Genomic DNA, 144,179 nt, shown 5'->3' with positions numbered 1-144,179 from the left:
TCTCGTGAGATTTTTTTTAAATTTAAAAACTCTTATTACTTATTTTAATTATCTGTTTCCTCCAATTTCTGTTTTAGTTTATTATATTTATCTTTCTGATCTGTTAGTTCTATCCCGTGAGATTTTTTTTTTAAAAAGACAAAAACACTAATCAGCTACTCAAGCATCTTCATCTTCTATGGGTTGCAGGGGTTACGACCCCTGGGGAGGTGGGTGGGTATTCATGCATGGCTGTCTTGACTTACACGTTGTAGCTACGCAAGGCGTCTAAATTTGTTTATATTTAGTTTGCCCCCCACCCAAAACACCCCATTTCCCGCGCTTGTCCCGTTAGTATCATTAGGCTTCTTGTGGAAAGTGTGTGTGTTTTTGTTTCCGCCATATTTGTGACGTCATGGGTCAAAGCAGACGGGCGGGATCGGACGCTTCCGTATTTCCGAAAGCTGCTATATTTGGACGTTTAGCAACATATGGCTTCCCATTAAGGTTCTTATGAACAAAGAAATCATCATAGATGTGTCGCGCACATTAACTACATGACTGTAGAAGAGTAAGCTTTCATGATGACATTAAGAGGCAAAGTGGGGTAGTCTTCAGAGGAGGCAGGTAGATGAATACTCTCTTTAATCTTGCTGGGCTATCTACACCTAATGTTAGCAATATTAAATTAATAATATTTAGCTAATATCTATGTGCAACTGAATATTTACAATATTCAATTTGCCAGACACACTGACCACCAAAGATGCCCTCAATAAATTAAGGCGAAATGTATCCAGCAAAATCAAAATTGCAGTTATTTTTTGTGCATTGACATAACCCGAAAATTATCAAGCAATGAAAATGTACTTTTAACACATTACCTGTAGGACATTAGAAATATTATATCCAACTTTCTGAGTTGGATTAGTGCTACAAATGATGTAAAAGCCACCTTGTTTAAACGAATGTGCAATCCACACCCCTTTTGTACCTAACTCTATCCTTATTTGCAATATTTTATTATTTTCTGCCATCGGAGAAAACATCTGTAGAGTATAGAAGCCTGTGATCTGATTTACCAAGCAATTAACATGATTTATTACAGCAATGCACACATGGTCAAACACAAAATCCGAATGAAACACTTTTTTTCCTACCAACTGGTTTGATGTGGCCTAATAAAAATTCATCTCCTGCACCAACCTTTTGATCTCCAAATATCACTTGCCACCCATTTCTTCAATTATCTGCTGGATGTATTCCGATCTCTGTCCTCCTCTACAGTTATAGCTCCCTGTAGTACCATGGAAGTTACTCCTTGCTGTCTTAACAGATGTCCCACCATCCTGTCCTCTGTTCTCAGTGTTTTCCATATATTTCATTCCTGGCCCATTCTGTGGGGAACCTCCTCATTCCTTGTGTTATAAATTCAAAGCATTAATAACCTCATTTAGAAGAGAAATGTAACCATTATGACAATGGTCCTCAAGTTGTTGAACATTGTCTGAAACTAGCCATCAGTGTCCAGATCAAATAATTTGAAATAAATAAATAAAATAAACATCTAGATTATAGATAATATAATGACAACACGTGCTAAATTTGTTTCAGCTGTATCTCAAACAGTGTAAGTTACATTACCTTCTCTCTCTCTCTCTCTCTCTCTCTCTCTCTCTCTCTCTCTCTCAAATATCCCTCCCCCCTCAACATACATGATCATTTATTTAGTGAAGTTGGGTAAGGTGTCCTAAAATTGATACAGCAAAACTTTTCCAAAAAATGGTATACCTAGTCTTATGCACTTATCACAAATGTTCCTACTATTATTTGTGCTGCTGTTCTTTGGGAATTGCCAGTCATATTTTGTTTTTCCATTATAAACTCAGCAGTGACTTAAAAAATAATTTAGTCAGTCATCGTTTTTCACATTAAAAATAAATGTGCACACAGTTCTACAACATTTGGCACAATCTTGGAAATATTGATTCTGTACCCACCAAATTTGGATTACATAGACAGAAAGATGTGCTCTGTCTGCTGGATTATTCATTACCTTCACTTTTATTATATGCAGTTTATTAATAAACAGTCAATATTATACCTAAATATGATACATCCCAGTCCCAAAATATCCTATAAGTAGTACACACTGTTTTGTTTTAAATCATGCTGTTCTGTTCACTGAAATGTGTGTTACTTGCTGCAATTGGCAATAATGCAGCAGTTGTGCTTTATTTCATGATATTGTTGACATTAGTGCAGCAAAAGAAGTAGCAGAGGATACAGACTGTGCTACAGTTTTGACTTAGTGGTGTATTGCTATTCTTCTCAGGTCTCTTTTACAGGTAGGCCTAAGTATAGGTTTCATCTAAAATAGGCCCAAACTGTTCTTAAATTTATTTTATGCCAATATTATATAATGGATATGACAGGAACAGTATGGCACCCTCATAAGAAAAAAAGGCCATATAGTAAAGAAGATATTTCTTCAGGCATAAAGGAGTTGAAAGATGGAGCTTCACTCCGGCAGGTAGCATTGAAATATAAAATGAAAAAATGCTCCTGTACAGAAGGGTACATGGTACTCAGGTGTGCAAGGTAGGAAAACAGACTTGACAGCAGATCAAGAAAACTTTATCTAACCACTTTATGACACTTGCTAAATGGGGATTTCCAATGACAAGAGCTGAAGTGTTGCTGGTTGTTCAAGACTTTGTGGAACAAAATGGTTTGACCACTAGTTTTAAAGATCGAAAACCCTGTTCAAAGTGATTTAGACATTTCTGTTCGTGAAATTCATTAACACTAAAGAAGCCGGAAGCTCTTGAAATGAATTGGAGAAAAGCTACAAGTAATCCTGTTCTTATTTATGATTTCTGTGATAAATTAGAAGCAATATTGGAAGAGCTGGACATCGAAGATAAACCAGCCAATATATGGAATTTGGACGAGATACTTTTCAGCTGATCCTTCCAGGGTACAAGCTGTTGGAGGTATTACACTTTTTCCGGGATATTCAGGGTTCTGGAAAAGACAATACAACAGTGCTTGTCTGCGTGTCAGCTGCAGGCAGTGTGAACAAATATCCCAACATTTATTTGATGTAACCCACTAATGAATGTCAACTCCAGATGCTTTACAGTGCACAAGAACTTCACATCAAAAGTTCACAATTGAAAACTGAAGTATTACTGGTGGCCATAAAAAGGCAAACAGGCAGAAATGTAGAGGAAAGCAGAAAGACGAAATAGTGACAAAGTCTGTCCTTTGATACACAAAGGTTTTCAATGTAACCAAAGGTGTCATTTATGGAGGTGAGACCAACACCTGCCTCTCGCAAGCTATTTCTTTACAGATAATCTTCATGAACAGCATTTTTATAAGGTTAATTTATTACGCAGAAAGATTCAAGTTCTTTATGGGAGAGAAAATTTACATCAATTACTCATACCCACAATATAGGCACTTAATTTTTTTTCCTATCCTGTATTATGCCTTGGTATCATCATATAGACCTTAAGCCTTACAGTGTCTTAAATTAGTGTGGCTGCATCGTATTCAGTTTTAATATATAAACACTTAAAACAGTAAGACTGCATTGTCTTCCGTCTGGAAATACGGAAGCGTCCGATCCCACCCGTCTGCTTTGGCCCATGACGTCACAAATATGGCGGAAACAAAAACACACACACTTTCCACAAGAAGCCTAATGACACTAACGGGACAAGCGCGGGAAATGGGGTGTTTTGGGTGGGGGGCAAACTAAATATAAACAAATTTAGGCGCCTTGCGTAGCTACAACGTGTAAGTGAAGACAGCCATGTATGAATACCCACCCACCTCCCCAGGGGTCGTAACCCCTGCAACCCATAGAAGATAAAGATGCTTCAGTAGCTGATCAGTGTTTTTTGTCTTTTTTTAAAAAGTCTCACGGGATAGAACGAACAGATCAGAAAGATAAATATAATAAACTAAAACAGAAATTCGAGGAAACAGATAATTAAAATAAGTAATATGTGTTTTTAAATTTAGTAAAAATCTCACGAGATAGAACGAACAGATCAGAAAAGTAAATAAAATAAGATAAAACATAACTGGAGACAGCCACAGTCAAACCAAACTCCGCGCCGTCATGACGTTACACACGACAACACCCTTACATCACGGGTCAAAGCCGACGCGTGGGATCGGACGCTTCTGTCGACCCTTCCGTCTTTACTATATGAGCAGTTAACATACAGAAACTGCCCTTCACTCTTCCAGCACAAATCTAAATCTTAACATATATAGCAATTTTCTAGTCCAACGAACTGTAGCACGTTATTTGAAAATTTCATTTTTAATATACAGAACTGAAACTGAAAACGGGTTCCTTCTCAGAACAGGCTAACATTTACATTTGTTATAGGTAAGTCGAATAGCAGTTAACAACACACAAACTCCCACTTACGTTCGAGCACGTAATTTTAATTTGTTCGAACGATTATAGTCATATTGATACTGTCACAACATGCTGTTGACCCACTTAACATTAAATATAATTATCAGAAACATTTTCATTTCACTCTTCATGTCGAATACGTTCCTCTGCAGCAAACAAAACATGGGGAGCGAAGGGCCTAGAAATGGCCCAATTTATTAAAACGGAATGTGAAAGCAATAAAGCAGGTGCTATGCACAGTGAATTTCAATAAAAATTGCATGACCAGAATATAGAATTTTTCCAGTGCATACTTATGTAAAGGAATAGAATTCCTTTCTTTATTTCGCGAAGTTTTAGCACTGTCGTCTGAGGTATCTTCCGGGCTAAAAGTATGTTATAAGACTGAGTTTATTAGTTTTTCCTAAGAACTTCTTAAATCATTGGTATTCCATTATTTGGCACTAAGCATCTAATTTCTTGGTTACGACACCATGCAGTAATGATACAACAAAGGAATCTTCCTAACTACTCACAGTCCTGCTAAATGCAATAACTGGCTAATCTGAAAATAAAATCTGTGGCATATTAGGATGAACTGACAGTATGTGCTGTAATTATGAAACTTACCTACTGCAGAGCACGAATGTCAGCGTTGATCACTTAAAACGTAAATACCGCCATATATTTCATACTGGCACCATATGGATGGGTGGCATTAGAGCAGCTCCAGCAGGAACAAGTACAGCAATTTCAAAACTGAACAGCGACCTGTCAGTTGTCAGTGTGCTCACTGGTCGCCGGTCGGCTCAGAGGGCGCGACCAAAGAAAAAGCGACTATCGTAAACAAAACAAACGCGATAGCGCCAAATAAAAAGCCTCACACCTAAATGTTGTAAATAAACTCTTTCTGCGTTACCACTTTCACCTGTTTGTAAATAAACTCTTTCTGCGTTACCACTTTCACCTGTTTTGTAGTCTGGTTAAATGAAAAATGCCAATAAATGGTTTACATTATCATTTATGGACGAATTTTGGAGGAAAGTTTTCGTAACTGTTATGTGTTTTGTTTAAAAAATATTATTTTTATTATCGTTATTATATATGAAGACATAGCTCAGAGTTGAACGTTACCGAATTGTATTGAAGAGGTACTTGCAGCGGACAAATATCGAAAATGGATAAAAGTCGTTATTTATAGATTTTTTCCCAACATTGTATTGTTGGGAATATTACTCAGATTAGAACACCAGCTGTAGCGATGATGAGTAAGAAAGCTGCAAAACTTTCATCTCAGCCTTAAGTCACCTCATAAACACAGCTTCAAGACACAGTAAGAAATGGATCAACATAGAAATCACGAATGCTAGATTTGAACAAAAGGTGTGGAACATGTAATACTCAAGCAGACTGAAATGTACAGACACAAGAAAAAAGAATATAGCAAGATGATAAGACAAGAAAGTGTCGTTATTGTAAGCTGGAACTTACGTACTGTCAAAGTCACAGTAAATGGTTTACATGATCATTTATGGGCGAATTTTGGAGGAAAGTTTTCGTAACTGTTATGTTTTTTGTTTAAAAAATATTATTTTTGTTATCTTTATTATATATGAAGACATAGCTCAGAGTTGAACGTTACCCAATTGTATTCATTGAACAACAAATTAGAGGCATCTGGTGTATTCTGTGACCTGTCAAAGGCGTTTGACTGTGTGAATCACACCATTCTTTTAAGTAAATTAAAATATTATGACGTCACTGGTAGTGCTGCAAAGTGGTTTCAGTCATACCTTACTAATAGAAAACAAAGGTGTCATTACGTAACACTTCAGCAGTAGGCAATCAGACATCATCCGACTGGGAAGAAATTACATACGGTGTTCCCCAAGGTTCCATATTAGGTCCACTACTGTTTCTTGCGTATATTAATGACCTGTCATCTGTTACATTACCAAATGCCAAGTTTGTCTTATTTGCAGATGATACAAACATTGAAATAAATAGTAAATCAAATATAAATATAGAAAGGGCAGCTAATCAAGTTTTTACTGACATTAATAAGTGATTCATAGCCAATTCACTGTCATTAAACTTTGAAAAGACCCACTATGTGCAATTCAGACTTTCCAAGAGATTTCCTTCTGGTGTGTGTATAAAATATGATGACATGGAAATAGAAGAAGTTGAATGTGTAAAATTCTTGGGATTACAACTTGATAATAAATTCAGTTGCGAGCAACATACTAACGAACTGCTAAAGCCCTTAACAAGTCTGTGCTTGCAATGCGAATGATGTCAGACATAGGAGATATAAATATTAAAAAACTGGCATTTTTGCTTATTTTCACTCCATTATGTCATATGGTATCATATTTTGGGGTAACTCCACAAACAGAGAAAAAAAGTTTAGTGTACAGAAGCGTATAATAAGAGTAATGAGTAGTGTAAATCCAAGAACATCATGTCGAAATCTATTAAAAGAATTGGGCATATTAACCACAGCTTCTCAGTATATTTATTCCTTAATGAAATTTGTTGTAAACAATACATCTCTTTTTCCAACTAACTGCTTAGTAAACAGTATCAATACTAGGAATAAGAACAATATACATAAAGATTTAAAAATCACTTACTCTTGCGCAGAAAGGGGTCCAGCATTCAGCAACACATATTTTCAATAAGTTACCAGCAACTATTGAGTGTTTAGTTTCAGACAAGGCACAATTTAAACATAATTTAAAAGGATTTTTGGTGGCCAAGCATGAGTTTCTCAACAAGTGCAGTAGACCATTTTAATGAAAATTTATTATTCTTTAATTTTTGACAATACTTGGTTGAAACAGCCAAGTAACTACCTACTGTGTGAATTATGGATGTATGGACAGCAGATGTAAGTCTTAAGTCTGTAAATAGTGGAAGTTTAATTTTAAATCTGGTACATAATCTGACTGTTCTTAACTGAAGATCACTGAAATGAATAATTTACTTTAATTTTTGACAATACTTGGTTGTAATAGCCAAGAAACTAGCAAATGTCTGAATGATGGATTTAATGAAAGCAGATGTAAGTATTAAACCTGTAAATATTAGAAGTTTAAATTTAATTCATGTACATAATTTTACTGTTTATTGACTGAGGATCATTAAAATTGATGAAACTCAAGTTTTTCTAATTACACTTTTGTAATGTGTTTATCTGAAATGTTCCACACCCAGGAGGATTCCCTCTGTTATGGGTCTATGGAACGAAAAATTAATCTAATCTAGTCTAATTTAAACATCATAAAATATTTCTAAGACAGGCTGGTTAGCTAGTTACAGGTCCCATACACATAAATACAAACAGGAGTGAATTAAATAAGTCAGAAAATATAGTTCAGAAGCTGGCAGACTCTTGAAGATAGACACACACTGTCCAGAGAAGGTCTACAAGCAAAGTTTCAAGAACCAACTTCAAATGATGACTCTAGGAATATATTACAACCGCCTACATATCATTTCCAAAGGGATCATGAGGACAAGATCAGATTAATTACAGAACACACAGATGCTTTTAAACAATCATTCTTCCTGCACTCCATACCTGAACAGAATAGGAAAAAGCCTTATAACCAGTCCAGTGGAATGTGCCCTCCGCCATTGACTTCACAGTGGTTAGCAGACTATAGATGTAACGTAAAAACTAATGAAAAGAAATGAACCATTGACTAAAAGGAGTACAGCTTCACCAGAAAGAAAAGAATGCCTATTTCTTTTTGCAACAGATTAGACAAGTTAAAAATATTATCAGATTACTAATTAACAGAGATAAAGAGAGCACTGATAGAATACCTGCAAAAGTAAGCAAATACTGCTCACAGTATCTAGCAAAGCCTCTGACATTCCTAGTAAACTTGGTAATAGAAAAGGGTCTGTTTCCAACATGTCTGAGAACGGGTAAAGTAGTGTAATTCATAAAGCCAGTGACAGGGGGGATCCTGAAAACATATAACAATATTATGAAAAGGATGGTTGCTACTCCCCATATAGTGGAGTTGTTGAGTTGCAGATAAGCACAACAGAAAGAGTGTCAGAAAACGAGTTGTTGGTCAGCACAGCCTTCTGTGTGTGTGTGTGTGTGTCTTTTTTTTTTTTATCTCTGACAAAGACTTTATTGGCTGATCTGCAACTCAGCATCTCTGCTATTAGTCAGCAGCAGCTATCCTTTTCATAATATTGTTACATTCTATCCTGGATTTTTGATTGCTGGATAGACATATAACAGTTACACCTACCTTATAAAAAAAAAACTGTAGAAACAGCTACAAAATTCATAGAAATAGAATGGAAGCACAACAAGATTCATGAAAGGAGAGTGTACAAAAACAGCACTAGCAAGCTCCATAATGCACAGTCAGACCTTTGGAATAAAAGAAGAAAGTTTGTTGAGTATTCCTACTTCCCTCAAAAGCCTTCGTCTGTGTCTGCCATACTACTCTATTAGATGAAGAGCATAAATGTAGTATCAGAGGAAGTAGCCAGTATCAATAAAACCATATGTGGAAAACAGAAAACAAAATGTAGAATTAAGATACAAGGTAAAGAACATATCGGAAACTTTTTACTCTGATTTTCAAGTGGTAAAGTATGTAGTAGCACAAGGCTCAAAACTCGGTCCACTAATGCTTATACTGTATGTGAAGACATGGCAGTATCAGTAAAGGAAAATGTAATAATGTATACATCCATATCTACATCTATGCTCTGAAACCACCACAAGGTGCATGGCAGAGGATACATCACATTGTACCAGTTATTAGTGTTTCTTCCCATTCCATTCACATATAGAGTGCGGGAAGAATGACTGAATGCCTCTGTGCATTCAGTGATTATTCTACTCTCACCCTCCCAATCCCTATGTGACTGATACATAGGGGATTTAAGTATATTCCTAGAGTCATCATTTAATGCTGGTTCTTGAAACTTCGTTAATAGACTTTCTCAAGATGGTTTATGTCTATCTTAAAGAGTCTCTCAGTTAAGTTTCTTCACCATCACTGTAACACTCTTCCATGACCCAAACAAACCTGTGACCATTCATGCTGCCCTTTGCTATATACGTCCAATATCTGTTGCTCGTCCTGTCTGGTAAGGGTCCCACACGCTTGAGCAATATTCTAGAACTGGTCGCACGAGTGATTTGTAAGCAATCTCCTTTGTAGACTGATTGCACTTCCCCTGTGTCCTGCCAATAAACCAAAGTCTACCACGTGTTTTACCCACAACTGAGCATATGTGATCATTCCAATTCATATTCATACAAAGTGTTACACTCAGGTATTTGTATGACCTAGCCAATTCCAACAGCGACTCCATAATGTTATAGTCATAAAAAGTAATTTTTTTTTTTTAATTTTGTGAAGTGCGCAGTTTTACATTTCTGAATATTTAAAGTATGTTGCCAGTCTTTCCATCACTTGCAATCTTATTAATATCTGATTGAATATTTATGCAGCTTCTTTCAGATAGTTCTTCATCATAGATAACTGCATCATCTGCAAAAAGCCTGATTTTACCATTAATATTGTCTGAAAGATCACTAATATAGCATAACATGAACAGCATGGGGCCCAACGCACTTCCCTGGGGCATGCCCGAAGTTACTTCTACATCTGATGATGACTCTCCATCCAAGATAAAATGCTGTGTCCTCCCCACCAAAAAGTCCTCAATCCAGTTACTAATTTCACTTGATACCCCATATGATAGTACTTTTGACAATAAGTGTAGATGCAGTACTTAGTCAAATGCTTTTCAGAAATTAAGAAATACTGCTTCTGCTTGGTTGCCTTGATCCAATGCTTTTAGGTTGTGATGTGAGAAAAGTGTGAGTCAAGTTTCACACGATCGATGTTTTCAAAATCCGTGCTGGCTGGCATTGAGAAAGTCATTCTGTTCGAGATACCTCATTGTGTTTGAGCTCAGAATATGATCTAAGATTCTACAACAAATAAATGTCAAGGATACTGGGCAATAAATAGTTTTGTGGATCATTTCCACTACCCTTCTTGGAGAAGGGTGTGACCTTTGCTTTCTTCCAAGAAATGGACACAGTTCTTTGTTCAAGGGATCTGTGATAGATTATAGTTAGAAGAGGGGCTACCTGAGCTGAAAATTCAGTGCAGAACCTGATAGGAATTCCATCAGGGCATGGAGTTTTGTTCAGTTTTAATGATTTCAGCTGTTTCTCGAGATCACTGACATTAGTGTACTGATTACACTCATCTTTACAGTGCTATGAGGATTAAACTGGGGCAACTCTCCTGGGTTTTCCTATGTAAAGGAACATTCAAAAATGGAGTTAAACATTTCAGCTTTTGCTTTGCTGTCGTCAGTTTCAGTTCCTGTCTCATTCACTTGAGACTGGAAACTAACTTTGGTGACACTTACACCCTTCACATACACCCGGAATTTCTTTGTGTTCTGTGAAACATCGTTTGACAATACTCTGCTATGATAGTCATTGAAGGCATTACACACTGCTCTTGTCAGTATCTCTCTATCTACAGCCCTATGCTTTGTTTCACATCTATTATGCAGTAATATGTTTCTTTCAAATTTTCTTTACAGTGACTGTATGCTATGGAGGTTTCCCCCCATTACAAACTGTTCCACTGGGTACATATCTATCCAGTGCCTGGTCATCTGGTCTTTTAATATTGAGCCAGAGTTCCTCTGCATGCTCCTACCCTGAGCTGAATTTTTCAAGCTCCTCATTTAGATATGACACTACTGACTTTTTATTTAGTTTCCTGAATACATATATCTTTCTGCATGTTTTATTTGTCATTTGTACTTTGATAATCAATGTTGTCACAACCACATCATGGTCACTGATACAAGCTTCAGTGTGGAGATAACCACACATGTCATGTCTATTTGTTGCCATTAGATCCAATATATTTCCATCATGAGTGGGTTTCCAAACTATCTGTTCTACATAATTTTCAGAGAAGGCATTTGGTAACGTTTCACAGTGTGTCTTAACGTGCCCACTACTAACAAAGCTGTAATTTTCCCAATTAATTGTTGGATGATTTAAGTCTCCACCAACAATTCTAGTGTGACTGTGGTACTTACATACAAGTAAACTGAGGCTTTCTCTAAAGTTTTCAGTTACATAAGGAGATGAGTCTTGTGGCCAATAAAAGAATCCAGTTATCACTTTATGCCCATCCATGATACTGAGTCTTGCCCAGACAATCTCACATGCAGCTTCAAGGGATATTTCCGGACAAACTTAAAATCTCCAAAGTGATACCTCTATACAAAAATGGTGACAGACATAAAATAGAAAATTACCGACCTATCTCTCTCCTTCCAGCCTTCTCCAAAATACTTGAGGAATTAATGAAAATCAGGGTTACAAAATATCTAGAAAAACATAAACTAATAAATAACAGTCAACATGGCTTTCGAGCAGGGCACAGTACAGAAACAGCCATATTGGACTACACAACAGAAATAGTAAGAAATTTGGAGTCAAATAAACAGGTTGTTGGAATTAATCTAGATTTATCCAAAGCATTTGATACTGTGAACCATATAATATTACTAGAGAAACTTGAAGCAATAGGCATCAGGGGTACTGTTAAAAAATGGTTTGAATCTTATCTGCAAAACAGGTCACTAGTTGTTGAGCTGAGGTCATCCAACAATCTTCACGATTTTAAACTCGTATCTGAACCAAAACAAATTGAAATAGGTGTTCCACAGGGCAGCATTCTGGGCCCATTGTTATTTCTAATTTATATCAATGATATACAGGCTCCAGACAGCTCATCCAAAATTCTACTATTTGCAGATGACACGAGTATCATAATTAGTGATATAAAAGAATCATTGTGTACTACAGCAGAGAAAACGCTCTCATACATCCAGTCATGGTTTTATTCAAATAAGCTGACATTAAATACAAAGAAAACAAACTTTATACAGTATGGAAGCAAGTGTCGAGGGGAAAATATGTGCCTTATGCTGGATAGCAAACAAATAGAAAAAGTGTGCACTACAAAGTTTCTGGGAATGCGAATTGACCAAGATTTAAATTGGAATGAACACAGTGTGTATCTTACCCAGAAACTTTGCCTTAAGAATAATATCCAAGGTATGCAGCAAAGAATGTATTAGAGCAGTGTATTTCAGTTATTTCCAATCAGTTGCAAGCTATGGCATAAGTTTTTGGGGAAAAACCAGGTCAAGACTATATGACATTTTTATTATGCAAAAAAGAGCTATTCGTATCATGACACACAGCCCACCACAAACTCACTGTAGACCCTTATTCAGACAACTAAAGATACTTACAATACCATCAATATATATTTTTAAATGTCTGGAAATGATAAGTAAAAATAACTGCGATCTCCAAACCAACTCAAGCTACCATGATCACAATACAAGGCATTGTAAAGACTTCCACATTCCCTATGTAGCAAAAACTAGAAGTCAGAAACATGTTAGCCACTTAGGAATAAAGCTTTTAAATGCACTTCCATCTCAAATTAAAGAATTGAAAGGCAAAAATAATTTCAAGCATGAAGTAAAAAAATACTTGATGGAAAAATGCTTATACAGTGTAAATGAGTACCTGTCTCAGACTGTGAATTGAAACCTGTGGCCTACTTATTTTTTTAAAAAAATGCAGACTAATTAAATCATGTTTTCTACTTTGTAGTTATGATACTTAGGAAAAATCTGCTACATATCCATAATACGTTTTTGTGTATATCCGTAACAAGTTTTGTGTACAAGGCATAGTTCATTTATCTAAAAATTTTTATTGTGAGCATGTACTTTTGTTTTTTGGGTAATATGTTCTTGTACACTACCTATGTACTATGTGTATGTAATTTGTTTGCTGTTTGTATATGTTTGTCAATTTATTATGTGTATGTGTTGTTATGTGTTACGTGTAATCAAATGACAAATCCTATATCACATGTGTGATCTACTGGATGCTAAATAAATAAATAAATATCTTAGTCAATTTGAGTTTCTTGTCTACTGCAAGAAATACACCACTTCCAATTCCCATTTGCCTCTCCTTCAATTTTCCCCAAAAATCTCACTGCTGTCAGTTTAAGGTTTTCGTATTTGATTTGATTTTTTATGGATCCAGTTTTATCATACAGCACAAATTGCACAATTTATATTGGACAGGTCAAAGATAAGTTACAATAATACATAGTATTAGCAAAATAGTAGGCAAATTAAAAATAGTTACCTATTACAATTAATTTTGTTACTTATTCAGAAATTCTCTGACAGAATAGAAACAGTGCTTTATTAGAAATGCCTTTAGTTTAGCTTTAAATATTGGATGAGTAGCATTTTTTATTTTCTCTGGCATCTTATTGTGTAGTATTACACCAGTGTTAGTTATGCTCCTCTGATAGATGGTTGTTCTGTGATATTTTTGATGTATATTTGATTTCCCTCTGGTACTATAGTTGTGTACATTTTTGTTCTGTAGCAGTTTGCCTGTTTTCAGAAGGTAGTCCCTAGTGAACAAGATAGTTTCATAAATGAATAAACTTGGAACATTTAGAACACAAAGCTCAGTAAAATGGGATTTACAGGACTTCACATTTTTAAGGCTACAAATTATTCTTAGAGCTCTTTTTTGCATTCTAAAAACCTTTACACTGTGAGATGAGTATCTTGTATTATGTGAGCTTCAGTGCTTTCCATGAGCACTTAAAACTCTGGCATTTTGTTGCAAATGCTTTTGGCAGTTTAGCATTAGGATTTTACTACTCTCACCTGTGAGAAGCATTTCTTTGGCTCTACACTGATACTTCTGGGTTTGCTACAGCTATCTTCTGGACTAGATGGAGAATTGTCTAATCTAAAAAACGCGTGTGTGCACCCCACACACAGTCGGCTACTTGAGTAGTGGCCTCTGATATGTAATGAGCACCTGACCCATTTAAGGGGACCCTACGGTTTTCAACCCTATTGGGAAAGTCTAGGAAATCACAGCCTAGCTTGTCAGAGAATCTTCAAAATCTCTGGTTCAGTCCTCTCACCTGACTTAGAACTGAAGGGCCCTGATCAGTTCTGGGAACAATGCTGCAAATTGTGAGCTCCATTGAAACCTCCTGCACAAGTCTCGTCTTCTCAACCATCTCTGCCAGTCACTGGAATGACCCGAGAATGACCTCGGAGCCCACACAACGAGCATCATTTGTTCCACTGTGCATCATAAAGTGCAGTTAGCTGCACCCTGATCTATAGATGGCTGTTGGAACAGCCTCTTCAACAAGCTGAATGAGGCCCCCAGGTATACACAATGAGTGCCATATGTTTGAACTGCCAGCAATTAGTGGAGGCCTATGCATTTGGGTTTGCCTCCTCCTGACACCAGAAAATCAGTGAATATGAAAAGATGCAGTTTTCAGAATGTCAGCTTGAGAAAAATCAATCAGGTCTGCATAACGTGGCAGCTGATTTGGTATTGACTCTCCGACATAACATTGTTAACAGCTGCTTGTGATACTGTTGTGCTCCAGTAAGTTTCACACAATAATGCTACACATTCATTTTGAGATGTTTTTTGTATCTGAAAGTTTACTTTTTATGTACATATTTGGTTTCTCAGTAAAGATTTTTGAAGATTCCATCTTGAACAGAACAAGGTATTTTACTTATCCTTTCATCAGTACATGTTTTGGTGATGGTACACTATCAATGGGCTCCCTTTGTTTTATTTAACAGCACATTTTGTTTTCTGTGTTGCTGTCCATCTTCTACAGTGCATCTTATGTTTGAATACATTTTGTTATTGCCAATTCTGTAGTTAGGGGTTGTGATATCCAGACTGTCAAAACTCTGTGCACTGAAATCACAGCACACACTATTCACAATAAAACCAACTGTTTTCTTCAATCTCGATAATGCTTCATTATTTCAAATTTCACATCAATAATCTATTTATAAGGATTATAATCTGAGCAACCAGTCACAAGTATGGTATCAAAGGTTGATTTACATTTAACTATGGTTTTCTTATATGCCTGTTAGCAATCAGTTTCATTGATGACTTCATAACTGGCCTTTGCAAAAGTTATAAGCCTAACACATTAAGTGACCACACAATAGCGTGACAATTATTGAAATATATGAGAAAAACTATGATGTGCACACACATTATTCACCACATAGAGGTCACCACAGATATTCAAATTTGGTTTATGACATGTTTGGTATGCAAGCTGTCATGGGTGATGATGTGGCACAGATGAATAGTGAAATTCTGCATGATCTGCTGAAGTGTCGGAATATCGATGCTGTCGATGTTCTCCTGAATGGCTGTTTTCAGATCAGAAATGGTTTTGGTGTTATTGCTGTACACCTTGTCTTTAATACAGCCCTAGAAAAAGGAGTGGCTTGTGTTCATATCCGGAGAATATGGCAGCCACTCGAGGCTCATGCCAATGGTCTCTGGGTACTCCAGAGCCAGAATGTGACCCCAAAGTGCTCCTCCAGGTCATCAAACACTCTCCTGCATCAATGCAGTCAAGCTCTATCTTGCATGAACCACATCTTTTCAAAATCAGGGTCACTTTAGATGACGAGAATGAAATTACATTCCAAAACCTTCACGTACTGTTCAGCAGTCATTGTGCCATCCAGGAATACAACACCGATTATTCTGTGACTGAACATTGCACACCACACAGTCACCCATTTAAGGTGAAGAGACTTCTTGATTGTGAAATGTGGATTCTCAGTCACCCAAATGCTGTCCATGCTGCTGTCAATTTTGCTTATTGATGAACCCATCCAAATGAAAGTCGGCTTTGTCACTAAACCAAATCATATTCACATCAAAGTTTATTATTTGTATTCTTTTTACAGATTGTTCTGGTCTATATATCGATATGCCCTAGCTACCAGATGTATATCTCTGTAATTTCTGCATTCATTTTGATTTCGTTTTTTGGAGAGAAGTGTAATGATAGCAGTCCCCCATTCATTTGAGGTTTTCCTGTATAAGCAGCACTATCACCTCCTAATTTTCTAAGCACTAGAATTATGACTCTTCTTCACTCCTAGAAGCTTGCAGTTGCTTAATGGAAGAATAAAAGTTCCACAGATCACAGCATCAATACCAAGGATCCACTATCACATTTGCAGCTTCATAGTCCATAATAGGTAAGTTAAAATTATATATTTTATGTAATGCCTGCTTGTCCTTCCAGTTAATTCTCATATGACATCTGAGTTTATTTTTCAGTTTCTGTATACCTGTGGACATTTCAGTGTTAGACTCTTTGCAAAGAAACATCAGTTCATTAATGGCTGTTTGGCCTGAAGAGCTAAATATACAGGATCATTGGCAGAACATTTTATTATATCCTCAGCTACATTACTAGTTATTGAAAAGGCATTTACTATTTTCTCAAGATCTGATGCACCTTGAACATCTCACTCTTTGTTTTTAATATGTTGCCCTTTGTTTCATTTTTACAACTTTCCGAATGCATTTCATTGTGTTCCTACATTATTTGATTATATTTTGGTTAAATAATGTATTAGATTGTTACATTATGATTTTTTACATTGCACTACAAGTTTTACAATATACTGTTAACTTACCTGCTTTGCAATATTTATACAGTTCTTTAGGCTGCATTTTTTTTTGGTAGAGATTTATATCCCTTTCATTAACCAGCAGTTTTTCCACTAGTTACAGTTTTTTCTCAGTTTGAATGGAAATGTAATACTGAAGTAAAAATTTTATGATAGGAATCAGACGTTTCATAACTTCATTTCCGTTATTAAATAATGACTAAAATTGAATATTATTGAGTTTCTATGTTTTCAAAAAGTCTGATAAAGAGCTAACTCAGCATCTTCAGTTATGCTAATTGGAACTTTTACAGTTCGAGTCCAGTTCAATGTATTAGCAACACGCAACAACTTCATACTTACTTTTTCTACCTTTAAGTACCTTATAGAAAGTCAATATTAAAATCTCCACATCACAGCAGTAATTTGTTTTGTGAGCTAAGTTTATTTAGAAGTACTTGCTGACTGCAGGATAGCATGGAAATAAAAGTTTTGTATACATTTATTAACATGGTCCTGTTGGCTTGGAATGGTTTGGTGCCTGTCAATATCGCCTGATATCGTATTTATAGTTCACTAATGAAACTTCCTGGCACATTAAAGTGGCATGTCTGCTGACTGACAGGGGGACTGCGGCTAGTAATCAACACTGATTTCATCCAAATTTGCGATACCTATAGGGGTTGGCCACAAAAGAAAGTAACAGAAGTAAGAGTTCTAAATGGCCAAGTGTTGGAAAAAGTAGTATATTTGGTCCAAGTTGGATGAGTCCATACACAAGTTATCAGGTTCTGGTTGGTGCAGGAGAAATTGTAAGAACAGTAATCAGAAGGCTGTAACTTTTTTATTTCAAATTTTTTCTTACCTACATTGCAAATAAATTGAAATGATATGTAGTATTTATTATAAATCTATTAAAAGGCATGAAAAGGAAAGGCAGAGGAAAATTTAGGATTGCAAAGAAGTTTCTAGCTAGGTACTGTAAGGTGTACATGAGAACTTCATATATAAAATTAGATACTCTTAATATTTTACAGTTAATGATCAACATACGCAGAGAGGGTATTCATCATTCAACCAGAAGTAGCAATTGTCTCTGTATCTTGCACACTTTATAAGCATCACATTTTTACAGTTACATGGTTGTTTTAAGGTTGAAACTTCCTGGAAGATTAAAACTGTGTGCCCGACCGAGACTCGAACTCGGGACCTTTGCCTTTCGTGGGCAAGTGCTCTATCAACTGAGTTACCGAAGCACGACTCACGTCCGGTACTCACAGCTTTACTTCTGCCATTCTGTTTTAAGGTTATTCCAGAAAAACAGATTTGGTGCACATCCACAAAAGGTTCTCTCATTACACAGTTTGGCACCAAACCGTGTGTAACAAATTATTCCAGCAAGTATTGGTGAGAATAGCTGGTTATATGCAGCACTATGTACTTGAAGCAGTCTTTTTTGGATGTGATTTCTTTTCTTTTCGTGGTGAGCTTGTAACGATGCTACATTCTTCTTGATCATTTCTTAAAATTACTTAACTTTTTCCCGGAGTTAATTTTGATGAAAGAACATAAATTTGCAACTTCTCATTATTTATTAACAACAGAACTGCATTCTCGACACGTTTAAACAAAGCACTTCACCGACATCACTGATCTCTTTGACAAACAGACTCTCAAGCAGACTCAACAACAACAACTCAATTACTCACAGCCTCATTGTATCAATTTATATATGATTTTAAGAATAGCTTCCAGAATAAAGCATTATGAAATATGTATGATTTCATTGTTACAATTAAAATTTACAAACCGTAAAGAAAGTTATGTTACGCTGAATGAGGGATAAAATACAATATTTGAATAACAATCTTTTCTAGTAATATCTTTAGTTTTCCATAAGAAAATTATTCTGAACTTTAATTACAATAATGTCTCTGGTATTAGTTTGGTAATTAATTACACTATGGATCTGGTTACCAACATGTAATTTTAGTACAGAGCTCGTACTTTATCCGATTAAATACATAGAACGTACAAATAAGACCTCAAATTCTGTTAATTGCAAAAATGTGAAATGTAAACAATTGGAGAGTTAATTAGAATGTAATTACAAGGACTATTAATTGCAGAGGAAGGCATAAAAATAAATAACAAATGAAAATACATCGCTTGGTAATAACTTTTAAGCTGTTTCTTAAGATAACGGTGTTTTCTGTGTTAAGTCGTTACTCGATTGTAATTGTGGTAATTAGAGGTGCCAGCCACCTATGCCAACACTTCCATAGCATTTTAATATTTACCGCCAAATATTTATCCCTTCAATTTCTTTATTATACATTCAATCCAGCATTTGTTTGTAATTTTGTTAATGACAACAATCTCTTGATAATGATGACAATAAACGTTCCTCCTAAGACATTTTACAAGTCTTCGCAAAATATTCAGCTTTCTAGCAAATTGAGTCAATTGACACTTGTATGTGTGTTTATATAAGATACTAGGAAGCACCAAATCGTCTGACAACCGCCTGGATGCATACAAAAATGGTGGGATCACACATTTCCTATGACTTTTGGGGAAGGCTCTATCGTTGCAAGCTCTTTTTACCTGCACTGGGAATCTATTGTTCACATGAAGCTGCTGAGGGTTGCTTCAAGGTCAAAAAGCAACCAAATGAACACAAAATACTGTGAGTTTATTACAGTTCCACCTGGATCTCCCGCTTGTCACTTTTTTTTCTTGCTGTGGCCTCCCTTTGGATGAGGAATATGCACAGTCCTCTTGTGAACTATTCAGACACACTCACAGCTTTGCTTCCAGCAGTCCCTCTCTCTTATGTTCCGAACTGGCAGAAGACAAGCAGTGAGGATGGGTCATGACTTGTGCCGGAATAGCTCAGTCAAAGAGATACTGAATGATATGTGTTTGGCTTTCAAGAGAGCAATGTGTGATGCCTTCAGTGACTACCTTAGGACAATATTATCAAGTGATCTTTCACAGAACCCAAAGAAATTCTGGTCGTATGTAAAGGCTGTATAGTGGCGCAAAAGTTAGTGTCCAGTCCGTAGCGAATGGGATAGGAACTGAAACTGAAGGCAGCAAAGCAAAAGCTGAACTGCTTAACTCCATTTTCAAATGTTCCTTTACAAAGGAAAATCCAGGAGAACTGCCCCAATTTAATCCTCGTATCATTGGAAAGATGAATGAAATAAGTATTAGTGTCAGTTGTGTTGAGGAACAGCTGAAATTGTTAAAATAGAACAAAACTCCAGGGACCGATGGACTCCCTGTCAGATTCTATACTGAATCTGAGGATGAGTTAGCCCCTCTTCTCACTATAATCTATTTTAGATCCCTCAAACAAAAAACCTTGCACAGTTCTTGGAAAAAGACACAAGCCACACCTGTATATAAGAAGGGTAGTAGAAGTGGTCCACAAAAATACCGCCCAATACCCTTGACATCGATTTGTTGTAGAGTCTTACAACATATTCTGAGCTCAAACATAATGAGGTATCTTGAACAGAGTGATCTTCTCAGTGCCAACCAGCATGGATTTTGAAAGCATCGATCATGTAAAATCCAACTCGCACTTTTCTCACATCACATTCTAAAAACTTTAGATCAAGGCAACCATGTAAAAGGCATATTTCTTGATTTCTGAAAAGCATTAGACTCAGTACTGCACCTACACTTATTGTCAAAAGTACTATCATATGGGGTATCAAGTGAAATTTGTGACTAGGTTGAGGACTTTTTATTGGGGAGGGCACAGCATGTTATCTTGGATGGAGAGGCATCGTCAGATGTAGAAGTAACATCGGGTGTGCCACAGGGAAGTGTGTTGCGACTGTTGCCGTTCATATTTTATATTAATGAACTTGCAGACAATTTGAATAGTAAAATCAAGCTTTTGCGGACGATGCAGTTATCTGTGATGAAGTACTATCTGAAAGAAGCTGCATAAATATTCAGCCAGATCTTAATAAAATTTCAATATGGTGCAAAGATTGACAACTTGCTTAACATATTCGGAAACGTAAAATTGTGCACTTCGCAAAATGAAAAAAATGTAGTATCCTATGACTATGATGTCAAGTAGTCGCTGTTGGAATCGACCAACTAATACAAATATTTGGGTGTAACACTTTGTAGGGATATGAAATGGAATCCATAGGTTAACCCGTGGGTAAAGCAGGTGATAGACTTCGGTTTATTGGTAGAATACTGAGGAAGTGTAATCAGTCTACAAAGAAGATTGCTTAAAAATCACTTGTGTGACCGGTTCTAGAATATTGTTCACGTGCGTGGGACCTGTACCAGATAGGACTAACAGAGGATATTGAATGTAGACAGAGAATGGCAGCATGAATGGTCACAGGTCTGTTTTATCTGCGGAAGTAGAAGCCAACAGATTCTGGTTCCCGTGTAGTGAATCCCCGTGGCTTCTCGGCGGGTGCATTTGACTGACAGAACTCCGGTCTCCATACACTTGTTCTGAGCCATTAGCGCGATACACAAAGACGCACATAGTCGGTTGATTGTTTGCTGCAGCTTAAGAGTTGTATCAGTGCATATTGTTTTTAGTTTTATAAAATATAGGTGGAGAAAGAAATGTCCATATGGTGAGTACTGTCTTCTATTTTAATTGTACTAATTTTTAATACTAAATATTCCCTGTTTTATAGTTGCTGTCTTAACATGTTAATTGCTTACAGCAGTGTCTATATAGAACTTTAAACCCTCAAAGTGGCCGCAATTCATCTTTGACATTAGAAATTACATTTTTGCTGATGTTTTGTAACCTTTGTGCAGCAGTCAGTTAGACTAATACTCTAATTTCATTTCCTGTTGTCTTTTCGGAGTGATAATATTTTTATTAGTAATGAGTCTTGGAAAACGTCATTTACACAAGTGTATGAACGAAGGACTTTTGAACAATAATAGCACAGTTAATTCTCAAAATAATGTAGACTTCTTTATCTCCTTTTAAGGGAGGAGGATGTAATTTTGTGCCAATGCGCATCTGATTCTTGTGGTAAAGTGACTTTATGAAATTTTGTCAGTAATATAATCATGATTTCTACCTTTCTGATTTCTAATCTTTCATTAATAGGTTCGTATACATGCTCAGCTATCTTGACGAATTTTGCCACCCAATAGGATAAATTCAATGCCATCGTCCCATACACCTACATATATTATGTAAATTTCATTCATTGTGTCATTGATACATGACTTGCTACTTTCACATGTTACACTGTTGGACACATGCGAGTTTTTAGCCTACATCATTAGTATCAGAATTGATATCCAAAAAGCGATCAAATAGTGATCTTGTTAATATTTTAGTTACATGTAGTCCTGTTCAAGTACATAATCATACTTATCCCATTAACGACGGTGGAAGAAAGTTTGCTCACAGTTACAATTACAGCAATCTTTCTAACGGCGAAAAAGTTAAAAGAGAAAGGCTTCCTCACTCTTCATAAAAGGATTTACTGTATGGTTTCTGTTGTAAAGTGTTTGACAAAAGTGTAAGTTTGTGTGATATGAATGGATTTTCAGATTGGCAGCATTTATCATTGACTCTGAAAAGACACGAAATGAGTGATTCCCACAATGAAAATGTGAAGTAATGGGTACAATTGAATAATGTTACAAACAAAGAACACGGTAAATCAGATGCAACTGAGACTGATAGAGAAGGAAAAAGGCACTGCTGTGATGTACTAGAAAGGATTATTGCTATTATTAAGTTTTTGTTGCGACACTGCCTGGATTTTCGTGGTTCTTCCAAAAAAATATGAAGATGATGATGGAATTTTTTAAAAGCAGTAGAGATGCTGGCATCTTTTGATTCAGTTATATGGGAACATATTCGCAGAACTGAATCAAATCTGACTCAAGTTGGAAGGGGAAGGCCCACTATTTAGAAGACCACATTCAAAATGAAATTGATTTACGAGGCACAATGATTAAAAACGAGGCACAATGATAAAAAAAAAACATATTTTGAAGAAAGTAAGAGAATCTAAATATTTTTCCATCATATTAGACTGCACACCAGATGCAACCCATACAGAACAAATAACAGTAATATTTAGGCATGTTTATCTAAATCACACAGACAAGAAAGTAGATGGATGTGAACATTTCATTGGTTTGTACCCGATTATCAGTTGTTAAATTTCGTTCTGAATTGAACCTGGACATTCAAAATTTTCGAGGGCAATGTTATGATAATGGCTCTAACATGCATGGAAAACACAAAGGATTGCAGAAAAGAATTTTTGATATCAATAAGCGTCTCGTGCTCAGCTCATAGCTTAAACTTAATGGTAAATGATGCAGCAAATATTTCTCACGAGACCATCAATTTCTTCGATGAAATTCAAGAACTTTACATCTTCTTTTCATCATCAACAATTAGGTGGTCAGTCATTTGCAAACATTTATTAGAGCTAAAGCCAAAACCTTTAAGGGCTACGAGATAGACTAGCAGAATTGAAGCAACGAAGCCCTTACGGTTTTACACAGGTAACGTATTTGATACCTTGTTGGAAATATAAGGTTCTTCTAGTTGGGGATTGCGCCACCACTCTCAAAGCGAAATCACTTGCTTTAAAAATTCAAAGTTATAAACTCATTTGTTCTGTTGTAATCTGGTACGAAGTTCTAAGCGAAATTAATTCTTTAAGTACAATGATGCAAAACCTAACAATTAATGCTCAGATATGCCTCAGTCTGTTAAAGAGCTTGATTGCAAAAATTCACTCAATATAGCATAGATGAAAACTTTCAAGTATATAGTCAAACGTTTCTATACAGGGTGGTCCATTGATAGTGACCGGGCCAAATATCTCACGACATAAGCGTCAAGCGAAAAAACTTCAAAGAACAAAACTTGTCTAGGTTGAAGGGGGAAACCAGATGGCGCTATGGTTGGCCCGCTAGATGGCGCTGCCATAGGTCAAACGGATATCAACTGCGTTTTTTAAAATAGGAACCCCCATTTTTTATTACATATTCGTGTAGTGCGTAAAGAAATATGAATGTTTTAGTTGGACCACTTTTTTCGCATAGTGATAGATGGCGCTGTAATAGTCACAAGCATAGGGCTCACAATTTTAGACAAACAGTTGGTAACAGGTAGGTTTTTTAAATTAAAATACAGAACGGAGGTACGTTTGAACATTTTATTTTGGTTGTTCCAATGTGATACATGTACCTTTGTGAACTTGTAATTTCTGAGAATGCATGCTGTTACAGCGTGATTACCTGTAAGTACCACATTAATGCAATAAATGCTCAAAATGATGTCCGTCAACCTCAATGCATTTGGCAATACGTGTAATGACATTCCTCTCAACAGTGAGTAGTTCGCCTTCCGTAATGTTCGCACATGCATTGCCAATGCGCTGACGCATGTTGTCAGGTGTTGTCGGTGGATCACGATAGCAAATATCCATCAACTTTCCCCACAGAAAATAAATCCAGGGTCTTCAGATCCGGTGAACATGCGGTCCACAGTATGGTGCTTCGACGACAAATTCACCTGTCATGAAATATGCCATTCAATACCGCTTCAACCGCACGCTAGCTATGTGCCGGACATGCATCATGTTGGAAGTACATCGCCATTCTGTCATGAAGTGAAACATCTTGTAGTAACATCCGTAGAACATTACGTAGGAAATCAGCGTACATTGCACCATTTAGATTGCCATCGAGAAAATGGGGGCCAATCATCCTTCCTCCCATAATGCCGCACCATACATTAACCCACCAAGGTCGCTGATGTTCCACTTGTCGCAGCCATCGTGGATTTTCCGTTGCCCAATAGTTCATATTATGCCGGTTTACGTTACCGCTGTTGGCGAATGACACTTTGTTGCTAAATAGAACACGTGCAAAAAATCTGTCATCGTCCCGTAATTTCTCTTGTGCCCAGTGGCAGAACTGTAAACGACGTTCATAGTCATCGCCATGCAGTTCCTGGTGCATAGAAAGAAGGTACGGGTGCAATAGATGTTGATGTAGCATTCTCAACACCAGCGTTTTTGAGATTCCCGATTCTCGCAATGTGTCTGCTACTGATGTGTGGATTTGTCGCGCCAGCAGCTAAAGCACCTACTTGAGCATCATCATTTGTTGCAGGTCGTGGTTGACGTTTCGGATGTCGGTGAACACTTCCTGTTTCCTTAAATAACGTAACTATCCGGCGAACAGTCCGGGCACTTGGATGATGTCGTCCAGGATACCAAGCAGCATACATAGCATATGCCTGTTGGGCATTTTGATCACAATAGCCATGCATCATGACGATATCGACATTTTCCGCAATTGGTAAACGGTCCATTTTAACACGGGTAATGTATCACGAAGCAAATACTGTCCGCACTGGCGGAATGTTACGTGGCACCTCGTACTTATACGTTTGTGACTATTACAGCGCTATCTACCACAAAGTGAAAAAAATGGTCCAACTAAAATATTGATATTTCTTTACGTAGGCCTACTACACGAATATGTAATGAAAATGAGGGTTCCTATTTAAAAAAACGCAGTTGATATCTGTTTGACCTATGGCAGCGCCATCTAGCGGACCAACCATAGCGCCATTTGGTTTGCCCCTTCAAGCTAGACAAGGTTTGTTCTTTGTAGTTTTTTCGTTTGACGCTTATTTCGTGAGATATTTGGCGCTGTCACGATTAATGGACCATGCTGTTGACATGTGGTAGTCCTCTTCGAACTTGTCTGGAAAATTTAGCAGTGACTGGCGAGTTGTAAAAATTTCCCCTGTCCTTGTTAAAACGATGCACCCAAGTTCTTTTCCTACGTCTTTTAAGGCGAACATTCTTGTCTAGCAGCAGCCAGAACAAAAAATCATCCAAATCATTCATGATAGCGTCTCAATAGCTACTACTGCTGACCTACAGCGTGTAACTTGAGTCCAGCAAGGAAACCCACAAATGTGTCAGTTCACTGGGTTGACGCTCAGTGTAACCTCTTCTGTCCCACGTGCGACAGTTGCGCGCCGTTGCCGAATTGGCTCGGACGCAATGTAGGCCTTTACACTGCGTGACGCCAGGGCGTGTTTATCGCCCTTAACAGAACCAGATCAGAACGGGTAACTTCCAGATGCAATGTAGGTGCAGCCGGCCAAGGTTGTCCACAGGGCCTCAGGAACTCTGACAGGTGTGACACCTGATTGAGCACCGCAGGGAGTGAAGCAATGACTGCGGCCAGGTCGCTGTTGTTCGCAGCGGGTCCTGCGCAGCGGCTGGCTGCAACGGGGATGGAGGAAGCAGTCCAAGCGTTGCCACTCCTTCCGCTTACCGCAGATTTGTCTTCGTCTGCTCGGCGTGCCTTCCCTCTTGGCAGATCGGCACGCTGGTCATGTGGAGTGTCCTCTCGGACACGTTTGGTGGTGCAGATGTGTCTCCTGGTTGCATCGGTTGGCTGGCCATAGCGTTGTTCCCGTAGGCCGGTGTCATCTCTGTGTTGGCCTGCATCTTCGCCTGGGTGGGGACGGCAAAGGGAGCGGCCGGCCGACTGCTCGGGCGGCGGCTTGCCGCGTTGGCAAGCTACTGCTGCTCTCACGACTTTGCAGCCTCGATAGCTCGGCACGTTTGTGCACTTTGGAGTGTGCTTCTTCAAGTATGGCCAGAGCACGCTGGCATGGTTTTTGACGCGTTTTACGCTTTCATCCAGAAAGGAGCAGTGCCGAGCCATGTGCCCCGTCCTTTGGCAGCGGAAGCATTGCACCACCCCTTTCGTCTGCTTCAGTGCTTCCACTGTTACTTTCGTGTTGGTCACCCATTTCAATCGGAAGAGTTGCCGGTTCTCAGGCGTATCGGTGGTGATGACCAGCAACAATGGCGTCTCTCTGTGCGTAACATGTGATTTGATGCGCGTCACATTGCGCACGCCAAATTTCGCATCAGACAGTGCCTTCCTCAGGAATTCAGGGCCCGCCGCCTTGAAGAAGCCCTTGAATACAATCTTCAGCAGTTTTTCCAGATGTGAGGCATGTGAGTACCCAGTAGATTGCTCTCAGGCCAGTATTACAATATCAAATTTCTTTGTCAAAGATTTGATCAAAGATGTGATCAAATATTCGCCAAATATATTTGACAAAGATCTTCGATGTCATGCTAAAAAGGGCTATTACACTGTCATCATATTTTTCGTCAAAGTTCAAGATGGCTGACAACAACAACTTGTTATTAACTGCAGCAGTTGCGTGTACCACAATTGCACTGCGTGCACATGCAGAAGAGAAGCGGGGGAAAAAATGAAACGTACCTGGGCGAAGCCGTGGGTTTTACGATGACACGATAAAAGCATTCGACAAAATTTGTCACGTGAGCTTATAGTGGAGGACATCAAGTCGTACATCAATTACTTAAGAATGGATGAATATACATTTCTGTATGTGCTCGCCGGCCGCGGTGGTCTCGCGGTTCTAGGCGCGCAGTCCGGAACCGCGCGACTGCTACGGTCCCAGGTTCGAATCCTGCCTTGGGCATGGATGTGTGTGATGTTCTTAGGTTAGTTAGGTTTAACTAGTTCTAAGTTCTAGGGGACTGATGACCTAAGATGTTAAGTCCCATAGTGCTCAGAGCCATTTGATTTGTATGTGCTCAGTGAAGTGTATCCTCATATCACAAAGCACAATACTCACTCAAGAACTGCTATATCTACAGAAGACAGGCTCACTGTAACACTACGATTCCATGCTACAGGAGAGAGTTAGGTTAGGTTAGGTGAGGTCAGGTCTCCAATCTTCACAATCTGTTTTTGTATTCAGGGTGCATCACATTGTAAAGCGCCTCACCAGCTTCACACATCTCTATTAATTTTGTAGTTGTCAGTACACACCAACTGTATTTACCGGCAATGTTTATAAAAACACTACAGATGACAGAACGCTGCAGCGATGCTAGCGCTCTATGTGGTGACATGTCACATTGCAGTGAACAGAAGACAAGCGACTTCTTTGATCAAATCTACAGTGAGGCCCTAGACATTTGACAAAGTTCCCTATTACACCATCAAATTTCTTTGAAAAAGATATTTGACAAAGACATTGGACAAAGAAATTTGACAGTGTAATACCGGCCTTGCTGATGCCTCGGACGTCACAGTCCGGTAATCCGCAGAATTTGCGACTTGCAGTCGCACCAGGTCGTCTCCTACGGCCTTCACTGTGTAATCCGCGGTCGTCCACTCATTGAGGAGCTGCAGGAATCCTCGGTAGTCCTCCTTCACTTGTAGGGCTATGGGAGGCGACCTCGTCCCCGACCGACTCGATGATGTTATTGGGCGGGAGTTGGACGCTTCTTCTTGGGAAGCGGTAGCACTCCCCTCCTGTTCCGGTGGTGGCTGCACTGGCATCTCGTCTTCCGTCAGCGCGTTGAAGCGGTTGGCTGTCGATATAGGCCATGGGGAAGGGGTCGCAGCTGGCGTTGCCGTTCACTTAGACGAAACGGTGGTCCATGCGAGCCCTGCCACGCTTTTGTCGGCAATGGCGCTCTTCTTGCGGCCTGTAGATGACACAGATTGTTCTCTCTTCTTCTTCTTGGGTGTCTTTTTAAGGACACCCTTTCGCGCTGCAGCAGACGTTTTGTCCCACTCGCCTCCAAGGCGCGACAGCACGCTGGCGGTCTCGTGACGCTCCCTCTCTGCAGCTGGTAGCGTGCCAAGTGCTGGGTCATGCACCAGCACGTCGTCGTCGCCGGACGAACCTCCGTGGAAGATGCGGTCTGCCGTGGTCGGGACAGGCGCGGCCTTTGGCGGAGCAAGCTCTGCCAGAGGACGGACTGTCGCTCTCACATCGTCTCCTGCCGTTGCACGCGGGTGTTCGGATGATGCACGTTCGGGAGCATGCTCAACCGAGCGGCGATCCTTCACCTCGTTCTTCGGGACCAGCGCGCCAGGACGCATCCACGAACTCATCTCAGTGGAACGGCGGCACTGACACACCTACTCTCAACTGCGGCCAGCGCGCGACTGGCGATGAAGGTGGCCCTGGCGGCCGCGCCCGGAACTACTTTTACTACCGCAACTCACTTGTTACTCGCGGAAACAAAGCGCTTCTGGCGGCCGGCGTGGAACTAAGTTGACAGCTGCGATTCAGCTGAAGGCCTGATAAACTACGGGACACAGTGACGCATACATAATACGCAAACACTTAACTCCTACGGAGTAGTAGGTGGCGTGTCGGAAGCTACGTTTGTGATCAGATTAGATTACATTCAATTTTCATTCCATAGATCCAAAAATGAGATGATTCTCGTGGGTGTGGACCAAGTCAGTTTCTGCATGCCATTCTTGACATTCATCAGTACGGACAATACTAACAAGTAAGTAATTAAGTTACAGCTGATTCTAACCGTTACTCGCTGCGCAAGAATTACTCTCGGTAAATATTACACAAATATGCTTCAGAAGTAACGTCATTAAGAGACATTGACTCTATTTGAGGCCTGTTTATGGAACTGCAAGAGATTTGTTGTGAAACAAATACGACAAAAATTTCACAGTGGGCAGAAGACCATACAATTTGCTGTTGAAGTAGTGTCACCGTAAATGTTTTGTAAAAAAAAAAAGTCCTGATGAAGACCCAGTTTTCCTTTATTAGACACCTGTTTTAGAGCGAAGACTGTTTTTATCTGCAAAAGGGGAGGGGGGGGGGGCAGAAATATAATGCAATGCATGGTTTGTGTGTCACATATATTACACAATTCCATTTGTGCTTCTCCCCTCCCTTTTATTATCTTGTGTCACTCCTGCTTAGAGACCAAACTTCTAAGCTGCAGTGGTCACAACAAAACGTAACTAAGGAGCTTCAGTTGATCATAGTTGTTATGACTGGTGCATTTCTAAGCAAACTGAAGAAGCTTAATTTTTTCCTACTTCGCCTTTGAGTATGAAAATAAGAAACCATTGCCGTGATGTTTGTAACAACATATTCACATCAACATACTTGGCAAAAAAAAAAAAAAAATAAAATAAAAAAAAAATTGAAAATTGAACATATAGGTACGTAAACTCCATGCGCAGCATGTAACTGACCTGTGAATACAAAATGAGGGATAAGATGAGGGGATGAATCATCTGGTTACACTTAAAGCTCCATGTTGAGTAATGTAGAAACATTGGGTCCAGTGAGGAACCCAGGGATTGGGGGTCTTTGGAAGTGTTAGATTCCACCCATCTGCTTTGACACATGATGTAATGGTGTTTTTATTGTCGAATGTAATAACACATTCACTCTCAATCATACCTGCATAGGCATTGCCAACTTCTGCATGCGGGCAGTCCATTGCAAACTTTAGTCTGGTGTCGTGGTGTGTGATGTGACTGGTGTTTTTCAGTTGGTTTGTGTTTGTAGAAGTGGATGGTGTATTTGGTGGCACATTCTTCTGGTGGATGTTGATGTGCAGAATTGTTTGTGTAATGTGTGGTATTGGGTTTATTTGCATCTTTGTAATCATTTTGGTAATGTGGATTTGAATGTGTGTGCTTAGTTTCCAGTGGTTTGTTATAATTTATTGATGTCTGTGGTTTATGCATTTGGCATAGGTTGTGTGAAGTTTGTCGAACTCAGATTATTGATTTGTGTTTGGGCTGTGGATATCGAGGGTTTCACTTGAGCTAGTTAGGTGAATGGAATTTTGAGATTCTGTGTTTCAAATTTGTGTGTGTTGGTTCTTTGATATCGAGGGCTTCTTTTCAGCTATATTTGTGAAGAGAATTTTCCTGTCCCACATTTCGAATATGTGTGTATTGTTTTTGTCTCGAGGGCTTATTTTGATATGTATAGGTGGGGGAATTGTTCTATACTGCGTTTTGAATCTGTATTTGTTGATTTTTTGGTATCGAGGGCTCCGCTTAAGCTATATAAGTCAAGTGAAATGTTAGATTCCTGTGGTTTTTGCATTTGAGATGGTATGTTATATGTTGAGAGTTTCTTTGTTTGATTTGATGGATGTCGTTTGTTTTGGGGTGGTGGTGGTCTTTTTGTATTGGCATATATTTAGCTTGTTCCTACCTTAACCTGCCTATTTCCGATTGTTTTCCTGTTAGTTACCGTGTAATGTTGGAGTGAAATACCCCGCTGTTTAGCGCCCGTAAACCTCAAACACACACACACTTGGAGTGAAATATTTTCATATCCTTTTTTTTTCATTTGCATGTGTATGTGGTGAAATGGTTGCTATATTCTATATGCTGGAAGTAGGCATTTGTGCCATTTTGCTGATGCCTGTGCTTTAAAGTGCAATGCCTTATGTTATGTAAATGACAACTGAGATATTTTTGATTGTATTTTTCAGTTGAAAATGTTGGTCTTATGTTTTGTTTGTAATACTATTATGTTGTTCACTGAAATTGAAACTTCTTTAGATTAAAACAGTGTGCCAGACCAGGACTTGAACTGTTGCCTTTCAAGGGCAAGTCTTCTACAGACTGAGTTATGTGAGCATGACCCATGATCTGCCCTCACAGCTTCTCCTGCCTTATAGACTTTGCATAAGCTCTCTGCCATACCAAATGTTATTCATTTCTTGTGGGTGATGGCTTAGAGCTTTTAGTTTACTAGATCTATACATGTCTGGTGATGGTGCTGATCCATCAGAGGGAACAATCCTGTCGAAGTAGCAGTAATAAATGGAATTGTAGTGTAGCAGAGGGATAGATTAGGTGGAAAGCTGATAGTTTGCTTGTTAAATGGAGTTTGTGGTCACAGACTGATCAGTGATGTAGCCTGAAGCCTAGGTTAGATTGTAAAGTGATGGTTAGGATGTGAGTTGGCAGAACCAATGAATGTCATGACAATCTTATTAGGCCTATTAAACATTGTGTGTTCCATATTGATACCTACATCCATGATTAAAAGCCCTGTTTTCCCACTGTGTGTGATATATTTTCAAATTTTTAAAGGGTTTGAAGGCATTAATAAGATGGACAGAGGTCCTGTTAATCTGCCATACTTTATTGAACTCTGTGTGTGTGTGTGTGTGTGTGTGTGTGTGTGTGTGTGTGTGTGTAGTATTCACTGTTTTCTTTGTTTGTTTCAGTGCCTGCAAGGATCTCTGACAACCTCATCACCAGAATCTTCAAACTGCAAGGCATCTGAAGGCAGACAGGGCAGAAAAATGGCTTCACAACCTGAGCATAGTGGTGGTTGCCATACGGCTGGTGAAGACGTCAAAGTGTGTCGGAGCAGTGCACCACCCCAACTGCCTCCTCCCACTGCCAGTTCTGCTTCGCAAAATGTTGGGCACACGCATTCCCATTCAGATGTATCAGATACTAATTTGAACTCTCAGCAGTTGGAAATTGCAGTTTCTGATGCAGCTGATGGCACAGTGCGTGACACCTGGTGTCCAAGCATTGATGACTTACCAGATGAGATTCTGATAAAGATCTTCTCTTACATGTCTTTCAGTGAACTCGTAGATGTGGTACAGAAAGTGTGCTCTCGTTGGAGAAGGCTGTCCCAAGATTTGGAGTTGTGGGCTGACAAGGAGTACCATATCAGGTAAGAAACGTACTAATATATAAAATGTGAGTTGTGCAGTTGTTCTGCATATATTCTACCTTGGATGTGGTAATCTTTGGATTTGAAAGTATTGTCAGCTCACTTCAGATCATTGCAATATTCTAGTTTTAAAATGGATTAAAAACAGTCTGCACCACAATAAAATATCTATGAGGAGAATCGGAAAATGACGCACTATAATTTTTTCCTCCCTCAGTACTGCAGCTGGTGTGTTGAACTTTCATGATGACATTGTTTGAAGTTTGCACAATGGAGGTTATTTTGTTTTCGTGTGCAGCTGTAATGAGAGAAGCCTGAGCTACAAAACAATCATGATGCTCTTGTGAAGAGCAACAAATTGTAGTTAGATATTTGTCAGCCAAAGGGCATAAACCAAGCAAAATTCACAGGGACATGCATGGCACGTATAGGGACGACTGTACTTGGAGCATTTAGCTATACATTGAGCCTACTCAATGTAGCCTTCATCAGCTGTGAAGTATCTGATTCAAAGTTCTTTCCATGATCTAGACGCCCTTTGGTAAAATTTTGGGGATTGACTTTTATACCATCGCTTCATCATCATCATCATCATCATCATCATTTAAGACTGATTATGCCTTTCAGCATTCAGTCTGGAGCATAGCCCCCCTTATACAGTTCCTCCATGATCCCCTATTCAGTGCTAACATTGGTGCCTCTTCTGATGTTAAACCTATTACTTCAAAATCATTCTTAACCGAATCCAGGTACCTTCTCCTCGGTCTGCCCCGACTCCTCCTACCCTCTACTGCTGAATCCATGAGTCTCTTGGGTAACCTTGCTTCTCCCATGCGTGTAACATGACCCCACCATCTAAGCCTGTTCGCCCTGACTGCTACATCTATACAGTTCATTCCCAGTTTTTCTTTGATTTCCTCATTGTGGACACCCTCCTGCCATTGTTCCCATCTACTAGTACCTGCAATCATCCTAGCTACTTTCATATCCGTAACATCAACCTTGTTGATGAGGTAACCTGAATCCACCCAGCTTTCGCTCCCATACAACAAAGTTGGTCGAAAGATTGAACGGTGCACAGATAACTTAGTCTTGGTACTGACTTCCTTCTTGCAGAAGAGAGTAGATCGTAGCTGAGCACTCACTGCATTAGCTTTGCTACACCTCGCTTCCAGTTCTTTCACTATGTTGCCATGCTGTGAGATGGAGCCAAATCTGGACTGTAGGGAGGATGTGGAACAATTTTCCAACCCGTTTTCCTGATTTTCTCCTGCGTCATAAGGGCTGTATGGGGTTTGGCATTGTCATGGTGTAGTCTGATGAGCTGACCCTGAAACTGTGCTCTGTGGGTCTTGATGGCACGTCACAGCTTGTCCAGTGACAAACATTAATGGTCGCAGTTAATTGTGGAGCCATGTTCCAAAAAGTCAATGAAAATGACACCACACTGATCCCAGAAGAAGGAAGCCATCACCTTTCGACCTACTGTTTGTCGAAGTCTTGTACCCGGATGATACCACTCCATGGGTTGGGTTTTGCACTCAGGTTCGGACAAAACAACCATGTTTCATCCTGGGTAATGATGCCATCAAAACACTCTTCAGTAAAGGTCTTCATGAGACCCTTGCACACATTCTTCCTCATAATTTTCATTTCTCTTGTCAATAATGTAGGCACCCAATGTGCACAGATTTTTCTATATTATAGTGACTGTACCAGTGATACCACACTACCCAATGACAAACGAGTCATTTCAGCAAGCTGTCGTGTCGTGACACATCTGTCTTTTTGGATTATTTGATCAATGGTCTCCTTATTCACATCACTCACTGTAATCGGTGGTCTACTGCATCGTGGATTGTCCAGTAGAGAGAAATCATCTTCTTTAAACCTCTGCAACCACTGCTGGATACTGCTGCGATCCATTGTGTCCTTTCCATAAACAGGGAGCAACTTTCTGTGAATTGATGTGGCAGAGTCATCACTGGTCTTTAAGAGGAACTCCACAATTGACCATTGTCGCAACCTGATATCCACTTCATGGTCCATTATGGCTCACGTGTAAATAAAAGAAAATACTTTTATATACCAACTTGTAGCTAAATGTTCCAAGTATGTTCACAAGAAATTTCATTCTCCTCCTGCAAAAAATAAAATTAGAGGCGACTGTGCAAAACTTTTTGAATGCCCTTTGTACATATGTGGTAGGTTGCAATGATGCGTGCACTTCACATAGTTAAGAAAGGTTTACATTGAGAGAATGAGAGTTTCTCTTTGCTTCTGTCCTTTTATATGTGTGCATCTACCCATTCATTTTTCTTATTCTCATTTTTATCCTGGTGGACTTTTAGAAAATTCTAAAAAGTCAGGGGGTGACTGTGCAACTTAAATATGTTTCTGCCCAATTCCAGCAACTACTTTTCACCAGATTGGAACAAAATGAGATACATGTGTTTATAAAAAATTGTGAAGTTTACAATGAGATCTGTTTCCTGTAACAACTGGGGTATGTTCTCTCGTGTGTGTGTGTGTGTGTGTGTGTGTGTGTGTCAAAAACCTGGAAGTGTTGAAGAATATGGTACAGCCAGTAGGTTGTGCCCAACAACAATACCAACCAGAACGGTGGCTATGACATAGCGTCACACACTTTAAATTCACAGTATTGAGACCTCTTTGTGACTATGGAGGTACGGGCTGTGATGTTCTTGTTCTTAACACATTCAAATATGTTTTAAAATTGGAATTCACGAAGTATATGAAAGATAACAAAAATCCACTACGTAGATACATTTACTACAGGTTAGAATCTCTCTCTCTCTCTCTCTCTCTCTCTCTCTCTCTCTCTGCTGTTGTTTGGTTAGATTTATTGAACCACAACAGGACTAAAACAAAACAAGTAGCACTGGAGTTAATTCTCTTCCTGTAGAATAGAAGACAACAATCATTTGTAGGTGGTAGTTCAAACCGTATATGGTCAGTAATATAGCTGTGACATCCCAGATAAGGAAGAAAAAATAAAGCCCTATCATTCACTGAAGACCAAAAGTTTATTTACCAAGTGACTGTAGCTCTCTTTTTACAAAAATTCATATAATCATTAATAAAATATGTATTATAATACATAACATTAAATTCAGGATTGAAAGAGTAACAGATTTTAAAAAGATGCTAACTACATGTTTTGAGAACAAGCACTTACTGAGAAATCTAAAATTGCATTCAACACCAAGTTCAAAGATATCTCAGTACTTTTTTTTGATTTGTAGGCCTTTGTCATTAAATAGAATAACATACCTAAAATTGCATTCAGTACTGAGTTCAAAGATATCTCATTACTTTTTTTTTATTTGTAGGTCTATGCTATTAAATGGAATACACACACCTAGGATTGTAATGACTATATTATAAATCAAAACAATCTGTTCTCTCATCATGGTTGAAGGATACAGAAGATAAAAGTGAATTTAGAAACAAATTATATGGTGAACATGAGAAATATTAACATTTAATTATGCTACTAAAGCTTAGGACAGTGTGCAAACCTGAATGAATCTGTCTTAATGTTACCGAGTAGGAAAAGATGATGTTCTTTACATACAACTGAATACTGATTTTTTTTTTTTTTTTGACACGAAATAAATCACCATTAGTTGCTACTCGCCATGTAGCGGAGATGCTGAGTCACAGATAGGTCGCCATGTAGCGGAGATGCTGAGTCACAGATAGGCACAACAAAAAGCTGTCAGAAAATGAGCTTTCAGTCAACAAGGCCTTTGTTGGAGATAGAACGTTCACACACATGCACACGCAAATACAGCTCACACACATGTGACCACAGTCACGAACTCCTGAGGCCACAGTCAGAGACTGCAGTTGTGTGTGTGTGTGTGTGTGTGTGTGTGTGTGTGTGTGTGTGTGTGTGTGTGTGTGTGTGTGTGTGTGTGTGTGTATATTGTTACATTCCATTCTGGATTTTCCATTGTTAAATTACTATTAGTATCATTTACTGCCCCTCTCATTTCTTGCTTCCAATTTCCCAGTCTTTTCGTGTAGGCAGACTCCTTCCTGAAGGCCTCTGGTCTCCATCGCCCCATTGCAGGATAGTACCCACGTTTCCTTTTCCTTTCTTGTGCATTGTGTTAATTTTGCCCACTGGTGGTCATGTAGTCTTTCTAGATGGCCAACCCTGATAGCTATTTTGTTTCTGTTGAGACAGTTATTGCTGGCTCCCATAATCTCTCTTATTGTGTTACTCTTCATTTGGTCTATCCTTGTAATGCCCCAACTCCTCGCCTTCATCTCCATGCACTGCATGTAGCAGTACTATCAACAATGATTTTCCTTGAGACTTTTGAGCAGCTTAGTCTTTGGGAAAATCTGTAAACACACAACAACGTCTTTCTTTGTGCTTTTTTGTCTTATTGCTACTCCAGGGAATGGAGGGAGATATCTTGTTGCTTTTTATACTTGATTCATTTGTCATTTGTATCAACATTGGTCCAGCTATTGGATGACTGTGATACTTTCAAGTACCTGACACCCTCATATCCTATGTCATCTAAGTCTTCTGCTTATTCCAGCTACAATAACCTGATTGTCAAGCTCTACATAAGAATGAAATGAGTAAATAAATAAAATCAAGATTCGGCATACTCTGTTGCAGAGATCCACACAGTGATTCAGCTGGTTACTCTGAGTAGCCGCAAAATATGAAACATGAAAACAATAACAAGATGTGTAGACAGATGGAGGAAGTGGTTGAAGATAGATTTGTTAGCTCACTGCTTCACTCCACATGTCCATTTTCATTTTTGCTGTCTTCTGTAAAAATCTTAAGACACTTTTTGCTGCTATTTTATTTCTAACTTAAATTTTAATTTAGCCTGTTAACTCTTGTGTTCTGTGAGTATTGGATGTGTTTACTACTCATTTCCTACAAGCCTTTCATTTCTGTGGTGTCAAGAAACCAGTGATTTCGAAACTTAACGTTGGTCTTGCTCCTACATTTTTGTGTGCATGTTTGTTATCATTTAGTGTTTTTATACATTTGCTTCTGGCTTAATTTGTGACAAAACTTCTGACTACTACAGACTGTCTCTCCTGCATGTCTGAGATACTATTGAGGAATGAGCTGACAGAAAAGAACTGCAACACCAAGGAGTTGCGCGACATAAAAGAAAGTTAGTAGGCATATTTCCACATTGGAAAGATTTTGTCCCTTCAAATTTTGCACCAGTCACATAAGAGTGGCACTAGTTGCAACACCGTGAGGACGCATATCAGACTTGCTGTAAATACACACTGTAAAAGTCACGAGTGTTAGTTCCTGTTGTGAATTGGCAGGAGCCAATTCACGGAGTTTGGAGGAAGCCGAAAGGCATGCATTTAAGCTCACTCAGGCTGGCGTGAGGTTTGGAAAATGACAAGGAATTATAGTAGCCAAAAATAGTACACAGCTTCTGGAATACTTAACTTTAATCCATAATTCGTGAACATCGCTCTTGACGGTACATGTTCTACAATCTCAATATTAACTAGTAATCGTGCCTTGCTAGGTCGTAGCAAATGATGTAGCTGAAGGCTATGCTAACTATCGTCTCGGCAAATGAGAGCGTAGTTTGTCAGTGTACCATTCCTAGCAACGTCGGCTGTACAACTGGGGCGAGTGCTAGGAAGTCTCTCTAGACCTGCCGTGTGGCGGCGCTCGGTCTGCAATCACTGATAGTGGCGACACGCGGGTCCGACGTATACTAACGGACCGCGACCGATTTAAAGGCTACCACCTAGCAAGTGTGGTGTCTGGCGGTGACACCACAGTTCCTTTGAGACTGTATGTGGTGAGGTGAGTCGATACTAGTCAAGAATACCTTTAAGGCGACAAAGACACCATATCGACACACAACTGTGTTCGAACAAGGTAGTGTAATAGGGCTACGAGAAGCCGGATGTTCCTTCTGTGATACTGCAGAAAGGCTCGGCAGGAATGTGGCCATGGTATAGGATTGCTGGCAGTGGTGGTCACGAGAATGTACAGTTGCGAGAAGACTCGGCTCCAGATGGCCACTACTGAGAGGGAAGAGTGTCATTTTCAGTGCATGGCTCTGGTGCATTGTACTGCATCTGCAGCAGCAGTTGGCACTATAGTGACACAAAAAACTGTTACAGATAGGTTACTTGAAGGAAAGCCCCAAGACAGACACCCTGTGGCGTGCATTCCACTGAACCCTGTGAGAGCCATGAGAGCAAGATGAGTTCTATTGTTGTTTCTGAAAGCTGGTTATGCCTCGGTGCCAGTAGTGGCCGTGTGTCCGTTAGGAGGAAGCCAGTAGAGAGCCTGCAACCAACCTGTGTCCATGCTAGATATGGATTTGCAGACCGGAGTGTTTTTTTTTTTTTTTTTTTTTTTTTTTTTTTTTTTTTTTTTTTTTTTTTTTTTGTGGTTTTCGGGCGCACAACTTCAATGGTCATTAGCGCCCTGACTACTCTAAGAATGCACCGCGAGGCACAAGTTGACAACAACAACTAAAAGGGAAAACACAATAAAAGACAGACTGACAGGCATAGGATTAAAAAACATCATCAAATGTCCTTAGCGAGGTGTGTCAAATTGATAAAACAAAGAACACGAGCAGCTGCTCGTGGGTCATCCGCTAAAATGGCATCGAAAGTATTAGGCAGGTTAAGATCGAGGCGCAGTGTGTTAAGATCAGGACAGGACATTAAAATGTGTCTAACCGTCAGCAAGTGCCCACATGGGCAGAACGGCGCCGGCGCAGCCGTCAGCAGATGGCGATGGCTGAACCGGCAGTGTCCAATTCTTAACCTTGCTAAAACGACCTCCTCCCGCCGAGAAGGGCGTGAGGAGGACGTCCAAGCCACGGGAAGAGGTTTTAAGGCCCGAAGCTTGTTGTCGGTAAGTGCAGCCCAATCGGCATGCCACAGCGACACAACGCGCCGACAAATGACCCTGCTAAAATCGGACGAAGGGACACAACAAGAAGCTGTCCGAGGCTGGAGGACCGCAGCCTTGGCCGCGGCATCTGCAGCTTCGTTCCCAGGGATACCGACATGGCCAGGAACCCACATAAAGCTAACCGGCGTACCGACGTCCACCAGCTGCTGAAGAGAGCGTTGGATCCGGTGTACGAAAGGGTGAACCGGGTACGGATCACTGAGGTTCTGGATGGCGCTCAGGGAATCTGAGCAGATGACATAAGCAGAATGTCGGTGGCGGCAGATGTAAAGAACAGCCTGGTAGAGGGCAAAGAGCTCAGCTGTGAAGACCGAACAATGGCCATGGAGCCGGTATTGGAAACTTTGTGCCCCGACAATAAAGGAACACCCGACCCCGTCATTGGTCTTAGAGCCATCTGTATAAATGAAAGTCATGTTGTTGAACTTCGAACGAAGTTCCAAAAAACGGGAGTGGTAGACCGAACCGGGGGTGACCTCTTTTGGGAGCGAGCTGAGGTCGAGGTGAACGCGGACCTGAGCCTGGAGCCAAGGTGGCGTGCGGCTCTCGCCCACTCGAAAGGTTGCAGGGAGTGAAAAATGAAGGTGTTGAAGGAGGCGACGAAAGCGAACTCCAGGGGGTAGCAAGGCAGAGACATACAACCCGTATTGAAGGTCAAGAGAGTCGTCAAAAAAGGAACGATAAGACGGATGGTCGGGCATTGACAGTAGCCGACAGGCATACCGACAAAGCAGTATATCGCGCCGGTAGGTGAGTGGCAATTCGCCAGCGTCAGCATGAAGACTCTCTACGGGACTGGTATAAAATGCTCCGATCGCAAGTCGTAAACCCCGATGTTGTATGGAGTTGAGGCGGCGTAGGATGGATGGCCGTGCAGAGGAGTATACGAAGCTCCCATAATCCAGCTTGGAGCGGACGATCGACCGATATAGACGAAGTAGGACGGTTCGATCCGCTCCCCACGACATACCACTGAGAACACGGAGGACATTTAAAGAACGGGTACAACGGGCGGCCAAACATGACACATGTGGAGACCAGCTAAGTTTCCTGTCAAAGGTAAGGCCTAAAAATTTGGTTGTCTCCACGATTGGGAGAGCAACGGGACCGAGTCGTAAGGACGGTGGGAGAAACTCTTTGTAGCGCCAGAAGTTAATACAGACCGTCTTCTCGGCAGAAAAACGGAAGCCATTGGCGACACTCCAGGAGTAAAGACGGTCAAGAGAACGCTGAAGACAGCGCTCCAGGACACGTGCACACTGCGCGCTGCAATAGATGGTAAAATCGTCCACGAAAAGGGAGCCTGATACATCAGCTGGGAGGCAATCCATTATTGGATTGATCGCGATGGCGAAGAGAGCGACGCTCAGAACTGAGCCCTGTGGCACCCCATTCTCCTGGCGAAAGGTGTCGGACAGGACAGAACCCACACGTACCCGAAACTGTCGATCCATTAAAAAGGAATGAATAAAAAGAGGGAGGCGACCGCGAAAGCCCCATGTATGCATGGTGTGGAGAATGCCCGCCCTCCAACAGGTGTCGTAAGCCTTCTCCAAATCAAAGAACACAGCCGCGGTCGGGCGCTTCCGCAAGAAGTTATTCATAATGAAGGTCGACAAGGTAACCAGATGGTCAACAGCAGAGCGGCGCCTTCGAAATCCACATTGTACATTGGTAAGTAGGCGTCGAGACTCGAGCAGCCAAACCAATCGAGAGTTAACCATTCGCTCCATCACTTTACAGACACAGCTGGTAAGCGAGATAGGTCGATAACTGGAAGGCAAGTGCTTGTCCTTCCCCGGCTTAGGAATCGGGACAACAATAGACTCGCGCCAGCATGCGGGAACATGTCCCTCAATCCAGATGCGATTGTATGTACGAAGAAGAAAACCTTTACCCGCAGGAGAAAGGTTCTTCAGCATCTGAATATGAATAGAATCAGGCCCTGGAGCGGAGGACCGTGATCGGCCAAGTGCGGTTTCGAGTTCCCGCATGGTGAATGGGGCATTATAACTTTCACAATTCGAGGAGCGGAAGTCAGGTGGCCTAGCCTCCTCTGCCTGTTTGCGGGGGAGGAAGGCAGGGTGGTAATGAGCGGAGCTCGAAACCTCGGCGAAAAAGCGGCCGAAGGCATTGGAGACAGCCTCAGGGGCCACAAGGACTTCATTCGCGACCTTCAAGCCAGAAACTGGGGAGTGGACCTTAGTGCCAGATAGCCGGCGCAGGCTACCCCAGACAACAGAAGAAGGAGTAGAACTGTTGAAGGTGCTTGTGAAAGCAGCCCAGCTGGCTTTCTTGCTTTCTTTAATAATACGACGACACTGAGCACGTAATCGTTTATAATTAATACAATTCGCCACTGTAGGGTGGCGCTTAAAGGTGCGTAAAGCACGTCGACGAGCACGTAAAGCGTCTCTACATGCTGCGGTCCACCAGGGGACCGGTACGCGACGTGGAGGAGAAGTAGGGTGAGGGATGGAATATTCAGCAGCAGCGAGAATGACTTCCGTGAGGTGTTCGACCTGACGATCGCAGCTTGTGAAGGTTTGATCCTGAAAGGTAGCCCTGGAAGAGAAGAGCTCCCAGTCTGCCTTGGAGATGGTCCAACGAGAGGAGCACGGAGAGGGAGTATGCTGCAGGAGATGGATAACACACGGGAAGTGGTCGCTCGAATATGTATCAGAAAGTGCATACCACTCAAACCGGCGTGCAAGTTGGGGAGTACATATAGAGAGGTCTAAATGGGAATAGGTGTGAGATGTGTCCGAAAGAAAAGTAGGGGCGCCAGTATTGAGGCAGACAAGATCGAGCTGGTTGAAAAGGTCTGCTAACAAGGAGCCCCTCGGGCAGGATGCTGGAGAGCCCCAAAGGGGATGGTGGGCATTGAAGTCTCCAGTTAACAAAAATGGTGCAGGTAGCTGAGCAATAAGTTGCATCACGTCTGCCCTGGTAACGGCAGATGACGATGGAGTGTAAACGGTACAAAAGGAAAACGTAAAAGTGGGGAGAGTAATGCGGATGGCAACTGCCTGCAGGCCGGTGTGCAACGTGATGGGATCGTAGTAAATATCATCCCGGACCAGCAACATAACCCCTCCATGAGCTGGGATACCTACCACAGGGGGTAGGTCAAACCGCACAGAGGTGTAGTGTGCCAAGGCAATTTGATCGCATGGGCGTAGCTTCGTTTCCTGGAGGGCTACGACAAGCGGATGGTGCAAGCGGAGCAGCAACTTCAAGTCCTCTCGGTTGGAGCGAATGCTGCGAATATTCCAGTGAATAAGTGCCATCGTAAGAAAAGAAAGATGAGAGAAGTGGTCACCTCGAAGGCCGCTTAGGGCCTGGCTTCGAGCGAGCACTGCCGCCGCTATCAGTAGGCGGACAGTCATCGTCCATTGGGTCTATAGGGTCATCGGCCATCTCGGGAGGATGGCCGGGAGGGGGAGCTTCCTCCGCCAGTGAACGGCCAGATGTACGGCGACCAGCGGTGCGGCCAGGCGAAACGGATGACGGCCTGGGGCGGCAGCCGCTGGGTGGCGCAAGAGAAGAAATGCGCCGTGGCGGGGAAGGAGAACTGTGCTTCCTATGCGCCTTTTTGGAAGGACGTGTAGTGGAAGTACCGGTCGAAGGCTGTGAGGTCGAGGTACGGAGGAAGTCTGCGCGGGATGGTTCCTTCTTGAAGGCCCGTGCATCTGACTTCGGTGTCTTCGTTTTAGCAGAAGCTGAAGAAGGTGCTCGTGTCTGTGGGGTGATGGGAGGAAGAGGAGACGTCGACCGCGCGATCTTAGCACTGGCCGAACGGACGACCGTGGTGCTGAAGGTCAGATCGCATGTCTGGGTTGCTACCTCCCGGGTAGTCCGAGGAGAGGCGAGGACAGTACTGTATTTCCCCGCTGGGAGCAGCGTGGGCTTCCTACTAGCCAATAGCTTGCGAGCAGCCGAGGTGGACACTTTCTCTTTGACCCGAATTTCCTGGATACAGCGTTCTTCCTTATAGACAGGACAGTCGCGGGAGGATGCTGCATGGTCACCCTGACAGTTCACACAACGAGGAGACGGAGGTGGACAGTCACCCTCATGGGCATCCCTGCCACAGGTGACATATTTAGCCGCATTGGAACAAGACTGTCGAGTGTGATTGAAACGCTGACACTGGTAGCAGCGCGTAGGTGTCGGGATATAGGGGCGAACAGAAATAACCTCGTAGCCCGCCTTGATGCGCGATGGCAGCTTAACACTATCGAAGGTCAAGAAAATTGTCCGGGTCGGTACAAGGTCATTGTTGACCTTTTTCATGACCCTATGGACAGCCGTCACGCCCTGCTCAGCGAGGAATGATTGAAGCTCCTCGTCAGTCAATCCGTCGAGGGAGCCAGTATAGACCACACCACGAGACGAATTCAAAGTTCGGTGGGCCTCCACCCGGACAGGGAACGTGTACAGGAGGGTGGCCCGAAGCAGTTTTTGTGCCTGAAAGGCATTCTCAGTTTCCAGTAATAAGGTGCCGTTACGCAACCTGGTACAGGATTTGACAGATCCGGCTATGGCATCTACGCCCTTCTGAATAACGAAAGGGTTGACAGAGGAAAAATCCTTTCCGTCCTCAGTTCGAGAAACTACGAGGAACTGTGGGGCAGGCGGTAGTACTTTTGTCACTGTTGGCTGGTCACGTTTCCGTTTTTGGGTCGAAGTCGAAAGAGATGGAGTAGAATCCATTGCGGAGGAATCCCCCATGATTGCCAGCGTCTCCGATGGCGCGCTCCTTCCTTGTGGGGACCCTCTCAGAGGGCACTCCCGCCTTAGGTGAATGTTTACACCTCAGGTCACACCTCCCGAGAAACAGACGGAGGGACCAATCGGCATGGTCAGAAGGTATCAGCTCAGGCAATCACCCCTCCCCGGGCCTGGCCTTTACCAGGGGGTACGCGCGTGCCTTACATGTCTACCCAGGGCGGGGACTTACGCGTTACCCCGTCACCGGCTACGCATGCGAACGCGTGGGTCGGCCTTCAGGCACGCACAGGGAGGAAGGAAGAAGAGGAAAAAGAAGAGAGAGAGGGAGAAAGAGGACAGACTGTCTCAAACGCCGAGGCGGAGACCAGAGAAGGCAAGGAGAAGAAGGCAATGAGAAAGCAAGGGGAAGAAGGCAATAAGAAGGCAAGGAGAAGAAAGCAATGAGAAGGCAAGGAGAAAAAGGCAATGAGAAGGCAAGGAGAAAAAAGCAATGAGAAGGCAAGGAGAAGGCAAGGGAAAGAGTAAGGAAGACAGTGAGGTGGAGAAGAGCAAAGAAAGGAACCAACAAAAGGAAGGAAGAAACGAGAAGTGAAAAAACCAAAAGGACCACGATGATAGGTCGTGGAACCGTCCGTCTCCGGACGCAGGCGCGAACTACCCCCGTGAGGGGGATGGACTCCTTTTAGTCGCCTCTTACGACAGGCAGGAATACCGCGGGCCTATTCTAATCCCCGGACCCGCAGGGGGGAGACCGGAGTGTGATTGTGTAAGACAGCAAGTGCATTCTCGCAGTTGTCTTATAGACTCTGACTGCAAATTTGCTTGTCATTGTGGTGATTCAACCTGCCTTTCATTCCAGGGGGTATTTTCCAACAGGATAACTCTCTGTCTCTCTCTGTCTCTCTCTCTCTCTCTCTCTCTCTCTCTCTCTCTCTCTCTCTCTCTCTCATACCACTGTTCTAGCCCTACGTGCTCTACAGAGTGGCAACACGTCGCCTCGACACGCTCGATCGTCAGATCTGTCTCCGATCGAGGACGTAGGAGCGTCATCAGATGAAAACTCCAGTGTCATCCACAACTGGCATTAACTGTCCCTGTATTGACTGACAAAGTGTAATAGACATAGAAATCCATTCCACAAACTGACACCTGCTACCAGTACAGCACAAGCATGCATGTTTGCATGCTTGCATTCTCAATATTCTGGTGGTTACACTAGTTATTAATGTACCAGCATTTCGCATTTGCAGTGACTTATCTTGTACTCAAATTAACCTGTGATCTTGCAATGTTAATCACTTAAATATGTAATATAGAACAATGTATTTGCAAACTTTCATTACTCTACATTTATTACTTTTTGGTGTCCACCCCCAGTGACTGAGTGGTCAGCGTGACAGAATGTCAATCCTAAGGGCTCGGGCTCAATTTCCGGCTGGGTTGGAGATTTTCTCTGCTCGGGGACTGGGTGTTGCATCGTCATCATCATTTGATCCCCATCTACGTGCAAGGTGCTGAAGTGGCTTCAAATCGAAAGACTTGCACCCGGCGAACGGTCTACCCGACAGGAGGCGCTAGTCACGTGACATTTACATTTATTACTTTTTGGTGCTGCGATTTTTTTCCATTAGTGTATTTCTGTTACAGAGACTCGAGTGCGATAGATTCGGACAGCTGTAAGGGTGGCACGACTGACCGGGAGGCAATACAGACCTTCTGCGACACCCCGAACCTGCGAATTGTGTGCATGCGGCGTGGTGCCACGTCCCGTGTCTTCCGTGCTCTCTATAACAATTGCCAGAAGCTCTCGGAGCTGCAGATGCATGTCACCCAGAAACTCAGCTACTCTGTAAGTGTTACTTTATTTGGATTAGTGTATTGCTCTTCATGTTCGAGGTTATCACTTTTTTGTTCTAAATATCTGTAAGTAACTAAACCTTCCAACGGTTACACAGAGCGTTCATTCACACCCTGAACCTTATTCTTAGGAGATATACGATATTTTTGTACCGAGCTTTTGTTAGAGCTATAATTTTCTGCCAAAAATTTGGTCTTTGGCAGAGAGAGGCAAGACACAGTGGAACAGGTGTCTATGCTCCAGTGTTTATATACTTAAAGATGCAATATTTAACAATATCTACTGGTTCTGTTTCCACTGTATTTGCTTTTGAAACTGGTAACAAACAATTTGAGCACCTACGCCTGTAGTTCCTGTGCTCTGCACAGCAGGGAGCAAAACATACCTACGACCATACCTAGTCCAAAAAGGCAGATGTTACTGATGAAATAACACTGGCATAATTTGTATTAGGTTAGTCCATAAGTTCATAGTGTTTTTGTTTTGTGTTTTGGGAATTTGGTTCCTATCGGTTTATTTATTGAGTGTCATTTTTTATTTTATTTCACTGTAGTTATTTGAGTTTACATTTTGTCATTTGGAGACAGTGGATGCTAAAAATTGGAGTGCCAAGTGAAGAAATCAGAACATTTCCAAAATATTCTTTCGTCTGACTTCAATAGAGGGGTGACAGTAGTGGAGGGTGTATGTGGATAATACCAATGGAGAGAGAGCATCTCAAGAAAATGGTATCTTGTTTTAAAGAGTATCATTCCGACATTAGTGACTCTCCACATTCGAATAGACATATGAGGTTTGATGAAGATCATTTAAATACATTAATCTACAGTGATCCACATCAGTGTGCTTGAGAACAGGCAGATGTTATGAACTGTGTTCATTCCACTATCGTGTGACATTTGCATGCAGTGGGGAAGGTTCAAATATAGGGTGTAAGGGTACTACACGCTCCAAGCCAAAATCACAAAAAATCTGTGGGTGGCCATATGTGCGTCTCTGCTTGCTCGTCATCAATTGGCTCATAAACAACACTTAACATTGCTATCCTGTATTGTTATTGGTGATGAGAAATGGAGGCTTTTTGCTAATAAAAGAAAAAGAAAGGAATGGTCGAGCCCAAACAAATCAGAAACTCCTCATACAAAGACCTGCGCACATCCACAAAAGGTAATGTTACACATCTGGCGGAGCAGTGGCGGTGTGGTGTCCTACGAATTACTTCCCCAAGTTGTAACCATCTCTGCTGATATTTACTGTCAATAACAGTGATGTCTTGCAGATGCAATTCGAGAACAGCAACCAGGGAGAATGCGTGAAGTGATGTTACTCCATGGTAACACCTGCCTGTATTCTGCTAGACTGACAAAGAAACCCTATACAGGAGTTGGGTTGGGAAGTCATTTATCACGCCTCTTATTCACCTGATCTTGCATCCTCAGATTTTCAGCTTTTTTGCTCTCTAGTGAACAACCTTCAAGGAACGTCCTTTCTGGATGAAAATGCACTCCAAACATGGCCCGACTAGTTCTTCACCTCGAACCGTACGATTTCTACAGTTGTGGAATTGCAGGGCTACTCCAGTGTTGGCAAACTGTTGTAAATAGTGAAGGAAGATATATTATTGATGAAAAAAGTCTCTGTTATGTGTAGCTGTTGTGTTTATTAATCTTACGGAAAAATGCTACAAACTTATGCACCGACGTAATACATCACTCTTGCCGAGTTAAGCAAAATGTACAACATTCACAAAGTCTTAACCGACAAGGACTCACTGCAGTGGCAGTTGGCTGAGCTCCGGGTACATGTGAATCCTGTGCTAATGTGGATGTGCCCAGTTGCTGATGCCTTTCGACCCACATCGGTGGCACTGCAATCTGGGAACTTACCTGCCTTACCTTAATGGACATTTTCTTGCATTGTGCTTCTGTTGGTGACACATTCACAAAATTTTGATGAAATTGTGGGCCTGAGAAAACCTTGGTTAGGCAGAAAGTAAGTAACCAACAGTTCTGATAAAAACAGACTATTCTTGAAATCCTGTGTCTTCCAGTTAAGCTGGTTTATGTCAGTACGATAGAGAGTTGTGCACCAGGTCAGAATTTGAGGAGCCTTCACGGAAGACACTGATTCTGAATAATTGTCTTCCTGAGGGACATTTTATGGACTTAATGGTCCCAGAGGGAGATAATACAACATGCGAGCACAACATTCACACATCTGCAGATCACACTCAGGTGCCTATTATTCTACTCTCAAAGAGTGCAAAAAAAAGAACACCTATATCTTTCCGTGCGAGCTCTTATTTCCCTTATTTTATTATGACAATCATTTCTCTCTATGTAGGTCAGTGTCAACAAAATATTTTGCATTTGAAGGAGAAAGTTGATGATTGAAATTTCATGAGGAGATCCCACCCCAATGACAAATGCCTGTTTTAATGATGTGCATCCCAAATCCTGTATTGTGCTGTGACACTCTTCTTCTGTCTCTCAACAATATAAAATGTGCTGCCCTTTTTTTGAACTTTCTTGATGTATCCTGTTAATCTACATGGTAAGGATCCCACACTACGCAGCAGTACTCCAAAAGGACAGACAGGCGTAGTGTAGGCAATCTCTTTAGTAGATCTGTTGCATCTTTTAAGCATTCTGCTAATAAAATGCAGTCTTTGGTTCATCTTCGCCCAATATTTTCTGTGTGTTCTTTCCAGTTTAAGTTGTTTATAACTGCATTTCCTAGGTATTTAGTTGACTTTACAGGCTTTAGGTTTTATTGATTAATTGTGGAAACAAAGTTTAATGGACTCCTTTCAGCACTCATGTTGGATGACCTCACACTTTTCATTATTTAGGCTCAATTGCCAATTTTCACACTGTACAGATATCTTATGTAAATTGCTTTGAAATTGATTTTAGTCTTCTGATGACTTTACAAGATGATAAATGACAGCATCATCTGTGAACAACCTAAGATGACTGCTCAGAATGTCTCCTAAATCATTTATATAGATAACAAACAGCAAAGGTCTTATAACACTTCCTTGGGGAATGCCAGGAATCACTTCTGTTTAACTCAATGACTTTGTCAGTCACTTTGAACGGAGACCTCTCTGATAGGAAATCACAGAACTGAGACAATTCACAAGACTGGTGATCTTTTACAGAAGCTCGAAATTTAGTGTGGTCTTCAATGTGAGATGCTTATAATAGTTTCCACACCAAAACTCTGCCTCCAAAATTGATGACAGTGCTGCTAAAGCAGAGTTACTGAATGCTTCCAAAAGCATGCAATTTGATTACAAGCTGCTTGCGAGGTGCAGAGTCAAAAGCATTCTGGAAATCTAGAAATATGAAACCAATTTGAAATCCCTTGACAATAGGACTCATCACTTCTTATGATTAAAGAGAGTTGTGTATCACAAGAGTGATGTTTACAAAATCCGTGTTTACTATGTGTCAGTAGGCTGTTTCTTTCATGGTAATTCATAATGTTCAGACACAAGATATGCTCCAAAATCCAGCTGCATATCGGTTTTAATGATACAGGCATGTAATGTAGTGGATTATTCCTATTGCCTTTCTTGAATATTGGTGTGACCTGTGCAGCTTTCGAGTCTTTGAATATGGATCTTTCATCGAATGAGCTGCTGTATAAAATTGGTAAGTATGGAGCTATAACATCAGTATACTCTGAAAGGAACCTAGTTAGTATAGTGCCTGGGTCAGAAGACTTGCTTTTATTAAGTGATTTAAGTTGCTTCACCACTCCGAGGACACTACTTCTAAGGTACTCATGTTGGCAGCTGTTCTTGATTCGAGTCCACAGCTCGTGGTCTAATGGCTAGCGTTGCTGCCTTTGGATCACAGGTTCGGTTCCCAGCTGGGTTAGGGATTTTCTCTGCCCAGGGGCTGGGTGTTTGTGTTGTCATCATCATCATCATCATCATCATCATTTGTGACAGTGGCTAGATTGGACTGTGTAAAAAACTAGACTGTGAGAAAAATTGGACCTTTGTATGGGTGCTGATGACTGCACAGTTGAGCACCCCACAAACCAATAATAATAATAATAATAATAATAATCATCATCATCATCAACATCTTGATTTGAATTCTGGAATATTTACTCTCTCTTCTTTGGTGAAAGAAGTTTGGAATCATGAATTTAGTAACTCTGCTTCAGCAGCACTGTCATCATTTTTGGAGGCAGAGTTGTGGTGTGGGAACTGTTATAAGCACCTCACATTGAAGACCACACTAAATTTCGAGCTTCTGTAAAAGATCACCAGTCTTGGGGATTTTTAATTCATTTAAATTTGGCATGCTTTTGTCATTGTTTCTGTAACAGTATTCTGACCTGTTTTGTGTTCCAATCAGCTCCATTGTTTGTTTGTTTATCTCTCAGTTGCTGTTGATGCTATTTCTTTGAATTCAAGTCACATCTGGTCTACAGTTAAATTGTTGATTTTGGAAGGAGTGGAGATTGTCTCTCAGGAAGACATAAAGGGAATCTTTATCTGATTTTTTGAATAGGTATGTTTTTCATTTATTTTTGGAGGATTTGGGAATTGCAGCATTCAATCTCACTATGACAACCCTGTGTTCACTAATCCATATGTTTGTTTTGATACTTGTATTATTTGTTGCTAAGAAGTCATCTGTGTTTTCATAACCATTTACTTTTCGAGTTGGCTGATTAACTAATTGCTCAAAATAATTTTCACAGAAAGTGATCAGCAAAATTTTGGATGACATTCTAAACACCACAATATTTAAGATACTGCAAACCACCATTCAAGATAAGATTCTCCACTACTATTGCATTTACCTACTCAGTTGGAACCATAATGTCATCAGCTATTTTCTACCACGACACTGAGAATATATGTGATAAGGTAGTGAACATAACCCTGCTTACCAGTGCTGTTTTAAGATGTGATACAGCACAGCAGTGTAATTTTGGTTCATCTGGTCTAACCACATCTAAGAGTAGTTATTGTCACCAGTTAAAATAAAAACTTTTCTGCAACAACCACAGTCAATTCCTGTGCAATTGTTTGTAGTTCTGCTTTGTAGCATCAGACAAGCTAACAGTAAGGCTTATTGCACTTGAGGTTGGACCACCTCCAGGTATATTGTCTGCCCTCAGCCTATTTATATAAAATTTCTGCCCCTGTGACATCAGATCCCTCACTTTCTGTAACATCCATAATCAAACTACTTTTATTTGTGCCAACTGTGATCTCACTTATACTTGTTCACAGCAACTCTTGCAAGAGATTTAGAATATATCTTTATGCTCGAAAATATACAGGGTGTTCCATTTATCTGATGACCGCTTGCCCGGAATATTGCAGGCCAGCCTCGAAAGCTGTGCCTGCCGGTCGGATAGGTTGCACGGGACCACACTATACCCCGCCCCCAATTTTTTTGGGGGGTTTTAGCGTGAAGGCCGTACAGACATTGGCGCCTTGTCAGCCTGTGTCATTTGAGCAGAGAAACAGGTATCACAAGTGTAACAGTGAAGTTTTCAAATGCAACAATGGCAAGAGCAAATTATTCATGTCTGCAACAAATGTTTATTTACAATTTGTACGTGCATACAGAGTCTGGTTGTACTGTTCAGAGACTGTCTGAACCGAAGTTTCCAGGTGTTAGAGATCTGAGTCATAATACAGTTCACAAATAAGTGAACAAATTTTGTGAATCGGGAAATGTTCAAGACAAGAAGCATAAATGATGACGAACAGTGCTCACAGAAGCTTGTCTTGATGGCATGGCATACTGCCTGGAAAGTTCTCTTGAAAAGTTGATTAGAAGTCTTTCACAGTAAACACAAATATTATGTACCTCTGTACAATGAGGTGCTAGGCTGCTTGGGCTAAGACCATATAAAGTATCAGTAGTACAAGAACTTTGAGCTGCACATCACTTAGCCGCTGCAGCTACGTAAGGCGGGTGACCTTGAACGAGCTTCGCCTGGCTGCTGCCAGAGCTGGAGGATCGCGCTCTAGTTTTAACTAAGCGCGATCTGCAGTTATTGCTCGTTTCCGGTGCCGCCATTGCAGTTATCAGAGCCGCAACTTCCTGCCGCGCCCATCTTGTCAGTAACTACGTCACTGCTACTGAGGCAGCTGCACGTCAGTCGACTCGAGGCAGGCACACAGTACAGACAGCCATGCCATACCGAAGGAGAAGATATTCAAGAAGACCGAGACTACCGATTTACAAAAATGTAGATACATTTGATTTTAAACCTAATCAGCCTGTACAACAGCAACTGCTTGGAGGACCTATTACTTTTGTAGGGTGTAAGATTAATTTTTCTTGCACTACTACAGAGGTTGTCAGTGGTAATTGTTGGCTTACAATTGCTCTATTACGAGGAGGTGATTCAGCACTTGGAGGACTTGAGAGCTATAATGAGAGAGATATTATTAGCTACCGTACATTTTCTATTGGTGTTATTCCAAACAAGAGTTATGGTACTTGTGTAGCAACTACAGACAAACATTTCTCTTTGTATACAAAGAACAGAAGGAAGATTAACGCGAATGAAAGACTTAATGTATGGTGCAAAATTAGTGGTGTTTTAGAAGGTTACATTGATGATGAGGAGCTGCTCCGTCAGTGTGCCCCATTCTTTCTGCCCTATGCACAGTCACTGTCCTAGCTGGACTACTGGTAGCACTTTGGAACTCAAGTGATCGCTTCCACTGATTTTGTACAATTATTTATGACCACCGTCCACGATGCTCGATAATCCCCATCTGTCAGGATGAGAGTTCAGCTGCAGTTGTTCCTTCGCATTTCAACTTCACAAATTGCCCTGTCGACTGTCGACTCGGGCAGCTTTAGAAGGGTCAGAATTTCGCTGATGGATTTGTTACTCAGGTGACATCCAATGACCAGCCCACATTTGAAGTTAACGAGTTCTCCCGATTGACCCGTTCTGCTGTTACTTTTTCTCTTCTGACAGCACAATACTCAGCACCTCTTTTTATGCTGGCGGGCTGTAACATGACTGGTTATGGTGAAATAAATGTACTAACCAAGCTGTGATCGTATGAAATGGCTGATTCCCAAGTTGAAAACTCAAAACCCAGAAATCCACTACCATATAGTTATATAAAAATTTATAAGCATCTGCATTAATAGACACTTAATGTAATTATGATGATGATCATGGACTTATATTTTTCAAAAGTAATGATAAACAATTATTTATACTTCATTTTCCAATTGTAAGTTTCAAGGACGATTTTGCACAAATATATCGATGTACACTATGTGATCAAAAGTATCTGGACACATGCAGGAATTCGGTATGGTGTTGGCCTACCCTAAGCTATGGTGACAGCTTCCACTCTCACAGGCATACATTCAGTCAGGTGCTGGAAGGTTTCTTGGGGAATGACAGCCCAGTCTTCATGGAGTGGTGCACTGAGGTATCGATATCGGCCAGTGAGGCCTGGCACGAAGTCGGCGTTCCAAAACATTCCAAAGGTATTCTATGTGATTCAGGTAAGGACTCTGTGCAGGCCAGTCCATTACAGGGATGTTACTGTCGTGTAACCACACCGCCACAGACCGTGCATTACGAGCAGGTGCTCTATCACATTGAAAGATGCAAATGCCATCCCCGAATTGCTATTCAACAGTGGGAAGCAAGAAGGTGCTTAAAGCATCATTGTAAGCCTGTGCTGTAATAGTGCCATGCAAAACAAGGGGTGCAAGCCCCCTCCATGAAAAACACGACCACACCATAACACCACCACCTCTGAATTATGTTGTTGGCACTACACATGCTGGCAGCATCCTGTTGTCGGAGCACCACAATGTGTACCGCAATTCATCACTCCTCACAATGTTTTTCCACTGTTCAATTGTCCAATGTTTATGCTCCTTACACCAAGTGAGGTGTCGTTTGGCATTTACCGGTGTGATGTGTGGCTTGTGAGCACCTCGAAATCCAATTTTTCGCACCTCCTGTCTAACTGTCATAGTACTTGCAGTGGATCCTGATGCAGTTTGGAATTCCTGTGTGATTGTCTGGATAGATGTATGCCTATTACACATTATGACCCTCTTCAACTGTCGGCGGTCTCTGTCAGTCAACAGACGAGGTCGGCCTGTACACTATAGTGCTGTATGTGTCCCTTCACGTTTCCACTTCACTATCATATCAGAAACAGTGGACCTAGGGATGTTTAGGAGTGTGGAAATCTCGCGTACAGACTAACGCAAGTCACACCCAATCACCTGACCACATTCAAAGTCTGTGAGTTCCAAGGAGCACCCCATTCTGCTCTCTCACGATGTCTAATGGCTACTGAGGTTGCTGATATGGAGTACCTGGCAGTAGGTGGCAACACAGTGCACCTAATATGGAAAGTCTTTTTTTGGGGCGGTGTCCAGATACTTTTGATCATGTAATGTATGTCCATTTTCAACTCTTTGCGAGACTTACTCTGAGGATGGCAGGACGATACATGGCTAAAATATCAGTGGTAGAATTTTTATTTGTGCAGCTGTATGCCCGAAATTTAATGGACTAGACTGATATGTGATAGTATTTTCTTTTCTGTATGTTATTAGAGGTATATCTTTGTCTTTGGGCAGTCAGTAGCACAAGTTTGAAGTGCGAGGATGGACTACAAGTTGTGTGTGTTGTGTTAGCATGGTGGTTGATGTTAATTTGTATTTTGAAGTAAAATGACTGAAAGTATATGTATTTAACAAAATGAAGCCGAGCATTCTCTTGACAAGTATAAAAAGGTGCATTTCAGAATGGAATACGAGCCTACAACTTTCAACAACAAAAGGCGATTAAAAGATGTGTATAATGAATATTGTTTATTCAAATTTTACTGTTCCTACCTCTCTCCGCAGTGTATCTCTATCTCAGTGTGTGAAGTGCTATGAAAATTATTAATTTGCTTCAGAGTTGATAGATCAACTGTTGGGCTACAAGAGGGTGGTGACGGTCCGAGGGTCCATCACACGTGACATCAAGCCATCAATTCTGTATTATGTTTGGGTGTCTGGATACTTACTAAAAGACAGTATTTATGTCTTCAAGTGTAAAAAACACTGATTTATCTTCAGTGGCACCAAAGACAACATTTTCACAAATACTTTTTGGGAATAATAGAATTCTAATTACATGCAATTATTGACAGTAATTAGTTGCAAATCTTTGAATAATCAATCAGAATGTTGGTGAATGTTTTATGCTCTAATATTTTACTGTAGAAAATTTGTTTGAAGTTTCATTAATTTAATACAGGTAGTTTGAAAATGGATGTTTTGTAGCATTTATTACATTCAACTTACAGTTATAAATAACACATCAAATGAAAGTGCAACTCAGTTTTGTTTGTATACCTGTGCACAAAGGGAAGAGTACGGAATGACCAAGAGTGACTGAAGAACATCTTGAATGAATGAGAATCTTTCATGCAAGCCATAAGAAATCAGTTTGGAAGGTTAGTCGTGAATCAGCAATTCCAGTGTGTTCTGTGTGCGGACTTAAGGAGACACTTCCAACTACCTCCTTATTATTTGCAGTTGTTACAAGCTCTAAATCCTAATTGTAATATAAACTGGCCAGCTGCGAGTAGGACTCGCATTCTGAGAGTTCTGTATAAACATAGTTATGTACGAAGACACGTTGATCCAACACAAGGATTGAGGATCATTAGGATATTTGCCTGTTCTCGACATTGATACTGGAAAGATACTGACCCTGGGAATTTCAAGACTTCCCGGAATGTTTTAAATTTAACAAAAAATTTTCTTTTCGTGTGATTTAATTAAAAAATAAAATTTTTCTGTTTTTTCTTCCTTTACTTGCACTGTGAAACCTTGCTTCTCACCAAATTTCATGATTCTAAGTCAACCCTATAGGTTTCAAGGGGTGAGCATGCAAGTATCAAATGTGACATGAATGGCCATATCGTTTGTTTGCATTGACATAAAATCTTTATTTTTTTTACATCACTGAGGATCCATAAACCTTAGCATGTTACATAAATTTCAGCCTAATACCTCTATCTTCCTGAGGAAAAGGCATCTTAACAGACAGATGGGCAGAGAGATGTCACATAACAAATAATGGAAAAAAAATTATTCATGTGATATAGCTATAAATTAACAGTTTTGGTTTTTTCCATATACTTGTACTGTGAAACCTTGCTTCTTGGTAAATGTCACGATTCCAGGTAAATGGGAAGACCCTATAGGTTTTGATGAGTGAGTTTGCAAGTATCAAAATATTGAAAATAAGTGGCTGGATCTTTTGATTGCATTGACTCACAAACTTCATTTTAGTATATCACCTAGGGACCACAAACATATGCTATGGTGACCCCAGTTGCGTCAGATTTGATACTCAATGACCCAGATGCTAAACACATTTTCCAGTTATTACTATCATTGTGGAAACCTCGTTCCGAAATAAGTATATTTCCATTCTGCTCCATTACTGAGTATTTTTTTCCCAGTAAAAATTTTGCTCTGATGTATGTACGGGTGGTTGGACCAGCTGTGTCAGATGAGGCTGAAACCTGTTGATAGTGAATACCAGCCTGTCTCTTACATGGCAAGTAGTCAGTTTGTGGCTGTGGATGAGGTGGCTGCATGTCTATTCACCACTAATACTTCTTTGCCTTTATTTCCTGCAGTGATCCATCTGCAATTCTATTATGGAACTCGTATTGCGGGAAACTAGTTATAAGCATCAGAACAGACAGAAAACATATGCTTAAATGACTATTACAGGCACTTCTTTCCTCTCGAGGTTTCTCATTCCTCTGTTTGTAAATGCTTGTTTAGTAGGTAAATTGTTGTCCGGTTGCAGGTGCTGAAGAATTTGGTTGAGAAGTGCTCCAGAATACACACGCTGAGAATACCCAGTGAACTGCTGAAGTCGGAGAAATTTTCAGAGGCAGTGTCTCATCTGCAGCACCTCCGTGTGCTGAATGTAGTCCTACGCTTCACAAAAAGCACTCCCGTACTGCGACCCTTGGGGGACGGGTGCCCGCAACTGGCCGAGGTCGACTTGAGATCCACAACTGTCGATATGGACGATCTGAGGTGCTTTCTGAATGCCAAGAGGAACACCCTTAAGTCCATACGCATAAAATGGACAATGGCTGGAAAAAAGTGAGTCTTGTAACCTCTCCTTATATCACTGTTTTAAATTCTCATCAAGTTGACTTGATATACCCTCTATATATGTAGTCAATATTTTCAAGTTACATAATATCTTGTGTAGGTTTTTTTTGTGACAGGTGGACATTCAGCACATTTCATTCTCATGTATGCATAGGTACCCACTGGATACAAAAAGTTGAAAATACATCTAATTACTTAGGTTTGTTTCAATCAGGAACAGTGTGCGCCACAACCAAATTAATGAGATTTAAGATAATGAAGGTTTATAATCTGTTTATTGCAGATAGATTTCAGCTATACGTTGTTACCTTCAGGGCAATTCATAGTGAATGGAGTAAAATGAACCTCAAGACAGCTATAATTGGCGATTTTTTTTTTTTTTTTTTTTTTTTTTTTTTTTTTTTTTTTTTTTTTTGTGGTCACAACCAGTATCTTCAAGTGAACTACATAGGAAGTAAAGGATTTCATGTAATACAAATGATCAAAATAGCATATGAATCTTTTAAAAAAAAATTTAAAAATTAAATTTTTGTGAGAATTTGTAAGGAGATTTTTTAAATATTTTAGTAGATCTATTTAAAGCCTTTAAACAGGTAGAAAAAAATCAGAATTAAAATGTACTGACAATAGTTCACACTGTCACACCAAGACACCCCCAAGGCTCGTAGTAAAAAATCAAACCCCTGAAAAGGGAAGATGTCAAAATAAATAAAACAGGACAGTGGGACTAATAGTGCAGTGGTGCACTAAGAGAAGAAACCATAAATAAGCACAGTGAGTGAAAACAAAAGACATAAATATGGGAAGATCAAAACTGGGGACCAAGCAAGCTAAATAACCAACCCCACTCCCTCCCCCATGCTCTCTCTCATCCTCTCTTCACTCATTCTCACACCATAATGAATAAATATCAAGACCATAAGGCTGATTGAGCAACAAGCCAATAAGCGTATTAGTGTGGAATCTATGACATGGAGGACACTAAGTTAAAAACGCAACACACTGACACAGTTCAATTACGTTAAAATTACTGCAATTATATCCAAGTCATGACGACTCAGCATAAATAAAATCCCGCATGGTACCACTTGACCTTACAGATAACAAACAATTAAACTAATTGTTTGTCATGTGCAATGTCGATGGTACCATGTACAATTTTGTTTATGATGAGTTGCCATGACTTGGATATAATTGCACGGAAGACAGGTATACAGTAGCTGAAACTGATGTGCAATAAACAGATTAAAAATTTACAACTAATACTGCTCTTCCTGTACCGTGGACATCTAATTATCGCTTAGGTACTTTTAAGAAAGTTGGAGGTTAATAAAATTGTGTAACTCTTTAAACATCTGCAGTAATGTTTGGTACCATTACTTCCAATCTTACATGATCATACCATTATTTGAGCCATTATGTTTAATGCTTTTACTCAGTTCATTTCTGTACTGTGCAACAGTCGGTACTAGACCTGTTCGTCATCTACAAATTTTGCATTCCTTCGCTTTTCTTGATTTGTAGTACACACATAGTGTGTTGCAGTGTGTTTATAGACTGTAAAACATGGCCATTTTGACACCACTTAAGTCATTTTGAAATCATAAAGTTTAAGAAATATTGCTATTAACTATTTATTTTGTTTCTTCTGCTGCCGGTTACAGTTTTTTACTCCACTTTATGTTTAATTTAACACAGTGATCGTTAAACTGCACCCTGTATGTGGCCCAAATTGAGTATTTGGCCAGCCTGCAGTTGTCAGCCATATTTTATAATAATGGACATCTAGAGAAAAGAAAAAAAAATTAAGCACTTCTTCAGAAGATAGTTTTTCTGATCAGTGATAAAACAAAATAATTACAAGGACCATAATGTTTTAAGAGGTGCTTAATTTTAATTGAGGCTGGTGAATTTGATTTGGCCACGAGCTAGGTGAAGCTGGTCACTTATCTCAGGGGCAGATAGCCAAAGTGAGCTTACAGAGTGTTGTAGGGGGAATGTTTTCTCATTTGTCATTTTGTTTTCTAGTGTTGAGAACTCATGGATGTGTGTGTGTGTGTGTGTGTGTGTGTGTGTGTGTGTGTGTGTGTGTCTCATACTGATCAGCTACTAAGGTATAAATTTCATTTGGCAGTAACACAGTTTTGTGAATGCACATTACAGAGACAGTCACCTTCAAATGCAATACATATTGGTAACAGGGAGTATGACATGAGGTTAAGGGTGTTGTAATGCAACATAACGAGTACAAGAAAAATGACATTCACAACCTTAGTAAATATTTTAACAGTGTCTTCTATTGCATAATGCATTTAAATTTGGGTAAAATTAATGTTATTACTGTATTTTCTGGACTATAAGACACTACAGTCTGTAAGATGCATCTTAATTTTTAAGCAGTTTCTTAAGAAAATAACATTTTTTGCCATTTTTGTTATTAGATTGCAGTTTATGAAACTGAACTGATCTTTAAAATCCCTGAGAATCATCATCTGAACTTTCTTCTTCTTCTTCTTCTACTTCTACTTCTCCTCCTCCTCCTCCTCCTCCTCCTCGTTATAATTGTTGCCCTCTTCATATGTTAGATGGTCTTCGCTGCCATCGAGAGCATTACTTATGCAGCACTTACTTAACAATAATGTCTTCTCTCACTCTAGACCATGACTGTTTTGTACACTGACACATTTGTTTGACTGTAGGTCATTTTAAAGCTCCCTTCAGCATGAATTCATGTTGGCTTTCGTTCATCGTCCATTTGTTCCATTCCTCTCTCATACACACTTTAAATAGTTTCTCTATTGAGACATCGAGAGGTTGCAGTTATGAAGTAAGTCCTCCCAGAATAACAGCAAACTCTGTATTTCCCTGTCTCATTTCTTTTTCACATAATTTTTCAAATGAGTACTAAACTGATCTATCACAAGAACAGAACTCTTCTTCGATAAAGCACCTTTTCTTCTCTCCCGCACTATGTTACACGTAGTCCATAATTTCACACCAGCCTCGTCCATCCAGCCTTTGTCATGTATGTGAACAGCACCACCTGGCAGTATTTCAGAAGGTTTTGTCATTGTTTTGCTCTTGAAAATGATTGTTGGAGGCCATTGGATTAAGTTTAGTACTGTCAGCACAACGTGAAAGGACAACAGTTTAGTGCATTTTTCATGTCCACTTATTCTTATAGTTAGTTTTAGCCCCTTTTGTTGTGTTGGCAGAACAGCCAACACCGTGTTACTAGAGGAGGTTGAAATGCACGCACGAGGAGGGAAGTACTATACTGACGTGAGGTCTGGAACATGACAAGGAATGAGAATTCAGAAAGCGGACGTAATTAGTTCGATACTTAACTTTAATCCATTAATGATGAATGTCACTCTTGACAGTACATGATTCACAATATTATCTGTTCAGAATACATTCAGTAACTGAATATGGTGCCTTGCTAGGTCGTAGCAAATGACGTAGCTGAAGGCTATGCTAAACTGTCGTCTCTGCAAATGAGAGCGTATATAGACAGTGAACCATCGCTAGCAAAGTCGGCTGTACAACTGGGGTGAGTGCTAGGGAGTCTCTCTAGACTAGACCTGCCATGTGGTGGCGCTCGGTCTGCAATCACTGATAGTGGCGACACGCGGGTCAGACGTATACTAATGGACCACGGCCGATTTAAAGGCTACCACCTAGCAAGTGTGGTGTCTGGCGGTGACACCACACCTTTCATTGCAACAGCTCTGTTACTTGGCACATAAAATGTCTGTGGAGTTTCATCCATATTCACTGTTTCACTTAGTTCCACTCTGGTTTTCTTTTGATATTGAATAATAAAGCAATGGATAGGTAATATTTTCTCCTCATACTCTTGTGGCATTTTCTGAAATATTATGTTTTGGTTCACATGCTAAGTCCATGACACTTCATAAACCTATAGCACCAACTAACTCCACCCTTAAAGTCTTTTCAAGTTCCACTTATGACTGTTGAATCATTTTTGTATTAATTCTAATGCCATTTTGATGGTGTCCTTGAATCTATTTCAGTACGTCACCCACTACTTTCGGCCATTTTGTATTTAGTCCTCTATCTGCACATTTAGTCTTTCTCATTTTTTTCAGTTCTCCTTTAGTAGCCCCAATCATGAATGGTTTTTTTTCTGTTGGTGGAGGGCCAAAGTTCCACTCAGCTGCTCTGTTTCCATGTTGTTCTGCATGTGCTACTACTTTCAATTTACAGCCTACATCACACAAATACCTTGTATTTTTTCCATTACGAGATTAGCTACCAAGAAAAATATTGTACTATTACCGATAACACAAATCACTTTCAAATCTTCACTGGCACTGTAGACTGCAGTGATGCATCATAGGCTAGACAGTGTTCTGGGTTTGTGATGGCGGGGCAGGAGGGAGACAATGTAAGCAAGCTTGTGAATCCCCGCAACTCGTGTTCGTATCATTGGTGCACTGCTGCTGCCAGTATATTCCGGTGTTGCCAGATAGAGAGAGGTTTACTGTGGCATTGAATATATGACCATTTTTAAGATTGCTGGGAATTTTAAATCAAATATTGGACATTTTTATATTAATTTCAAGTATAAGACGCACCTGAGTTTTGGAGGCAATTTTTTGAAGAAGAAAGTGTTTCTTATAGTCCATAAAATATGATAATCAATCAATAATTCATCCACACAGACAACACAACACTTTGTCAGGCTATTACAAACTCACAGCTTCAGGGTCCTGAGGGTGGTGGTAGTCTGAAACAGAGAACAGACACAAATAATAAACTGTTCTGGGCTATTATGCTGTGGTTGAATGGTTTTAAGGTGAAATCCATTCAACCATGGCATAACAGCCCAGAACATTTTATTAATTGTGACATTTCCAGGCATGAATGTTTACATTTAACAGTAAACAGTCAACACGAAGTATTCCAAATGATGCAGACTTTTAACAGTCTATACTTGCAAGTTGATGGCCAACTTATCATGCCCTTTCTGTAGTCACTCTGTCTGACAACATACTAATTTATGTATTTTATCAATTTATAATAGGATTGGTACATATGCAGACCAAGGTGACCCCCGCCACCCCCTTCCAATTTCAGTATTTGATCTCGAGTAAAAAAGTTTGACTACCACCGATTCAACACACTGCTACCTGTTTCAAGCATGTACTGCTTGTTGTCAGATATTTGTGGGTACAGATGTCACTTAAAGATAAAATGTCTTAGTCTAAATTAAAGAAGAAGTGTTTTATTCAGCTGGTTATGCTGTTGTAGGGTCTATTGGGTTATTTGGGGTTGAATGGAGATTGTTGAAAAATATGGTTTTGTTGCCAAAAGAATGAGAATAATGTGGTGTACTGGAATACTGAATAAAACCAACATGCTTTCAGAAATAAAGTATTGCATTATGCCCCTTGGTGCTAAGGACACCTCAATGGGCACAACTGCCAGGGTCGAGTAGTGAAGCTTAGTGTTGGAAATATTTAAATAAAGAAAGGATTTCATCACGGAAATGAGTTGTCACCGATTCTGTTCAAACTGTGTACAAAATAAAACAAAACCACGGTAGACTTCCTAGGCTTTGCTGACGATATGGCACTGCTACACGAGAACGAAAAAGGTGCACAAATGGCACTGGAAAACTCTTGCTGTTGTCACATCAAAAGCCAAACAGAAGCTAGTGTAGAGTAAGACAGAGATCACGATCACGAATTCAGAGATGAACTGGAAGGCTGAAGAACAAGTAGTGGGGAATGTGAACAGCTTTCGTTACCTTGGGAAAACGTAACGGGAAAGTTACAAACCGACAAGTGCTAATAGACAGGCCCCAAACACTACAGAAACTATGATATGTTGCAAAGACAAGCTGTTTAAAAGAAAAACCTGTCCTGGAAAGCCAGACTGAGTCATTGTATGTCAGCAATGAGAAATTCTGCATCGTATACTACGGAGACGTCCACCACGGTGAGAGAGTGTGCATTTGGCCAGAGCACGAGGGACAAAAGGTCTCGAGAGACATTTGTGGTACAAAGAAAATGAAGTGACATTTGGACCAACAGATCAAGCCGGAAACTGTATGAGAGTGTATAACCAATTTCAGTCCGGTACAAAAGAGAAGACTGACATTTGCCAAGTACTTCATGAGGATGGTTGACAAGACATTGACCGAGAAGGTAGGGGGGACAACATGCTAGACAGGGAACAACTGGATGAAACAAGTTGGGGAGCATTGTTAAACAACTGGAGTATCTATAAACAGCAGTGCAGGATAGGTCTGGCTGTAGGTACACACTGAATGGTGACAGTACTGATACCAGAATCAAAATTAGGACAAGTCGGGCACGATCCTAAAGGATTAAAATTAATAAATACCTCTACTTTAACAAATTTGTTTGTGTGGCCATCCTCCACAGCAAGCACTGAAATATTTATTTTGAAAATAGAAAATTGCCTTTTCTTACTGCACTGTATTTTATTTTCCCAGATGTGTTTTACCTTTTTTTTTTTTACTTTAAGACATCTTCAGTGGATCTAGAATGATGCAGTTTTGTTTTGATATGTGTTTTTGTAGATTATAAAATAGTTCACATCTCGTTTTTTATGTAAAATAAATGATTACTTACAGTTCTTCACGTTTTTGATTGGCATCTGTGTTTCCCCTCATCTGGTCACATGGTGGACATCCAGGAGGTAAGCACTGTAAGTAATCACTCACACACTCACATAAAAAACAAAAAGTGGATTGATTTATAATCTACAAATAACACATATCAATACAAAACTGAATCATTATAGATCCCTTTGAAGATGCCTTAAAGTAGAAAAGGTGAAATACATCTGGGGAAATAAAATATGGTGCAGCAAGAGAAGGTGGTTTTTATTTACAAAATTGATACTTTAAATGCAAGAATGTTAATAGTAATTTTGGCTCGTGTCCTTTGCTACTATTCAGGACAGTGTGACAGATTTCAGACAGGGAATAATAATTCACTCTTAAATACATATTTATTTCACCAAAATCAGTATATTCTGAAATTAACAAGGTATTAATTTAGTGGATTTTGTCAGCTGAGTAAGCCCCAACTGAATTGCAGCAGTCAGTTGGCATGTTAAGTGTAGTGGTTGTATTATAGGAAATGCTGCTGCCACATCCAGTTCTCACACAATTTCTCCAGTACTAGTACGGGCATTTCCCAGCGTGCAGATCATTTTCTCGGTATTGCCCATTAATGAATGCCCAGCAGTCAGCCTCACGCCTGTTGTGTGTTTTTTGGTAAGATGCCAAAGTGCAGGATTATTCAAAAAGAAGGAGCAGAATCCTAGAATTCACCCCTCACAAATTGCAGGAGGTAGAAATGCAACTCAGACACTCCTAAACTGAGAAAAGTAGGAAGTTTTGAAGAGTGCACATAGGAGTTCAATCAACACCACAGTTTGTTTGTAGGAAAATGGCAACATCACAGGGATAATAGTTTTGTGTGCTACAGTTAGCAAAATCAGTCTGTTGTTAATATGGAATGTGCATTTATGAATGGGATTGATAGTTGTGTCTGCATACGGGGAGGTGAGAGTCATTGTCATACATCAGATCAAAATATAGTTTGTATCTACATGAATTACAAAAGGAGCTGCAAGAAATGAACCTAAACACCACCTGCATCGTGAACCATGCAGATTGCTGTTATTCCATGCATTGTATCCCAATGACAACACCAAAAGTTACAAATTTTGTACTGCTATTCTAGAGGATTTGGAAGAAGACACATTTCCAAACAAATAATTGTTTTAGATAAATCCACTTTCCATGACTCCGGTATAGTTAATCGACACACTGTTAGATTTTGGGTGAGTGAAATCCTATTGTAATTACTCCAGACAAAGGACACACACCTAAGATTGTCATCATCATCTGTGTAATATCTGAAAACAAAGTTTATGGCCAACTCATATTTTTTTCCAAAAACGTGTCACAGGAATGTCATATCCACATGGTCTAGAAAACAGCTTGTTTCCCCAACCAAGTGATTTTCACATAACATCAGCTATGTACAAGATGTGTTACTTCTCAAACAACATCTGACATTACTGAATCACACCATTTCTGAATGCTGGATTGGAGGAGGATCAGATGATCAGTTTCATCATTGGTGGTCATTCAGGTGATTTTTACCTGTGGGGGCCCATGAAAGACCATGTTTTTGTCCTAAGTATGCCTGCTGCTCTTCAGGGTGTAAGATGTCAAATTGTCAAAGCAGTGAGTTCAATAACTAGAGATGGCCAATTTGTGTGTGACGAAAAAGGAGATGCCTTTCTGATGTTTGTCATGTAATATATGGTGCTCACCTTGGGTGCATAACTGTTTGAAACTGCAAATCTTAACCTTTCTCTGTTCAGGGACATTGTAATTGCACTTCTACCCTTTGCAGTTTGTGAGAGATAAATTTTTGAAATCTATTCCTTCTTGAATAACCATGTGTCTGTGTGTGTTGTTCACAAAGATGTTTAGTACAGAGACTAGTGAACCTGACAGTACCTTGTAATTGATAAATTTGGGAACTGGATATACTTCCTGATATATATATATATATATATATATACTCTCTCTCTCTCTCTCTCTCTCTCTCTCTCTCTCTCTCTCTCTCTCTCTCTCTCTCTCTCTCCCCCCCCCCTCCCATCACTTCCTCCCCCCACCCACCCCCCCTCTCTCTCTGTGTATGTCCAGTTCCTCCTTGCCAACCCCCACTCTCTGTTCATCACCATTCCCCACCCCCTCTTTCTTTCTTTCTGAACTAGAGCCTTGTTTATAGCCAATGAAAACTTGATTTGGAATTGAAATCATTTGAAATAAATGTGTACATTGGTTGGGATCTCTCCTGCTGCTAGATCTGTGACGATGGTAGCTTCAGTGACAGTATTTTACACTGTTTGCATCTGCAAATGAGTAGGATTATGAAGTTTCATTTGATAAAGATTTTGTAGCGGTATTCTGATCATAAGGCAATAAGCCAACAGACAGCTTTCACATTTCCTGTTAAAACTGACTGTGATAAAGAAAACAAAGCAGCACATAGTACCAAGTGAGGTGGCCCAGTGATTATCACACTGGACTCACGTTTGGGAGGGTGACGGTTCAAACCCGCGTCCGGCCATCCTGATTTGGGTTTTTTGTAATTTCTCTAAATCACCTGAGAGAAATACTGGGATGATTCCTTCAAAAGAACATGGCTGACTTCGTTCCCTAATCCAGTGGGACTGATGACCTCGCTGTTTGGTCCCTCCCACCAAATCAACCAAGCAACCAAAATACCTCAAACTACATATCCAATCAAAAAAAGTTGTAATTCCAATTTGTTTGTCTCGCAGGGAGACATCTGTTGATTCCACACTCAACCCCCAATGCCATCTAATGCATGGGTGGCCAGGGAAACTTTGAAATATTTAATGGGAACCCCTGACTTTTATTGCAGATTACGATTCTACAGCAAAATCTACATCATCAAATTCCTGTCGGGTCTTTAGCTGAATCAAAATGTTATCTGCACACACTATTTCTGTGGTCCACTTGGGTGCCATCATCAGGTGAGGAAAGCTAAGCTGCTCTCGCCGATAACTGATTCAAACCGTGAATGATGGAATCTTTATATGCTGCATATAAAGGTTATGTCGTTCACAGTTTGAATCAGTTATCGGTGACAGTGGCTTAGCTTTTCTCACCATATGATGGCGGCCAAGTGGATCGTGGAAATATTGTGTACAGATGACTGTTTAATCCAGCTGGAGATCTGGCAAGAATTTGATCTGTTAATATAAGGGGTGTTGCAGAGAAATGCATTCCATATTGTGCTGCCGTTGCCTCCCATACATCTAACTGCTCTTGCACCTCCTTCTCGCAATATCCCCATAACATCAGGTCATCGGCAAAAAGCACTGCTTTCTTTTTATGATCTCCAACTGCATCTGATACTTGCTGTAGGATTTCATCCATAACAATAATAAACAATAAAGGCGAAAGTGCACTTCCCTGTCGCAGCCCATTTTCCAGCTTGAACCATGCAGTACGTTCCCTCCCCACTTTCACACAACTCTCACTTCCCTCATACATTTTTCTGACTTTTCGTGTTATCTCTTCATCTAATTGTCACAACAAGGAAGAAGAATAGGCCAAATGTGGATATAACTTGTGGAGGGGAAAAACTACAAGTGGTAGAGAACTTCAAGTACCTGGGAAGCATGATTGAAAGTAAGGGGGGAAACGCAATGGAAATAAATGAAAGGTGCAGAAAAGCAGGGCAGTTCTTCAAATGCATTAGGGGGCTTATTTGGAGCAAGGAGGTGCCACAGAAATCCAAGGGAATTATATACCGAACCTACTTTGTCCCCATATTGGCATACGGAAGTGAGACATGGGTAATGCACAAAAGCGACAAAAGTAGAATACAAGCTAGTGAAATGAAGTTCCAGAGGAGCAGGTTGAGTGTAACAAGACGAGACAGATTGCGAAATGTGTATGTGAGGGAAAGACTAAAGGAGGAACCAGTACAGGACAGGATAGAAAAATCAAGACTGCAGTGGTATGGACACATGAAGAGAATGGATGAGGGAAGAATTCCAAAGAGGATGTTTGATCTGCAACTGGAGGGGAAGAGGCCCAGGGGAAGACCAAGAGATAGATGGGTGAAGGGAGTGAAGGAATGTGTGACGAGAAGAGGAGAGAACTGGACGAAGGTGGAAGAGGGGGAATGGTGGAAAGACAGAACACGATGGACAGGCTTGTGTTCCCGACAGACCCAGCCAGTGGCTGGAAACTGTCCAAGATGATGATGATGAATATAAGGGGCGTTCAGAAAGAAATGAACCAGAGGTGTAATTACAGAAACCAGTACCTATGTGTTAGAGATATTGACCCTGGCTGCTGAGACACTTGTCCTACTGTGATACAAGGCAGTGAATGGCTGTCTCATAAAATTCCCGGGGCTGCGATGTTAAACAGTTCTGCACGTACATCATCATCTGAGGTGAATCGTTTGCCCCTCAGACCCTTTTTAAGGAGACCAAACGTAATCACAGGGAGAGAGGTCCAGGCTGTATGAAGGGTGGCCGAGAACCTCCCATTTGAATTTCTGCAGGAGTGCCACGCTTGTGTTGGCCGTATGAGGCTTTGCATTGTCGTGGAGCAGAATGACCCCACTGGTGAGATTGCCTGGTCGTTTTGATTTGATAGCTTGGCAATGGGTGGTCAAGGCTTGTGAGTAACACTGGGCATTCACTGTTGTCCAGTGCTGCAGGAAGTGAATCAGACGGGGGCCATCTTGGTCAAAGAAGAATGTCAGCATAACCTTTCCTGCACTCGTGTGGACGGCGACATCCAGCTGTACGTGCGGAACTGGTTAACAACACAGTCCCAGGAATTTTACGAGGCAGCCATTCACTGCCTTGTGTCACAGTGGGACAAGTGTCTCAACAGCTAGGGTCAATGCTTCCAACATACGGGTATTGATTTCTGTAATTATGCCTCCGGCTCATTTCTTTTGGAACACTCCGTATATGCCGGGGAAATCTACGTATTCAAAATCTACATCAGATGGCGCTGTAATGAGGAACAGAAATGGGTACCCAGTCGTGATTTATGACATGGTACTCAGTGGCCCTCAAGTATCCAGTGGCACGTGGGACCCACCTCCATGCTGCGAGGGTAGGACGGGCCAGTATTTCATAACTTCTAATTGTACTCCCCATTTGCAATGTTGTATTCCTCTAACATATCGAACTGGAGACTACTTGACACACCACTGTCGCTGTGTAGCTAACTACGATGTATCGTAACTGAGCAATACACCCACAGGAGCTCGTGTATCGTGTAGACGTAGAACAGGTAGCGACTGTAAACATTACGATACTTTTACAGTGTTTATTGCCTGCTCACCTCCCTATCATTTGGGGAACAGACATGTAAATGGCTGTTGCCAGAAGGAAAAACTGAAATAATCCTGATTTACGGAGAATGTAGGAGAAATATCGAGGCTGCTGTTTCCTCGTATGCCGAGCGTTTTCCAGAGAGAGCTCGCTCTCGTTCATTCTTTCACAAGGCTGTGAATGCCTTTATGTCTGACAGCAGCGTATAAACTGGCAAAAGGGACCAAAGCAAACATGTTATAGGAGAATCTAATGAAATTGCTGTACTAGCGGCAGTGCACTACAGTCTACGGATCAGCACCCGGCAGTTACACTGCGACTCCGATATGTCCGTAGGCAGTACTGTCACAATACTGAATTGTCATAAGTATCATCCATACCTCTTGTCACTGCATCGAGAACCTCATGGCACTGATTTCCGCGATCGGGCAGTGTTTCGTGAATGGGTACATCGACAAATGCAAATGACCCCTATGTTCTTTGCTGAGGTACTATTTTCTGATGAATCTACATGTACGGACCATGGTAGCATTAACTGGGATAACATGCATTACTGGAATGTAGACAGTCCCCACTGATTACGACAAGCTGACCATAAATGTCCTCGGTCAGTTAACATACGATGTGGCATCGTGGAGAACAAATTCATTGATCTGTATTTTATCGATGCCATGACGACTGGACGCAAATATCGAACATTTGTGGAACAGGAACTACCGGTACTAATGCAAGATGTTTCCCTGTACATTCAACAGCATCTGTGGTTTCAGCATGATGGCTGCCCAGTGCATTATGCCACTGAAGCGAGGAGAGATTAGACCGTGTTTACACTGATCAGTTTATCAACAGAGGTTGCCCTATTAACTGGCTCACTAGGTCACGGTTTTTTTCTGTGGGGATGTTTAAAAGATAAGGTGTGCTAAAAGGTGCCAACAGGCCGTGAAAACATGGTTGACCACATCAGAAATGTCTGTGCTGACATTCCTGCAGATATGCTTCTGTCATTGTACAATCATTAGAAAAGCAGATCACTAAGTATATTGAAGTTGGTAGTACTACGTTTGAGCACTTTAACTGGAAAAGTAGAGTAGCGTTCACCTCAAGCCACACCCACAGTGGTGCGCCGAGTAGTTCTCTGTTGGAGGAATACAATGTTGTGAATGGGGTTTCCAGTCAGAAGTTAGGAAATACTGGCCTGTCCTACCCTTGCAGCATGGAAGTGTGGGACCACGTGCCACTGGGTATTCAAGGGCTATCAAGTAACGTACTGTAAATTATGATTGTGTACCCATTTCTGTTCCTCCAGTTACAGCACTGTCTTTGACAAAATGAAGAAAATGCTTCAGACAAAAGTATGTAAATCTTGCTGTAGAGTCTTAATCTAGAGAGAGAGTAAATTGTGCCTATATACCTGAAATACCATTTAAAAATGGTACTTTTTTAATTCCGAGACATGAGCAACCGACAGGTGACAGCACAGACTCATTAAGTATCACGTGTGCACACTAAATATTGAATACACACTTTGCAGAGGCAATAAAGTATTGTTCACATATGATGCCTTGGTAGTAGTATTAAAAACCGAGAAATGCAAACTCTATTTTGTAATGAATGGAATTTTCTAACAGTCTATCCGGGGCCTGACTCGCGCCATTATGTCTAATGCATAAAGATAGAATTTGTTAATTATGGGTGTACTTTTTACAAAAATAAATGCATTCATCTGATGGAATTATATTTTTCTGGAGACACATGAGTCTGGCTCAGTTTTATCTTTGATCAGGATAGAAGCTGAAGTGCATGCACCTTTACTGTATGGTTAATTCTGTCAGAGATAGGAAAGGACTTGGAAGAGCAGTTGAATGGAATGGATAGTGTCTTGAAAGGAGGATTTAAGATGAACATCAACAAAAGCAAAACGAGGATAATGGAATGTAGTCAAATTAAGTTGGGCGATGCTTAGGGAATTAGATTAGGAAATGAGACACTTAAAGTAGTAAAGGGGTTTTGCTATTTGGGGAGCAAAATAACTGACGATGGTCGAAGTAGAGGGGATATAAAATGTAGACTGGCAACAGCAAGGAAAGCCTTTCTGAAGAAGAGAAATTTGTTAACATCGAGAATAGATTTAAGTGTCAGGAAGTAGTTTCTGAAAGTATTTGTATGGAATGTAGCCATCTATGGAAGTGAAACGTGGACGATAAATAGTTTAGACAAGAAGAGAATAGAAGCTTCTGAAATGTGGTGCTACAGAAGAATGCTGAAGATTAGGGAGACCAAGAGATGAATACACTAAGCAGATTCAGAAGGATGTAGGTTGCAGTAGGTACTGGGAGATGAAGAAGCTTGCACAGGATAGAGTAGTGTGGAGAGCTGCATCAAACCAGTCTCAGGACCGAAGACCACAACACCACAACAACAACAACAACAACAACAGAAGCTGAAGTAATGAATTAAATTTTGTGCCACGGGCAGGACCTGAACCTAAGTTTCCTGCTAAGTAGGCAGGTGTGCTAACCACTATACTGTCATAGCATTGTGGCTACCAGAGTTGCACAGACTACCGTATTCCAATTCCCTCCCTAACCCAAACTTTAATTCCTGCCTCCAGCCCAAAGGGGACAATGGGCTGAAAGTGGGATTGCAGTTTGTATTATGGAGGACGCTGGAGTAGGGTAGTGCGTGCAGCTGTGGTAACCAAAATTCTACAGAGGTATAGTGTTTAGCACACTTGGCTATTATGCAGGAGACCCAGGTTCGAGTCCTGGCTGTGGCACAAATTTTAATTCATTACTTCAGCTTCTATCCTTATCGGAGATAAACATCAGATCGATAGGTTACCTACAACTGAGGTACGGGCAGGATTTCCCCATTATGTACTAAGCTGAGGTGCTATTCCAATGTCGGAGAGTCTCGGCAATACTGACAATCTGAGCAGGGGGAAATGGGCTGAAGATGGGAATTAAAGTTTGTATCAGGGAGGGCACTGGAGAAGGGTAGTCTGTGCAGTTGTCTTAGTGACGATGCTACGGCAATGTAGTCGTTAGCATGTCTACCTAATAAGCAGAAGACCTGCGTTCAAGTCTAAGGCTGTGGCCCAAATTTTAACTCATGTTTCAGTTTCTGTCCTTATTGAAAAAAATGGATGTGAAAGTAACAGTAATGATATTGCATATTCCATTGGTAACTGACATAGTAGTGGCAGGGTAAGAACCGTCAATTTGTAGTTAGAATAGAAGGTACTGTGTTTCTTTGGACTTCTGAAATGTGATAAATAATTTTCACGTCGTTAACAGGTGTGTTCTACCATTGCTGACAATCTGTGCCGACAGCTTGGAATGTCTGCAACTTTACGGTTACGACATAGTCCGCGACGATGCGAGGGAGGCTTTTACTGCCCTGGGACGTCTGAAGAACTTGAAGGTACTTAAGATGGCGATCATCAAACCGGCACCACCTGGCACAGCCGCTCTGGCGTTTACGTAAGTTACATGGTGAACACGCAAAAATTTTCGTGAATGTATAGTCTGTTTGGATTAGAGGTAATTAAAATTACTGAGGTTTCCAGCTAATGAAACTGGGTTGAATGGCACAGAGTTTCAGCCAATTGTTCTCCAGCCATTGGTAAGTAGTAGCTACTCACTCTTGTATGGTTTACAGCACTTTTTGTTGGGTTACATTTATCAGAATTTGTTGTACACTGAGGTTGTAAAGGTCATGGGATAATATTGTGTCAGATCTCCTTTTGCCCACCATACTGCAGCAACTTAACATAGCGTGCACATGACAACTCATTGCAAGTCCCCTGTAGAAATACTGAGCCACGGTGCCTCTATAACAGTCTTTAAGTAAAAAAAATTTAGGAGCATTTCCAGGCGATATGTCGAGACTACGTGATATAGTTTGTGTGGAGTGAGGGACAATGATGTGGTGTCATTGGGATCAACATGGCTCAGTTTCATTGTTGGAGTATGAAATTTTCAGGACCATATAGAAGTAGTGCCACTTGTTGGTGATGGATACTGTGTTGTCCTCGGCTATATTTTCTGGATATGGGTCACAGTCCAGCTGCGAACAACCACTGCTAGTGTGACATTGTCACAAGTTTCAAGTGTAATGCAGGTGGTACCAAATACACTGCAGATGTGTCCACTGAAGTTCAGTTTGCACAGTATGATAATGACAGATACAGAATTGATAGTCTTGGTGAATATGGTTAGTGACCTATCAAGTGAGACTATGAGTGCTGTGGAGCTGTTGGAATCCACTAAAGGGATGAATATGTTATACATTTTCTGCGTGGTAATATAGCGAGAGTAAGAGAATAGGTCGAGCTTGTGTAGTCCTGAGGTGTGTGGATAACTTTGGTACAGATGAGGTCTGCCTGCCAGAGAATTCAACTTTGACATTCTGCAGGATGACGATTTAGGTATGTCGAGGGAAGACTTTAGTCCCACACAGACTGTCAATGCATCTACATTAAATGAAAAGGTGATTCACTCTGTGGAAAAAGACAGAACAGTGGTCAAAGCTACACTGTGATGATTCAGACTTTTTTAAATCCTGGTGGACCATTGCCAGCAACAACAGATATGCAACATATGATAAAAATGGGTAGTGTATAAAAATGTTGCGATGCAGTATTTTGTGCACAAAGTGACATCTTGATTATGTGCCAGAAATGTTCACTGGGATTCATGTCAGGCAATCTGAGTGGCTAAATCATTTGCTCGAACTGTCCAGAATGTTCTTCAAACCAATCACGAGCAATTTTGGCCTGCTGACATGGCGCATTGTTATCCGTAAAAAACATGAAGTCTGAACAGCTGCAAATGGTCTCAAAGTAGCCGAACATAACCATTTCCAGTCAATGATCTGTTCATTTGGTCCATAGGCACAAGTCCATTCCAGCAAAAACAGCCCACATCATTATGGAGCCACCCTCACCCCGCACAGTGCGTTGTTGACAACGTGGGTCCATGGCTTGGGGGGGGGGGGGGGGGGGGGTCTACACCATACTCGATCCCTACCGTCAGCTCTTACTGACAGAAACTGGGGCTTATTTGACCAGCCCATGGTTTTCCAGTCCAACTGATGCAGGCACGAGCCCAGGAGAGGCACTATAGGCGATGTCGTGATGTTAGCTGAGGCACTCGTGTAGGTCGTCTGGTGCAGTGGGGCGTTGATGCCGAGTTTTGCCGCACCCTCATAACTGATACATTCATCGTATGTTACACATTGATTTCTACAGTTATTTCACACAGTGTTGGCTGTCTGTTAGCACTGACAACTCTGGGCAGATGGCGCTGCCCTCCATCTTGAAGTGAAGGCAGACAGCCATTGTGTTGCCCCAGGTAAGAGGCAATGCCTGAAATTTGGTATGCTTGGCACACTCTTGACACTGTGTATATAGGAATATTGAATTACCTGACAATTTCCAAAGTGGAATGTCCTATGCATCTAGCTTCAACTACTATATCACTTTCAAAGTATGTTAACTCCTGTCGTGCAGCCATAATGATGTCTGAAAGCTTATCACACGAATCACCTGAGTACTCCAACTATCCACTGCCCTTTTATACCTCGTGTACACGATACTACTGCCATCTGTATACGTGCGTACCACTTTCCTGTGACTTGCAACCTCAGTGGAGTCCACGCACAAAGGCTGTACGTTACAAAACGATCTTTCGAACGATACTTGAGTGTTGCCCTTCAGTCTGGGACCAGTACCAGACAGGATTGATAGAGGAAATAGAAAATATCCAGTATGTTTTGTTGCATGTTTGTTTAGTGAGTGTGAAAGTGCCACAAATGTGCTCAGCCATCTTCATTGGCAGACACTTCAAAAGAGCTGTTCCCCAGTGTTGCTTCCTGTTAAAGTTCTGGGAATGTACATTCCTAAAATAGTCTTGTGAAAATACTGTGAAGGTAAAAGAAAGAGATTTGCACTCACACAGTCTTGCCAAGAATTATTCTTCACGTGAATTGTTTGCGACTGGTACAGGAAGGAGGGGAAATCACAGTGGTACACCAAGTACCCTCCTCCACACACTGTAAAGTGGCTTTTGGTGTATAGATCAAGATTTAAATGAGGATGAAGCAGTTGAAAATGCACCATTGTTGAGCTACTTCCAGAAACACAAGCAATCAACAGTGAGTGTGTGGAAGTGTGTGTGTTTGAACTAACTTGCCCCATATAATACCAGTTATGTTAGAGAGTGCAATTACTGTTTAAATTAACTGAAACTGAAGATTTCAGCTGAACAGTCAGATCTATGCGCACTTCAAATTCCTATCTGTGGGTACTTCCATTAGACACGAATTTTCTGTGATGTTTACTGGGTAAAGCCTGACTATTAAGTCAACTACACTAATAATACTGCAACCCATTAATTTATTAAGATAATAACCTGTACTGGAGAAACAGTACTGCTATAAGATAGTGGACAGGTGGTACTGGGAGTTGCGGTGTTGTTAATCATGAGTTTCAAAGGATTCTTGCAAACTTAAAGAAGCGTGAATTAACTTTTATTTTAAAAAGTACAACTGCAGTTTATTCATACAACCTGCATTTACTGGACACACACACACACACACACACACACACACACACACACACACACACACACAAACTTCCGCATGCTCTTCTTTGATTGGCTGCCATTTTGTGGCCCTGTCATCATGGTGGCACATTTGTGACCTATGGTTATGTGGAAACTCTGCTTAATTTGATGTTGTGTACCCTACTCTAATTTTGTTGTTGTGTCCTCTCCTCCCCCTTTCCTGTATAATGATCATCTCGAAATCTGACTGTTGGTTATCTGTCAAATATATCTAAAACCAGTCAAAACCTGGCAAACTATCATGTTTTTGGTCTGATTCACAAAAACACAGTTTGCATGTGTTCCGACAATAATTCTACGTGGTCCAAACTGAATAGCGTGTCATGTCCTAAATTCTCCCACAACAGGTACTTTAGAGTGGCACTCGATTAGCGCATCAGTCGTCAAAATTTATGATCAGGGTGTGCCCTCACCTTGTTAGCAGATCCTGTAAAATTATTCTTTTTAATTTTTTCTATTGTGAAGAAAAATAATCTGCCACAATATGAACTGTCTGCTTGCTTATGTTTTTAAGGGACGGTGGACTGCCAAAACTGAGGCTTCTGGACCTACGAGGAGGCTACGGTCTGGACGACGACACAGTAATTGCCATCAGCCGCGGGTGCCCCGCTTTGCGGGAACTCATTGTCAGAGGTTGTCATTTGCTATCTGATGCCGCCTTCTCTCAGATCTACCATCTGGAACAGCTTGAAATGTAAGGAATGTTGCTGGCTTTGCAGTGCTATGTAGGCAAAGTAACTGAGTAATCAAATCGTAACTCATGAAGTGGTGAACAGTTGTTTTATTTTTATATACATGGTGAGTCACCTAACATTACTGCTGTAAAACCCCCCAAACCAGAAAAATCATTCAATAACCAATTCCTCAGACTGAAAGTGAGGAGAGGGGCTGTTGTAATTGGTTAATACAAACCATTAAGAAATGCACGGAAGTCCGATTTTCAACATGTACTTATAGTTTTTTTAATGGAAACCTGTTATTATTTTTAGCACAACTGGAAATAGAAACAAATGCTTAATCAATGCCATTTGTTACATTGTAAAAGGTTAAGTACATTCAGAGTAATTTGTAGTGTAAAGTTGACACTTGAGACCTCAGACATTCAGTTGTATGTTGTAACAAACAAGATCCGTAGGGGTATGTTTACTAAGACTGTGATGTTTACGAGTTTGGCTGTCTCTGCGTCTGCATGTAACGCTTGCTGAATCAGTCCTTGTACTCAGAATAACTGTAGTACACTGTGTTACCGGATGTCTGTGATAGTGTACTGTACACAAGTAAGAACAGAAGTATGTACAGTAGGAATGTGAGAAGGTCGAAAGTACAACAGTGTGCACAATGTTGTAAGAACTTTCAAAATGGTTTACTCTAACACTGAAAAGGCAGAGATGATACTCGTCTATGGCGAATGTAGACAAAATGCAGTTGCAGCCTGCAAGTTATATGCAGAAAGGTACCCGGACAGAGATCATCCAATGTGCCGCACATTTGAAAACATCTACAAACAATTGTATGGTCATAAAATGCAAACCCATCATAGGAGAAGCAGGTGCAGTTGGTGTATTAGTTGCTGTTGCCGTAAACCCACACAAGTTCACGTGACATTGCTAGAGACAGTGTAATTAGTCAAAGTAGTGTAATTTGCATACTTCATTGTCACAAATTTCACCTGTATCATGTGTCGTTGCATTAGCAATTGCATGGAGATGACTTTAATAATTGAGTGAATTTCTGTTAATGGGGGTGCAGTGAATTTACAAAACATGCATTACTGGTCCGTGGATAATGCTTGCTGGCTTTGACAGGTAGAGCGACAGTGACTGTGGAGTGTAAATGTATGGTGCGGAGTAATTGGTGACCATCTCATTGGTCCTTGCTTACGTTAAGGCACCCAAACAGCTGCAAAATACATCCAAGTTTCTACAAAATGATCTGCCAACACTGCTAGAAAATGTCCCACTGGAAACGTGTAGATGTATGTTGTATCAACATGATGGTGCCCCTGCACATTCTGCAGTGAACATTAGGCTGACCCTTGACGGAACGTTCGATGGGTGTTTCATAGTACATAGGGGACAGATAAATTGGCCAGCCAGTTCTCCTGATCTTACACATTTAGACTTCTTTCTGTAGTTTACATTAAAAGAATACACATACCGTGATGTGCCTACAACCCCAGAGGATATGAAACATTGTATTGAGGCAGCCTGTGGCAACATTATACCAGATGTACTGCGTCATGTAAGACATTCATTACGCGGTAGGTTGCAAATGTGTGCAGCAAATAATGGGCACCGCTTTGAAAATTTTTTGGCCTAAAATGTAAGGACACACTCTTTTACATTCTGTAACTGAAAACAAAAAACAAATTTGTAAGTATAACTTAATTCTCATGTTAATGTACATTTTATTCTAACAAATCAGTGCCATACAATATTCTTCAGAGAAAAAGTCTAATAGAAATGTTAGCATGTGGACATAACATGCTGTTCAAGTCTCTTCTGTACCTACGTTACATCACTGTTCTTTTTGTATCCCTAATTACTTCGTTCCTCTCTGATACACGGATTAAATTGCTGAGGAGTTACTCAAGCGTCAGCTTTACATTACAAATTACTCTGGATGTAATTAACATTTTACAATGTAAGAAACGACATTGATTAAGTATTTGTTTCTATTTTCAGTCATGCTAAAAATAACAACAGGTTTCGATTTAAAAAACATGAGTATGTATTGAAAATCGTACTTCCATGTATTTCTCAGTGGTCTGTATTAACCAATTACACCAGCCCCTCTCCTCACTTTTGGTCTGTAGATTGGTTATTCCATGTTTGTGGTGGTTTGGGAGGTGTTTCCAGCGGTAATTTTAAGTGACTCAACTTGAATACTTGTGTCTCCGCATTTTCTCCTAAACTGCTGAAGCGATTCCCACTAAACTTGGTACACATACCATGTACAGTCTGGAAAGAATCACTCTGCGGGGCAAGAACACCCGCTTATCAAAGGGGTGGGGGTTGGAGTAAAAAGTCAGTGTAGCCCATGACATGAGAATATCCCTTCTCTAGTCATTCAGTATTTGAGAATGAGAGCATTCATGTAAGTTAAAACCTTTATGAAACTTTTTCTCTTTGAGAACCCTACAAAATGATGCAATAATAAAGGTTTATCACATACTGCTTTTCGCTGTTCATGCAGTAGAACTGCCATGTGAAGCACTTACTATGAACTGTATTTGTGACACATTTTGCAGATGGTATTCACATGTACTACTACTGAATGTACCAAAAAAATTACATCATTGTATGATACTTAGTTTAGGAGACATGAAATCGTAAACACTTACACGTGTGAAAAGCTACCACATCATAAATGACATTTTAATTTATTACTTCTTTACTTCTGACTCTGTTCACTACACATTTTGCATACGGTATCCACGTATGCTGCAGAATGTACCTACAAAGACATACGATTGTGTGACACTTCGTTCAGGAGATATGATGTCATAAACACTGAGACACGTGAAAATGAAACTGCTGGACAAAATTCGCTAGACGTAGAGGTGAATGATCATATGGCGTCAGTGGCCGGTAGTTCCCAGGCGGAAAGGTCGGTCACCAAGTGCAAGTCTTATTGAGTGCGACACCACATTGGGCGACTTGCGTATCGACAGTGGGGCTGAAATGATGATGACAGCACAACACCCAGCCCCTGAGGGGAGAAAATCTCCCACCCCAGCCGGGGATCTAAACCGGGCCCCCAGTGCATGGCATTCCAATGCGCTGACTATTCAGCAAATGGGGTGGATGTTGCTAAGAGGTCAAGTATGCTTTCGCAACCATTTACGCTTCAAGTGGGCTCGTGAACTAATTGTTCAAAATAATGTTCTGAGAAAGCATTCAGTGCAATTTCGGATGACATTTTATGCCTGCTGCTGGCTTTAAACGTATAATTTTTCCAGCGTACCAAGGGTATATTAAAGTCACCACCGACTATAATTGTATGAGTGGGGTACCTATTTGAAATGAGACTCAAGTTTTCTTTGAACTGTTCAGCAACTATATCTTCTGAGACGGGGGGTCAGTAAAACTGTAAGGGCTGAAGCAGGAATATTCCACAACAAATTCCTCATTTCTGCAACTGAAAGTGACAGGGGAGAGAAACATGTTATATTGCTTTATTGCTTATTAAGCATTCCTCGTAATATCTCTGTCAGCTCCACAACCAACTCCATCCCCCCCCCCCCCCCCCCCCGCACCTCCCCCCCGCCCCCCCAAAAATAATCCAAACTCTCTATTAGATAGAAGTTTTTATAACACTTATACTTGTAGCCGTTCATGATTTTTTAAATTTAGATCGAAGGTGCTCTGTTTCTCAGTTGCCAACTGGAAGTAACGTTCATTACATTTTTCTCTACCAATTTGTTCTCAGATAAGTGAAAGCACACTTGTGGTTTGTTCCAGACTGGACGTATCACGCTGCAGAGGTCTCGACGGAGCCCTGGTCCCCTACCTCGCTGGGTTACCACGACTTCACACATTGCTTATGGAAAATATGGATTTTCCAAAGTTGCAACCAGGTCTGAGCAGTATCCTCGAAATGTCCAGTTTGCGATGCCTGAAACTCGACCATTCCCTTGTTACTGGAGTGCCATTTGATAAGTTTCCAGGAAAGCTTGTCGGTCTCAGGTAAGGAAAGATCTACACTACATGATTACTGTGCAATTCACAGTTAAGTGTTTGGCAGAGGATTCATAGATCGTTATATACACTAACGGCCATTAAAATTGCTACACTAAGAAGAAATGCAGATGATAAACGGGTATTCATTGGACAAATATATTATACTAGAACTGACATATGATTACATTTTCACGCAGTTTGGGTGCATAGATCCTGAGAAATCAGTACCTACAACAACCACCTCTGGTCGTAATAATGGCCTTGATACACCTGGGCATTGAGTCAAACAGAGCTTGGATGGCGTGTACAGGTACAGCTGCCCATGCAGCCTCAACACGATACCACAGTTCGTCAAGAGGTGTGACTGGCTTATTGTGACGAGCCAGTTACTCGGCCACGGTGATCAGGCATTTTCAATTGGTGAGAGATCTGGAGAATGTGCTGGCCAGGGCAGCAGTGGAACATTTTTCTGTATCCAGAAAGGCCCGTACAGGACCTGCAACATGCGGTCGTGCATTATCCTGCTGAAATGTAGGGTTTCGCAGGGATCCAATGAAGGGTAGAGCCAAGGGTCGTAACACATCTGAAATGTAACGTCCACTATTCAAAGTGCAATCAACGCGAACAAGAGGTGACTGAGACGTGTAAAGAATGGCACCCCATACCATCATGCTGGGTGATACGCCAGTATGGCGATGACGAATACACACTTCCAATGTGCGTTCACCGCGTTGTCGCCCATCACGGATGCGACCATCATGATGCTGTGAACAGAACCTGGATTCATGCGAAAAAAAGACGTTTTGCCGTTCATGCACCCAGGTTCGCTGTTGAGTACACCATCGTAGGCGCTCCTGTTTGTGATGCAGCGGCAAGAGTAACCACAGCCACGGTCTCCGAGCTGATAGTCCGTGCTGCTGCAAACGTCATCGAACTGTTCGTGCAGATGGTTGTTGTCTTGCAAATGTCCCCATCTGTTGACTCAGGGATCGAGATGTGACTGCACAATCCGTTACAGTCATGCGGATAAGATGCCTGTCATCTCGACTGCTAGTGATACAAGGCCATTAGGATCCAGCACGGCATTCCGTATTACCCTCCTGAACCCACCGATTCCATAATCTGCTAACAGTCATTGGATCTCGACCAAACCGAGCAGCAATGTTGCGATACGATAAACCGCAATCTCGATAGGCTACAGTCCGACCTTTATCAAAGTCGTAAACGTGATGGTATGCATTTCTCCTCCTTACATGAGGCATCACAACGACGTTTCTCCAAGTAATGCCAGTCAACTGCTGTTTGTGTATGAGAAATCGATTAGAAACTTTGCTCGTGTCAGCACGTTGTAGGTGTCGCCACCAGCGCCAATGTTGTGTGAATGCTCTGAAAAGCTAGTCATTTGCATATCACAGCATCTTCTTCCTGTCGGTTAAATTTCGTGTCTGTAGCACATCATCTTCATGGTGTAGCAATTTCAATGGCCAGTAGTGTAGTTCTCATTACATTACACTCTCAAATAGTGTGTGGGGAGAATCAACATATTAATCTTTTCCTGTGAGCTCCGAATTCTTCTATTTTATCACGGTCATTTCTCCCTATGTAGGTAGGAGTGAATAAAACACACTGCGATATAAAGAGTAGTATGTTGTTTTAGAGGTTTCCAGTTCACTCAGAATTTATTGTTGCAACAGTGGATATGAAGTACATGAACTGATTACAAGCAGTGTTGAGGCATCAGGTATTGACCCGTGCTGAAATACACATATTGGTATGTAGTGTAGCCTCTACGGGCCAGCAATGCAGGTGCTGATGCTGCCTTCTATTTGATGGTACAGATGGCAAAATCTGTTGTGGGATATGCTATGCCGTGTCTGCATGACCTGTTCACGTAGTTTTGTAAGAGTTGTTGTTCAACAAGTTGCACAAGTCACTTCTCGACCCATCGTATCCCACACAACCCAATTGGAGACAAGTCCGGAGATCGTACTGGTCCAGGGAAGTTGCTGCACATCTTGCAGAGCACCTTGAGTTTCACAGGCAGTGTGTGGATGAGCGTTATCCTGTTGGAACAACACATCACTTTCCTGTTGCAAGAATGGTAAAAGATTTGGTCTGATATCATTCTGCACATTCTGAGTACCGGTTACCGTCCCCTCCAGAAACACCAAAGATGGACGAGAGCTGTACCTTATCACACCCCAGACCATAAGACATGGAGTGAGGACAGTGTGTCTCAGATGACTGCACTGTACAGGACGGTCATAGGGTGGTCGGCTTTCGGGTTCCACCGAATAGGCCGGGAGTCCACTACACACAGGAGGCAGCTATATGGGTAGCAGGTGCTGTGCTGCATGGACTGGGCAGTTTTTTAGGTCAGAGGGTCTCGGGAAAATGCAAAAAGGGCTTCAGTCACAGAGGGTCAGGCCGAACACAGGAAGATCGTAGATACAGGAACCGTCGTTATAACAGTTGTAAATTGTCCTAGCTGTGTTGGAAAAGTACCAGAGCTCCAAGCACTAATATAAAGCACTGATACTCAAATTGTTATAGGCACTGAAAGCTGGCTAAGGCTGTAGATAAGTTCAGCCAAAATTTTTGCAAAGAATCTAATGGTGTTCCGAAAGGATAGGCTAAACACAGAATTGTATCGTGTTTTTTGCTGTTAGAAGTAGTGTATCTTGTTGCAAAATTGAAGTAGATAGTTCCTGTGAATTAGTATGGGCAGAGGTCATTGTTGGCAACTGCAATAAAATAATAATTGGATCATTTTACTGACCTCCCAATTCAAATGATGCAGTTGCTGAAAGGTTCAAAGAAAACTTGAGTTTGATTTCAAACGTGTAGTAACTCATACAATTATAGTTGGTTATGACCTTAATTTATCCTCGATATGTTGCCAAAAATACATGTTTAATTCTGGAGGTACGCATAAAACATCATCCGAAATCGTACTAAACGCATTCTCTGAAAATTATTTCGAGCAGTCAGTTCGTGAGCCCATGTGAATAGTAAATGGTTGTGAAAACACGCTTGATCTCTTAGCAACAAATGATCCTGAGTTAATAACGAGTATCAAAACTGATACAGGGATTAGTGAACACAGGGTTGTTATAGCAAGACTGAATATTGCAACCCCTGAATTCTACAAAAAAATAAACAAAAAATATACCTATTCAAAAAAGCAGATAAAAATTCACTTGACAACTTCCTGAGAGACAATCTTCACACCTTCCAAGTTAACAAGTGTAGACCAAATGTGGCTTGAATTCAAAGAAATAGTATTGTCAGCAGTTGAGAGATTTATACTAAATAAATTAAGAAACGACATATCTGATCCTCCTTGGTATACAAAACGAGTCAGACCATTGTTGCAGAAACATTGGGGAAAAAAAAAAAAATAATAAAAAAAAAATAAAAAAAAAATGCCAAATTTAAACAGACACAAAATTTGCAAGGTTGGCGATCTTTTACAGAAGCTCTAAATTCAGCGCAGACTTCAACGCGAGATGGTTATAATAGTTTTCACAGTGAAACTGTATCTCAAAACCTGGCAGAAAATCCAAAGAGATTCTGGTTGTATATGAAGTATGCTAGCTGCAAGACACAGTCAATGGCTTCTATGTGTGATAGCAGTGGAGATAATATCGAAGACAGTGCTGCCAAAGCAGAGTTACTAAACACAGCCTTCCAAAATGTGTTCACAAAAGATGATGAAGTAAATATTCCAGAATTCAAATCAAGAACAGCTGCCTACATGAGTAATGCAGAAGTAGATATCATCAGAGTTGTGAAGCAACTTAAATCACTGAATTAAAGGACGTCTTCAGTTCCAGACTGTACACCAATTAGGTTCCTTTCAGAGTATGCTGATGCAATAGCTCCATACTTAACAGTCATATACAACCGTTTGCTCAACTAAAAATCCGTACCCAAAGCCTGGAAAGTTGCACAGGTCACACCAATACTCAAGAAGGGTAGTAGGAATAATCCACTGAATTTACAGGTCCATATCATTAACATTGATAAGCAGCGGGATTTTGGAACATATATTGTGTTCTAACATTATGAATTACCTCGACACACAGTCAACATGGATTTAGAAAACATTGTTCTTGTGAAACACAACTAACTCTTCACTCGCATGAAGTTTTGAGTGCTGTTGACAAAGGATTTCAAATTCATTCCATAGTTCTGGATTTCCAGAAGGCTTTTGACAATGTACCACACCAGTGGCTTGTAGTGAAATTACATACTTATGGAATACCATCTCACTTATGTGACTGCATTCATGATTTCCTGTCAGAGAGGTCACATTTCATAGTAATGGACAGATAGTCATCGAGTAAAACAGAAGTGATTTCTTGCGTTCCCCAAGATAGTGTTATAGGCCCTTTGCTGTTCCTTATTCATATAAACGACTTGGGAGACAATCTGAGCAGCCATCTTAGGGTGTTTGCAGATGACGTTGTCATTTATCGACTTGTAAAGTCATCAGAAGATCAAAACAAATTGCAAAATGATTTAGAAAAGATATCTGTATGGTGCAAAAATTGGCAGTTGACCCTAAATAATGAGAAATGTGAGGTCATCCACATGAGTGCTAAAAAGAATCCATTAAACTTCAGTTACACAATAAATCAGTCAAATCTAAAGGCTGTAAATTTAACTAAATACCTATGAATTACAAATACGAACAACTTAAATTGGAAGGAACACACAGTAAATGTTGTGAGGAAGGCTAACCAAAGACAGCATTTTATTGTCAGGACACTTAGAAACTGTAACAAATCTACTAAGGAGACTGCCTACAATACGCTTGTCTGTCCTCTTTTAGAATACTGCTACATGGTGAGGGCTCCTTACCGGACAGAACTGATAGAATACACCGAAAAAGTTCAAAGAAAGGCAGTACGTTTTGTATTATCGCAAAATAGGGGAGAGTGTGTCACTGAAATGATACAGGATCTTGGATGGACATCACTAAAACAAAGGTGTTTTTCACTACGGAGTAATCTTCTCACAAAATTCCAGTCATAAACTTTCTCCTCCGAATGCGAAAATATTTTGTTGATGCCGACCTACATAGGGGAAATGATCACCATGATAAAATAAGGGAAATAAGAGCTCGTACGGAAATATAGGTGTTCATTCTTTCCGCATGTTATACGAGATTGGAATAATAGAGGATTGTGAAGGTGGTTCGATGAACCCTCTGCCAGGCACTTACATGTGATTTGCAGAGTATCCATGTAGATGTAGATGTGCTCACCAGGTCTATGTTGTATGCAGAGACGATCATCACTTGCATGCAGGCAGAACCTGCATTCATTGCTGAAGATTATGGTGTACCATTCCACCTTCCAAGTGATCCTCTAATGGCACCAGTCGAGCAGTGCATGTTGGTGCTGTGGCACGAGTGGAAGATGAGCTAGAGATGTGTGTGCCAGTAGTCCCACCCCTAACAAAGAGTTCACACACTTTGTGTTGACACATCTTGGCTCACAAGCCCTCTTACCTTTGTGTGGTAGCTGTACAATCTGCCACTGCTGCCCTTATAATATGATGATTCTGGGTTGTGTCTGTGCTGCGTGGATGCCCAGAAGTTCGTCTAAGAGTAAGAGCATTCACGTGACCACTGATACCAGCATTGTTGCACAACTCATGCAGCATGTCCAACTTGGGCAGAAATTCTGCCACTTGGAAGGCCACAATTCGACCCTCTTCAAATTTGCTCAGTTGGCTGTAGGAAGTACGAGTGTGTGTCTGTGGCATGGTTGCTGATTGCTTCACACATTTGCAACATGCTGAGCCTTCTGGTTGTGAGCATTCCCTATTAAAGGGTAGACACAGATGGCACTGTGGTAGCTATGTCAGTGGTGGACAGTGTTGAAACCATTATCAGTACATCTACTATCTCACATATGACATATGCCATCATCGGGTCAAAATCGATCATCTTTCCGTGTGTACTAATTTTTTTTCAGCAGTGTATTTCGGCAATCGAAGAAGAAAGTTGACAATTATAATTTCATGAAGAGACCTTGCCACAGCAAAAAATACCTCTGTTTCAATGACTGCCAGCCCAACTGGTTTCTTGTACCATTGACAAGTGTGAGCAATGATTTGAATGTCTTTATGTAAGGACAGTTACGTGCTGTGAGTCTTTCATGGCAATATAATGGAATAAAATGTTTTCTCCTTTCAAGCTGTGTCACTTGAGGTCTGAATCACGTGATGGATCATTGCCAAGTGTTAATAAACAATCCTGATGAAAATTGGTATAGAGGGGGCAAAATAATGGAATACATATTGTTTTGCTTCTGCCCAATTTCAAAATGTAATTTGGCATATTATGTTTGGAGAGAATCATTATTTGAAATGATGATATGTAAAAGATGTTTCCCGTATAAAATTTGGTGTATATTAATGGATTTGAAAATTGTATAATCAAGTTTTGCAGTAACTTGAAATTTTGCAAAATAGCTCACCACCATTGATTAATTCTGAAAAATGAAACTTTTGTTACAACATGAATTAAAGAAGCTTTCAAGATACAATCATCCATGTGTAATAAAGCTGGTTTCTGAAATACCATTTTTGAAAAATAAGCTGTATGTGATGTGCTGTCAGAGTATTTTCAACATTCGCAATTAAAACATCTGAACAGTCTTATTAGTCTATTTATTTTACTTACATTTGTTATTTGTTTTAAATTTGAATGTTATATCTTTTTTGTTTTTTAGTTTATCATTTCACGTATGTATGTTTTGTTAATTGAAAATATAGGAAACTCATTATTATGATACAAAATCATTATGTTATGTTTTAAGCATGTATGTACAGGTTATCATTATTGTAATGATTGTGTATCATAATAATGTGTTATGTATTATTTTTAATTAACAAAATACATGTAAATGAAATAATAAAAAAACAGAATGTAAAATAACAATTTAAAACATAAAACAAATACAAGTAAAATCAGTAACTACACTAATAATGAATGTTCAGATATTTTAATTAGGTATGTTGCAAATACTCTGACAGCACATTGTGTACAGCTTATTTCTAAAAAATGGTATTTCAGAATGCATGGATGTATGTAGCTTGAAAGCTGCTTCAATTTATGTTGTAGAAATGTTTTCATTATTCAAAATTAATGGTAGTAGGGTATTTTGCAAAATTTTGAATTTTTCCAAAATTTGGTTATACAGTTTTCAAGAATGTTAATTACATACCAACATTTATGTGAAAAACATTTTTATATACATATATATATCATCATTTGGAGATATTCCCTCCAAATATCATCATCATTTGCTTTGGGCCTTTGTCCTACTTCAGTGAGGGGTAAGGGTAAGGAGTCATTCCAATCCTGGGAGCAGAAAGACTTAACCTTAGGGGGGGGGGGGGGAAAGGGACAGGTATACACTCACACACACACACACACACACACACACACACACACACACACACACACAAAAAATCCATCCGCACATAACAGACACACACACACACACACACACACACACACACACACACACACACACACACATCCATCTCCATCCGCACATATACAGACACAGGCAGACATATGTAAATGCAAAGAGGTTGGCAGAGATGTCAGTCGAGGTGGAAGTACAGAGGCAAAGATGATGTTGACTGACAGGTGAGGTTCGAGGGGTGGCAACTTGAAATTAGCGGAGGTTGAGGCCTGGTGGGTAAAGGGACCGTTTGATATGGAATGGGTAGGAGGTGTCATAATGGAGGTACTGTTGCTTGTTAGTGGGTTTGATGTTGACAGATGCTATCACATGACTCAGTGTATATTCATTTATTATATCTTTCATTGAGCAAACTTTTAACTCTGTCTTTTTATTCTGCGTAATTTTATACATCCTTTCATAAGCCTTGGGAATCTCATTTCAGACACTTCTGTCATTTGCTTAGCGTTCAAGTCACTGCCATAAAGAAATGCAAGAATTGACACTTTACAAAATTAGATTTTCTTTCCTTGCCTTCTTTTTTAAAATTCTGTTTATAGTGCCATACAGTTATTGGAATTTTGCAAGATTTTTTTGGACATCTTGAACTTCTAGATAGCTTGTTTGATTTCCAAGATAGTTAAATCATTTTACTTGTTCTATTATCTTGTCAGAAATGAGTGTTTTGTCTAGGACTGAAAGATGGTCAGCATTGGTCATAACATCCTCTTCTTTTTTATGCATTGCAGATCTAGATTTCAGTTGATAGTGCAGCTATCATCGGTGTGTTATAAGTAGTCACGAAGACTAAACATAATTACGACTACACACATTGCAGTCGAACTTGGGCACGTACGAGCATTAATCCGACTGACGTCAGGCTATCCTACCGTATCACAGTCTGGGCAATGTGTGGTCACATACCAGTTCTGCTGTAAATTTGGCGCAGCCTGTTACCTGGGAATTACAAGTAGTCAGCTGTACATGCAAATGAATGGCCACCATCAACTGCATTCTAGAGCAAAAATTTGGACAAGGTGGTCCACAGGAGTAACAGCAATCTGGTGAGACAACTGTGTTAAAATGGCCATGTATATAATAGTTACATTTTATTAATGACCAGTTTCAACTACACGTAGAAGTCATCTTTAGAAAAAGAGCACTGTAAGAATTGGAATGGCGAAGTTACAGAAGGTTTGGTGAGAATGGTGTCAGAGGAAAGTGTAATGGAGTAGTGATGTACCGTTTACCGTCTGACTGCTGCTGCAGCTCATCAGATGCTCATGGGAGAACACAGTCAAACTGCTGACTGATGGCTGCAGAGCCACGGATTCAATAGTGTGCAGATTTTGTGCCAAAAATGGATTAATCAGCCCCAGCCAATGATAAATGCTTCAAAAAACAAGATGTATGTGAAATTAACAAAATACTGAATTTAATTGATGAAAGGAGAAAATACAAAAATGCAGTAAGTGAAGCAGGCAAGAAGGAATACAAACGTCTCAAAAATGAGATCGACAGGAAGTGCAAAATGGCTAAGCAGGGATGGCTAGAGGACAAATGTAAGGATGTAGAGCCTTATCTCACGAGAGGTTAGATGGATACTGCCTAGAGGAAAATTAAAGAGACCTTTGGAGTAAAGAGAATCACTTGCATGAATATCAAGAGCTCAGATGGAAACCCAGTTCTAAGCAAAGAAGGGAAAGCAGAAAGGTGGAAGGAGTATATAGTGGGTCTATACAAGGGCGATGTACTTGAGGACAGTATTATGGAAATGGAAGAGGATGTAGATGAAGATGAAATGGGAGATATGATACTGCGTGAAAAGTTTGACAGAGCACTGAAAGACAAGTAGAAACAAGGCCCCAGGAGTAGACAACATTCCAGTAGAACTACTGACGGCATTGGGAGAGCCACTCCTGACAAAGCTCTACCATCTGGTGAGCAAGATGTATGAGACAGGCGAAATACCCTCAGACTTGAAGACGAATATAATAATTCCAATCCCAAAGAAAGCAGGTGCTGACAGATGTGAAAATTACCGAACAATCAGTTTAATAAGTCACGGATGCAAGATACTAACGCAAATTCTTTACAGAAGAATGGAAAAACTGGTAGAAGCCGACCTCGGGGAAGATCAGTTTGGATTCCGTAGAAATATTGGAACACATGAGGCAATACTGACCCTACGACTTATCTTAGAAGCTAGATTAAGGAAAGGCAAACCTACGTTTCTAGCATTTGTAGACATAGAGAAAGCTTTTGACAATGTTGACTGGAATACTCTCTTTCAAATAATTCTGAAGGTGGCAGGGGTAAAATACAGGGAGCGAAAGGCTGTTTTCAATTTGTACAGAAACCAGATGGCAGTTATAAGAGTCGAGGATCATTAAAGGGAAGCAGTGGTTGGGAAGGAGTGAGACAGGGTTGTAGCCTCTCCCAGATGTTATTCAACCTGTATATTGAGCAAGCAGTGAAGGAAACAGAAGAAAAATTGAGAGTAGGTATTAAAATCCATGGAGAAGAAATAAAAACTCAGAGTTTCGCCAATGACATTGTAATTCTGTCAGAGACAGCAAAGGACTTAGTAGAGCAATTGAACGGAATGGATAGTGTCTTGAAAGGAGGATATAAGATGAACATCAACAAAAGCAAAACGAGGATAATGGAATGTAGTCGAATTAAGTCGAGTGATGCTGAGGGAATTAGATTAGGAAATGACACACTTAAAACAGTAAAGGAGTTTTGCTATTTGGGGAGCAAAATAACTGATGATGGTTGAAGTAGAGAGGATATAAAATGTAGACTGGCAATGGCAAGGAAAGTGTTTCTGAAGAAGAGAAATTTTTTAACATCGAGTATTGATTTAAGTGTCAGGAAGTCATTTCTGAAAGTATTTGTATGGAGTGTAGCCATGTATGGAAGTGAAACATGGACAATAAATAGTTTAGACAAGAAGAGAATAGAAGCTTTCGAAATGTGGTGCTACAGAAGAATGCTGAAGATTAGATGGGTAGATAGCACAACTGATGAGGAGGTATTGAATAGAATTGGGGAGAAGAGGAGCTTGTGGCACAACTTGACTAGAAGAAGGGGTCGGTTGGTAGGACATGTTCTGAGGCATCAAGGGATCACCAATTTAGTATTGGAGGGCAGCGTGGAGGGTAAAAATCATAGAGGGAGACCAAGAGATGAATACACTAAGCAGATTCAGAAGGATGTAGGCTGCAGTAGGTACTGGGAGATGAAGAAGCTTGCACAGGATAGAGTAGCATGGAGAGCTGCATCAAACCAGTCTGTGGACTGAAGACCACAACATCAACAACATATTATTGTAAACTGGGTGCTGATATGCACATTATTAAAAAAGAGACAAATTGCAGGGGCAGATTCCTGACTGGAAATGAAGGAAAAAGGTGCCATGAACATGTGGAAATGCATTGTTGCCACATTAGATGGTGCTGACAAATGACAGTTCTGACCACATGCCACGTGTTCCTTGTGCTTTTCAGGCTGTGTGATTGATGCAGCATACTGGAAGCAGCAGAATGCTCCAGTATTCATTTCAGGAACAAGCAGAGATGGTGTTTGTGTGTGACTGAGCAGATGGAAATATACCAAAACAAGTGCCCTCACAGACAGCAACCACATCACACAACATTTCAAGCCCTCTTTGGGTGTTTTATGTGATCGTGGGTCTTTTCAAACATATGAATGTGCATTGTGACGCCACACTGCACGTACATCAGATCTGGAGGACTGGGTCCTACAGGATATCGAGACAAACCGTAGTACAAGCTCCAGACAATTGGCCTGCTTACAGGGTGTAATCCGAAGTACAGTTATGTGTATCTAACATGACAACCACTACTATCCCTGTCACCTGCAATTCCGCAGAGGTCACTTTGAACATCTGTTGTGACACGGATGCGATGCAGTTCTTTACTGTGTTCCTGGACAATTTATTGTTGTTGCACGCAGACTGTCCATTTCTGAATACATGTTCATAGGACCTTTTTTGCTCTATTTATCATCAGCAATCCATCCCTGCAGCTTGTGGGTTTTATTTATGTTCACCCTGTATAAATAGGTAAATAGTTGCAGTATTATTAGAAGGAAAGTTGCTACTGACCGTATGGCGGAGATGCTGAGTCACAGATAGGCACAACAAAAAGTCTTTGACAATTAAAGCTTTCATCCATTGGCCTTCATCAGCAGTGCGAGCGCGCGCGCACACACACACACACAAAAAACTGCAGTCTCAGGCAACTGAAACCACACTGCCCGAGACTGCAGGTGTGTGTGTGTGTGTGTGTGTGTGTGTGTGTGTGTGTGTGTGTGTGTGTGTGTGTGTGTGTTGTTGATGAAGGCCAATGGCCGAAAGCTTTTGTTTTGCCTATCTGTGACTCAGCATCTCCGCTATATGGTGAGTAGCAACTTTCCTTCTCATAATATCGTTACATTCCATCCTGGATTGTCCACTGTTGAATAGTTACAGATCGGACATGTAGACTTTTTTTATGTTAAAATTAAAAGGCTTGCAGATTGAAAGAGGATGACGTGCCACCTTGTGGCATTGGTGCAAGTTACGAAGGTGTCGTGTCATGTTATGCCAGCAAATATATAAAAATATTTTTTTCTGTTTTGTTCTCTTTTCTTATTGACTGCAAACTATTAACAGCAATGTCATTGTAACTTGTACCGATGCTTCATACTCATTCAATCTGTAAGCTCAGAAATTTTAACATAAGAAAGAGTACTTGTCTGCACTGTAACTATTTACCCATTTATATGTTCGTACCTAGTTTACAATAGCTTATTTTGATAATTTCATATAACATCATCATCTCACATTTTGTAAAGCATTTACCATTGGTTGGGGGCTGACTTAAACCATTTTTAGCACAAAATTTGCACACTATTGAACCCATGGCCCTGTAGGTACTAGTCAGCAGTTCACTTTTGTATTGCTGCACAAGCATACGAGGAGTTGCCAGCAGCAGCCAGATGGGAAAATGCTACATCGCTACTTCTTTGTACTTTCCTCTGACACCATACTCACCAATCCTTTTGTAACACTGGTATTCCTTTTCTTACAGTGCTCTTTTTCTTGACAAGTTCTACATGAAGTTGAAACTGGTCATTAATAAAATATTATAATGATTTAGACAATTTTTTTAAACCAGTTTAAGAGCAAATTTGACCTCCAGTGCTGTCCCCACAGATAATATTGGCATTATGGTACATTCTACAGAACTGTAGTCTCTTAAAGTTTACATGTAGTTTTTGTTTTTACATTAGCATGTACTACACCAATGATTTCATTCTCACCACAGGGACCTAAGTATTGCCTGGTGTCGAGGTGACCTTAAAGCTACAGATGGGCTGGCCGAACGGATGCCCAATCTTGAAATCCATGGCAAAGCTGAAGTAGAGGAACCTACTATAGGCACGGAGGAACACGAGAGTGGGGCAGCAGTATGGAGATTGACAAAGATGGTGATTGTGACAATAGCAGTAACATTGATTGTGACAGTGATAACATTATGTGGGATGAAAGTGGTAAATCTCTTATCTTCCTAGAGGATGTACAAAAGTGATGTGATATTTATAGGGAACTACGACTCTCAATACTGGTAGCATTTCAGTTGGAACTGTGTAACTGGACCAGAATTTGATACTCCCCAACTGTCATTACTGGAACATATGTCATAGTAGACTGCCGAATGCTATGAAACTAAAGCTAGTCATGTATTTCTGTAACATTGTGATTATATTGGCTTTTCTGTAAAGTCATGTTAACAGTGGCAAAAACTGTTTTAAAGAAAGGTAATTGTAAATCATTTAGGAAATATGTTGTTGCAGATTAAATCATCTACATTTCTGTTGTTTGAGCTTCCACTGTAATTACAATGGATTTGCCATCTTCAATTTTTAACCTTATAAATAAAAAAAAAAACATTTTTTTTTATTTTAAAATCAGTGTATTAATGTGATCTTACTAAATGAGTGTTGTAAAATAATCCTTTCATACAGTGTTCATTAAAAAAAAAAAAAAAATAAATAAATAAAAATAAAAAAAATTAATGATCATTCCACTTGGGACCTGTCAAAGGTACATTAGCTTATTTGTTTTTGTTGTAAATATTTGTCATGTATTGTTGTTTTGATGTTTTGCATTATTAGCCTTACTACCAGATGTCATTGTCAGCCTTGTTGTGTTTTTTTGTGTGCTGTTTATGGGATGTTCCAGTTTTTTTCAATTTTTTTGTGTACATACCTGTGCCAAAGAGGAAAATTCTAGTGAACCATGGACAGAAACATCACCTCCCTGTTGTAAGCCTAAAACGGGCAAGAAAACCCTACCATTGGTGATGTTTTAATTGAATGAAATAAGGCACTGGCAATGATAAGAGCCCAAAATACAGACAAAGTTTTGAGAATAATAGATGTTTGTTAAAATCAAATTTGTAAGTAAATCACCACTCTCATAGGTCTGAATTGTTTTTAGGGTTCCGTGTCTCAATCTGTAAAAGCGGAACCCTTGTAGAATAGCTTTGTTGTCTGTGTCTGTCCAACTGCTGTGAAGAACCCTTTTTCTCTTGAAGAGGTTGGCATATCAAATTCAAATTTGTCACTTACTAAGATCTATGGTCCCTTGGCAGTGTAAAAATTTTTAAGCTTCTAAGTTAATTCAGTCAAAAGATAAGGCCACTTTAGAACACTGCTGCATGCAAAAATAAAATGTGAGTTTTAGTCATGTTTTGGTAAGTAAATAAACTCATTATATTAAATCTTTTGCATCTACTTGTATGAACTGAAGCCCACTACTGTGGAGATTTTGATAGTCTTGGAATTCCCGGAACTGCTGTCTTGCCAGTATATACAAAGCTCATTTGAAAAGTCCACGTAAAGTCTGAGAGATGACACCACTGGTGCGTATCAAGGTCATGTTTAGTTAGTAGCACCTTTGGAAAGAACGCGCACCAAGTTTCAGCCGTATTGGTCTATTTCTTTGTGTTTGGCATTCGTGTGAATCAAGGAAGTTGAGTGATTGTCAAAAAATGGATGAAAAAGAACTTTGTGTGGTGATTAAACATTACTTTATGAAACGCAAAACACCTCAGGAGACTGAAGAGAAGCTTGATAAACATTACGGTGACTCTGCACCTTCAGTGGCCATATGGGCACAAGTGATGCTGAACGTTCTGGATGCCCTGTGGAGATTACGACTCCAGAAATCATTGATAAAATCCATGCTATGATGATGGATGACAGAAGAGTTAGGTGGTGAGATTGCTAGTGCTGTGGGTATCTCGAATGAATGGGTACAAAATATTTTGCATAAACATTTGGACATGAGAAAGCTATCCGCAAGATGGGTTCTGCGATTGCTCACGCTTGGCCAAAAATGGAATCGTTTGAAGTGTTGCAAGGATGGTTTGCAGCTGTTCAGGAAGAATCTGCAGCACTTTAAGCGTCGTTTCGTCACTGTGGATGAAACAAGGATACATTACTACTGAGACCAAACAACAATCTAAACAATGGGTTACCAAGGGAGAATCTGCACCAAAAGAGGCGAAGACCATTCCTTCGGCCAGAAAGGTTATGGCGACTGTCTTTTGGGATTGGCAAGGGATAATCCTCATCAATTACCTGGAAAAGGGTAAAACTATTACAGATGAATATCATTCATCATTATTGGACTGTTTGAAAACTGAACTGCAAGAAAAACGACGGTGATTGGACCGCAGAAAAGTCCTTTTCCATCACGACAGTGCACCAGCACATATTCCAGCAGTTGTGGTTGCAAAATTAATGGAAGCAGGATTCCAACTGGTTTCACATCCCCCCTATTCTCCAGACTTGGCTCCTTCGGACTAGTGTTTGTTCCCCAATTTGAACAAATGGCTGGCAGGACAAAGATTTTATAGAAATGAGGAGGTGATTGCGGCAACTAATAGCTATTTTGCAAGCTTGGACAGTTCCTATTATTCAGAAGGGATCAACGAATCAGAGCAGCATTGGATGAAGTGTATAAGTCTAAAAGGAGACTATGTCAAAAAATAAAAGATTTACCCCAAACACATAAGTAGTTTTTATTTTTGCATGAACATTTCAAATGCCCCTCGTATCAAAATTCTCGATTCCCAAGATGAATGAATTATATTTATATACATAATTAAGTTTGAGCGGAACACTCGGGGCACGAGTCCTGCTCGCGCTTTGTCAGTTTTTTAATTATATCTCAACATCCTTTATTTCCTGTCTAAAAAATAATGTACCCACTTTGATACAAAATATTAATTATTTGTGATGATTATATTCATTATTAATATTAATTCATGAATGTTTGTTATATAGGCTAGTGACAGTGTGTTCTACGACAGTTGTAAAGTTTGTAATTAATGTCAAACCAGAATCAGAATATAAGGAGGAGATACTAAATGCACCACATACACAATTATGATGAATTCCAAGACTTCACAGTCCTTTTTATCATCTTTTCATGAAGCATTTTCTATGACTTGAGTTTCAGATAAAATTGTCTGTACACTTCAGGCATGAAATCTAACAGTTTTGTTCAGTCTTTGTGTTTAAATGTTGATATTTGCCATTCACCTACACATTGGAACACTAAATTTTGTAAAGCATCTGAAAACCTGGGGAAATGACAGACTGAAGTTCCCTTGCCATGACTTGGAGAAAATGGTGGCCACCCAAGAGTCCGATGAACAGTTCCCGGCAACCTGTTGAAAACTTCATCATTGTAAGATTTCTGGAATGTACGCTGTTACCATATATGTCATGTTTTTGTTTGGTAGTGAGGACATTAACACTCTTCAAAGGTTCTGAAATTCTCAGCAATGGTTATACGGACTAGAAGAGATTTAGCTATCCTCGGTTTCTGTATAACTTGACACCGACCATCAGCTCAGAAAACTGAAACAGTTTGCCTCTTCACTTTTCTGATCTGACCTAAGTCAACATTACATGTCAGAAAAGTGTGGTCAAGAACTAAAAATTTGTGAATTACCTCCTCATATTATCCAGACTGAACTAAGGGTACGAATCTGAATACTTTATCATCATCATTTTTTCCATCTGAAATTTCCATTTTTTCTGCTGAAAAGCAGGTTACTATTTCATCACTTTCTTGCTGTGTTACATTCTCACTTCAGGCACGTGTGTAAATGACATTATCTGAACGTCTACAAATACCTAAATTATAAAACTTCCTGGCAGATTAAAACTGTGTGCCCGACCGAGACTCGAACTCGGGACCTCTGCCTTTCGCGGGCAAGTGCTCTACCATCTGAGCTACCGAAGCACGACTCACGCCCGGTACCCACAGCTTTACTTCTGCCAGTATCTTGTATCCTACCTACCTATCTATCTATCTACCTACCTACCTACCTACCGAGTCTCGGTCGGGCACACAGTTTTAATCTGCCAGGAAGTTTCATATCAGCGCACACTCCGCTGCAGAGTGAAAATCTCATTCTGGACCTAAATTATACATCCATAGATTTCTAATGTAAAACACAGCCTCTGTACTTAGTGTCGGAGTAGGTGGAGCCAGCTGTAAATAAAATACTGTAACATAAAGGTCATTGTCTGCCTGTTTACTTAGTAAGTACTCTGTTTCAACATATTGTACGAACTAGTTGCCTTATATTGGCGCAGTCACACACTTAAAGGTAGATTATGTACTTCCTTATCTTCAATGCTATCACAAACCTCACACATGTCGCTGTGTGGCAATTTCAGTGCAATATTGACCTCTGTATTAAAACAGGTTGATATACAATCATTTTCATTTTCACTGGTGCAATATTTTAAATTCATATGTTTTACTTATTCTGATAAGGAATCAATGTGTTACCTAACAAAACCCATTTTTTCTTCATTAATTTTCCCTCTGCAATCTCCACATCTGTCCATATTTGGAAATGCATTAATTACTGTCAAATCAAAGATGGCATCTTCAGAATCCTCATTATTCTCATCTCTACTAGGATCTAAAACAATGTTAATAATACTAACAACGCAACAAAAAATGTAGCTTTTTGTGTACGATAACTTTAAAAGTGTGAAAATAAAACATAAGCCTTTATATGTACCTAGACTTGTGTCTTGCTATATGAAGGTATTTATATGAAAGGCAAATCCATTCAAAATAGTGATTTGGCAAACACACAGTTTGCTAACATTACTCAGTAAGTAGTAATTTTAGCTTGCTACTCGCTTACAAGTTTATTGATTTTTGTCTTTCATTCTGTAAGTATACTCCCATTTATAGTTTACTTCAACTACAAAGCTTGCAAGAAATGCATTCTATAAATTATAATTCATTCTGTAGGTTATAATTCAACAAAATTACTGGTCATTTCTTGTTCCAAAAGTTTCAAAAATTGGCAAGTTAGTTTAGCATTACTTTTATCTCATTAGCTACATAGGCCTCCATTTTCCTTCTCTTTCCATTCAATCTGCTTGTTTACAGTTTTCAAGTACGTTTCATCACTGTTCCTTCCCCATGTTGTCATTTTTCCCCTCACAGCTTTTCATCCCTTACATGTTTTTTTTACCTTTATTTTGCACCACTTCTTTATTACAAACTGTAACCTCTATCTTCAACAGCCACACAGACCACTTGGTATTGCCAATGTACCTCTGATTCCAAAGTACTACTACATACTTGATGTAGACACACTATTTTGTTGGCAACCCTAGATAACAGTTGAGTAGTGCAGAGCAACCAAATTATGCTTTGTGTGTCTGCCATGTATGGAAGTAAATATCAGGGAAAACAGAGACAGCTTTTCATGAATGCTCATATAGGTTTTGACCTACAGTACAGATAAAGCTAGTTCACTGTAAGATTAACAAATGTCAGTAGCACATATAATTGCATAATCTCAAAATTGACGATAGTGTAATTTAGGGCCTTATGCCTCAATTTAAATGTCTATTGTGATGAAGAAACATATTTCCATAGTTGCAAGCAGAACAACTATATTAATATACTCAACTGGGGAGTTTGACCAATATTATTCTGGAACTATCACACATGCAGAAGAGGTGAGACTGTTTAATATATTTATGACACTCAGACCTCAAGTTATATGTCCCAATGCCTACCCGACTAGCACGCATTCTTCACAGCCATGGGCAGTTCTTGATGATTTGCTATGTTCAGTTAAGTGCACATTATTTAAAGATTGTAAACTGAAATTGGTGATGTACAGCTACATGGGATTTTCCTAGATACCCAAACTCTTCAAGCCGTTACTTCTTACATTTTTTGTAATTTGGTTGCTATTGCGCTCACTGAATATGTAATCATTACTTCTCTGGCAATATGACACAAGCTTTATTGTCACAGTTCTGTCAATTAACAGCAAAGAAAAATAAGGCACATTAGTGAGGCCACTGTAATGATTTGCCGCTCGTGGAGGAATGTGTTTATAATATTGATTTTCTTCTTGCTTTGATTTTATGCTACATGCATATCGTTGAGGGAGACCAAGAGATGAATACACTAAGCAGATTCAGAAGGATGTAGGTTGCAGTAGGTACTGGGAGATGAAGAAGCTTGCACAGGATAGAGTAGCATGGAGAGCTGCATCAAACCAGTCTTAGGACTGAGGACCACAACAACAACAACAACAATGCTGTGGTGTCATACACATTAAGAAGTCATTTAATATTTCATAAAACTAATGGTTCTTTAGTATACAGATAACATTGTGGTGGTGGTGCTACTTTATATGGAATTGGGGATATTTTTATACAGTTACATGTACAAAACCTAAAGGCGTAATAAAAATGAAGGTCTCCCCTTGCGCAGGCTGAGGGACGGTGGGGCTTTTCCCCACCCTAATGGGGCGGTGGCCTCCATGCTCCCACGGTGTCTCATCTTCATTGCAAGGTGACGCACACCTAGAATGTAAACATTAGGATCTCAAAGGCGGTGAACAATGCCTTGGCAGGACAAAGTCAGGGGAAACCCTGACTGAGGTTCATAGTGATTCTCACATGCAAATCAATCATCAGAGCAGGATATGGGGGTGAAAGAGTAAATGAATCATCTAATAGCTTGTCCCCTCCAAAGTTTCCATCACGGTAGCTGGTGCTCGTACAAGTCTCATCCAGTAAAGCAAATGATTAGAGGCCTTGGGGCTGAGATGACATCCTCTTCTCAGAATTTAAATGGATGAATCTTTGGCTTGCTCAATAAGCTGAAGCCGTGAGAAAACAACTTGGATCAGAGTGGCAAGTGGATCACTTTTTGTAAGCAGAACTGGTGCTGTGGGATGAAATGAACTGCATTAAGGCATCAGAATTGATGCTCGTGAGAAATTGTGAAAATGTTGGTTGCTTAAGACAGCAGGACGGTGGCCACTGAAGTCGGAATCTGCTAAAGAGTGTGTAACAACTTACCTGTCAAAGCAACTAGCCTTAAAAATGAATGATGTTGAAGCACCACGCCTATACTCAGGAATCAGTCTGGCAGCCACAGTTTGTCCTCACAGCAGGCCGTGAAGCCCTGACATCTCTAAGGGTTCCGGCAGTGGGCGCAGGAGGGTGTATTTGTGAGCCAGCACAGAGTCGCTGTCAGTGCAGATCTTTTTTGTTGTAGCAATTACTTCAGCAAGGCCCTGGAGGGCTGATGTGGAGAAGAGTTTTGTGTGAACACCTGTTGCACAAGAGTCAGTCGATCCTAAGTCTTAGGAAAAATCAGATGTCCATAATGGCCATCATAGCATGACACAGTTAGTGCCAGCCACCGCTGGGCAAAAGGAAATCTGGTTACTGTACCGGAACACAGCAGTGGAACCAATACGTGTCAGCCTCCTCTGTTGGAAATGCTCGTCAGGGTATACTTAAAAGACCTGGGGATGCTGTCGGGAGATTGGGGAAGAGTTTCCTTTTCTGCATGAGCATTCAAGTTTCCCGGAATCCTCTAGGAGGAAGTCAGGGTTCGACAAACAAAGAGCAATGCAGTTGCGGCAGTTTCCTGGTCTTCCCCTCAGACCTCAATGCCAATGGAGGAATCTGTGGAGGATATACCGTACTTTCCACATGTTGAGCTGTCCCATTTTGTGATATACATTACACCAGTAGGGAGACACAGTTTCAGGCAAGGCTTTCCAGGAGTTGCCCCAGTCATTAATGCCCCCCTAGGCCGGCAGCATTGCACAGGGCTGCATCTCTAGTGGCCTTGCTGCCTTGGGTACAGACATAATTTAGGAGGGGTGCCACAGGTCCGGCTCGGTAAGTAATCTGGCGTTTATCATCAGTGATCCTCATGCTGTGAGGTCAGTCAACTCTTGGCCATTAAAATTGCTACACCAAGAAGAAATGCAGATGATAAACGAGTATTCATTGGACAAATATATTTTACTAGAACTGACATGTGATTACATTTTCACGCAATTTGGATGCATAGATCCTGAGACATCAGTACCCAGAACAACCATCTCTGGCCATAATAACGGCCTTGATACGCCTGGGCATTGAGTCAAACAGAGCTTGGATGGCGCGTACAGGTATAGCTGTCCATGCAGCTTCAACACGATACCACAGTTCATCAAAAGTAGTGACTGGCGTATTGTGACAAGCCAGTTGCTTGGCCACCATTGACGAGACGTTTTCAATTGGTGAGAGATCTGGAGAATGTGCTGGCCAGGGCAGCAGTCGAACATTTTCTGTATCCAGAAAGGCCCGCACAGAACCTCCAACATGCGGTTGTGCATTATCCTGCTGAAATGTAGGGTTTTGCAGGGATCGAATGAAGGGTAGAGCCAAGGGTCATAACACATCTGAAATGTAACGTTCACTGTTCAAAGTGCCGTCAATACGAACAAGAGGTGACGGAGACGTGTAACCAATGGCACCTATACCATCACGCCGGTTAATACGCCAGTATCGCGATGACGAATGCACGCTTCCAATCTGCGTTCACCGCGATGTCGCCAAACACGGATGCGACCATCATGATGCTGTAAACAGAACCTGAATTCATCCGAAAAGATGACGTTTTGCCACTCGTGCACCCAGGTTCGTCGTTGAGTACACTGTCGCAGCCGCTCCTGTCTGTGATGCATCGTCAAGGGTAACTGCAGCCATGATCTCTGAGCTGATAGTCCATGCTGCTGCAAACATCGTCGAACTGTTCGTGCAGATGATTGTTGTCTTGCAAATGTCCCCATCTGTTGACTCAGGGATCGAGACGTGGCTGCACGATCCGTTACAGCCATACGGATAAGATGCCTGTCATCTCGACTGCTAGTGATACGAGGCGGTTGGGATCCAGCACGGTGTTCTGTATTACCCTCCTGAAGCCACCGATTCCATATTCTGCTAACAGTCATTGGATCTCGACCAATGCGAGCAGCAATGTTGCGATACGATAAACTGCAATCGCAATAGGCTACAATCTGACCTTTATCAAAGTCTGCAACGTGATGGTACACATTTATCCTCCTTACACGAGGCATCACAACAACGTTTCACCAGGCAATGTCATTCAACTGCTGTTTGTGTATGAGAAATCGGTTGGAAACTTTTCGCATGTCAGCTCGTTGTAGGTGTCGCTACCGGTGCCAACCTTGTGTGAATGCTCTGAAAAGCTAATCATTTGCATATCACATCATCTTCTTCCTGTTGGTTAAATTTCACGTCTGTAGCATGTCATCTTCATGGGGTAGCAATTTTAATGGCCAGTAGTGTATTAATAGCAATTCACAGAGTGTGTGTGTGGGCAGTGGTAGGTATGAGGTAACTATGCATATCATCTAATTACTTATGCACATGAAGGAATTAAAGAGATTCACACTGTCCCTATCTGTGGGAATGGGTCCCAGCCACTGGGGTGGAGTGGGGGATGGGAGGGGGGGGGGGGGGACCTCGGGATATCGGTAAACCCATCAGGCGACTGATTCCAATAAATATGGAACACATTTCAAATACTCAGTGGCCTCTGGTGACCCTGAGTGAGGTTCGGACCGTAAGGTCCACACTTGTGGCATTGATGTGACGCAGACACTCAGTAACCCTTTGTGCTGGGGCGAAGCTAACGTGAGAAGGGCCGTATATGCACGACCTGAAAAGGGTAGCCAGTCGGAGCAACTTCTGTCCAGCCTGCACTTGCCTCTCCGTGAATTAGCAAAAGGCAAAGGCGGAGTTGAGGGAGTGTCCCCAGTACGTGTGGAGACGCTTCCAGGGGAATATTACCTGAGAGCTCACTGCCTTCCCAGGGTGGCCCTCAAATCCCTTTCATGTCAAACTCCACACCGTAAGCCTTGCTTTGGTTTTGAGCTGAGGACAATGGATGCTATATTGCCAGTGCTGACAAAGGGAGCAAGTGCTCGAGGCAGAAAAGACAGGGCAACTGATCTCTACTTGCTGCACTCTGGAATCTTCTCCACTGAGAGTGCCAGCAAGTGTCAAACATGGGTCACCATGTTTAGCATCTGAGCTTGTACGTGGCAGGAAATCCGGTCTGTGTACCTGGAGGGTAGCTCTGTGTGCTGCAGAGGTCGCCAGCCGACAGATGAGCTGACATTGTGCCAAGATTCTCTGTAAAGAGCTCAGACAGGCTCAAGAGAGCCTGAGCGATGGTGCCTAGGGGTTAGAGTCCTCTTAATACCCGATTCAACTGACACCAAACCTTGTGATTCCATTTCATGGTCTCGCAGGCACCTGAGCATGACAAAGATCGAAAAGTGTGTCTTGTGGCCATATAATGGCCATGATGCCAATTGGAAGATGCAAACATGAGAAGGGCAAACTCTCCCCAAAAGATCGAGTGTTAATGCAGATAGACCGGGGCACTGGTGCATTCAAGCATTGCTCTGCACTCTTAGCTATTACAGGCACTTTCAGGTTGTCTGACTCAGCCTGCCAAGTCTATCCGAGTTTGTACACGCTAAAGCACTAGCGGGACCCACAGGTGCGTCAGCTTGCTGGTGTGCAATGTGCGTTGTGTACGCACCAGCGCTACGTCGTGTGCCTGTCGTGTATGGCACAGTCAGGCCGGCTGCTTGCTGGCCACCCAGGCTCTGACCGGGGGGACTGTGTGGCCAGGTGAGTGGCATCACGTGGTCGGGCTGTGGACACTGCGCTGTACCAGACATGTGGGACTGGGCATCAGTCGGGGTGGTAGCCGTGCGGCCGTTGTAGGTAGTGGCCCCCCACGACCGATTGCTTCTGTGCCTAGACGTGATGTCGCGATCTGTGCGACGATTGTGCACCTGGCTCTCGGCGCTCCTGGGGAGTGGTAGTGCAGTCCTATCAGTTGGGTGGGTGAGAGCTATCAGGCTGACACCATCCTCTCTGACAGTCAGATGTTCAGACTCCGGGCTGTGTCAATCTAGCAGGTGGTGGTCACCATTAATCGCAGCTTCTGAGTCTCTGATGTGGAATTGGGCCAGTGTCAACAGGTGAAGGATGGACGGTTAATGCAGAGTGCCCCTATACTGCGGAAGATGTGACGTGAAAGCTGCCTTGTCTACGTTCGTTCAGTTTTTAGTAGCAAGTGTGAGACGGTGCCAGTGAGAGTGGAAAATGCACCTGCTGCCTGAAGCTGCTAACAGGGGGGGTGGTGCCTCTGAGTGGCTGGAAGTTCAAAGACACAGCAGCAGGACAATCGTAGTCTGGTATGGGTGTGGCAAGCCTGAGGTGCCCTAACTCATTGCTGGTAAGCACTGCCAGCTGCAGCTGGAACCCTACAGGCATACTTCAACGAGCTCTGTGAGGCCTGGTGTGGAATGTCATGTGTTTGTGGCTTATCCACCTGGGCAAAGGAGAACATACTCTATAATAACCTCTCACTCTCTGTGTTAGCTTGCAGTTATGGAGTGCAAGGCTGTTGAGTTGGGAACAGTCACAAGTCAGCCATTTCAGGGGACCGCCCAACCTTCTGTTGTTTTAGCCTTAACTATGTGCAGGGTGTACGCCTGGACGGACCGAGTAGATCACTACTGATCGTGAGACCGAGATGAATACATATGAATTTCAATGCCCTCAGGCACAAAATGGAGGATTGGAAAGCTCAGAGATCAACCGGCAAGGAAGAAAAGCTGGCGGAAGCTGAGCAGATAGATATGTTAAGTCAGCAACCAGAAATGACCAAAGCTGCCTTGCAAACTCTGACAGCCAGTGAGACTGCTGAAGATTATCATTTAATGGTGAAAAGGAAGAACAAGTGGTGAAAAGGAAGAACAAGAACGAGCATATGGCACTGATGGTCCAAAAGTGCTTCACACGTGAAGCTGTTTGATATAGGCAAGGCGAGCCATGTGCACATAGGATGGAGCCAAAGGTGAAACAAGCAAAGCTCCAAGTAAAAATGGGGTGAAATCTGGTAATAAGCTGTAGGAAAGTGTGCAACAAAAAGTTATTCTGAAGCAGAGGCTGAGCTGCAACCAGGTCAGTGAAGTGGCGGAACAGATTAAGAATAGAGGAAAGAAGGCAGCCGAAGGAAAAGGCACAGAGCTGTCACTAAGCCATAGTTAAGCACACAAGCGGAGGAAGTAGAAGGCAACTCCCTGTGAGAAAGGGACTCTGCATTTGGTGATGATAATACAGAAATGAGTGAGAGAGGAGACAGTGTGCACTGCCTACGAAAGAAAAACAAAAGCCAGAGGGGGTTATGTATTTTGTGGAAGAGTCACTCTCTGTTGCTGACAAGATCTCCCTGTCAGGTGTATTGGATTTAAAGTGAGAATTATAACAACTCAGTGAATGGGCAATAGGGCAAAGTGCTGTAAAAAGTAAAGTCAGAGCACTAGAATACCAACTAGCAGAGTTCCACAAAGTGCTCAGGCGGCAGCGGTGCCTTAACTCTTCAGCCCCAAGCAGGAATGATGGCATCCAGGCTGCAGAGATTGATACAGCAACGCTATTTATCAAGTCTAGAGTACTGGAAATGGGGAATGCTCTCATGAGGACATGATCTAGTACGATCAGTGGTCTTAACGGTATAGATAGACAGAGAGAGAGAGAGAGAGAGAGAGAAAAATGGGAAAGACTATGGTGGTTGATTCAGCAACTACAGATGATGGCGAAAAACTACTACACCACAAGTTGCTGAATGAAAACACGATATGTGAAGTACGGCAGAATAGAAATCTGGTTTTGGTAACCTAGAATGTTCCCAAGGAAAAACCACACGAACAAACTGCACACAATGTCAAAGCACAAAATGAAGTTGGAAGTGTACTATCGGAGTAGTAGTTCTCTGAGGTCTTCATCCTGAAGTATAGGATGGCCAGGCAAGAAAAGTATGTTATATGTAATAACTGAAGCAAGAAATAAAGTAAGGTGCACACTGCTCCACAAGAAGAAAATATGTATGGGTTACCAATTTATGGCAATAAATGATCACTTGGTGCTGTCAAAGTGCAATTGGTGTCAGGATGTTAGTCCCACTATAAAATGGTGTAGACTACTGGATACGGTAGTGGTGTATGGGCAGTGCTGAGGGGGAAGCCACTTGAGGAGCAATAGCAAGAACAACAAACTGCTATCGATGTCCCTGTAAAAACCAGGGAAAGCTGCCACACACATCACCTGGTCCGAGCTGCCCTACTTACAAATTACTCTGAAGCCATTATATTCAATCTACGGATTACAAGTTGTAAGAGTACCAAGTATACAAAGCTTTCCAGTTCACAGTACAACAAATATAAGGGCGGAGTCAGAATAAAGGGCAATTGGTTTATTGCAATGGCACTCCCCAGCTCTGCAGATAGAAATATAAATGGCTGTATGAGTGGTGTCACCACAGAAACAGTCAGCCGGGCACGAGTCCAACACCCCACAAGGCACCGACATACAGGCGCCAAAAATTACATTCAAACACCACAAAGAGGGGTGAAGCAAACATAGACAGTTGAACTGTGTGGGCAGTCAGACAGCAATGCAAGAGGCAAGTTGCCTTGTGGATAAATTGGACTTGGACATACTTTGCCTACAGGAACCGTTGGCTAGAAATGGAAAAATATTATATATACCAGCAAGAGCGCAAGTGGTACCAACAGAAAGTGACCATCGTTGTACTTAACCCAGTCTAGAGGATAGTGAAATACACACCACACTTCTTAGAACAAATTTCGGAACACGTAATTACAATGAAATCCAGACCTTTAACTGCTTACAGGTGTTGATAAATATCAATGGGGACCGTTGAAAATGTGTGCCCCAACCAGGACTCGAACCCGGGATCTCCTGCTTACATGGCAGATGCTCTATATGACTGAGCCATCGAGGACACAGAGGATAGTGCAATTGCAGGAACTTATCTCTGGCACACTCCCCATGAAACCCACACTTCCAGCTCACTGTCCACACACTACATTTGCAGTGCCTCTGCTCACTATACTCATTACTTGTGGCAGTCAATTTACCGATTCCTATAAGAGTTCGGGCAATGTGAGTGCATCAGCACTGAAGAATATCATTGGCCAGTAACCCTTATCTATATGAAGATGGTATCTGTTCTTTCGGACATCTTCATTCTGAACATGTGCTTTCACTATTGTTACACTATAGACAGGTTTGTTGACCAACGACACAGCACAGTTACCTGTGATGACAAAATGTCAGTGTGCACAATGGATGCCAATGTGAGTTCTGAGCTGTGGTACAATGAGCTCAACCTGGGTGCGGGAAGAAGAGCCGTCCAGAGAGATGAAAGCCTACGAGAAGTTACTTGTGAGTTAAGACTGACAGTGGAAAAGAGTCTCAACTTCCCAAAAACATACCGTGGCAAACCTGCAAACCTGGTGCCAAAACAAACCTAGATGTAACCTTGACATATAGAAAGGGGAACAAGCATGTCCATAGCTGGAGAGGGATACACTGGGTCACCTGAAGTGGTCATGACCTGATTAGCTTCAAACTGTCCACAGCCACAGAGGAAGCACTTCTGTCAGGAGAGATGAACAATGCAAAGAGATACAAATAGTATAAAGCAAACTAGGATAGTTTCAAAGAAAGGTTCACAGTGCCCAACTGGCCTGAGAAGCAGTGAACACACACGTGCAGGCATGGCGACTGATAGCAGCAACCCACCAAACTGTAGATGGGACTGTACCGATGGTCGGGCCACCTGGAATGGAGTGGCCCAGAACCACTAGCAAGAGATCTCACGAACACTACCAGAGAAGCATCGGTGATGAAAGGTAAGTAAGACTTGCGCCACATAAAAAAGTGAAAGCTTCATTTGAGCGAAAACTGATGGCAGTCATAAAGGAATGCTGGGAAAATTTTGTGAGCACAGAGTTAACATTAGACCTGTGGGTCACACCCTACAAGACAGCATCATCGTAAATAAGATCTACTGTCTTGTACACCCTAAGGAAACATGACGGTTCATATACCAGTGGCTGGGGTGAATCTGAGGAGGTCCTTCGGGGCATGCTTCTGTCCGACGACAACACGGTACGTGAGGATGACAACCATAGGGTTCTGCGGTAAAGGCTTATTGACACGTATGCTAACCCTGTGGAACCATTTCTGACTGTGAAGTCACACTGGCCATTCTCAGAATGCACCACAAGAAGGCGACAGGACCAGATAGGATCATTGTGGAGGCTCTTCACACACTACACATAAGCCTTATGCTATACCTGACAAGATCACTGAATGCATGCCTGAAACAGGGTCGAATGCCCAATATATAGAAAATGTCAAATAAGGTTCTCGTAAAGAAGGGCAATGACAAAAGACGAGGCTATACCAAAGCCACACAGATCGATTTGCTTACTGAATACTACTGCGAAGATACAAGGAAAGCTGCTGTGCTCACACCTAGAACAATGCAGAAGAGCCCTCGGTATGAGCCCAGACTGGCTTCAGGAAAGGACTGTCCCCAGAAGACATGATAGACAAAGCAATGGCTCCAGTAGATGAAGCAGCAGCCCAGTACATACCCACCACAAGGGCTTTTGATAACCTACGGTGGCCAGCTCTGTTTGACAGCCTTAGGAAGCAGCAATGGCCTGGGCTGATAGTGCAGAAATGTTTCTCTCAAAGGGATGTCGACAGAGACTGGTCTGCAGAGCAGTATTCTGGGACACGGGGCTAAAACTTGCACTAGATGAACTTAGAGAATCCGGCAGCTGCAGGGTGTGGTTGCATAAACTCTTGACATATTACTGGTGGTCCAAGCCGATAATAAGCAGAGATGTAATGATACGCTTCACACCCTATATCTGCAGTGTAAGAGTGTGTCCTGAAAAGATGGCTTATGTTCTCAAAGGGGCGACTTGACAGAGATCCGACCCTATGAAATGGGGTGGGATGGGGACACTAGGACCAGTAACAAAGTATCCTGGAGGCCACCTCAATGAGTCCAGGTGCTACAGGACGCACACAGAAAGTTGATACGAGAAGACACTCACACTATTTAACAAAGTTGCAAAAATATCACAGCAGCAGTTTGGACTACCACTCTGTACACACTGACTATATCACCACAGCTTGTTGGTCTCAGTTGCGGTATATGTTGCGAGTGACTACGGTCCCAGACTGAGCGGGTGCTAGCTGTGAGGCGAATGTGAAGGTGTGTGTCGATATGCTTCACTGGCGCATTTAGTAGGATTCCCCTTGATGCACTGCTTGCCATTGCTGTAATCTCACCATTAGAACTAATGATCAGAAACAGAGGAACCTACTGGGCCAAACAAGCCTGAGTGCAAAGCATAATAAACTGACATGCAAGTAACAGATGAGAGACAAGCAGATAACTGTAAGACGAATGGCAGCAGAGATGGGACCTGCTCCATGTGGGCCAGCCTATGCCTCAGTCGCTCTCTTTGGTGAGGCAACACATGACGCTTCGGCATCTATACCCCTCGAATGGGCAAGACGATAAAACACTGTATGTGACTGCAGAGAGGTTGCCACTCCAGAACATGTACTAATGGACATCAGCATCCTTTTACTTACTACAGCACAGCTTCTGTACTGTGCCAGTGTAGATAAAACTCCTGAAATCCAAATTCTCATTAACTGCTCCAAAGTATGATACAAATAAATTTAAATGATAACAAAAATCTTAGATATTATCTTCAAGGTTTACTTTCCCCATTGGATTTCTTGTAAAAATTAAGTTTTCAACTTCTCTTTGACCGCCAGGAGCTGCCTGTCATATCTCATACTGTCGTGGTCTTTCATATGTATCTGTTACACATGTAAAACACCTCCATTGGATTAGTTATGACAGTCAGCTTCTGACAATAATTATAGAGGAAGTCACTGAAAGCTCAAGTTGCTTCTGTGCCGTGATGTGGGGAGGAAACTGAGAAAATTTTATTTCAGAATGTTTTTAAAAATAATGCTTTACTCACTGGGAAAGTCTGTTTTACTGCAGCATCTAATCACACAAATACCAGTGTTTAATGGTTGTGTATACTAGTATGAGGGAAACCCCAAAAGTAAAGTCGCCTGTTTTTTGGGGATGCAGAGATACAGTTAATACAGTTGGTGGCCACACTGTTGTGATTGGCACTTTCACTGTTCCCAAGCAAACACACTCGTGCTTTGCTCAAAGGCTCAGTCTCAGTTTGGCAGCCATTCAGACTGGAGCTCCCGTCAAATGCTACCGACAAGTATGAAGTTCACACAGTCATTTGATCTTTGAACATAAAAAGGTGTTAAACTGGTTGAAATTAATCACAAATTGACAGACAAGTATGGACAGTTATGCATGGATGTCAAAACATCTCCAAATAATGTAGAGAGGTCACAGCTGGACATACTGAAATTCGCAACGAAGGAAGGCATGGTAGGCTGTCAATTTCTGATGAGATGGGCCTAAATTTGAGGATCACTCTGGACACACTTTGGATTTTGGATCCTGAGGTTTCTGCAGGCTGTTAATGGAAAAGTTGAAATATCAGAACGTGTGTGCAAGATATGTACCACATACTCTGACAGGAGACCATAAATGGTGAGTTGATTCTTCCTGCAAATTTTTTCACAGACTTGTCTTGGTCTAGATTATCACAGGAGATGAAACCTGAGCATCACACTTCACACCTGAGACAAAACAATTCCCACGAGTGGTTGCAGCCCTCTTCACTCAAGCAATGAAAATTCAAGCAAACATAATCATGGCAACTGAGTTCTGGGACCAGAAGGTGATACTGCTGGTTAACTTTCTGCCTAGTGGGACAACAATAAATGCTGACAGGTACTCTGGAAAAAAAAAATCAAAGTCAATTCAAACTGGAGAAGAGCAAATGTGTAAGCATTCTCCATGACAATGTCTGACCAAACATCAGCTGTCAAACTGCTGATCTGAAAAACTTTGGCTGGAACGTCAACACCAGCCCACCTTACAGTTCAGTCTTGGCACCAAGTGCCTACCACCTGTTCCGTAAGTTGAAGGAACATCTGTCTGGATGGCAATTCTGCTCTGGTGATGAGGTGAAAGGTGAGGTTCAATGCTTTGTGAAGGACACAGAGGCAAACTGGTATGACAGGGGCATTGTAATACTGCCACATCATCTACAAAAATGAACCAAAATGGCTATAATTAAGAGAAATAAATCATTATTAAATCTTGAAACTGATATAATTATTATAGAAAATAAATGGTTCTTTGTACATCCAAAACACTTTATTTTTGGGATTGCTCTAGTATGTAACAGAAGCATTTGTCCATTACATGTTATGGACAAAAATACTGCAAGGGTTCGTTTTGCACCTTGACATTTGTTTCCAGTTTATCTCACCACATTAATAAACATTGCCAGATGTGAAAGAAGTGATCGCTGACATATAAAAATCCTAACTATGAATCAAACCCCAGATCTTTGTGCCTATAGTCTAACGGAATTACAACAGCTGTGCCATCAAACAGTACTTCACTTCGTACTGAATGATTGCATAGATAATTCTGCCATCACTAGGTAACATTGTGGGCACTGATGGGGACACTCATTTGTAGCAGAAATAGAAAATATACATGTAAAAATAGAGTTTAATAAGTACATAAAATCAATGTTTTGTTGGAGATCACTAACAAAGCAATAAGTAAGAGGGATATAAGTGTAAATCAATATAAACATATTACAGAGACAAACCAAATACTGCAAGCCAACACAGAGTACAACTTTGAAAAAGTGAGAAACTGGATTGGAAATACAAGATTATTGATGCCCAGGATATACTAACATTTAATCAACATATTAAATACAAGCTACCTGTGAATTATTTACCAGTCCCCCTTCCACAACAAAATTACAAACAAGTTTGACAACAGTGAGTGCAAAGCCAAGAGAAAAATTGTTTTAGTAACAAATATTCAAACAAGATATTAAAGAAATGGTGTACACCCAAATGAATACACAATTCTATCTAACAGACAATTAGCTTATGTGATTTTATTTAATATAGTTGTGGAAATATAAAATTACTGCTGCAGTAACAAATGTACACACTAAAACTTAACTGTTTAATATAATTATCTCGTTCATTTGAAGTCGGCTCAAATGGCAAACAAGACATGGTTACACTACATTAATTAACAAGTAACTTGTCTGATGAAATTAAGAAATAGTTCCCAATTTACTGTCCATTCATTAGACTAGTATTATTGTTGTTGTTGCTATGATTAATGTCATTGTACTTAATCATTACTCACATAATGCAATTACATATTCCATGATAAGGACACAGTATTACAGTGGTCCTAAGAAATAAGGGGTAAAATAAATAGACAGAAAGAGTGATTAAACAAACAAGTTTAAACACAAGTACAAAAAATTTTGAGGGCATTATAGAAAATATGATTTTTTTTTCTCCCCAAGCATTTAAAGCAGAAAAGTCATAAGTAATGAAAAATTACTGATTTTTCACAAGCACAACATTGAGCACCTTCAATAACACAAAGGCACACCAAATGCATAAATAGAGAACTGAACTGTTGTGCCTACGCAGCTGCTGAAGCATATTGTGCCTGCAAAGCTGCTGATGCATACTAGAAAGCAGTTTAGCTGTCATGCTAATGTCACTCCGTGTCCTAAATGGTCCTTCATTTTGTAGTCCAGTGTAATAGCAAAAAATGGCTCTAAGGACTATGGGACTTAACATCTGAGGTCATCAGTCCCCTAGACGTAGAACTACATAAACCTAACTAACCTAAGGACAACACACACGTCCATGCCCGAGGCAGGATTCAAACCTGTGACCGTAGAAGTAACGTGGTTCCGGACTGAAGCGCCTAGAACCGCTTAGCCACCATGGCTGGCCCCCAGTGTAATAGCAAATGCTCACTCCACAGTCACACAGTACTGCAAATCTGGTGAATTGAGAGTGGAGAATGATGATTCTCCCTCCAGTAAGGGATGGCTGACAATATAATGTTTCTTGCTGTGCACTTACTTATTCTGGAAGGCCTCACAGATGTTGTCACAGATTTATGACTCTACCCCTGTTAGATTAGGAGCAGAGTCTGTCAAGTCACAGTCCACAGTGCAGCCAAAATATCTGCCACATGAGAAAGTTTTTAAGGCACTTCCAGGTTCATCCCCTTCAGTTCCTAAATCTCAAAATGTAACTCATGTTTTTTCCCTATAAAGCTGATGTGAAATCCAAAATGGAAAAACAGTAGCTGCTGACCTTAGGGCTACAGTCAGGTATGCATCCACCAGGCACCAATTTCCTTCTGGTGAGGAAGCTGAGGTGATCTCTTTAGTGTCAAGCACCCACTGCCCTGTGGCGAGAATGGGCCATTAGAATCGAGATGAAAGGATTCAATGCAGGAATTCAAGAAATCTCGAATGTGCAGTACACCTAGGAACAGTGTCATGCTGGTGGCTGCACACCAAAGAGAAGAAATTCTGATAAACAACTAAAGGGTGGCGATGCTGGTCATTTATGTGTGGGATGTACTTGTGTGAAAAACAGAACACAGATTGTAGAACTGATGTCAGATTACACCAACCACAAAATAAATTTAGTATCAGATGAAAAAATGGTAGATAACTCCACACATAATTTTGTCTCAGGGCAGAATATGGCAAAGAACGAGGTGTATAGAAGGCTTTCAAACCAATGAGACATCAACATGGCAGATGTGACAGACCCCAATATATGTCAACAATAAAGGCAGGAATAGTTAGACATACTATATTCAGAGAGTTATGGTTTCAGTGAATACTGTGATTATGGTATTTACTTTAAAGTCTATCTACGATAAATTCTGGGTCACAGGGGCACACTTTACTATTATCGTAGTTACAATACAACCTAGCTATGATAACGGTGGGTTCACAGAGGGCAATCATCCAATCATCTTGTACTAGATGATGTATCTACACTTGTGTTGTAGACACATTTTCCTCTACAAACAAAAACGAATACTTTTTTTTAAAAAAAATTGTATTCTGGAATCCACCTTTTGAAGTCATTTTGTCTCACAGCCAAATCCTCCAATACAATTTTATATTCAGTCAGAAGTCGGTGGGCATGGCCAAACATAAACGTAGACTGCTTTTTATCTTTTCACTCACACTGGCAGATAATGTTCCATCCTGCTCCAACTAAAGATAAGGAACGTGTTATGGGCTGCTAGTGGACATTATGCACCACTAGGTGATAAATACTTATGTCCATCAATATTCCAAAGGATTAAGTTTCCAATCCGCCATTTGTCTTTGCAAAGATTATTTCACAAAACTCTTGGATTCAGTTCATGATAAAGTTTTTGGATTACACACCAAGATCAGCAACAACACAATCACATAACAGATTAGAATGGAAATTCTCCACAACTTTTGCGGCAAATGAATTTGTCAGTGCTCACCAAGGAAACAAAAAAATGAGCACACAGGAAAAAACTGAAACAGTGAAATACTGTATGAGGTGCATTCTAGCAGTTCCTGACAAGTGGCATCCCTCCCCAGAATGTGATGTAAGAGATCTAGTTGCAAGGGCAGACGTACACGAGAGTTCAGTGAATAAGAGTCGACTGGAGTACCTTCAACACATTCATGAAGTACAGGAAAGCTCTACGTTTCTGTAACATTGTAGCTGGAGCCATAAAAATTCCCACCCACAAATGTTTAGAATGGAACAGCATCAGAGTCAAAGTGGTTTCTTTAATGATGAGCTGTAGAAGGTATGGATACACAGACATTGTGAGTTTTCTGAAAACTTGTATGAGACAACATGGATTTGGCCAAGAATTTGTAGTATCAGACTCAGCTGTGCTATCTTCTTGCACTTTTTGCAAGTAGCCTCTGTCCTCTATCAAAGGATATGCAACCACAAAACTGATGACAATATTTAAGGTGCCACATTTTGGGGATACTTGGCGGCCATACCTCAGCTGTAGAACCCTTGATCTTCTTTATCTAGCTTTATCTAGAAAAACTAGTCTTTAATCTTTAGACATTATATAGTTTAATTTTAGACACTTGCAGGTTTGCTGATGGAAAAGGTTGTACAAAGTTATATCTTTTCACACACACTGTGTTTGCTAGAATGCAACACTAATAAGTATACAGAAAGCAAGATATTTGTCTGATGTCTGCAATGTCACACTGACATGGGAAAGAGTAGGCAAGGTTGCTGACTGAAAGCATAATTTATGATGTGCTATCATCAATATCTTAATTAAAAATAAAATATCATTGTGGCACGCTAATATTAGTTTACAAGAAGTAAATTAATAACAAGGATTGCTGGCATAAATTATATAGATGAGAACTTTGAAGACTATGTAAATTTGATGTAGAAGGTCACTCAGAAGATCAAGACAACATGAAACCTCACAAACACTTGTACTTATTTGCCAAGTATACGTGTGTATGTCTCAACATGGGTGGTGGTACACTGAAGAAGAATACTTATTGTATATATCCCTCAAGGAAGGGGAAAAAGTGTGATGAAGTTGAAGATGTACATACAAGGAAAGATACGTGTGATGGTGAAACAGAGATGTAAGAGACTTAAGATATGGGGACAAATCTGTTGAACTGGAGCCTGCAATTAGAGACCGTGATGATAGACAGATACAGGCATGAAGAACTGATGGATTTTCTGGGCAGGATTTCACTAGACTTTGAAAACCTGTATTCCCCCTCTGAGCTGTGATGTAAGAGGTCTAGTTGCAGGGGGGGATATACATGAGTAAAGCAAAGAGTGTTGATTGACATATCTCCAACACATTAATGAATTACAGAAATGCCCTATCTAGATTTCTGAAAGATTCTACTTTGAGACAGGATAATCCACACTAATCCAAAGTGGTTCAAACAGTACATGAGGGGCTACCACTCCTTTCCCCTGTGGCGCCGATGAAATCGACACCAACATCGATATGCATTCATCTTTGGACTCTAAGCGTTATCTTTGGCTGTTCCACCATGTTCAGTTCAGTTCTTTGTGATCCTTGTATGTGCTGAGGTTAATAAATGAACTATTGCTAAATGGGTGTGATTATTGGTGCAACCAACCTGGTAATCCTCTTCACCCCTGATGATGAGGTGGAGGAGATATGGATATAGAGACATTGTGAGTTACGTGCAAACATATGTGAATCGTACCTGGATGCAGTGAATGGACCAAACTGGAGTCCAATACATCCTGTTCTGAAAAGGAAAGGAGCAGAGCTAATGAACTGCTTAATGCACTTCAAAATGCACCTCGGATTTCTCAGAGGGTTTGCACAGAGAAGGTATAAGGTATGATGTCTGAAGGTCTAGACATGTTAAGGTAGGACAGGATAGCTGAGGTGGCAGCAATGAATGAAAATACTAAGCCAGGTGCTTCAGTAAGGCAAACTGGTCTGTAGATGATATCAATAGGATAATAACTTCCATACATGATGGGTGTGGTATCCAGTTATTGTCATATGTCCTGGTGGTTATTTGCAACTATAGTGTGGAGCACATATATTCCACAGTGTAAAGAACCTGATGCTAGAGAGTATGTTCTAATTATAAGCAATGATGTATCAGGTTAGTCTCCACAAGCGGACGGGTTCACTCTGTCCTTGCACTATGACTAGGGAGCAACAAAAAGTTTTGGTTGTCTTAAGAACAGCTTAAGATGGAGGGGTATTAAAGAAATATCAGCACAGAGGGTTTGCAATGATGTTGCAGAGAGAAATAAAGGCCTATTCCAGTGCTGGACTGATGCTGTTCATTCTCTCATAAATGTTGCTCCACTCTTATTCAGTGTCAGAGCAGCCAAGTGTTCACTCTACCTCTGTGAGGACGGTACAGCACATACTGCCAGACTAACAGCAATTCATTTCCATGAAGGCTGCTAATGAGAAACAGCACAGATGGTGCACAATGACCTAACCTAATCCACATGCAAAAAATGAGCAGCAGAACTGGACAGAGCAAACACCATTGCATCTTCACCCAAATTTGTATTAGGCTCACAAGTATTTACCTTTCTATAGGTTTTTGCCAGGGCACACTGTGAGCATACACAGTTTGCTTCAGTCAAATTGATGACATATTTGGATCCTATTGATCGGCGTTTGAGGAAGTAGCTTGGCTTGCTGTCAGTTACTTTGTGGCAGTGTGAAGGTGTGTTGAATTGTGTAGTTTTATATGCAGGTCTCTGCTCGATTCTGATACTAATATGTTAAGCATCACTTGATGTGGGGATGGGGCAGTTCTTGACCTTTGGCAAGTTTCTGATGGCCAATGCCAAAGACTCTCCACATCATACTTGTATGTTGCATTTGTACTTCACACCTATAAGCCACCACACCATTACAAGCAATCTATTGTAATACTGGGATCGCAAAAGACTCTTTGCTATTATGAAATTTACATTACAATGTATCTTACTATTTATTAATAATCCTAGAAGTGTACACCCTTTAGTTTTTTGTTTGTTACTGAGCCTGTGTCACTGCATATACACTAGGCGCCACTAACAATGTAAATTCAGCGTTCAGAGAAATCTAGTGGAGGATGGACGTTCAAAGCTGTGAGACACTGTCATTTAATTAATTTGACAGCACCGTGTAACTACCCATCACCGAGTGTGAAGTACATTTATGTGAAAATGGCATGGAGGAATGACATTTTACTAATGGGAGATGCTGTACAGAATTGCTGTTAGAACAACTCAGTTATGAAAGCGACATTTTCGTGATGAAAGTGATTCTGAAGCTGATGTTGTAGCAGCAGTTGTGGACACTAGCAAAACTGATCAGTCTACCAAATCTTCAGACAATAATGAAGAAAATACAGTTGTCCACGGTAAGAATGGTCATTGCTTGAACACAGCTCTCCCGAATAGAAGAGGCCGGGCTATTGCCATACTACTGTAGTCCATATTCTAAGAGTGTGGAAATAATGAATGAATGGATTAATGAATAGGCCCAACTAGTAACACTTCAAAATACTCGTGTAATGTGTGCATTTCATAAATGAATAGCATCTTCATCTAATTAAACTGCAACTAAGGTCTACAGATCTGCAACACTTTTAGATTTCTTCACTGAAGAGCAGCCATGACAGCTGCACGGTTGCCACAAGTATCCCCAAAATAAAATTTGCAAGCAGACTGCGTTTCCTAATACGGGCAAAAATCTTAAGTACCGACATCAACATCTTTTGCAATGAACTGTTTCTGGATGGAGAAAGCAAGCCAAATGGTATATGTATGCGATTCAGAACACTGATGTTATTTTATTTCATAAAAACGAAATACATTTGGTGACAAAAATACACATTTCCTTGGAGTCGCAAGATAGATTTAAAATACCTTTATTGACTTCAGAAATAACCTCAGAAAAAAATAGGACACTTGAAAGAAGTGTATAATGCAGAAAGGGTTGTGTAAACCAACAGTATAGGTGACTGCCAATAAAGTGTTGGTTCTATTATGTCCATTACTGTCTGTTATAGCCCACTGCATTACAGCTATTATTTTACGGGTATGTGATTTTTCTTTTGAGAAATATTTGAGTGTCCGCTGCTCGTGGTCTTGCGGTAACGTTCTCGCTTCCTGAGCACGGGGTCCCGGGTTCGATTCCCGGCGGGGTCAGGGATTTTTCCTGCCTCGAGATGACTGGGTGTTGTTGTGTCGTCTTCATCATCATCATCATCATCATCATCCATCCTCGTTATGGTCGGAGGATGGCAATGGCAAGCCACCTCCACCAGGACCTTGCCTAGTAAGGCGGTGTGGGTCCCCCGCATCGTTCCCCTACGCTCCATCACGGAGTATGGGACTTCATCATCATCAATATTTGAGTACATAGCATACAAACCGCCAGCAACTGCCACAATTTTCTTCTTGTTATCGCCCATACTTTCTAATATATAAATTATTTTCTAAGTGTCAAAATGTACTAAATAAATAAATGTCTGTAAAATGCCACACTTTGCAACATAGTTGCAGTGAGACAGTTGCGATTTCTGAAATTCATTCCCGTAGCCTCTGGCCTGCCGAGGAGCACTGCAGTTCTGGGACCGGGGATAAACTGCGAAAATCCACTGCTTTACTCCACACACAAACAGTCCGGCCTGCGGGTAGGTTGGTGAGAGTACATCTGATGGGCAGGACCTGCACACTGACGGGAAACGAAGGGCTTCAGATCACCAGACCCGTTCCGTTAAGAGATACCTGCAGAAAAGGCTGGCAGTTTTGACCTGTCACGGAAATCCACTAGTGTGGCCAGCTATTCAGGAGTCACAGACAGCATGTTGATAAAATGGGACCATGGTGATCAATCTGTGCAACAGATAACTTGTGCACATAAGTTATCAATGATAATGAGGATAGGTAGCAACTAACTGTAAAGGTGATCGCTTAGCCATAGACAGATGCATAGAAAAGACAATCACACTCTCACAACTAATTTTCAACCAAAGCCTTGGCAGAAAACAACAGCACACACACATTCATACAATCACTCAGGCACAACTCATGCACCCATGACCGCTGTCTCCAGCCACTGCGTCTACAGCCTCTGAGAATCAGATCCAAACAAACCACCCCTCACGCCTTCCTGCCCCTCGCCAGCAGCTGCTAGGCTAGAGGCAAGAAGTGGTGGGAGCACTGACTGCAAGCTGAGATGAGCGGTAGGAAGGGGAGAAGCAGTAGGAATGAGAAAGTAGGGAAGCGCCGCACATGCTCAGCTCACCCTGAGTTTATAGTTACTCTCAAGTTTTGGGTGCATTAATACTAATATTGATTGAAAAAGTACACGAGAGATATAAAATAAAATGATATGGAACATGAGAGTCCAATTTTATTACAAAATATTTCTCCAGCAAATATATGAGGGTCACTGTGACACTGACGTACACTTTGTGCGACAACTTCAGAGGTTTACACTACTAGGGTTACAGTTAAAGTCATAGAGGACAATTATCTGCTATTAGATGATCTATCTGCATTTACTCAGAAGAATATTTTCCCTCTACCAACAAAAATGAATAAGAAAAAGAAATAAAAATAAAAAAAATGTATGGTTTCTTACTTCTACAGGAACTACTGGAATCGGGCTTCAGATGGTGTACAAATATGGATTGTAGTTTTTGCCACTTCTCCTTGCACACATTCACTGCAAAAAAGTATAATAAATAAATAAATAACGTAATGATTAATAACCGATGTAAAATATGGCAGTACACTCATACATTGTCAAATACAAACACACACACATGTATCTATGGTATGGATGTTACTGTACTACAATTGTGCTGTTTCTTGCAAGTACCTGACAATGGATGCAGTTTTGCATCACTCTCGCTGTAGTTTGACAGAGAGCACAGTGCAGTTACATACGTCATCCATGAAACTATCAGAATCATTTGGGTCATCTTGAATCAAACCTACATCCCTATCCTGAACGAAGAGCAGTGGAAAATAATAGCTAAGCGTTTTTATTCGGTATGAAATATGCCTAATTGCTGCGTTTGTTCGACAGGGAGCATATCGCACATTGAAAAATTACGTGGGACGGTCTCAGGTAACTTCAGTTATAGACAGTGCAACAATACAATAGTATTGTTGAAATGCAGTTATGCTGTTCATTGGTTCATTATCATTGAAACTTGTTACGCAGGTAGAAATTGTGATGGAGGGATAATTAGTGCGTCAGCAACCAAACATTGGATTATAAATGGAAGATTAAACTTGCCATTCCTTCGAGATTACGAGATGATGAAAATGAATATGATTTCCCTTATTACTTTGTAGAAGATAAAGCATTTCCATTATTATGTCACTTGATGTGACTGTATCCACAAAGGACTCTTCATAAGGTGAAGAGAATTTATAATTATAGAGTAAGCAGGGGAAGAAAATCTATACATGAGGCAGACCAGCTGATATAAAATCATTGTCACACAAAATAAAAAACAACTTCTCTCATGGTCATTCTTTTCCATAAGATACGTAAAACCGAAGTCACAAGATAAAACTATTTGGTACATGACCGCTGCTCGACTAACAACGGCCAGTGAGTAATGCCGACCGTTGTTAGTAGAGCAGCGGTCATGTACCAAATAGTTTTATCTTGTGACTTCGGTTTTACGTATCTTATGGAAAAGAATGACCATGAGAGCAGTTGGTTTTTACTTTGTGTGACAATGTCATTGGTGCCATTTCAAGTCCACGGGATGCAAAATCAATGTGGAAAGTGCTGCGACCGAAGCTGTCTATGAAGCCATTCAAACTGGAGGTAGTGCAGAAGCTCTATGACGACGAGAAAGACAAGCGTTTTGAGTTTTGTTTGCAGTTGCAGCAATTGAATGAGGATGTGGATGGCATTGTTGATCGCTTAATTTTTAGCGACGAAGCCATTTTTCATACTAATGGGAAAGTGAACAGGCATAATTGTCGAATCTGGGGTACAAAGCATCCACACAAATGCATTGAATTTGAACTGGATTCACCACAGGTAAACTGTTTTCGCGCCTTGTCACGTAAGTGTACGGGCCATTCTTCTTCGCCAAAAGCGCTATCACCGCATAATCCTACTTGGACATGTTGCAACAATGGCTGATGCCTCAAATGCAAGCGGACTCTCCGTTCATCTTTCAGCAGGATGGGACTCCACCCATTTTAGTGGGTACCTGAACACGGGGCTGCTGCATCGGTGGATAGGCTGTGCTACAGAAGGGGACAGCTGTTTCATTTAATGGTCTCCCCAATCACCAGATCTCACTCCGAGTGACTTTTTTTTCTGTGGGGACACATTAACCTTCACGCGCTCGCGCGGGCGGTGAAGTGACTGCCTTTTTGCAATTTCGCGTCATACTTACTCCACAAAGGTAACGAGGCGGCGGGAGGGACATGTATTCTCTAGTTGCAACTTTTTCCGACAGATGCTGCTCAAAGTTGGTCCAAGTCGCACCTCTCTGCCTCTCAGGACAGGTTCAAATAGGTCCGAACACGTTCGGGGGTCAGTTTACCGCCTTGCGAGCGCTTACGAGACTTTGTTCTACTCGTCTACTTCGGAATGTAAGTATTTCTTTTTGTAATTCCCCTATAATTCCTAAATTTTATAGACTCTTCCAATTCTCTAGTGAATGTGCATGTGCTCCAGAATTTCAACATCAAGAAGAACACAAAGGCGGCCTGCAAGTATATTTTTCCGCTTACTTGACTTGGCAGCAATAAATTCGTTACGCATTTTTTATTTCAACACAGGTAATACGAAAGAAAAAACGAGAAGACAATTCTTACTTGCGTTATCTTTGGAACTGATGAGCGAAAACCTGAAAAAAAGAGCTAAATTGAAGCATTTACCAAAAGATTTGTTAGTATTTTTGGAAAATTACAGAGAGAGTGACGTAGTTTATCCAGCTGTATCAACCCCTACAAGGAGAGGAATATGTTATTTGTGTGGCTCAAAAAAGAATATAAAAACAAAGCGAGAATGCGGTGAATGTGGAAGAGTCGTCTGTCTACGACATTTAACCACGACAGTTACGTGCAATAATTACTGTCAGTCTCAAAACGAAAATGAAATGGATACAGACTGATCAGCATTTTTCATCTGACAGAAATGTTTGTGACGTTTTCAATCAAAAATTCTTTTTCAAAGCAAAATTGGCTTTCCTTGTGACGAGTTAAGACAGTGAATAATTCTACTCTTAAGTATTACATTATATAGTCCCAAAACATTACAATTTTAAAAAATGTTCTTATATTTCATTTGGGTATTTGGCTTCCTTTTTGTATTCCGTTGTATATTTTATTGTTAAATAAATAATTTTGATTACAAATGTGTTTGCAATATTGTGTGAAATATCCTATGTCGATATTTTATGGAAATGTGACCTTTAAAAACGGAAAACCTCAAGAGATGGATGAAAACTCTCGGGCGGTCGGCCGACGCTCGCGTGACTATTTCTAGCGCGACCGCATGAATGTTATTAAGATCTGGTGTAGGTACCGCCTCTACCACATGATGTAACACAGCTCCGGGAAAGAATACGGGAAGCGACTTCCACAATCGATGATGCCATGCTAGGACGGGTATGGGAAGAACTCGATTATGGGTCACTCATGGTTCGCATATAGAATGTTTGTAAAGAAAAAAAAAAAAAAACTTTCAGAGTTTCTCTTCAAAATGCAACATGTACGACATCTGTACAATGTTTAGTTCTTGTGCAATAAATAATTGTAAGTATTTCCGGACTTTATGTACACCCTGTACGAATACGATGGCTTTTAACCCTTGTGCGGGCGCGCCATTTTTTATAACACGAGCTGGGGCGTGGGGTACTTTGTACACATGTAAAAAATACCTTTCTTACCAGGGTAAACATGTATGAGCAAAATCACAGTTTAATATTAGTTAAATTAAACGACGATAAAACAAACTTGCATTGTATGAGCTAAATAACTGTTTCATTATATAATAATAATAAAATAAACATTCATTATAGCAATCTGTTGCCGCATACAGATATTACCTCACAGTAATGAGCCACTCGAAGCATTAAATAGCTCAGTTGTATCGGATCCCAGCCAACCGCTTATTTGATTGCTGATTATCACGTAGTCAACTACGTTACGTGGGATTACGCTGCTAGCTCGGAATGTGGTTCATTTTCTTTCACGTCCGTAAATTTTTTCTCACCTAGCTAGCCGTTTATTTTGTATTACTGCTGCTCACTTGGACGCATGACAACACAAATTATCGTTGTGTTAGCTGAAGCAAATACGAAGGGTTAGGTACGGGCTCGCAGTTGTAAGATAACAATGGAGTAGTACAAGACAATGTTCTTTGTGGTTGGGGCACTTTAAGCACAGAGCGCCCGCTCGACGGTTAAATATGCCTTTGAAAATAATGTATAGTCTAAAAGTGTAAGGCAGCTCTAGTCAATTAACAGTGTAGCTAAGACAATCTGAAACTTTTGGAGCAGTTTGTGCTCGCCAGCCGGCCGGAGTGGCCGTGCGGTTCTGGGCGCTACAGTCTGGAACAGCGCGACCGCTACGGTCGCAGGTTCGAATCCTGCCTCGGGCATCGATGTGTGTGATGTCCTTAGGTTAGTTAGGTTTAAGTAGTTCTAAGTTCTAGGGGACTGATGACCTCAGAAGATAAGTCCCATAGTGCTCAGAGCCATTCGAACCATTTTTCTGTGCTCGCCCCGCCTCTATTATCGAGTTCGACACCTTTATTGTTGTTCAGAAAAATAACAAATGACTCGGGACATTAACAAGCTCCCCACATTTAATCTTCCCACAATACCCGGAATATGATGTTACAGACCTCAGACGGCAGCGATTCCGCAGGAAGTGGACTGACACGGCGTGTTCAGCTAATCACCAATGAAGAGAATTAATGCACTGGCCAAATAGCTTTTGTGTGCAAATATGTGTTGTTAAATTACAACGTTTAATTTATGAAGATCGGTCCAGTTTATCTTTAACATTAGAAGGTCGGCCGCTGGTGACCGAGCGGTTCTGGCGCTACAGTCTGGAACCGCGCTATCGCTACGGTCGCAGGTTCGAATCCTGCCTCGGGCATGGATGTGTGTGTTGTTCTTAGGTTAGTTAGGTTTAAGTAGTTCTAAGTTCTAGGGGACTTATGACCTCAGCAGTTGAGTCCCATAGTGCTCAGAGCCATTTGAACCATTTAACATTAGAAGTTTACTGAAATTCGAATCAGGGAATGAAATAATTCGGTCTTCAGCCCTAAAGCAGACATTTTATATTTACAGTCGGATTTACGTTCACTGAACCATAAGTAACACATCTATTGATGACGTCTATCATTACTTGCGCAGACGCAAATTTTCATATTCAGAGGATCACAAAATATGCAGTTAAGCAACCGTTCATACTCAAAACTTAGGAATTGTATAAAGTTTTGATAAAACAAAACTGAATGAATTAACAGCAGTACGCGACGCAGTAATGATGATGAAACGTATCCTCAGTACAATCGTTCGTGTTACGAAGTTTGAGGACGACTGAAGAACGGTATACAACCCGTCGGCTTTGACCAATGACGTCAGAATTTGCCAGAGAGAATTCGTTCTACAGATTTAACAGCTGGTCGTTGTGGCCGAGCGGTTCTAAGCGCTTCACTCCGGAACCGCGCTGCTGCTATGGTCGCAGGTTCGAATCCTGCCTCGGGCATGGATGTGTGTAGTGTCCTTACGTTAGTTAGGTTTAAGTAGTTCTAAGTCTAGGGGACTGATGACCTCAGATGTAAAGTCCCATAGTGTTCAGAGCCATTTGAACCATTTTTGAACAGATTTAACAGCAGTCGTTTCCCTCTCCCTACAATAGATTTTATGGCTGACCAATAACCTTCTATATTATTGTCAGAAGCCCCAGTTGATGATAATCTGAATTCAATTATAATTAACAATAAGATGCTGAAAACCCCTATTCCCCAAATCCCTATGTGAAGAAAACCCATCGGAAATAAGTGCGGAACCCCCTGCAACATGATGTTTAATTAATTTCACAAAAAACTTCCTTCGTTCGATTAGGAACTACTTTAAAAACTACATCGTCTCATTTTGGAACTGAAATTACAGCCTCCCCAAACCCGTAATCCTACGCAGGTTCCTCCTCTGTTGTACTTGGTTTTTCCAAAATGCGACTCATCTATTTGGACTATAACGCCCGACCCCCTACGCTTTATACACTCCTGGAAATGGAAAAAAGAACACATTGACACCGGTGTGTCAGACCCACCATACTTGCTCCGGACACTGCGAGAGGGCTGTACAAGCAATGATCACACGCACGGCACAGCGGACACACCAGGAACCGCGGTGTTGGCCGTCGAATGGCGCTAGCTGCGCAGCATTTGTGCACCGCCGCCGTCCGTGTCAGCCAGTTTGCCGTGGCATACGGAGCTCCATCGCAGTCTTTAACACTGGTAGCATGCCGCGACAGCGTGGACGTGAACCGTATGTGCAGTTGACGGACTTTGAGCGAGGGCGTATAGTGGGCATGCGGGAGGCCGGGTGGACGTACCGCCGAATTGCTCAACACGTGGGGCGTGAGGTCTCCACAGTACATCGATGTTGTCGCCAGTGGTCGCCGGAAGGTGCACGTGCCCGTCGACCTGGGACCGGACCGCAGCGACGCACGGATGCACGCCAAGACCGTAGGATCCTACGCAGTGCCGTAGGGGACCGCACCGCCACTTCCCAGCAAATTAGGGACACTGTTGCTCCTGGGGTATCGGCGAGGACCATTCGCAACCGTCTCCATGAAGCTGGGCTACGGTCCCGCACACCGTTAGGCCGTCTTCCGCTCACGCCCCAACATCGTGCAGCCCGCCTCCAGTGGTGTCGCGACAGGCGTGAATGGAGGGACGAATGGAGACGTGTCGTCTTCAGCGATGAGAGTCGCTTCTGCCTTGGTGCCAATGATGGTCGTATGCGTGTTTGGCGCCGTGCAGGTGAGCGCCACAATCAGGACCGCATACGACCGAGGCACACAGGGCCAACACCCGGCATCATGGTGTGGGGAGCGATCTCCTACACTGGCCGTACACCACTGGTGATCGTCGAGGGGACACTGAATAGTGCACGGTACATCCAAACCGTCATCGAACCCATCGTTCTACCATTCCTAGACCGGCAAGGGAACTTGCTGTTCCAACAGGACAATGCACGTCCGCATGTATCCCGTGCCACCCAACGTGCAGTAGAAGGTGTAAGTCAACTACCCTGGCCAGCAAGATCTCCGGATCTATCCCCCATTGAGCATGTTTGGGACTGGATGAAGCGTCGTCTCACGCGGTCTGCACGTCCAGCACGAACGCTGGTCCAACTGAGGCGCCAGGTGGAAATGGCATGGCAAGCCGTTCCACAGGACTACATCCAGCATCTCTACGATCGTCTCCATGGGAGAATAGCAGCCTGCACTGCTGCGAAAGGTGGATATACACTGTACTAGTGCCGACATTGTGCATGCTCTGTTGCCTGTGTCTATGTGCCTGTGATTCTGTCAGTGTGATCATGTGATGTATCTGACCCCAGGAATGTGTCAATAAAGTTTCCCCTTCCTGGGACAATGAATTCACGGTGTTCTTATTTCAATTTCCAGGAGTGTAGATAAACTCATATCTACAAACGAAAATGAAAAGCTAAAAATACTTCTAAAATATAAATAAAAGTATTCGTCCAAATTATCTCAAACTCATTAAGAATGAAATTAAGTACCGAATGAATTGGAGACAACCAATTATTTAAATCAATGCACACGAAAAATTTTTTTCGCAATGTCTAAAGCTGTCTTTTAAAGCCACATTTTTTAAAATGTACAATGATGCCGTGTATCCACAGCAGACAACCCATTTATTACCTATGGCTCTAAAGTAAACACATAATATCTATGAGTAACCTATGACGTCACTGGTCAAAGCCGACAGGTAGTATCCCGCTTTTCAGTAGACCCATCCTTGTACTTTCTGTGGCCAAACAGAATTCTCCTTTTATTCTCTCACGAGGCATCGCTATTGTCACCAATGCACTGTGGCACTTCGGAACTTCCAGTGCCTCTCCGAACCACAGAAATTTACTGCACAAAATTTCGCTGCATCCTCTTCCGCTAGCTGCTACTTTACACTACAGTACATATTTCTTAGCGCCCGCTGCTGTTGCCATAGAACCGTCGCACTCCAAAGAGTTTGTTTTATCCACTCACATTTTCAGTGACTCAATATAATATTTTTTAAAATTTATTAGACATCAGTTACATACCAGTCAAATGGCTCTAAGCACTATGGGACTTAACACCCGAGGTCATCAGTCCTACATACCAGTCATTTCAGTGTAATAACACATAGATTACGTACACAGAATCGCCTTTTCTTGGCATAATTTATATACAACGTCCGTTGTGGGATTAGCCTACTCTGCGCAAGCGTGGGTCATGATATGTGTGAACACTGTGAAGACGCTCTACTAAACAGATGCAGTTCTGAGTTATGAGACGTGTAGGTCGTGAATGCTATGAGTTTCGTTTGCTGAGAGATCTGCTACGCTTTTTCAACTATTTCTCTACAGGGTGTTCCGAAATTCCCATTACAAACTTCTAGGACTTGTCGAGGCGAGTGAGCACATAATATTTTTAATAGGAACCCATGTGCGTTTGAAAACATGTTTACTAGGTAGGTATGCAACAGGGTAGTCATGGTGGGGGTTACTTACGTCGGATCGGCTGACGTCACCTGACGTCTATCCTATCTCTCTGGCCTGGTTCGGGCCTAATTCGCCTGTCTGTGAGTGTTAGAGCACCACGATCGAGTAAACGTTTGCAGAATACGACAACGTCATCCTTCGGTATGGTGAAGCTCACGGTAATGGAAGAGCTCCTCGTCGTCTTTATCAAGATCGTTCTCCACAACGTCCGATACCATCGCATACCCTTTACATCACAATTACGCAACAACTTCACCCAAGCGTGACTGTGTTGCTCCAAAGAGACGCCGCACTCCCGAATTGGAGGAGGCCGTATTGTAGCATACTGAAGAGAACTCGTCAACGAGTACACAAGCAATTTCTTTGGCTATAAGTGAGTGGAATTGTAAAACAAGTGATGTACTGGGTCACGCCTAATCAATTACTTGTAAAGGTAGTTGTGTTACAAAATGGTTCAAATGGCTCTGAGCACTATGGGACTTAATATCTGAGGTCATCAGTCCTCTTAAAAACTAACGAACTAACTAAAACTAACTAACCTAAGGACATAACACAGGTCCATGCCTAAGGCAGGATTCGAAGCTGCGACCGTGGCAATCGCGCGGTTCTGGACTGAAACGCCTAGAAGCGCTCGGCCACCGTGGCCGGCAGTTGTGTTACCATCACGTTTTCAGTCGTTTTACTACAGAAACGGTACATTTCCGGACATGGGTTCCAATTCAGTATATTATCTCCTCTCTCATCTCTACGAGTCCTAGAAGGCTGTAACTTGAATTTCCGAAGCCCCTCTATATGTCCACAAAATGCTAGTCTATTCATAAATGTGGGTTTTCTGACTGATATGTTCTAATAGAAACGAAATTTAAATATAACATAAGAGAATTAAGCAACATTGTAAACATGTTACTAATCAGTATTGTGTTATCTACCAGAAATGCCTGTTACTATTAATTCAATACTTTTCGGAAGCAAGAGAAGTGTTTTGTCTAAGATGTTGAAACAGTTACCTTTCCAGCGGAGATAAAATGTTCAAATGTGTGTGAAATCTTATGGGACTTAACTGCTAAGGTCATCAGTCCCTAAGCTTACACACTACTTAACCTAAATTATCCTAAGGACAAACACACACGCCCATGCCCGAGGGAGGACTCGAACCTCCCTCGGGACCAGCTCCAGCGGAGATAAAAACTACAGCACAACGTTCTGGTTCTCAACAGATGTAGTCACACATCGTGAACAGTTGAAAGTAGTTCCAAGGTAAGATACCTTCCAAGGTATTTGTAATCTGTGCTAAGAATTTCAGCGAGGAAGATATGATAAACTATTTGTGGGGACCCACAATGCAAAATATGTCTTTTATTGGCATCATTAAGCAGCTACACTGCTATGTGAATTGTTCATATTATACATCATTCATGATGCCCCCACTTCGGCGAATTGCCATCGTCAGGTGCTCTGCAAATACATAAGTAAGCGATGGTCTTAATATGATGGTCTTGTTACCATTTTTATTGTTATTACACTCCTGGAAATGGAAAAAAGAACACATTGACACCGGTGTGTCAGACCCACCATACTTGCTCCGGACACTGCGAGAGGGCTGTACAAGCAATGATCACACGCACGGCACAGCGGACACACCAAGAACCGCGGTGTTGGCCGTCGAATGGCGCTAGCTGCGCAGCATTTGTGCACCGCCGCCGTCAGTGTCAGCCAGTTTGCCGTGGCATACGGAGCTCCATCGCAGTCTTTAACACTGGTAGCATGCCGCGACAGCGTGGACGTGAACCGTATGTGCAGTTGACGGACTTTGAGCGAGGGCGTATAGTGGGCATGCGGGAGGCCGGGTGGACGTACCGCCGAATTGCTCAACACGTGGGGCGTGAGGTCTCCACAGTACATCAATGTTGTCGCCAGTGGTCGGCGGAAGGTGCACGTGCCCGTCGACCTGGGACCGGGCCGCAGCGACGCACGGATGCACGCCAAGACCGTAGGATCCTACGCAGTGCCGTAGGGGACCGCACCGCCACTTCCCAGCAAATTAGGGACACTGTTGCTCCTGGGGTATCGGCGAGGACCATTCGCAACCGTCTCCATGAAGCTGGGCTACGGTCCCGCACACCGTTAGGCCGTCTTCCGCTCACGCCCCAACATCGTGCAGCCCGCCTCCAGTGGTGTCGCAACAGGCGTGAATGGAGGGACGAATGGAGACGTGTCGTCTTCAGCGATGAGAGTCGCTTCTGCCTTGGTGCCAATGATGGTCGTATGCGTGTTTGGCGCCGTGCAGGTGAGCGCCACAATCAGGACTGCATACGACCGAGGCACACAGGGCCAACACCCGGCATCATGGTGTGGGGAGCGATCTCCTACACTGGCCGTACACCACTGGTGATCGTCGAGGGGACACTGAATAGTGCACGGTACATCCAAACCGTCATCGAACCCATCGTTCTACCATTCCTAGACCGGCAAGGGAACTTGCTGTTCCAACAGGACAATGCACGTCCGCATGTATCCCGTGCCACCCAACGTGCTCTAGAAGGTGTAAGTCAACTACCCTGGCCAGCAAGATCTCCGGATCTGTCCCCCATTGAGCATGTTTGGGACTGGATGAAGCGTCGTCTCACGCGGTCTGCACGTCCAGCACGAACGCTGGTCCAACTGAGGCGCCAGGTGGAACTGGCATGGCAAGCCGTTCCACAGGACTACATCCAGCATCTCTACGATCGTCTCCATGGGAGAATAGCAGCTTGTATTGCTGCGAAAGGTGGATATACACTGTACTAGTGCCGACATTGTGCATGCTCTGTTGCCTGTGTCTATGTGCCTGTGGTTCTGTCAGTGTGATCATGTGATGTATCTGACCCCAGGAATGTGTCAATAAAGTTTCCCCTTCCTGGGACAATGAATTCACGGTGTTCTTATTTCAATTTCCAGGAGTGTATTAAGTATTTCAGCAAGTTCCCCATATCGGCATATGATACTGAAATCCTGGTAATTGGGACCAGCAGTGCAAAATATGTTTTTTCATGACACGGTTAATAAACTTTGGCGCCTTTGAAGACAGCTAAGAAACGAGCAGAAATTCTGAGAGTTCGACCAAAATTTAGAGATGGCACTATACAAAGATTTTCGTCAGTCTACCTCATTATTTAACCAAACAATCTAAATCTGACTCTACAAAAGATCCAAATGAAAGAAGACTGAATCAAGGAGAAGATCCTCGTAAGAGAAATGGAGAGTGGCTTGCAAAATTTCAGAATGAGGAGCTCCTTAGTCTTACTTGATGATGCTGATTGCTTCAACTGAGCTCACAAACTGTGGCAAAGCGCTTCCAAGCTTGACCTCTGTACGAGGGCACTGTTTTGTCATCTTCGGCCTCTCCCATTCATCACTGTGGATCGCAGTGAGACATCACTGATCTCTGTGGTGTCGACGTGTGTTGGTTTCCAACTTTGGTGTAGTGCCGTGATCTTTGGATGGTACCATACAAGCTGTATTTGCAAAATTAAACGAAACAGAAGTTTACCTTTGCATCATGCACTCATATGATCCCAAACGACTTTTATATTTAGTCTCCACTACTATCAATGTACTCTTCACTTTAGTGTATTTTATTAAGAAGTGCTTCTTCATTTGACATTTTGCAATAAAAAGGAGCACGTGGTACTTCATTAAAGTGTGTTTTGACAATGAGCAAGTTGTTCACTGTTTCAACTCTGATACTTCTTTTTCAGTGGTCATGAAGTGTTCACTAAGGAAACACCCATACATTCTGCAGTTTCTCCACTACCAGTGATAAAATGATACTCAATTTTTCCGTTTGCTGTCAAAATTACACTTTCATTTTGCCATGATGAAACAGTGACTGCATACATTTAGATTTGTCATGTATCCACTAAAACTTGTCCAGACTGCTTACCACAACGGAAGCGTAAATTCTTGCCATCCAAACCAATCGAAAACTTAATTACCATGAATTGGAACTACTACCAGTACAAAAAAATTAAGTAAACGAAGATTGTAGAGCAAGTTGCACAAGTGGTACTTCATAGTGTATGTGCCACTGCAGTGAATTAATAGTGCAAAATACTTTAAGCCAAGCGAAATCACAAAAAAGTGGGACATTTGAAGGTCTAAGAAAAAAGCTTTTGGGACAGTGGGACATTTTGGGGAAAAAAACAAAACATCAAATTCAAATGGCTCTGAGCACTATGGGACTTAACTTCTGAGGTCATCAGTCCCCTAGAACTCAGAACTACTTAAACCTAATTAACCTAAGGACATCACACACATCCATGCCCGAGGCAGGATTCGAACCTGCGACCGTAGCAGTCGCGCGGTTCCAGACTGAAGCGCCTAGAACCGCTCGGCCACTCCGGCCGGCAACGGAACTTCCCCAGAAAAAGTGGAAGAAGGGACACCCCAACGCAGCCATAAACAAAATTTAGATAGTCACTGATTGTACAGGGTGTACATAAAGTCTGGGAACACTTTCAATTATTTATTGCACAAGAACCAAACATTGTACAGATATCATACATATGCCATTTTTAAGAAAAGCCCTGAAATGTGTATCGCCACAGCATAGTTTGGTAATTTGCCGACAGCCAGCGCTAGTCGCAAACATGGCGAGTTCAGGTGTGGAGCGAGCTTTGTGTGTCAGAGTTCGACAAAAACAAGTGTGCTAAGCTGTTCAACGGATGTTTAGAACCCAGTGCGGTAAGAACAAGGAAGGCCATTTACCACTGGCACAACAAATTTGTTACGACGGGTTGCTTGTGCCCAGCAGAGAAAAGCATATGTTCCAGTGTGAGTGAAGTGAATATGGAGCATGTACGAGAGACATGCATAAAGAGCCCAAGGATATCGGTGTGTCGGCACCTCGTGAACTCGAAATGGCTTCAATGACAGTGTGGAAAGTCCTGCGACAGAAGCTCTCTATGAAATCATTCAAATTGGAGCTAGTGCAGAAGCTCAATGACGACGACACAGACAAGTGTTTTGAGTTTTGTTCACAGTTGCAACAACTGAATGAGGATGGGGATGGAAATTGTTGATCGCTTAATTTTTAGCGACGAAGCCACATTTCACACTAATGGGAAAGTGAACAGGCATAATTATCGAATCTGGGGTACAAAGCATCCACACAAATACATTGAATTTGAGCGGTATTCCCCAAAGGTAAATGTTTTTTGTGCCTTGTCATGTCGAAAACTGCACAGGCCGTTCTTCTTCACCAAGAGCACTGTCATTGCATATTCCTACTTGGACTTGTTGCAGCAATGGCTGATACCTCAAACGCAATCAGACTCTCCGTTCATGTTTCAGCAGTATGGGGTCCACTCCAGTTTCATCGTGAAGTTTGTGGGTAACTGAACACTGAGCTGCCGCATCGATGAATTGGCCATGCCACAGAAGGGGACAGCTGTTTCATGAAATGGTTCAAATGTTCAAATGTGTGTGAAATCTTATGGGACTTAACTGCTAAGGTCATCAGCCCCTAACCTTACACACTACTTAATCTAAATTATCCTAAGGACAAACACACACACCCATGCCCGGAGGAGGTCTCGAACCTCCACCGGGACCAGCCACACAGTCAATGACTGTAGCACCTCCAGACCGCTCGGCCAATCCCGCGTGGCTCATGAAATGGTCTCCCCGATCACCAGATCTCACTCCGTGTGACTTTTTTCTGTGGGGACACATTAAAGATCTGGTGTATGTACCGCCTCTACCACGTGATGAAGCAGAGCTCCGGGAGAGAATACGGAAAGCAACTGCCACAGTCGATGATGCCATACTGGGACGCGTATGGGAAGACGTATTGACGTCTGTCGGGTCACTCATGGTTCGCATATCGAATGTAAAAAAACAACAACAGAGTTTCGCTTTAAAATGTAATATGTATCACATCTGTACAATGTTTAGTTCTTGTGCAATAAATAACTGAAACTGTTCCCGGACTTTCGGACTTTATGCACACCCTGTATCTCCCTTTTAAATTCACTGACTACAAGTAAATGGTGAGCATCTCTGAATAATATAATAAAATATACCCTGAGATGACAAAAGTCATGGGATACCACCGAATGTTGTAAAATGGCTCCGAGCACAATGGGACTTAAATCTGAGGTCATCAGTCCCCTAGACTTAGAACTACTTAAACCTAACTAACCTAAGGACATCACACACATCCATGCCCGAGGCAGGATTCGAACCTGCGACCGTTGCAGCAGCGCAGTTCTGGACTAAAGCGCCTATAACCACTCTGAATGTTGTATCAGACCACCTTTTGCCTAGCGCAGTGCAGCAGTTTGACTCGGCATGGCCTCAACAAATCGTTGGAAGTCCCTTGCGCCGGCCGAAGTGGCCGAGCGGTTCTAGGCGCTACAGTCTGGAACCGCACGACCGCTACGGTCTCAGGTTCGAATCCTACCTCGGACATGGATGTGTGTGATGTCCTTAGGCTAGTTAGGTTTAAGTAGTTCTAAGTTCTAGGGGACTGATGACCTCAGAAGTTAAGTCCCATAATGCTCAGAGCCATTTGAACCATTTTGAAGTCCCCTGCAGAAATATTGAGCCATGCTACCACTGTAGCCGCCCATAATTGCGAAAGTATTGCCAGTGGTGGCTTTTGTGCACAAACCGATCTCTCGATTATGTCCCATAAATGTTCACAGTGCTGGGCGATCAGCATGGCTAAATCATGCGCCTAGGTTGTCGAGAATGTTCAATCAAACCAATCGTCAAGTGGTGACATGGCGCACTGTTATTCGTGAGAAGTCCATCATCGTTTAGAAACGTGACGTCCATGAATGGCTGCAAATGGTCTCGTAGTAACCGAACAGCCAGAGGATGCAGTCCATTTCATGTAAATGCAAGCCACACCATTATGGGAACACCAGCCCAGCCAACTTTTATCTCTTACCAACTTAAATCGGGACTCATCTGAGCAGGCCACAGTTTTCCAGTCGTCCAGGGTCCAACCAGTGTGGTCACGAACCCTGGAGAGGCGCTCCAGGCAACGTCCTGCTGTTACCAAAGGCACTAGCATCGATCGTCTGCTGTCATAGGCCATTAACGCCAAGTCGACAACCCTACGCAAACGCTGTTACTCTCGGCCGTTAAGTGAAGGCCATTGGCTACTATGTTGTCCGTGGTGAGTGATAAACCCTGAAATGGAATGTGATATTGTCGGCACGCTATTGAAACTGTGGATCTCGGAATATTTAATTCTCTAAGGATTTCCGAAATGGAATGCCCCATGGGTCTATCTCCAACTAACGTTCCACATTGAAAGTCTGTTAACTACCGTTTGTCTGTTGCATCCTTGAGCGCCCGGTTCGCGATGTACGTCTAGCGGTTGATGACGTCAGCGGTCCGACGTTACAGGTTGCGAAACAACTCAAATCGTTTGATACGGGCAAGTCTTCAGGTCCACATTGTATACCTATTAGGTTCCTTTCAGATTACGCTGATACAAAAGCTCCCTACTTAGCAATCATATACAACCGCTCGCTCACCGATACATCTGTACCTACAGATTGGAAAATTGCACAGGTCGCACCAGTGTTTAAGAAGGGTAGTAGGAGTAATCCATCGAAGAACAGACCTATATCATTGACGTCGGTTTGCAGTAGGGTTTTGGAGCATATACTGTATTCAAACAATATGAATCACCTCGAAGGGAACGATCTATTGATACGTAAACAGAATGGTTTCAGAAAACATCATTCTTGTGCAACGCAGCTAGCTCTTTATTCACACGAAGTAATGGCCGCTACCGACAGGGGATCTCAGGCTGATTCCGTATTTCTGGATTTCCGGAAAGCTTTTGACACTGTTCCTCACAAGCGACTTCTAATCAAGCTGCGGGCCTACTGGGTATCGTCTCAGTTGTGCGACTGGATTCGTGATTTCCTGTCAGGAAGGTCGCAGTTCGTAGTAATAGACGGCAAATCGTCGAGTAAAACTGAAGTGATATCAGGTGTTCCTCAGGGAAGCGTCCTGGGACCTCTGCTGTTCCTGATCTATATAAATGACCTGGGTGACAATTTGAGCAGTTCTCTTAGGTTTTTCGCAGATGATGCTGCAATTTACCGTCTAGTAAGGTCATCCGAAGACCAGTATCAGTTGCAAAGCGATTTAGAAAAGATTGCTGTATGGTGTGGCAGGTGGCAGTTGACGCTAAATAACGAAAAGTGTGAGGTGATCCACATGAGTTCCAAAAGAAATCCGTTGGAATTCGATTACTCGATAAATAGTACAATTCTCAAGGCTGTCAATTCAACTAAGTACCTGAGTGTTAAAATTACAAACAACTTCAGTTGGAAAGACCACATAGATAACACTGTGGGGAAGGCGAGCCGAAGGTTGCGTTTCATTGACAGGACACTTAGAAGATGCAACAAGTCCACTAAAGAGACAGCTTACACTACACTCGTACGTCCTCTGTTAGAATATTGCTGCGCAGTGTGGGATCCTTACCAGGTGGGATTGACGGAGGACATCGAAAGGGTGCAAAAAAGGGCAGCTCGTTTTGTATTATCAAGTAATAGGGGAGAGAGTGTGGCAGATATGATACGCGAGTTGGGATGGAAGTCATTAAAGCAAAGACGTTTTTCGTCGCGGCGAGATCTATTTACGAAATTTCAGTCATCAACTTTCTCTTCCGAATGCAAAAATATTTTGTTGAGCCCAACCTACATAGGTAGGAATGATCATCAAAAGAAAATAAGAGAAATCAGAGCTCGAACAGAAAGGTTTAGATGTTCGTTTTCCCCGCGCGCTGTTCGGGAGTGGAATGGTAGAGAGATAGTATGATTGTGGTTCGATGAACCCCCTGCCAAGCACTTAAATGTGAACTGCAGAGTAATCATGTAGATGTACATTAAGGCAGCAAAGTTAAAGTTCTTATACATTGCAGCATAGGAGACTCAAAGTAAATGATGGTAATTTATGGTAGTAATTATCATTTTTGAACAGAAGTAATAGTATGAGGTTGATCAGCATTAAAAGTAGATGCAGTTGGCGATATTTGCAATTTAATTTGAGTAATTTGATTTTCAACGAAAAAAGTTATCCCGTACGCGGGCGCGGAATTGATCCGAAGACCCGAACTAGCCCTATTATGTTTATAGTAAAATGTCATTTACATTGTATACACGCTCTTGTAGGAAAGTTAGTAATGATGAAAAAATACGTGTATGTATGAAAGGACTTGGTGTACTTGCTGAGAATGCAACTGTAACTGGAGATATTACATTGTACTATAATTATTAATAAAGTGTCAGCCTTGACCTCTGTAACCGCTAGACGCACATTGCGAACCGGGGGCTCAAGGATGCAACAGTTTGAAAAAAATTCGTAAACATAGTGGCGCTCTGTCCGCTGAGCGCCTAGTGAGTCGGTGACGCAACCCGCCCGACTTGGCTCGGCGCACCAGGGTACGCGCGCTGCTAGTATTTCTACAGCGCGCGTGCGGGACAACTCCCGCCTGCTGCAGCCTGCAGAGTCTACGTCCGTTATCAGCGCGTTACGTAACCATAATCACGTTGGAAAACTTTTCACACGAATCACCTGAGCATAAATGACAGCTCCGCCAATGTAGTGTACTTTTATACCCTGTGTGCGCGGTACTACCGGTATCTGTATCTGTGCATATCGCTGTCCCACGACTTTTGTTTCCTCAGTGTACAGTGATAATAATATAACAGAACTTCATTCAGTGCAACAGAAAAAGGGAAACTCAAAGATGACTAGGATGGAAGCACACTGCGGAGCCAAAAACTACGAGGGTAAACCCAAAAGTAAGGTCTCCTTTTTTTTTGTAAGTACATAGACCTGTTTATTTCTACAATGGTTTACATCAGCTTACAGCTTGAATATTTAGCTATTTTTCGGGATAATCACCATTTATGTCGATTCATATTTCTAGACGCTGTGGCAGTTTTCGTATGCTCATGTCATACCACCTCGCCGCCATGCTGTTCAGAGAGTTATGAACCTCTTCTTTCACCTCGTCGTCGGAGATGAATCGCTGGGACCACAATTAACGTTAACAGGTGCTCTGAGACTCTGAAAAAACTCAAACGGGCAAATCAGAACCGGAGAAGAGGAATTTTGAGCAAGGACGTACACCTTCTCCATGACAACGCTCGCCCACACATCACTCGGCAAACCGTTGCTCTCCTGCAACAGTTTCGGTGGAACATAATCACCCACCCACTCTATAGTCCTGACTTGGCGCCCAGTGACTATCACCTGTTCCCTAGGTTAAAAGTACATATTCTCGGAAAGCGATTCAGCTCCTTCGACGAGGTGAAAGAAGAGGTTCGTAACTTTCTGAACAGCATGGCGGCGAGCTGGTATGACATGGGCATACAAAAACTGCTACAGCGTCTACAAAAATGAATCGACAGAAAGGATGATTATGTCAAAAAATAGCTAAATGTTCAATCTGTAAACTGATGTTGTAGAAATAAACAGGTCTATGTACTTATAAAAAAAGTAGTAAACCTAACTTTTGGGATTACCCTCGTATGAAAAAGTGGATAAACTTGCAAAAGAAGCAATGAGAACAGTGATACATTGAAATACACTCCTGGAAATTGAAATAAGAACACCGTGAATTCATTGTCCCAGGAAGGGGAAACTTTATTGACACATTCCTGGGGTCAGATACATCACATGATCACACTGACAGAACCACAGGCACATAGACACAGGCAACAGAGCATGCACAATGTCGACACTAGTACAGTGTATATCCACCTTTCGCAGCAATGCAGGCTGCTACTCTCCCATGTAGACGATCGTAGAGATGCTGGATGTAGTCCTGTGGAACGGCTTGCCATGCCATTTCCACCTGGCGCCTCAGTTGGACCAACGTTCGTGCTGGACGTGCAGACCGCGTGAGACGACGCTTCATCCAGTCCCAAACATGCTCAATGGGGGACAGATCCGAAGATCTTGCTGGCCAGGGTAGTTGACTTACACGTTCTAGAGCACGTTGGGTGGCACGGGATACATGCGGACGTGCATTGTCCTGTTGGAACAGCAAGTTCCCTTGCCGGTCTAGGAATGGTAGAACGATGGGTTCGATGACGGTTTGGATGTACCGTGCACTATTCAGTGTCCCCTCGACGATCAGTGTAGGAGATCGCTCCCCACACCATGATGCCGGGTGTTGGCCCTGTGTGCCTCGGTCGTATGCAGTCCTGATTGTGGCGCTCACCTGCACGGCGCCAAACACGCATACGACCATCATTGGCACCAAGGCAGAAGCGACTCTCATCGCTGAAGACGACACGTCTCCATTCGTCCCTCCATTCACGCCTGTCGCGACACCACTGGAGGCGGGCTGCACGATGTTGGGGCGTGAGCGGAAGACGGCCTAACGGTGTGCGGGACCGTAGCCCAGCTTCATGGAGACGGTTGCGAATGGTCCTCGCCGATACCCCAGGAGCAACAGTGTCCCTAATTTGCTGGGAAGTGGCGGTGCGGTCCCCTACGGCACTGCGTAGGATCCTACGGTCTTGGCGTGCATCCGTGCGTCGCTGCGGTCCGGTCCCAGGTCGACGGGCACGTGCACCTTCCGCCGACCACTGGCGACAACATCGATGTACTGTGGAGACCTCACGCCCCACGTGTTGAGCAATTCGGCGGTACGTCCACCCGGCCTCCCGCATGCCCACTGTACGCCCTCGCTCAAAGTCCGTCAACTGCACATACGGTTCACGTCCACGCTGTCGCGGCATGCTACCAGTGTTAAAGACTGCGATGGAGCTCCGTATGCCACGGCAAACTGGCTGACACTGACGGCGGCGGTGCACAAATGCTGCGCAGCTAGCGCCATTCGACGGCCAACACCGCGGTTCCTGGTGTGTCCGCTGTGCCGTGCGTGTGATCATTGCTTGTACAGCCCTCTCGCAGTGTCCGGAGCAAGTATGATGGGTCTGACACACCGGTGTCAATGTGTTCTTTTTTCCATTTCCAGGAGTGTATAAAAATACCACACAGAGAATTTTATGACTTTGTCAGATCCAACATTACTACCCTTTGGCAAGAAGAATGGAACTTATCAAGGCAATTACAGGGCAGTCGTTATGCAGCAGCTGAAGACAAGATCCCGCTGAAACCTAGGTTACGCAAAACCAGATACAGCGGAAGGAGCATCTTCAATTTAGTAAGGGGAATTCTTCAAGTCATTTGTACCACCTTGGCGTTGTGAAACACCCCCTTGGAGTGTGGGAATCAAGCAGCTCCAGATGTTGACAGCCTCCCATTTTCTTGGCCTTTTTTTGAGGATTTATCAACAAGAACTGATGAACAATCCATTACCACAACATGTACATCTTTGTCTCTCCAGTAGCACTCTTGCAACCAGAAGTAGTTGCTATCTGTGGTACTGGGATAAATTACCTAAACGAAAGTAATTTATATACAGCATGTTTATTTTAAGCCAATAGCCTCGCCACAGTGGTAACGTCAGTTCCTGTCAGATCATCGAAGTTAAGCGCTGTCGGGCTGGGCTAGCACTTGGATGGGTGACCATCCGGTCTGCCGAGCGCTGTTGGCAAGCTGGGTGCACTCAGCGCTTTTTAGGCAAACGGAGGAGCTACTCGACTGAGAAGTAGCGGCTCCGGTCTCGTAAACTGACATGGTTGCAAGAGTGGTGTGCTGGTCACATGCCCCCCCTTCATTTCTGTATCCAGAGACGCCTGTCGACTGAGATGACACGATGGCTGGTCAGTACCATTGGGGCTTCATGGTCTGTTTGGGTGGAGTTTAGTTATTTTATATTTAGTTGAACTTGGAATGATTAAATATCTCGAAAAATACGCATCTTGTAAAAAATGATCGAGATTGAAAGTTAATATTTCCAAAGGAGACATCTGTCTGCACTTGAACTGACCACCCTCTAATCCGCAGCCCCATGGGTGATGGGAGTCAACGTTTTATTTTCAAATGGGAACTCCCCCTTTTTTTTTAAGTTGAAGATTCAGATTCTGTGCTAAAATATGCCTAGGGTTTATCCGATACAATTTTATCACTTTTGGTAGATGGAACTGTAATCAGCGAGAGAATTCCGCTGGTTGGATGAATACAACACCAAAATCAGTCACCCAAGTGGTAAGATTGGAGGGGTTTCTCCGAAATCCCGCATCCTGATGGTTGGAACTCAGCAAAATCAACCCTGAAGGGAAAAGGAAACTAGGTCAATTTAAATGCAGCTCATTTTGCCAGTCTTTTAAATGTATCAACGTAAATGTTTTACCTTACAATCAAATTCGTAAATGTTTAGAACAGAGTTTACATTGTTTTCTTAAATGTACAGCAGCATGAAATAAGCTGGTTCTCAGTTGCAAAAACAGGAAAAAGCCTCATTTTGTCGATTACAGTGCCGTCTACAACGAATGGAAAATTTGCCTTTGGTTATTTATGTTACTAACCATTTGAAAACATTGATATTTATTTAGTAAAACATTTTAAGCACAGCAGTGTACTGTAATACAATATAAAAATTTTGATTAACAATATTCTTTAACACTATTTAATCTTCTTCGTCAGATTGTACTATGTTGTCTTTTTGGAAGTCCTAATCTTCTCCATCAGACTGCAAATCATTATTTCTTGTGGCCACTGAAGAATGTTGTTAAAAAAACATTGATATTCTAATGGAATTTATTAAGACCTTGCAGCCTCTTCATATTTATAGGAACCTTTTTGTTGTGTGCCACAGTTCTGGGATAAACAGGCATTTGTTTTTCTTTAAAACGCCTGTATGTATTGCGAAGCAGTCTATCTATCCATGCCGAACAAATGACGTACCCTGGATTCTGATGCTTATAGGTCAAACGATGAAATTTAGCAAGCGAAAATCTTTTCTTTGATTGACAATAAGTTATGGCAAATGAAGATTTTTTAAAGTTGTGTGGCCACCATTTCTTAAAGTCAATAATATCTTTATGTTCCATAATCTTGACTTGAAACGAATTCAATGTTTTTCTTGAATTAACTATCATCTCAACGTGCTGTTTGACACGGTAGATTCTATCTTGTCGTATGACTCTTGATTACGACAAAATCCCTATCACATGGGAGGAAGGAGTGACCTCATACAGGAAAATAATGCAGAATTATTTGAAATTTCCCAGTCATTGCGAGATACACCAGGTACCGTACAAGGGTGTTGTTTTTATTTTGCCCGCCACATGTAGTGCTTTCACTGATTCAGGTAATCCACTTATGTAGTCACTGAGAAATGTGTACACTTCATTGGGACCTCGACTGCCTTGTCCTTCATGGCAGCAGTAAAACTTTCAGGCTATCGATTCCGGATACTAAAAGCCACAGTTTTCGTAAGTAGAACATTTCTTGTACAGGAAGGCAAGGAAGGAGAACATTTTGCACATAATCAAACATCAGGTCGACTACATCACAGTTTTATCACCTCTTGTTGTTTTTTATAAAACTTAGATGCTCGTTGCTTGTGAATCATTAATTCTGTGACAGACACTCGTTTTGCAACTTCATTCAGGAATGGAGATTTATTTTTGGCTAGAAGCTTCTCACAGGCAGAACATACATCTACTTGTAGGCGACCGAATCTATAATGAAAATTTTCATTGAAGTATTTGAGATAATATTCGTACTTCACTGTCAATTCTGGGTTTTTATCACAAAACAAGTCGTGCATCTTTTTCACATTTAAGTTGGAATCCAAATACGAGTATACAATACTTTGGCCTCGGTAGTGTGATTGGTGGGTTGGAAAAGATCGAATATGAGCATCAATCTTATCAGTGACATCAGATCCCACTGTATTTCCCCTGTTGATATGCTTTCGTCTACGGTCATCTGGAGACTGGCCATTAACAAGGAGCGATGTTAAGCGTAAAACAGACGTATCACTCACAGCATGCAAAATGATTTGCGACATACCTGTATTCTTTCGGTCTGTTTCATTACAAACAATCTGTGTATACATTTCTTCAGCAATGTCGGATTTTCTTTTCTGCCCATTCTCCTTTGTGCAGGTGAATGCTGTATCAGTCCCATTAAACACAGATCTTTCTCCGTCTTAGTTTTATGATCGTACAATCTCTTAATTATTTCCATTTGACTTCATCTTTGAAATGTTCAAAACAAATTTTGGAACAACTACAATAAAACAAAATGTTGGAGCTTAAATATTTAGCAGTAAAATGAAGACAAATATCACATGAGTACATTTATATAAAACTTGCTTTCATGGTGGACCAGACCGCTTCCTGGCACAACTAATCCTTTAGAGGTTATGTATTCCTGTCCAAGTGATCTAGCTCTCTTGCGTCTTTCTCTGACATAGTGATCTACATTCATTACAGCTTTTTTTCCAGTGCACTTTTTCAATTTCAGAGTCACTTTCACTCATTATGCTAAGAGTCTACAAACAGCAACGTACGTAAACACACTGACAATAATGTAGGACAGTGAAACTGAAACAATGTGTTTAAATGTCACTTACTAGCATTG

At 41.5% G+C, this 144,179-nt stretch overlaps 1 protein-coding gene across 3 annotated transcripts; it reads left to right on the top strand.

Annotated features, from left to right (window-relative positions):
* The first annotated feature begins 29,142 nt into the window (after positions 1-29,142).
* Positions 29,143-93,973, top strand: LOC124718912 (F-box/LRR-repeat protein 7-like). 3 transcript variants are annotated; one of them, XR_007005938.1, is made up of 9 exons: positions 29,143-29,391; positions 32,110-32,573; positions 45,928-46,129; positions 56,999-57,303; positions 72,528-72,713; positions 76,372-76,551; positions 80,321-80,545; positions 88,776-89,090; positions 93,363-93,500. XR_007005938.1 is itself a non-coding variant. In XM_047244567.1 (8 exons), the coding sequence occupies exons 2-8, from the start codon at positions 32,188-32,190 to the stop codon at positions 93,607-93,609; spliced, it is 1,695 nt and encodes a 564-aa protein (XP_047100523.1). In that variant the 5' UTR covers positions 29,143-29,391; positions 32,110-32,187; the 3' UTR covers positions 93,610-93,973. The 3 variants fall into 3 exon arrangements, 2 of the variants coding, with proteins under 2 accessions (XP_047100523.1, XP_047100522.1); XM_047244567.1 differs by lacking the exon at positions 88,776-89,090 and having other exon boundaries at positions 72,564-72,713; positions 93,363-93,973; XM_047244566.1 differs by lacking the exon at positions 88,776-89,090 and having other exon boundaries at positions 93,363-93,971.
* The last annotated feature ends 50,206 nt before the right edge of the window (positions 93,974-144,179 follow it).

Source organism: Schistocerca piceifrons, chromosome 10 (assembly GCF_021461385.2).
Source record: "Schistocerca piceifrons isolate TAMUIC-IGC-003096 chromosome 10, iqSchPice1.1, whole genome shotgun sequence".
In the NCBI taxonomy this organism is placed as follows: Eukaryota; Metazoa; Arthropoda; class Insecta; order Orthoptera; family Acrididae; genus Schistocerca; species Schistocerca piceifrons.
This window is presented reverse-complemented; position numbering and strand designations above follow the sequence as displayed.

Excerpts from the sequence above, each read along its gene's own strand:
- LOC124718912 (XM_047244566.1), top strand. The coding sequence starts at position 32,188 with ATGGCTTCACAACCTGAGCATAGTGGTGGTTGCCATACGGCTGGTGAA. Across the intron at positions 32,574-45,927 it reads GACAAGGAGTACCATATCAG|AGACTCGAGTGCGATAGATT; the intron begins GTAAGAAACGTA and ends TTTCTGTTACAG. Across the intron at positions 80,546-93,362 it reads GGAAAGCTTGTCGGTCTCAG|GGACCTAAGTATTGCCTGGT; the intron begins GTAAGGAAAGAT and ends TTCTCACCACAG.